Below are 144179 nucleotides of genomic sequence, written 5' to 3'. Positions count from 1 at the left end.
AAGACCTATGGAGGAGCCCAGAAATGCCAGTCACGGTAGGACATCTTCGTAATCCCAGTTCTGGTAAATGCAAACAGGTCATCTGCAGGGTTTGCTAGTTTAGCAAAGCTAACAGAATCAGTGAGCTCTAGGACACTGAGAAACCTGTGTCAGAGAAAAACAGACGGTGTCCTGAAGTATGACTCCCAAAGTCATAAATAAATTGAAAAACTCATACAAGTCATGCAAAACTAGCCTGACTACTATTAATTCTGTAGTTACGAGAAAAAAAAGCAGTACAATTTTTATGACTCCATTTTCTTACATATATAGAATGGGGTAGCTACAGAATCAATGTAATTAGTAATTGTGAGCAGGAAATGTGAAATGTATAAAAAGCGTTCACTTCAGTGGGTAGAAAAGAGCATGCATTTAATAAGAATGAATGACTCACATTTAAAGTGAAAGCATTTCTAAATAGTCACTCTCTTCCTTTGAATCTAGTTCTTCATCAACTGATTTGAAATTTCTGTCCATTCCTGTTGGGTTCTCCCTAGTATCTCTGCTAATGTAAGAGATGGGGCCCCCTTCACTGGGCAGTTATTCCTTTATAAAAGAGCTGGAATCTAATATTTTAGAGAAAGATTATTTCAATATTAGCCGTAAGTCATCACAGACTATGTAGAAAACATGTCCCTTGGAGGAGGCTGTCTTGATCTCTGCCTAGAGTTCTCATTTCAGAACCCAGTGTCAAATATTACTAGGATTTAATCTTTATTTATTAAATACTATGACCCATTTACTGTTCCTGGTACCTACCACCTTTGCTGCAATAAACAAAACAGCTTACTCAAAAGGCTTCTGGCTGGGTTATCCTGGGTCTCCTTGGCTCTTGCCTATCACTATTTAATATAGAATGTAAACACCAAAGGAGCCATTGCACTAAGGGTCAGGTCTGTTAGGCAGGCTGTTGATTCCAGTGAGAACAGATGTCCTTATCTGCCCTCTGTACTTTCATCTGGCTTCCTACATGTTTCAGTGTCCTTTGGAGGCTCTTAGTCACTATAGCAGTCTTGGTAAAGGTAAGCCTTTGTGATTCTATTAAATCAATTAAGCAAACATTCAATTTTCTAAGTACTTACTGAGCTTAGGAAGTTATGGAACTCGATGTCTAATGCTTTGGCATTCTTCTCCTCATGCAATCTATCTTTAGAAAACAAAGACAAAAGCTCAGAATGACTCAAGACTGCTTTTGTTCTCTTTCTGTAAGCACCCTTTGGCCAGGATTGTCCCTCTTTGTGTCTCCTGGGAACAGCCAATGTCTTATTAAGACTCTTAGATCTTACAAAGGCAAGAATCCATTTTCATCTACTTATTTGTGTGCGGATTCTTGAAAAATTTTATGTATTAAAAAATTTCAAGCCTATTAGAACATTTACATATATTTTAATACCTTTTATAGTCCACACATTAAAATAGATTATTTACATAATAATTTCATTCCCAAATAAAAGTAAAAAGTATCTATATTGTATAGAAGAAAATTAAATGTAGCAAAGTTAGGCCACTTACCTAAATGAACAGATAAATTGAGTTTAAAACTCAGTCTGACTCCAAAGCCATATTCATTTTTCATAATACTACGGATCTCTAAGGCTAGCACTGTTAGGTTTAGAGCAAGATCACTCTTATTGTTTTCATATATTGCATAATTTACAATGTTTTACATCATGTCTATGTCCATACTAATGATGTCCACAGCAGTTCATTCATTTGTAATAACCAATATTTCCCCTCATATTGCCAAATATCTCAAAACTTAAAACTATTACCATATGTTAGACTAAAAGAAAACATTCAAATTACCAAACTTTTCTAAATTACAAAGAAATGACCTATTTATCAAATGATATAAGGTACCATATTAGGAACTATGGAGAGCCAGAGGAGTATTTACCATTCCAAATTTGAGGACCCTCCTAAGATGAATTGAAGTGGCCGGGCTACAACTCAGTGGTAGAGCACTGGTCTAGGATGCAGAAGGTGTGAAGGCTGAGCCTCCGCATCACGTGAACACAGACACTGAAATCAGGAAAAGGCTTAAGATTGGGCCAGGTCAACAGTGTGGCTCACAGAGTAAAGATGCTTCTTGCCATGACCAGTGACCTCAGTCCATCCCTCGAAAATGCATATTGGAGAGAATAAATTCCTGCAAATTGTCCTCTGTCTCTCTCTCTATTCCATGATCTGTACATATAGGCACATATAATAAATAAATTAAGTAAATACTTTAAAGGTAATAAGATTTTTTGTAGATATAGCAATCTATTTCATCTACTGAGAAGAAGAAACTCTTTTTAATTGGGTACTTTATATATTTACGTTTCAAATGTTATCCCCTTACCCGGTTTCCCCTCTGGAAACCCCTTATCCCATCCCCCTCCTTCCTACTTCTATTAAGGTGCTTCCCCACCCACACACCCCACCTGGCATTCCCCTCTACTTGGGCATCCAGCCTTCACAGGATCAAGGGCCTCTCCTTTCAATGATACCCAACAAGACCATCCTCTGTTACATATGCAGCTGGAGCCATCGGTCACTCCATGTGTACTCTTTGGTTGGTAGTTTAGTCTCTGGGAGTTCTGAGGGAATCTGGTTTGTTGATATTGTTATTTTTGTGGGGAGTTGCAAACCATTCAGCTCTTTCAGTCCTTTCTCTAACTCCTTCATAGGGGACCCCGTGCTCAGTCCAGTGGTTAGCTGTGAGCATCTCCATCTGAATTTGTCAGGCTCTGGCACAGCCTCTCAGGAGACAGCTATATCAGACTCCTGTCAACATGCACTTCTTGGCATCAGCAATAGTGTCTGGGTTTGGTGACTGTATTTGGAATGGATGCCCAGGTAGCGCGGTCTCTGGATGGTCTTTCCTTCAGTCTCTGCTCCATACTTTGTCTCTGTATTTCCCCCCTTGAGTATTTTGCTCCTTCTTCTAAGGACTGAAGAATCCACACTTTGGTCTTCCTTCTTCTTGAGCTTCATGTGGTCTGTGAATTGTATCTTCTGTATTCTAAGCTTTTGGGCTAATGTCCACTTATCAGTGAGTGCATACCATGTGTGTTCTTTGTGACTGTGTTACCTCAACTGAGGAATAACGAATGGCTGAGGAAGAAACTTTTGAAGAGAACTATCATCGATTCAATAATCCTATCAACCTTATCAACACTTTAGCAAATTGCTTCTTGGCCATCGGGCTATGATCAAGTGTAATAAACTAAAATGATGAGACAACATGTGAGTAGTAATTATCACAATCATAACTATTATGTTAAAAGATTGACAGGTTTTGCTGATATTAAAAATAAATGCGTAAATGCTGAAAAGAAAAATGTCAGTTGTGTCAAACCACACATCTGTGTAAAAGAAAGGTGAGAAGAAGCATCCATTTCCTTCTTCTTCTAACCTGAGTCAGAGGATCTATAACACTGGACAGTCACAGATGCTACTAGAGACCCAAGTGCAAGCAGTTGGTGAAAGCCTTGGAAGTAAAGTGAAAACAGCAATTTAGGCACCAGTTTCAGTGCTGTGCAAAATGAGAATATTAATCATGCATATTTGGAGAAGGCATCCCAGATGTCTAGAGACATTAGCCTGCTTATGCAGCATAAATGAAGACATCACTTTGTTTAATGATCATTTAGGAATCAAATTAGAGTATGTGTGCCTCAGAGATGGAGGGCTGATTCTAGCTAGTGAAATATTAAACTTGGGCAACTGAGGAACACTGAGGCAATATACAGAAACAGCTACCACATAATCTGGATACCTTATAGGAAAAGAAATACTACTGGCAAAATAGTATTTTTACACTCCCTAGTGAAATGTCTGAACTCTGAATGTGGGGGCCCTGATTTTCTTTCATGTGATCAAGTGGCTGCATATCAATCAAGAATTTGCCAGTCTGTTCCTTTGGAAGCCCATCTGGCACGATGAAGATGCATTGCTATGAGAGGAAATGGTCAAGCTTAAACGGTTACTGCTATATCTACAAATGTTAATTGGTTGCATCTTTTTTTACGTTTTTCTGCCTATCCTGAAATAGAGTGTTTTGTCTTCTTTGTGACCCCCCTCAATTTCACTATTCCCTCTTTTTTTATTTTTTTATTCTTTTACATTGAAAATTGCAACCTCTCTGGAGTTTTCAGATAAATATATTGCTTTGCTTTGAGGAGAGGTGTTTAATGCAAAATAAAAGACATATTAGTTAGACTTAGCAATTAGATGATAATTTCATGGTTCTCTGAATGTATTTTCCAATAACTGTCTTGGAGTTGCTTGTGGAAGACAGAATTTGTTCTTTCTAATAAGTGGTAAATGTATAGTTGTTGGCTTCAATTAACCCAAGTTATAAAGACTAGTTAGATTAGCTCTGAGTTTCCACCGGCTTGTCTTCTCTTCTGTCAGGGACTGAATTTCTTTAGACTGATTATATCTTAACTCCACAACACAATGTATGATATGTATTTCCTAAATCTCCAGTAATAGAAAGACTGAGGACTTATAAGTTTGTTCAATGTCCACATGTTCAACTTTATCTAAGTTTATGTGATTTCAGTAATCACATCCAATATATGACAAACCTAATTTTTCATAGCTCAGAATCACCATTGAAACTCAAAGCCATCAGAAACAACATACATAACAAAATGTTTGCTCATCCAGCAGTGGTAATAACAGCACTATTGAAAAGTTTCTAAGTGTAAATTGTAACTAGTTTTTGAAATCCATATATTTTAGATGCCTAGAGAATCTGAATATGATCTTAGTCTAACCTGATAATTTTTTTTAAATTTTTTTTTATTAACTTGAGTATTTCTTATATACATTTCGAGTGTTATTCCCTTTCCCGGTTACCGGGCAAACATCCCCCTCCCTCCTCCCCTTCCTTATGGGTGTTCCCCTCCCAACCCTCCCCCCATTGCCGCCCTCCCCCCCATAGTCTAGTTCACTGGGGGTTCAGTCTTAGCAGGACCCAGGGCTTCCCCTTCCACTGGTGCTCTTACTAGGATATTCATTGCTACCTATGGGGTCAGAGTCCAGGGTCAGTCCATGTATAGTCTTTAGGTAGTGGCTTAGTCCCTGGAAGCTCTGGTTGCTTGACATTGTTGTACATATGGGGTCTCGAGCCCCTTCAAGCTCTTCCAGTTCTTTCTCTGATTCCTTAAACGGGGGACCTATTCTCAGTTCAGTGGTTTGCTGCTGGCATTCGCCTCTGTATTTGCTGTATTCTGGCTGTGTCTCTCAGGAGCGATCTACATCCGGCTCCTGTCGGTCTGCACTTCTTTGCTTCATCCATCTTGTCTAATTGGGTGGCTGTATATGTATGGGCCACATGTGGGGCAGGCTCTGAACGGGTGTTCCTTCAGTCTCTGTTTTAATCTTTGCCTCTCCCTTCCCTGCCAAGGGTATGCTATTTCCTCATTTAAAAAAGGAGTGAAGCATTCACCTTTTGATCATCCGTCTTGAGTTTCGTTTGTTCTAGGGATCTAGGGTAATTCAAGCATTTGGGCTAATAGCCACTTATCAATGAGTGCATACCATGTATGTCTTTCTGTGATTCGGTTAGCTCACTCAGGATGATATTTTCCAGTTCCAACCATTTGCCTACGAATTTCATAAAGTCGTTGTTTTTGATAGCTGAGTAAAATTCCATTGTGTAGATGTACCACATTTTCTGTATCCATTCCTCTGTTGAAGGGCATCTGGGTTCTTTCCAGTTTCTGGCTATTATAAATAAGGCTGCAATGAACATAGTGGAGCACGTGTCTCTTTTATATGTTGAGGCATCTTTTGGGTATATGCCCAAGAGAGGTATAGCTGGATCCTCAGGCAGTTCAATGTCCAATTTTCTGAGGAACCTCCAGACTGATTTCCAGAATGGTTGTACCAGTCTGCAATCCCACCAACAATGGAGGAGTGTTCCTCTTTCTCCACATCCTCCCCAGCATCTGCTGTCACCTGAGTTTTTTATCTTAGCCATTCTCACTGGTGTGAGGTGAAATCTCAGGGTTGTTTTGATTTGCATTTCCCTTATGACTAAAGATGTTGAACATTTCTTTAGGTGTTTCTCAGCCATTCGGCATTCCTCAGCAGTGAATTCTTTGTTTAGCTCTGAACCCCATTTTTTAATAGGGTTATTTGTTTCCCTGCGGTCTAACTTCTTGAGTTCTTTGTATATTTTGGATATAAGGCCTCTATCTGTTGTAGGATTGGTAAAGATCTTTTCCCAATATGTTGGTTGCCGTTTTGTCTTAACCACAGTGTCCTTTGCCTTACAGAAGCTTTGCAGTTTTATGAGATCCCATTTGTCGAATCTTGATCTTAGAGCAAAAGCCATTGGTGTTTTGTTCAGGAAATTTTTTCCAGTGCCCATGTGTTCCAGATGCTTCCCTAGTTTTTCTTCTATTAGTTTGAGTGTGTCTGGTTTGATGTGGAGGTCCTTGATCCACTTGGACTTAAGCTTTATACAGGGTGATAAGCATGGATCGATCTGCATTCTTCTAGATGGTGACCTCCAGTTGAACCAGCACCATTTGCTGAAAATGCTATCTTTTTTCCATTGGATGGTTTTGGCTCCTTTGTCAAAAATCAAGTGACCGTAGGTGTGTGGGTTCATTTCTGGGTCTTCAATTCTATTCCATTGGTCTATCTGTCTGTCTCTGTACCAATACCATGCAGTTTTTAATCACTATTGCTCTGTAATACTGCTTGAGTTCAGGGATAGTGATTCCCCCTGAAGTCCTTTTATTGTTGAGGATAGCTTTAGCTATCCTGGGTTTTTTGTTATTCCAGATGAATTTGCAAATTGTTCTGTATAACTCTCTGAAGAATTGGATTGGTATTTTGATGGGGATTGCATTGAATCTGTAGATTGCTTTTGGTAAAATGGCCATTTTAACTATATTAATCCTGCCAATCCATGAGCATGGGAGATCTTTCCATCTTCTGAGGTCTTCTTCAATTTCTTTCCTCAGTGTCTTGAAGTTCTTATTGTACAGATCTTTTACTTGCTTGGTTAAAGTCACACCGAGTTACTTTATATTATTTGGGTCTATTATGAAGGGTGTCGTTTCCCTAATTTCTTTCTCGGCTTGTTTCTCTTTTGTATAGAGGAAGGCTACTGATTGATTTGAGTTAATTTTATACCCAGCCACTTTGCTGAAGTTGTTTATCAGCTTTAGTGGTTCTCTGGTGGAACTTTTGGGATCACTTAAATATACTATCATATCATCTGCAAATAGTGATATTTTGACCTCTTCTTTTCCGATCTGTATCCACCTGACCTCCTTTTGTTGTCTGATTTCTCAGGCTAGAACTTCAAGAACTATATTGAATAAGTAGGGAGAGAGTGGGCAGCCTTGTCTAGTCCCTGATTTTAGTGGGATTGCTTCAAGTTTCTCTCCATTTATTTTAATGTTAGCGACTGGTTTGCTGTATATGGCTTTTACTATGTTTAGGTATGGGCCTTGAATTCCTATTCTTTCCAGGACTTTTATTATGAAGGGGTGCTGAATTTTGTCCAATGCTTTCTCAGCATCTAATGAAATGATCATGTGGTTTTGTTCTTTCAGTTTGTTTATATAATGGATCACATTGATGGTTTTCCATATATTAAACCATCCCTGCATGCCGGGGATGAAGCCTACTTGATCATGGTGGATGATTGTTTTGATGTGCTCTTGAATTCGGTTTGCCAGAATTTTGTTGAGTATTTTTGCGTCGATATTCATAAGGGAAATTGGTCTGAAGTTCTCTTTCTTTGTTGTGTCTTTGTGTGGTTTAGGTATAAGAGTAATTGTGGCTTCGTAGAAGGTATTCGGTAGTGATCCATCTGTTTCAATTTTGTGGAATAGTTTGGATAATATTGGTATGAGGTCTTCTATGAAGGTTTGATAGAATTCTGCACTAAACCCGTCTGGACCTGGGCTCTTTTTGGTTGGAAGACCTTTAATGACTGCTTCTATTTCCTTAGGAGTTATGGGGTTGTTTAACTGGTTTATCTGTTCCTGATTTAACTTCGATACCTGGTATTTGTCTAGGAAATTGTCCATTTCCTGAAGATTTTCAAGTTTTGTTGAATATACGTTTTTATAGTAAGATCTGATGATTTTTTGAATTTCCTCTGAATCTGTAGTTATGTCTCCCTTTTCATTTCTGATTTTGTTAATTTGGACGCACTCTCTGTGTCCTCTCGTTAGTCTGGCAAAGGGTTTATCTATCTTGTTGATTTTCTCAAAGACCAACTTTTGGTTCTGTTGATTCTTTCTATGGTCCTTTTTGTTTCTACTTGGTTGATTTCAGCTCTGAGTTTGATTATTTCCTGCCTTCTACTCCTCCTGGGTGTATTTGCTTCTTTTTGTTCTAGAGCTTTTAGGTGTGCTGTCAAGCTGCTGACATATGCTCTTTCCTGTTTCTTTCTGCAGGCACTCAGCGCTATGAGTTTTCCTCTTAGCACAGCTTTCATTGTGTCCCACAAGTTTGGATATGTTGTACCTTCATTTTCATTAAATTCTAAAAAGTTTTTAATTTCTTTCTTTATTTCTTCCTTGACCAGGTTATCATTGAGTAGAGCATTGTTCAATTTCCACGTATATGTGGGCATTCTTCCCTTATTGTTATTGAAGACCAGTTTTAGGCCGTGGTGGTCCGATAGCACGCATGGGATTATTTCTATCTTTCTGTAACTGTTGAGGCCCATTTTTTGACCAATTATATGGTCAATTTTGGAGAAAGTACCATGAGGAGCTGAGAAGAAGGTATATCCTTTTGCTTTAGGATAGAATGTTCTTTAAATATCCGTTAAGTCCATTTGGCTCATGACTTCTCTTAGTCTGTCGACATCACTGTTTAATTTCTGTTTCCATGATCTGTCCATTGATGAGAGTGGGGTGTTGAAATCTCCCACTATTATTGTGTGAGGTGCAATGTGTGTTTTGAGCTTTAGTAAGGTTTCTTTTACGTATGTAGGTGCCCTTGTATTTGGGGCATAGATATTTAGGATTGAGAGTTCATCTTGGTGGATTTTTCCTTTGATGAATATGAAGTGTACTTCCTTATCTTTTTTGATGACTTTTAGTTGAAAATTGATTTTATTTGATATTAGAATGGCTACTCCAGCTTGCTTCTTCTGACCATTTGCTTGGAAAGTTGTTTTCCAGCCTTTCACTCTGAGGTAGTGTCTGTCTTTATCTCTGAGGTGTGTTTCCTGTAGGCAGCAGAATGCAGGGTCCTCGTTGCGTATCCAGTTCATTAATCTATTTCTTTTTATTGGGGAGTTGAGGCCATTGATGTTGAGAGATATTAAGGAATAGTGATTATTGCTTCCTGTTATATTCATATTTGGATGTGAGGTTATGTTTGTGTGCTTTCATTCTCTTTGTTTTGTTGCCAAGATGATTAGTTTCTTGCTTCTTCTAGGGTATAGCTTGCCTCCTTATGTTGGGCTTTACCATTTATTATCCTTTGTAGTGCTGGATTTGTAGAAAGATATTGTGTAAATTTGGTTTTGTCATGGAATATCTTGGTTTCTCCATCTATGTTAATTGAGAGTTTTGCAGGATACAGTAACCTGGGCTGGCATTTGTGTTCTCTTAGGGTGTGTATGACATCTATCCAGGATCTTCTGGCTTTCATAGTTTCTGGCGAAAATTCTGGTGTAATTCTGATAGGTCTGCCTTTATATGTTACTTGACCTTTTTCCCTTACTGCTTTTAATATTCTTTCTTTATTTTGTGCGTTTGGTGTTTTGACAATTATGTGACGGGAGGTGTTTCTTTTCTGGTCCAATCTATTTGGAGTTCTGTAGGCTTCTTGCATGTCTATGGGTATCTCTTTTTTTAGGTTAGGGAAGTTTTCTTCTATGATTTTGTTGAAGATATTTACTGGTTCTTTGAGCTGGGAGTCTTTACTCTCTTCTATACCTATTATCCTTAGGTTTGATCTTCTCATTGAGTCCTGGATTTCCTGTATGTTTTGGACCAGTAGCTTTTTCCGCTTTACATTATCTTTGACAGTTGAGTCAATGATTTCTATGGAATCTTCTGCTCCTTAGATTCTCTCTTCCATTTCTTGTATTCTGTTGGTGAAGCTCCTTGTCTCTTCTTTTGGTTTCTATATCCAGGGTTGTTTCCATGTGTTCTTTCTTGATTGCTTCTATTTCCATTTTTAATTCCTTCAACTGTTTGATTGTGTTTTCCGGAATTCTTTCAGGGATTTTTGCGATTCTTTCAGGGATTTTTGCAATTCCTCTTTGTAGGCTTCTACTTGTTTATTAATGTTTTCCTGTGTTTCCCTAAGGGAGTTCTTCACGTCTTTCTTGAAGTCCTCCAGCATCATGATCAAATATGATTTTGAAACTAGATCTTGCTTTTCTGGTGTGTTTGGATATTCCATGTTTGTTTTGGTGGGAGAATTGGGCTCCGATGATGCCATGTAGTCTTGGTTTCTGTTGCTTGTGTACCTGCGCTTGCCTCTCGCCATCAGATTATCTCTAGTGTTACTTTGTTCTGCTATTTCTGACAGTGGTTAGACTGTCCTATAAGCCTGTGTGTCAGGAGTGCTATAGACCTGTTTTCCTCTCTTTCAGTCAGTTATGGGGATAGAGTGTTCTGCTTTCGGGCGTGTAGTTTTTCCTCTCTACAGGTCTTCAGCTGTTCCTGTGGGCCTGTGTCTTGAGTTCACCAGGCAGCTTTCTTGCAGCAGAAAAGTTGGTCTTACCTGTGGTCCCGAGGCTCAAGTTCGCTCGTGGGGTGCTGCCCACGGGCTCTCTGCGGCGGCAGCAACCAGGAAGACCTGTGCCGCCCCTTCCGGGAGCTTCAGTGCACCAGGGTTCCAGATGGCCTTTGGTGTTTTCCTCTGGCGTCCGAGATGTATGTACAGAGAGCAGTCTTTTCTGGTTTCCCAGGCTTGTCTGCCTCTCTGAAGGTTTAGCTCTCCCTCCCACGGGATTTGGGTGCAGAGAACTGTTTATCAGGTCTGTTTCCTTCAGGTTCCGGCGGTGTCTCAGGCAGGGGTCCTGCCGCTCCTGGGCCCTCCCCCACGGGAGCCCAGAGGCCTTATACAGTTTCCTCTTGGGCCAGGGATGTGGGCAGGGGTGAGCAGTGTTGGTGGTCTCTTCTGCTCTGCAGCCTCAGGAGTGCCTACCTGACCAGGCGGTGAGGTCTCTTTTCCACGGGGTCTGGGAGCAGAGAGCTGCTGCGGGCCGGGATCCGCGGGTGTGACCTGATAATTTTTTATGCATGAAACTGAACGTTTTGGTAAGAAACAAAATAGAGTCTGCTTGGTAGAAATTTTCAGATGAATTATTTATTAGTGGCTTATAAATGTCTCCATTTGTACCTCTGATAGGGTGTTCTGCTTAGCTTTAGCTGTCAGCTTGGCACAGTGTAGAACTATATGAGATGGGAATCTCAAATGTAGAACTGCCCAGATCAGTCTGATCTATTGAGTAGTCTGTGAGGCATTATCTTAATTGCAAAGTATTGAAGGAATGCCCAGCCCCCTTTGGGTGGTATCATTCTGAGCAAGTGTTCCTGAGGTATGTACAATGCAGGCAAGGCAGCAAACAGCATTCTTATATAGTTCATGCTTCAAGTTTCTTCTTGCATTCCTGCCCTGATTTCCCTCAGTGATTGACATAACGGGGAATAAAAGAAAAGGAGGAGGACCATTGGGTTACATCACTATTTTCTCTCATTTATTTGAATTTTACTTAATGAAAAAAATGCTTAAAAGTGATATAGATCTGCTAATTTTCACATGATATCAATAATTTACTTACTGACAAGTTACTTAATAACAAGTACTCTTAGAATAGTTTATACTCTTTTTAATATTTTTTAATTGGATATTTCATTTATTTACATTTAAAATGTTATCCCCTCTCCCAGTTTCCCTTCTGGAAACACCCTATCCCACCCTCCCTTCCCCTGCTTCTATGAGGGTGCTTACTCACCCACCCACTCCTGCCTCCCAGCCCTTGCATTCCCCTACACTGGGGCATCACGCCTTCCCAGGACCAAGGGCTTCTCCTCCCATTGATGCCCAACAAGGCCATCCTCTGCTACATATTCAGCTGGAGTCATGGGTCCCTTCATGTGTACTCTTTGGTTGGTTCAGTCCCTGGGAGCTTGGTTGGTTGATATTGTTCTTCCTATGGGGTGCAAAACCCTTCAGATCCTTCGATTCTTTCTCTAACTCCTCCATAGGGGTCCTCAAGCTCAATCCAATGTTCGGCTGTGAACATCTCCCTCTGTATTTGTCAGGCTCTGACAGAGCCTTTCAGGATACAGTTATATCAGGCTCCTGTAAGCAAGCAATTCTTGGCATCTACAATAGTGTCTGGATTTGGTGTCTGTATATGGGCTGGATCCCCAGGTGGGCCAGTCTCTGGATGGCCTTTCCTCCAGTCTCTGCTCCACACTTTGTCTCCATATCTCCTCCCTTGAGTATTTTGTTCCTCTTTCTAAGAAAGACCCAAGTGTCCACACTTTGGTCTTCCTTCTTCTTGAGTTTCATGTGGTCTGTGAATTGTATCTTGTGTATTCTGAGCTTTGGGGCTAATATTCACTTACCAGTGAATGCTTACCATATGTGTTCTTTTGTGACTTGGTTACCTTACTCAGGATTATATTTTCTAATTCCATCCATTTGCCTAAGAATTTCATGAAGTCATTGTTTTTAATAGCTATGTTGTAGTCCATTGCGTAAATGTACCAACGTTTCCTGCATCAGTTCCTTTGTTGAAGAACATCTGGGTTCTTTCCAGCTTCTGGCTATTATAAATAAGGCTGCTATGAAAATAGTAGAGCATGTGTTCTTGTTATATCTTGTAGTATCTTTTGGATATATGCCCGGGAATTGTATAGTTGGATCCTCAGGTAATACTCTGTCTAATTTTCTGAGGAGCCTCCAGACTGATTTCCAGAGTGGTTGTACCAGCCTGCAATCCCACCCACAATGGAGGAGTGTTCCTCTTTCTTGACATCCTTGTCAGCATCTGCTGTCACCTGAGTTTTTTATTTTGTATTAGTTTCACTTTATTTCAAAACACTATTGGGAGTTTTGGAGAGAGAAAAAGAGAAAGAGTACTTGTAATTTAAACTTTTTCAACCTATTTGCTTATTTTCTTAAAATGCAAGGAAACTTTACCATTCCATGTTGCTATGGGTAGGCAATTCATAATGTTACCTAATGATAGGAGTGGAACCTAGTCATTTTCCATGTCCTCTTTGGAATATAACACAGGAATGTTACATGGCATACTCGAGAAGAGGGAAATACACATAGGCATGAACACTGTGTGTGTGTGTGTGTGTGTGTGTGTGTGTGTGTGTGATCAATCCGTGTATGCTAGAGTATAGCTAGGAGTTCCTGTGGGACCCCTAAAAGTGGAAGTTAGGGTGGCATTTCTGACTCTTTTTTTTCTTGTTTCTTTTTTCGGAGCTGGGGACTGAACCCAGGGCCTTGGGATTGCTAGACAAGTGCCCTACCACTGAGCTAAATCCCCAACCCCCATTTCTGACTCTTTTAACTGCCCTTGAGAGCTTTTCCCTTGTACTGGGTTGCCTCTTCCAGCCTTGACACAAAAGTATGTGACTAGTCTTTTATAACTTGTGATGCCATGTGCAGTGATACCTTTTGGAGGCCTGACCTTTTCTGAAGGGAAACAGAGGAGGAATGGATCTGGGGAAAGAGGGAAGTTTTAGAGAAAACTGGGAGAATTGGAAGAAGGAGAATTGTGGTTAGGATACAATATATGATAGAATAATAGAACAGACAAACGAAAAAGCCTCTATCCAATTAAAGCCTCCATATTAATTACGAAGTTGGAGGTGTATACAAGTGAAGGGGAAACACAAGAACTATCACCATAGGCTTGCTTGCAAGCAGCAAAAGCTGAGGTATTAAAAAAATCCCACACAACTGATTAATTTTGTTTACTAAGTTGTGAGGAAAAACAGAAAATAATGAATGGTGGAAGAAGATTAGAAAGGTATAACGATGAAGAAATGTCCTGAAAATTGATTTGACAACTAAAAGCAGCGAGGCACACCACTAATCAGCTAAGTCTTTTCTTGGTACGGTAGCCATATTTGGTTATAATTATGTCATTATCTTTGCCTGATGCATAAGTGTAAGTGATGCTCCACAGTGCAAGCTTTCCATCAATATAACAATGTGTGAGTTGTGGGACCAAAAGTCATACAGTGAAAATTAATGCATGTGGATACTTGAATTAGGCTGTGCTTCAGTGTTCATTATCTTTATATATGCTGAATTATTTCCACAGCAATATGTAAGACTCAAAGTATACCAGTAGAATGCTTTAGCCAAATATACAGTCTCACAGTATAAAAGTAATCTATCTTGATGTACTTCATGTACATCCAAAAATAAAAATAAACGAAAGAAAAAGAAAGAAAAGGAAAAGGAAAAACGAAAGAAAAAAATGAAAAGAAAAAAGAAAGAAAGAAAAAGAAAATTCATAGTACTTAAAGCAAACATAAGAATTAATCAGGCGAAGCTTAATACCATACCAGAGACAAAATTCTGTGGTTAGAAGCGAATTGAATGACTCAGAATTGCCTCATCACTTAGAAAAACACAGTATTTGAAGTTAAAATTAGCCTTAGGTTACTAGTTTTGTTGAAGCTGGTTTTGAAATGTTGATATCTCTGGGGAGGTCTATATCCTTATACCCATTTCAAAATACTCTTTGAGGAAAATGAGCTGTGGAATTTTCCTTTCACTGGTAATACAAAGAAAGCTGGGAAAAGAAATAAGCCATCTCCTGTCAGAAAGTAGACTTCACTAAGATCTTCCTTTCACCTAGGATACAGAATCTTTCAAACACAGTCCGAGGGATTTTACATTTTTTTTGTACATGCACCCCCCATGTCCCATGAGAAATGGATATAAACTATTAGGGTAAAAGACCATACTGGGACAAATCATTGTAACATATGGTATCAGTGATGCAGCTATAAAACGTCATTAATGGGAATTTTAAGTATTATGAGGGATTCTTGTGTGATGAATTTCTCAGAACTCTGTGAAAGAATGTATAATACAGGGTTGGTTCTCAGAAAAATGGACTATGTCAGTGAGTAGGCAAAAGCTTATATTCTAGTGGGAAGTAATTACATTCACAGCTTTGCTGAAATCTTTAGGAAAAGACCTAGCTTCGAGCTATAATTTTTTCATGCATCCATGTTTCTTGCTTTTTCTTCTTACCATCTTGTTCTGACCTTTGTTCAGTCAGAACTCTGTCAAATCCAACATTTAAAAAGCTCCACTATGTTCATCGCAGCCTTATTTATAATAGCCAGAAGCTGGAAAGAACCCAGATGCCCTTCAACAGAGGAATGGATACAGAAAATGTGGTACATCTACACAATGGAATATTACTCAGCTATCAAAAACAATGACTTTATGAAATTCGTAGGCAAATGGTTGGAACTGGAAAATATCATCCTGAGTGAGGTAACCCAATCACAGAAAGACACACATGGTATGCACTCATTGATAAGTGGCTATTAGCCCAAATGCTTGAATTACCCTAGAGGCCTAGAACAAATGAAACTCAAGACCGATGATCAAAATATGAATGCTTCACTCCTTCTTTAAAAGGGGAACAAGAATACCCTTGGCAGGGAATAGAGAGGCAAAGATTAAAACAGACACAGAAGGAACACCCATTCAGAGCCTGCCCCACATGTGGCCCATACATATACAGCCATCCAATTAGACAAGATGGATGAAGCAAAGAAGTGCAGGCCGACAGGAGCCGCATGTAGATCTCTCCTGAGAGACACAGCCAGAATACAGCAAACACAGGGGCGAATGCCAGCAGCAAACCACTGAACTGAGAATAGGACCCCCGTTGAAGGAATCAGAGAAAGAACTGGAAGAACTTGAAGGGGCTCGAGACCCCATATGTATAACAATGCCAAGCAACCAGAGCTTCCAGGGACTAAGCCAGTACCTAAAGACTATACATGGACTGACCCTGGACTCTGACCTCATAGGTAGCAATGAATATCCTAGTAAGAGCACCAGTGGAAGGGGAAGCCCTGGGTCCTGCTAAGACTGAACCCCCAGTGAACTAGATTGTTGGGAGGAGGGCAGCAATGGGGAAAGGATGGGGAGGGGAACACCCATAAGGAAGGGGAGGGGGGAGGGAGATGTTTGCCCGGAAACCGGGAAAGGGAATAACACTCGAAATGTATATAAGAAATACTCAAATTAATAAAAAAAAAAGCAAAAAAAAAAAGCTTTGTGGATATTCCTCTCAGTATCAGATACGAAAGGTGAATTTGGGGCTTATCTTCCAGGTCCATTTACTATGCTCTGTGCAGTCTCGCTTTGTAATTATTGACTCTTGTGACAAAATTGTGTCTTGTAAGTTAAAGAAAACTAAGGTTTTACTTAAAATTCTTGAATCAGTTCAGTACAAGATAAACCACATTTCCTGGTATCTAATATTTGAAATATTCTTCTTGTTCTCAGAAATAAGTTTTAATATATTTTCTTTAGTATACACTGCACTGGGATTCTGGACTCAAAAGGGTGTTGGGGAGGACAAACTACTGAATGGGGTGGAGAGAGAAATAGAGTAATTCTAAAACTACTTTCTAGGGTTCTTGCACCTCCAAAAGCAGGTATAGATAATAGAATATCTCAGTAGTTCTTGCTGTTCTCTTGGGAAGGGATAATATATCTAGTAATAGAGAAGAAAGGAGTAGATAGTCCTTAATTTTGACTTTTCCACTCAAAAACTGTTGCATAGGTATCCTTGAGTAAGTCAGTTAAACCAATTAATATATCTTATTAATCTACAAACGAACATATTCCTAATAAGCCCTTAGAAGGTCGCTGTGCAAACTGAATGTATGATGCACCTAACATGGACATTGGAGTGGAATGTGAGCTTAGATTGTGGAGCAGAGAGGCACTTTTCAGTTTATGCTCATCATGACAGTAAAACGGTCTTGTGATTTGATCAAATGTCCTGTTTGAAATTTATATTTGAGATTCACTTTTCTGTATTGTTACAGGTTTCCTGGTGGAAAGCTGGAAAGTGACATATGGGGCAGGGTTATTATAAATTTAGAAGCTGCTGCCCTGTTGAAGGAAGAAACAATCACGAAGTGACCCAAGCTCTGCAAAGACATGGATTTGTTTCATAGTCATCAAAATAGCAAGGGTTCTTCCCTGACATGTTTGATTATGAATTTAAATGTATGCTTTGTTACAGAGGGCTAGGCATGTAGCAGGTTACTTGATTGCTGACATTCTAAGAGGCACAGAAGAGGCACTGAGAGCAGTCTGCTAATTTAGTTCCTACTGGGTGAGCTGCCATTTCAGAATGCTGCCAGAGGGAGGGGGGGGGTTTGCGGACTGATGGACAGGAAACCAGGACAGGGAATAACATTTGAAATGTAAATAAGAAATGCCCAATTTAATAAAAATGGAAAAAATAAGTTCCCATATCAATATACAATCACCTATGTCAAAGGCTCAGATCAAAATATGCTGTATGAAAACATTTTTCAAGTAGTAAAAGTTCAACATTGTTTTATTATGCAAAAAAGACCCCATTTGACCCTTGCCAAAAATTCTAATAAATACAAACTGATTTCAGAAGATGTATCCTGGGTATCACATCATCATCTCACTTTTTGAGATGATGTTTCTTTTTATAGAGTTTTGTGAAAAATTTGGAATTCTCATTTCTCTAATCATGAAAGTCAGGATATTTAGGAACCTATTTATCTGTCTCAATCCATATCTTAAACAGCACAGTAAGAATTAGACACCAGAGGGCAACACACTGTGTTTTGTCGAGAGGAATGGTATTAAATAGTGAAGTGCAAAGGCCTTGCCCCAAAATACATTTGGATTTCTGTTCTGCAGAAAAAGCAATAAAAGTGAAATCGACTAAATAATTTGATCAATTTAAGTCCTTGTTTCCTTATCCAAAAGTAAATATAAACCAACCAAGCAGCAAAACAAACAAATGAACAAACATACCAAAACCATAATTCTAGGCAAATCCAGGTGGCAAAAGCCTGTAACGACAATACTTAAGCGACTGAGGCAAGGAATCACAAAGATGAGAATAATCTGGGCTTCATAAAACTTTTCTAGACCAATATGGGCTATCTAGTGAACATATATCCCAAAAACGAACAAGCAACCAAAATAAATAAGCTAAGTGCATGAAAAAGAATCGCTTAATTCCACGTGATATTTCTCTTGCCACTGTCTTCTTCAGGTACAAATAACTAATTGGGAAATATCCATACCAAATGCAAAAAATCACACATCAAAGAGTACATTTTTAAAAGTTCACCTACTTCCCTGGGGGTTATTTCCCACTGATCCTCTGTTATTCCACTTAAGAGAAAGCTACTGTTCTGATTTATTTCTATTTCAGTTAGGTTTCACTTTAGCGAATCAAATTGTAGATGAAAGAATGGATTTGAATGCTTAGACTATTTCTAGGTGTCTGCTAAATATTCACTTGACTATTTCCATTAACACTAATACTAATACTAATACTAATACTATTAATACATTCACACAAAGAGAAAGCTATGGCAGTTCATGAATCATTAGCACTAGAGAAAACAATGTGAGAAAGTCCAGACTAACAAGGAAGGGTAATATAAGGGTAGCTGGAAAATAGCTAGAAGCAGAAGGTTGGATTACACCCATTCCATGACTACTGGATGCTAACATTGTGATAATAGTTACTTTTATTTAATACTAATAGTCTAAAGTAGATGTTGCTTCTCTTCTACTGACACACATGTATGTGCACTTACATAGACATTAAGTAGCCTCTTATTATAACATATTGCTAAATAACAGGGCTTAATATAAGCCTCTTCCAGCTTGAAGGGGCTCGAGACCCCAAAAGTACAACAATGTCAAGCAACCAGAGCTTCCAGGGACTAAGCCACTACCTAAAGACTATACATGGACTGACCCTGGACTCTGACCCCATAGGTAGCAATGAATATCCTAGTAAGAGCACCAGTGGAAGGGGAAGCCCTGGGTCCTGCTAAGACTGAACCCCCAGTGAACTAGACTATGGGGGGAGGGCGGCAATGGGGGGAGGGTTGGGAGGGGAACACCCATAAGGAAGGGGAGGGGGGAGGGGGATGTTTGCCCGGAAACCGGGAAAGGGAATAACACTTGAAATATATATAAGAAATACTCAAGTTAATAAAAAAAATTAAAAAATAAAAAAAATAAAAAAATAAAACATAAAGAGCAAAAAAAAAATATAAGCCTCTTCCCAGCTCTAAAATTCTATCAATTCCAGCAAAAACTAGGACTCAGAAAACTGGGACTCCTGTGTTGAAAGCAACACTGGAAAGGACAATGACAATAGTTGAGGCTGAAAATAGTAAAACATTCAGGTTGGTGCTTTCTTTCCAAACTGTATTTCATCAAATCATCAAAGATAGGATTTTTTTCATTTTAGTCTTGTGGAATTAACAGTTCAAAAGAGGTGAGCATTGGTATAATTTTTGTTGAGCTTCATCTATCAATGTTTTGCTTTTCAAGAACAGAAACTAAACATATATATGCATAAATAGCTAATTTTAAAATATTTATAAGGCTACTTAGGGATAAAATTTCCTCAAAATGCCAATATAAATTTAATATATAAACTTCAGGTTAAAACACATGTTCAAACACAAACATTAGACAATGTGGTATGATATTAGATCAAGCTAAATGGACCTGTTCTCATTAAAAGCACACTTAAAGTTATGTGTAGCTTCTGACGTTACTAAAATCATAATTGCACAACAAGTTCCCTGACCATGAGACTTTTACATTCTCTCTGCTCTTTCTTCTACAGAATTCCCTAAACCTTAGGCATGGGAGTTTTTATAAATGTACTAGTTATACACCACCACGTTATCAGCCCTAAAAACACACATACAAGCAACATTATACGGACTGAGGAAGTTGTAGATATATATTTAGGAATGTATGTATGTACATATATACATATATGTATGAAATAACAATTAATAAAACAGAGGCTATGAGTTTGGAAAAACAATGAGGGTTATATGAGAGAGTTTGGAGGGAAGAGAGGAAAGGGAAATGATGTAATTATAATATCAAAAAGTAAAAGATTAAAAGAAAATTATGTGTGGGTTTTATTAAATATCTCATTAATTTAGTTGCATTTATTTTAAATAATGCAGCAACTACATTGGTCTTTTAAATCATTTTTATAAACTTCATTATATTTTTTCCTATGTGGAAGTACTGACTGATCGAGAAATAGAACAATAAATAGCTCTAAAACTTATGCAACCTTGAAGAAATCCAATGAATCACAGGGCATATGTATGTAAAATCAATTAATGAAAATACAGGCTATTAATTTTAAAAAGGATCATGAGGGTTTGGAGGGTGAATTGGCTGGGGAACATAATGCTTATATTAATATTAAAATATTAAATTATATTTTAATCTAAAAAAAACTTTAAAAACATAGTACATGTCTAGACTAGGATGAAAGGCAGAAGTTGAAAATGAAATTTAACTTTTCTAGGCCCTGAGAAAATCGATTATATTTATACCATAAGGTTTTTCTTCACTCTGTTAATATGAGATTGAAAACTAAGTCAGTGATATTTTTTATATTGAAAGTATTTCATTAAAGCCTTGTCAAATAAAAATACCCCAAATGATGTGTGTGTGTGTGTGTGTGTGTGTGTGTGTGTGTGTGTGTGTGTGTGTGTGTGTGAAACAAATGAACCTGATTAACCAGGAAAATAAATGACTTTATAAAATGTAGAATTAGTTATGGCTTGAGTAATTTGTTTGTTTAAAGGTATTCATAGAGGGCAGAGAACAGAGCACAGCCCAGGGGTCTATGGCTACCAGAACTTGAGAAGAAATAGTCACAAGGAAAATACTGTTTGTGGGAGCAGTAACCTTGTGGCAAGAAAATTATCCAATTCTTGGTAACCATACAGGGAGAAGGCCAACCTATTTCTCTTTTCGTGCTACTATTATTTCTTTGTTCTTCTACTAGCCAAACCAAAGTCAGAGGGAAAGAAACTCATATAACCTTTCCTAATGTTGATCTCTGAGATCACAGCCGTAGGCATTAAATAGACATCTTTCTGATGTCTGCATAATACAGCATTTTGTGGACCAGACATAAACGTCTTACTACAGTTCCAATTCCTAGCACCTGGTAAATGTCCAAAAATATATTTACTATTTATGCTTGAAAAACTCTGAATGCACTAAAAAATGGACTGTATAATGTTATAAGAACAACGGGAAAGATGGAAAAATGTCTAACAAGTTTGCAGCACAATTTGCAATAAGACAAAAAAAATGGAGAAGTGCAGAACATGATGTGGGAAAAATCTGGACATTGTTTGATTCTCTTTCCTCTAACAGGCATGACGTTCCTTTCTGAGCACAACACTACTTTACCCAAATACTAGATTCTGAGTCCTGTTATATGAGGTCAATTACAAGGATGAGAAACCTGGATGAAGACCTACCCTACACCCAGAGCAAAATCCTTCTAAGAAATCAAGCAAGGATCACTATTTATGATTATTTAATTTGTTACAAATAAATTAGTCATAAAAAATGAGCTCTGTGTTTGTGGGTGGTAGCTAATTCCAATCTTTACCACAGGTATGACAAATTCATATAAGAAGTCACCTGATTGGGAACACCCAATTTAAACTGACTAGTCAACATATAAAAGGCACTGCCCAAATGTTTTTATGCCTCAGAGAAAGTATAAAAATTAATAAAATTTTGTGGGTGGTTGATGTATGTTCTTCTAGCTGGACTGCCTTGTGGGGCCTCAGTGGAAGACGATGTGCCTAGACACATCCCTAGACTTGACAAGAAGGGTGGGAGGGCTCCTCCGGGATAGAGAAGAGGGAATAGAGGAAAGAGTGTGGGAGGGGATGATTATGAAGGGCCAGTGAGAATAATGTAAAGTGACTAAGTAAAAAAGTAATAATAATAAGAAGAAAAGATTAATAAAAATTTCAAAATGTCCTGGAACTCATGATAATTAATTTTAAATGGCACATGGGATCATTGAAAAGGGGGGAGGGGTGGAGTTCTTAATGTAGCCAGACCTCAAAAAGATGAGAACTTTGGAACTTTAATGTGGGTCAGTGAAAAAAATACCAGTTTTGGCTGAGGTTTAAAACCTGGTGACCCTGAAAGGGACAATAGGCGTTTCCCTAAGCACCCAGGAAACCTGGCCTGTCCCTGACCCACAGCCTTGCATAGATTTGTGACCATCAGTCACATAAGGGCAGTGCCCAAAGCCCCTTTGCAGGTAGAGGACTTGGCCACAGGTCACATAGGCTCAAGACAGATCCATTATGAGGTACTTAAAGGCCTGGAGACTTAGCCAATGAATTTCCATTTCCAGACACTCCTGCGTGCAAACGGTATTTAATCTCAGGCCCACTCTGAGAAGTAGGGTATGGTTTTACTTATCCACTTTCCATCATGACAATAAATTCCTTGAAACCATGGACTGCCTCTTTTCATGGTATCCGTTGTGGGGAGCCCTTCACCTACAGAGCTGCTGCCTGATCTCCAGCAGAAGGCCTCCCTGTCCTACCAGCGGTGCCAGCCACAGAGCCCAAGCTGGCCATGACAACTAGCTAAAGACTCTCCTCAGCCAGAGTGGCTGCCACTTCCTTCTCAGCTCTTGTGCGGCATCATAGCGGCGCCTGGTTGCCCAAGAGCCTGAGAACCTATGATCCCTGCCTCCTTACAGGCCTTCCAGAGTGGCCCAAGCCCTGTGGTAGAGCAGACACAGACACGGGACCCCAATTAATCCTACACTTAAAAAATTTTAAAAGACACAGAGCATTTCTTTTTGCTTCTCTGGGTCCCATTGTCATCATGGCTTATCAGACCAATTCGCCTTCTCTGTTCCAAACAAGAGCAGTCAATTGTTTTTCTCTATGTAGTCTCAACTTTAGACACCTGTGGGGAAAATAAATTGATTAACTTGCTGATACAGCATACACTTTGATGAGTCTCCATTTGTACCTATAGATAGAGATTTCTCAGTGAGCTACTTCACAGACATTGATGACTTTCTCAGTAATAAATCCCGAGATGTACTCTCAGGCCTCATCCTGGGCCCGTCAGTAGCTGTGACATTATTTTCTCTCAACTCTTGAAACTCTCATTTGTATTCTAGGAGGTTGCCGTTTGCCCTACGGACCAGCCATTACTTTCTGTCTTTTACTCTGTCTTCTCACCTCTCACGTTAAAAGGTGAGTATCTGAGGAACTCAGATAAAATTGTTTGTTTTCATAGGCATTTGCATGTTTTTCCTATTATCATCATAACTATAACTACTGTGAATAAGCTCCCAAGGTTTGAACTAACTCTGGCACTTCTTCTTTATTCTAATGTCATGTCTTACATATCCAACTATTTATATCAAACTTAAGAAGTCTAAATTTAATTTCTAATCTCTCCACCATCAGGACAAGTTCTCCCATTTGTCCCAGAATTTTTATAGTCAAGATAAAATTTTTGAATATTTTCAATGTCTCTCATTTCTCACACATAATCTATCAGAAAATCTCATTGACTTTTAAAACTTTGAAAGCCATACTTTTCCCAGATTGCCATTCAACTCTTGACAGACCACCCCCCAACACACCCCAACTCTTCTAGGCCTACACTAGGTCATTGTTCTTCACAGTTATCTGAGAGTTCTTTTTGGCCAATTTGGACAGAAATCATGAAAACCCTAATTCTTGCCTCCCTGTTAGCTGCTCCTAGCTCTTTGTTTTTACAGCTCTAGATTAGTGTTTGTCATCTCAGCCCATGGTTCTTCTGTTCATTTCAAGAAAGAATTTATGAAAAAGAATAGTCCAAACTATGTAAGTGAGACATTATTGGTTCAAATGACGAAATACAAGGAGTGCAGTGCATGGGGTAGATATTCTGGACTGCCTCCCGGAGGAGAGGAGAAATATATCTTATATAGGTAAACGGTCTGAGTTAGTATGCTCACAATGTGCTGTCAGACACAGAATTTCTGCACAATCATGCAGGCTCCTCGTTCTAGGTACTACAGGTAGTTTTTACTTGAAAGGGAATCTGTTTTATTGCTGGAGTCCTCTACATTCAGATGTCATGTGGTCAGATGTTCATTTCGACTCCTGAAGACTACAGAATATTCCCTGGCACATTTGTAGAAAATCACGCAGCTGAAGTAATGGTTGTTGCTGTTTCTACAGAGGCTAAGCAGCCAAAGCAATGTTCACACTGCAGCCATAGAAGCAATGCTCTTGATAGGGCACCCTTGGAAGGGAGAGCAGTTGCAGTAGCAGTGAAGAAGTCATAGCAGCCTCTACTCTCCATTCACCACCCCAATTCTGTTCAGATACATTAACCCCCAAACAGCATCTCAGCGTACCCTACACTAATCCAAGTCTTTGATGAAGGAATTTAGCATCACAGGAAGTGTGACCGCTGCCTTGCCTTCATCCCATCTTGCAGGATAGCATGGTCTTAGTCATTTACAAAAATAATCTGTACACAGAAAAATGGCCACCTCAGGAGGGAGGGGTTAGGCCTTATTATTCTATCACATAATAGTTTTCGTATTTCAGTTTAGTCAAAGTTGAGGCAAGAAGTCCTAGATTATTTCTCACTCCTCACAAAGTACATCTTCACTCAAGGATTTCTACTTTGAACATGAAAGTCTTAATACTAATACACTATATATTTATTGACATAAATTGTATCAGCATACCATACTAGCTTTTTGGGAGTGAGGACTTCTATTTTATTTATAACTTTGACTCAGCAATATCAACAAAACTAAGTTGTTAAAGAAATGAACTTCTTGAAGAAAAAAATTTATTGCAGCAAAACATTGAAGTAAATGAGAAATAAAAGAAAAATGAAGCAAAAAAGAATAAAAGCAAGTATTAAACAAAGAAAGGCAGAAGGACAGAGGGAGAAAGGAAGGACTCCTGTCAAACTTGTCAAACTAAACTTCCATATGCACAACATTTCCCTTAATTTGGGGTGGCAGTGAATAAATAATTTCATGTTGTTCTTGTTTTAAAATGAAAGATAGTTCATATAGTATAGAGAAAACAGTTTAGAAACATAAAAATAAGATATTAACAGTGTAAAATTCAGATTATGATTACAGAGAAAAATTTGGAGGGAAACAGAATTTTATTTTTTATTCTATAATTTTGTATCTGAAAAACAATCAAAAAAGATCTCAGATTTTCTTCTGTGAACTCTATGTGTGTGTGTGTATGTGTGTGTGTACATGTGCACATGGATGCTGGAAGACAACCTTGGGTGTTACTCCTCAAAAGTTTTTTTTTCTTTTATTCTCAGATAGAGTCTCCCATGGCCCTGTAACTCACTAGGTAATTAAAGACAGAGACGGTGAGCCTCAGGATCTTCCTGTCTCACATTGAGATTACAGGTGCTCTTTGCCAAACCTATTTGATATTGTTGATGTTTGCTTACCGGATTCATTTCTTTTTTTTTTCTTTCTTTTTTTTTTTATTAACTTGAGTATTTCTTATATACATTTCGAGTGTTATTCCCTTTCCCGATTTCCGGGCAAACATCCCCCTCCCCCCTCCCCCTTCCTTATGGGTGTTCCACTCCCAACCCTCCCCCCATTGCCGCCCTCCCCCCCCCAGTCTAGTTCACTGGGGGTTCAGTCTTAGCAGGACCCAGGGCTTCCCCTTCCACCGGTGCTCTTACTAGGATATTCATTGCTACCTATGAGGTCAGAGTCCAGGGTCAGTCCATGTATAGTCTTTAGGTAGTGGCTTAGTCCCTGGAAGCTCTGGTTGCTTGGCATTGTTGTACATATGGGGTCTCGAGCCCCTTCAAGCTCTTCCAGTTCTTTCTCTGATTCCTTAAACGGGGGACCTATTCTCAGTTCAGTGGTTTGCTGCTGGCATTCGCCTCTGTATTTGCTGTATTCTGGCTGTGTCTCTCAGGAGCGATCTACATCCGGCTCCTGTCGGCCTGCACTTCTTTGCTTCATCCATCTTGTCTAATTGGGTGGCTGTATATGTATGGGCCAAATGTGGGCCAGGCTCTGAATGGGTGTTCCTTCAGTCTCTGTTTTAATCTTTGCCTCTCCCTTCCCTGCCAAGGGTATTCTTTTTCCTCATTTAAAGAAGGAGTGAAGCATTCACCTTTTGATCATCCGTCTTGAGTTTCGTTTGTTCTAGGCATCTAGGGTAACTCAAGCATTTGGGCTAATAGCAACTTATCAATGAGTGCATACCATGTATGTCTTTCTGTGATTGGGTTAGCTCACTCAGGATGATATTTTCCAGTTCCAACCTTTTGCCTACGAATTTCATAAAGTCATTGTTTTTGATAGCTGAGTAATATTCCATTGTGTAGATGTACCACATTTTCTGTATCCATTCCTCTGTTGAAGGGCATCTGGGTACTTTCCAGTTTCTGGCTATTATAAATAAGGCTGTGATGAACATAGTGGAGCACGTGTCTCTTTTATATGTTGAGGCATCTTTTGGGTATATGCCCAAGAGAGGTATAGCTGGATCCTCAGGCAGTTCAATGTCCAATTTTCTGAGGAACCTCCAGACTGATTTCCAGAATGGTTTTACCAGTCTGCAATCCCACCAACAATGGAGGAGTGTTCCTCTTTCTCCACATCCTCGCCAGCATCTGCTGTCACCTGAGTTTTTGATCTTAGCCATTCTCACTGGTGTGAGGTGAAAACTCAGGGTTGTTTTGATTTGCATTTCCCTTATGACTAAAGATGTTGAACATTTCTTTAGGTGTTTCTCAGCCATTCGGCATTCCTCAGCTGTGAATTCTTTGTTTAGCTCTGAACCCCATTTTTTAATAGGGTTATTTGTTTCCCTGCGGTCTAACTTCTTGAGTTCTTTGTATATTTTGGATATAAGGCCTCTATCTGTTGTAGGATTGGTAAAGATCTTTTCGCAATCTGTTGGTTGCCTTTTTGTCCTAACCACAGTGTCCTTTGCCTTACAGAAGCTTTGCAGTTTTATGAGATCCCATTTGTCGATTCATGATCTTAGAGCATAGCCATTGGTGTTTTGTTTAGGAAATTTTTTCCAGTGCCCATGTGTTCCAGATGCTTCCCTAGTTTTTCTTCTATTAGTTTGAGTGTGTCTGGTTTGATGTGGAGGTCCTTGATCCACTTGGACTTAAGCTTTATACGGGGTGATAAGCACGGATCGATCTGCATTCTTCTACATGTTGACCTCCAGTTGAACGAGCACCATTTGCTGAAAATGCTATCTTTTTTCCATTGTATGGTTTTGGCTCCTTTGTCAAAAATCAAGTGACCATAGGTGTGTGGGTTCATTTCTGGGTCTTTAATTCTATTCCATTGGTCTATCTGTCTGTCTCTGTACCAATACCATGCAGTTTTTATCACTATTGCTCTTAATACTGCTTGAGTTCAGGGATAGTGATTCCGCCTGAAGTCCTTTTATTGTTGAGGATAGCTTTAGCTATCCTGGGTTTTTTGTTATTCCAGATGAATTTGCAAATTGTTCTGTCTAACTCTTTGAAGAATTGGATTGGTATTTTGATGGGGATTGCATTGAATCTGTAGATTGCTTTTGGTAAAATGGCCATTTTCACTATATTAATCCTGCCAATCCAAGAGCATGGGAGATCTTTCCATCTTCTGAGGTCTTCTTCAATTTCTTTCCTCAGTGTCTTGAAGTTCTTATTGTACAGATCTTTTACTTGCTTGGTTAAAGTCACACCGAGGTACTTTATATTATTTGGGTCTATTATGAAGGGTGTCGTTTCCCTAATTTCTTTCTCGGCTTGTTTCTCTTTTGTATAGAGGAAGGCAACTGATTTATTTGAGTTAATTTTATACCCAGCCACTTTGCTGAAGTTGTTTATCAGCTTTAGTAGTTCTCTGGTGGAACTTTTGGGATCACTTAAATATACTATCATATCATCTACAAATAGTGATATTTTGACCTCTTCTTTTCCGATCTGTATCCCCCTGACCTCCTTTTGTTGTCTGATTGCTCTGGCTAGAACTTCAAGAACTATATTGAATAAGTAGGGAGAGAGTGGGCAGCCTTGTCTAGTCCCTGATTTTAGTGGGATTGCTTCAAGTTTATCTCCATTTAGTTTAATGTTAGCAACTGGTTTGCTGTATATGGCTTTTACTATGTTTAGGTATGGGCCTTGAATTCCTATTCTTTCTAGGACTTTTATCATAAGGGGTGTTGAATTTTGTCAAATGCTTTCTCAGCATCTAATGAAATGATCATGTGGTTCTGTTCTTTCAGTTTGTTTATATAATGAATCACGTTGATGGTTTTCCGTATATTAAACCATCCCTGCATGCCTGGGATGAAGCCTACTTGATCATGGTGGATGATTGTTTTGATGTGCTCTTGAATTCCTGTTGCTCTTGAGTTCCTGATTTAACTTCGATACCTGGTATCTGTCTAGGAAATTGTCCATTTCCTGAAGATTTTCAAGTTTTGTTGAATATAGGTTCTTATAGTAAGATCTGATGATTTTTTGAATTTCCTCTGAATCTGTAGTTATGTCTCCCTTTTCATTTCTGATTTTGTTAATTTGGACACACTCTCTGTGTCCTCTCGTTAGTCTGGCTAAGGGTTTATCTATCTTGTTGATTTCTCAAAGAACCAACTTTTGGTTCTGTTGATTCTTTCTATGGTCTTTTTTGTTTCTACTTGGTTGATTTCAGCTCTGAGTTTGATTATTTCCTGCCTTCTACTCCTCCTGGGTGTATTTGCTTCTTTTTGTTCTAGAGCTTTTAGGTGTGCTGTCAAGCTGCTGACATATGCTCTTTCCCGTTTCTTTCTGCAGGCACTCAGCGCTATGAGTTTTCCTCTTAGTACAGCTTTCATTGTGTCCCATAAGTTTGGGTATGTTGTGCCTTCATTTTCATTAAATTCTAAAAAGTTTTTAATTTCTTTATTTCTTCCTTGACCAGGTTATCATTGAGTAGAGCATTGTTCAATTTCCACGTATATGTGGGCATTCTTCGCTTATTGTTATTGAAGACCAGTTTTAGGCCGTGGTGGTCCGATAGCACGCATGGGATTATTTCTATCTTTCTGTAACTGTTGAGGCCTGTTTTTTGACCAATTATATGGTCTATTTTGGAGAAAGTACCATGAGGAGCTGAGAAGAAGGTATATCCTTTTGCTTTAGGATAGAATGTTCTATAAATATCCGTTAAGTCCATTTGGCTCATGACTTCTCTTAGTTTGTCTACATCTCTGTTTAATTTCTGTTTCCATGATCTGTCCATTGATGAGAGTGGGGTGTTGAAATCTCCCACTATTATTGTGTGAGGTGCAATGTGTGTTTTGAGCTTTAGTAAGGTTTCTTTTACGTATGTAGGTGCCCTTGTATTTGGGGCATAGATATTTAGGATTGAGAGTTCATCTTGGTGGATTTTTCCTTTGATGAATATGAAGTGTCCTTCCTTATCTTTTTTGATGACTTTTAGTTGCAAATTGATTTTATTTGATATTGAATGGATACTCCAGCTTGCTTCTTCTGACCATTTGCTTGGAAAGTTGTTTTCCAGCCTTTCACTCTGAGGTAGTGTCTGTCTTTGTCTCTGAGGTGTGTTTCCTTTAGACAGCAGAATGCAGGGTCCTCGTTGCGTATCCAGTTTGTTAATCTATGTCTTTTTATTGGGGAGTTGAGGCCATTGATGTTGAGAGATATTAAGGAATAGTGATTATTGCTTCCCGTTATATTCATATTTGGATGTGAGGTTATGTTTGTGTGCTTTCATTCTCTTTGTTTTGTTGCCAAGACGATTAGTTTCTTGCTTCTTCTAGGGTATAGCTTGCCTCCTTATGTTGGGCTTTACCATTTATTATCCTTTGTAGTGCTGGATTTGTAGAAAGATATTGTGTAAATTTGGTTTTGTCATGGAATATCTTGGTTTCTCCATCTATGTTAATTGAGAGTTTTGCAGGATACAGTAACCTGGGCTGGCATTTGTGTTCTCTTAGGGTCTGTATGACATCAGTCCAGGATCTTCTGGCCTTCATAGTTTCTGGTGAGAAGTCTGGTGTGATTCTGATAGGTCTGCCTTTATATGTTACTTGACCTTTTTCCCTTACTGCTTTTAATATTCTTTCTTTATTTTGTGCGTTTGGTGTTTTGACAATTATGTGACGGGATGAATTCAGGTCCCAATGCTTGCCTTGTGAGTTCATTACTGAGTGGGACACTATTGAATATTTTTAAACGTAAAGAAAACTATTAAGAGTATTAAGATGTAACAAGGTGCGTATGTGCTCCTATTTTCCCATCTACTTCCTAAGCAGAAAGTTAAACCACTGTACTAAATTGGTACAGACACAGTTTTAGCATTAGGAAGAGACTTTCTGTTCCTCTCCCATTTCCTCTGACTTTTCAGGCTATCATTCCAAGTCCATGAAATGCTTGAATTCTTTGTGTGCAAATAGAATGTTACAAGTCCAATTTCAGATGCACCCTGGGTAAAAGTAATTAAACTCCAGGCCCTATCTGGCTTAGCTAAGTACAGAGAGCTGTGCCCCACAAAGGGTGTAAACTATTAGGAAGCAAACATAACGTTTGCATTTGGGGAACAGAGCAATGTCTGTATGTGATTCCTGTTCTGTAGTCTTTAGAAACTCAGTGAGGAAAAAAATAAGACCATAATGGAACCTTTCTGAGGCAATCCTGGGATGCTGCCACAACCTGGACTTGCTCACAGTCTAATGTGATTCAGCTATACCAAGGAGTTTATGGCTACACAAGGGTCATATCCATTTCCTACTGCCCAGAGAATGCAAACCCTTTTAATTCCCTTTATATCTATAGGTATGGATGCCCAACTATGCCATTTAAAAACCTAAAGAAATTCCAACATATGTAGACTTTAAAAATTTTTTTTCTTGGATATTTTATGTATTTACATTTCAAATGTTATCCCCTTTCCCACCTCCCAAACTCCCTCTCCCCTCCACCTGCTTCTATGTGGATGTTCCCACTCCTACCCACCTACTCCAACCTCAACACCCTGGCATTACTCAACACTGGGGAAACGAGCCTTCACAGAACCAAGGGCTTTTCCTCCTATTGATGCTGGACAATGCCATCCTCTGCTACATATGTCACTACATGGGTCCCTCCATGTGTACTCATTTGTTGGTGTTTTAGTCCCTGGGAGTTCTGGTGGTGTCTGGTTGGTTGATGTTGTTCTTCTTATGCGGTTACAAACCCCTTCAGCTCCTTCAGTCTTTCTCTAACTCCTCCATTGTCGTCCCCTTGTTCACTCCAATGGTTAGCTACAACCATCCTCATCTGTATCAATAGAGCTCTGGCACAGTCTTTCAGGAGACACCAATATCTGGCTCCTGTCAGCAAGTACTTCTTGGCATCAGCAATAGTTACTGGGTTTGGTGGCTGTATATGGATTGGATCCTCAGGTTTTTTATAATAAGAAAAGGACAGACTGGGGCCTCAGATTGTCTCTGTACAACTTATCTTAATCTAAGGTCCCAGAGGTTCTGTGGTCATATCAGCATAAGGCATGGTTGTCAGCACGTAGTAGAGTCAGACATACAAAACCAACTCAACGCAGTATCAGTTCATAGCTCCCCTGGTACTCACGACTTTCTTATGCGAGATTAATCCTTTCAGAAAATCATTAACTTTCTGTTTTATTTGACTTGTTAATAGAAATTTTCAAGCACCTTAGTAGTTTCCATATGACCTAATTATAAATCAGGAATAACCACTTATAAATCACTTATAAACATGTATGGTTGTTGTAGAACAACATATACACAAATGTGTGTGTGTGTGTGTGTGTGTGTGTGTGTGTGTATCTGCTATTCTGAAAATGTAGTCACACAAATGCACATAAGGATATAACTTTTAGCTAGTGATTATCTAGCATCTTACCAGGACTTTGATACACAACAGGGAAAATAGCCCAATCAAAATCATTTCAACACCAAAGTTGGAATAGAATGCTATGAGGGAGAACCACAAGGTAGTGTATCAAAAAGACTTACCCCAAGGGTGAAAAGCTGGATTAGTATTACTCTTATATATTTGACTGTGCATACATTACTTAACCTCTTTGCCTCTATCCCTTTTAAATTTATATGTATAGGGCAAACTGGCTATTCTACTTCCAAAACCAATGTAAACACAATCCCTGACTTCCAACCTGGTACCACAGACAGGAGGTATGATGAGTGGAGCGCTAGGAATGCAGCTTTTAAGAACTCCTCTGTTTCACAGCTGGTTACCTGGCCTCCTGTGTGCCACCCTACCTTCTGATAATGGAGTTATAGCTTTTAACAAGGTGACAAAATGGCTCCACACTGTGGTTTTAAAACAACCTAGATTTTAAGATGCTGTGTTTTAAACTATGGCATCTACTTGCACTAATGCCCAGCAGATACATCTCTGAAGCTCACCAAGACAGTCAAACCCAAAGCCAGGCTATCTGTATACCTTGAAGGTAACTTGCTCACTGCTTTAGAATCCTGATTTGTCAGGTAAGGCTAAAGGAAACCCGTGTACTCTGTTTACCTCTGATATGTCTACCATGTTCTGGAGAACAGACCAAACCCCTGAAAATCCAAAAGGGCCTCTCCATTTTTCCATCTTCTCACTAGTGATGCTAATGAAAAGATTTTGTTATTGTTTCACTTTTTATGGGCTTGAGAAATGAATAAAAATTTAATTCCTTTTATTCAGAAAGTTAGCAGTAGCAACATTTATTGTTATTTATTTCTACTTGAAAACATAGCAGAGTCAATAAAATGAATGAGTTTCCTTAGTATCCACTCTGGTTTTAATAATTATTTAAAAGCTATAGAGAAAGCTGTATTTTGTTTTTCTCAAAACATAATCTAAATATAAGGAGGAACTTCTCAGTGAAATTTTCTCAAATGTAATCTGATTATTGTACAAAATTCAATAATATAATGAAAAAGAGATTAAAATCAAGCTTGAGTTGTTATTAAATAGTCAATGGCATTCATGTCCTGGAGCACAAGTAAATCCCTTTCATTGTAATATTTCTTTATATTTCAATTTTCACAGAATTTATTTCCACTTTTTGAGTCACAGATTTTCTTTAACAAACAAACAAAAAAAAAGAGGGAGTAAAATGAAAGCAAACTTCATACAGACCAAAGTGGGAATTCTTCATACTGAATTTCACTGTTATAAGTTATAGTCTCCTAAAGGGAGTGAATCAAAGTAAGCATAGATGTGTCAGCAGTGGGTTGGATAGGGAGACAGGGAGGATCTGGGAGCAGTTGAGGCAGGGAAATAACGTGATTAAAATATAGTATCTGAAAAAAAAAAAGAAAGTACAACAAAAAGGGAGTGTGAACTCTTCTTAGAGAAGAATGAAGTTCATTTCCCCAGAGACACAAAAGTGCCTATGATTCCAGATCTAGGCCATCTGATACCTTTGGTACCTGCACATACATGCCTAGATTTACACTCAAAAATACATCATTAAAAATAAGAAAAATAAACCTTAAAGCATTGCAAACATGTGTGAGTACACATGTACACACACACACACACACACGCACACGCACACACACACACACACACAAACACACACACACACACAGACACGTGCACACAAACCACACAAACCCACAGAACTTCATCCAAGAAAGTCTAAGGAAAGAGAGTATACTCAGAGGCGTCAGACAAGCCTTTTTCTATCTATCATCATTAGTGTTTGTTGCACTCTTAGAAGAGAGATTGGGGTCAATGTATAGTTGTTGTAGAACATGTTCTTGGCACAGAAGTTCACAGAAATTCCCTTTATCTTGTGGGACATTTAAATTTAAATTCATATCAGAATACTACTAGCTAACATCTTTGGAAAGCAAGAAACCAGGGACTCATCTAAATATTTCACATTGATTATTTCATCTAATTCACTTAGAAAATCAATTATCAAGATCTTAAAGTTTTATCAGCAAGTGTTTAATCATGAGTCACTGCTGAAGTCTCCCCCTAGGAGAAATTAAACCTCAAACAGGCAGCAAATCCAAAGGAAAGAGGGAGGGAAAGAAAAGAAGGAAACTGTAGGGTTATGGGGGCCTTTGTCTGCTTGCTCCACCACAGGGCTCGGCCGCTCAGTTTGTGCTTACCCCACACTATAACCGGACAGGTGTCAGGCTGTGGAGAAACCTGCTGGACACTACTCCAGGGGTGGAGCAACACAGTCTGAAGTGAAGAACAGCTGGACCCGGTTCTAAGCTGGCTGAGGGTTCCCCAAGCCTGCGATACAGTGCCATCTGGTTCTCAGGCTCTTGGACACCCAGACATAGCAGGATGCCATGGAAGATTTGAAAACAGAATGTAGGCCCTTGGGCTGGATCTAGCTGGAGGCCAAGGGAGAAATGGGAGTCTGTCTTCCAGCTCATCCTTCAGAGAGAGGGAGAGAGAGAGAAAGAGAGAGAGAGAGAGAGAGAGAGAGAGAGAGAGAGAGAGAGAGAGAGAGAGAGAGAGAGAGTCATTGGCTTGTTGGCTTGAGCTTGGCTTGGGCTTGGTGGTGGCCATGACTGGGAGAGCACAGAGGGACCTTCTACAGGCTCCCCAAGAATCCCAATGAAAAGAGGCAGTTGGTTTAAAGGCATTTATTGTCAGGAAAGTACATGAGTAAAACCACACCCCACTTCCTAGGGTAGGCCTGAAGTTAAATAGCTTTTGCAGGGAGCAGTGCCTGGGAAGGAAAGCTTATTGGCTAAGCCCTTCAGGCCTTTAGGTTCCTCATTAAAATGGAGATCTATCTTGAGCCTACTTGACCACAGGTCACCTCCTCTACATGTGGAGGGTCTTGGGACATTACCCATATGTGACTGATGGCCACAAATTTATGGGGAATCTGTGGTTAGTGACAGGGGCCTGGAACAGGCAAAGCACCTACTGTCCCCTCAGGGTTTCAAGGATGTCAAGCCATAGCTCAACTGGAAACTGAGCTACCTTTCACAGTGTGACAGGAAATTACCTAAAAATCTTGTTTTCTTTTATCTTTTATTTTGGGGATTACAATTACAACATTTCTCCTTTTCATTTCCTCCTTCAAAACCTCCCCTATACCACCTATACTTTCCTTCAAATTCATGATCTCATTTTTTGTTGTTACTACATGCATATATGTATTTGTCTACACTTAAAAATTCCTTATTATATAACCTGTTGAGTCTGTATAGTTTTCTTTATATGTATGTTTCAAGCACTGAGCACCTGGGACTGGATAACTGATTGGATAGGTATGACTTCCACACTTATGTGTTTGAATGCCTGGTTCATAGGGAGTAGCACTATTAAAAGGTGTGTCCTTGTTGGAGGAAGTGTGTCACACTGGGTGCAGGCTTTGAGGTCTTCTATGCTCAAGCTATATTCAGTGGTACAGTCCCCTTCTGCTGTCTGGGATTAAGATCTAGAACTCTAGGCTCCTCCAGCACCATGTCTTCTTGCACATTGCCTTATTAAATCCAAACTAAGTCAGAAGTTGGTGTGAGGAATGGAATGTTGCTGTGATAGGGCTGACCATGCTTTTGTTTGGAGGAATGTGGATTTGGGGACTTTGAATTAGGGAGGCAATGGAATGGGCCATTCTAGCAGGAACATTGAAGCCAGAGGTGCTGAGAGTGATTTGAACTGCGAGGACCTGGCTCAATATGTTTCATGGAGAAAGAATTTTAGTATGTTGCCTAGAGATCATTCTTGATATTTTGGTGAAGAATGTGTCTATGTTTTGCCCCTGTCAAAAATGTGTCTGAGACACAGCCAGAATATGGCAAATACATAAGCAAAGGCCAGCAGCAAACCACTGAACTGAGAACGGGACCCCTGTTTAAGGAATCAGAGAAAGGACTGAAAGAGCTTGAAGGGGCTTGAGACCCCATATGAACAACAATGCCAACCAACTAGAGCTTCCAGGGACTAAGCCACTACCCAAAGACTATACATGAACTGACCCTGGGCTCCAACTGCATAGGTAGCAATGAATAGCCTAGTAAGAGCACCAGTGGAAGGGAAGCCCTTGGTCCTGCCAAGAGTGAACTCCCAGTGAACAGGATTGTTGGGGGGAGGGCGGTAAGGGGAGGAGGATCGGGAGGGGGAACACCCATATAGAAGGGGAGGGAGAGGGGTTACGGGGATGTTTGCTTGGAAACTGGGAAAGGGAATGACAATTGAAATGTAAGAAATAACCAATTTAATAAAGATGGAGAAAAGGAAAAAAATGTGTCTGAGGCAAAACTGAAGAGTTTTAGATTTATTGAATTTACAAAGGAGATTTCAAAACAGCCTAGTATTAACTGTGTCCTGGGGTTATTAGTGGCCATGCTTACAAAGATCTATAATGAAGAGGAGGAAGTCAAGAAAGGAAAATCACAAAATGTAAAATTTGAGGAGAAAGGGAAAACAGGAAGAGTAGAGTTAAATCCCATGTACAATGAAATAAACAGATTATCTGGATGTTAAATGGAATAACTGGAGTAGTGAACTCCAGGGAAGACCCCATCCAACTAAGCTTCTAACTTGTGAAAATGAAGTAAAGAAAAACTTAGGACCATGTTTGGTGGTGCACATGTTTAATCCCAGCACTAGGGAAACAGAGGCATGCAGATCTCTGAGTTTAAGGCCAGCCTGATCTACAGAGCAGGTTCTAAAATAGCCCAGCTTAGGCAGTGAAAGAGACCTTCTGAAACAGAAAGCTGGTGAAGATGTAACTGAACAAAGGGCCATGTTTCAGCCCCAGCAAGCAATAGAAATTGGTGCCTCCGACCATGTGTTTCTGGGTTTAGAGTCAAGAATAGAAGAAATGAGATTTGGAATCTTCCTCCGTGACTAAGGAAAACCAGAGAGGCAAGGTGTGTGGGAGGGATGTCCCTGCATCACACTTAAAAAGGATTGTGTGAAGCTTGGGCTGCCTTGGAGCCCCCAAGGTGTTAGAGATACCAGAGCCACAAGATACCTGCTAAGGAACACTGCTAATATGAACTGAAATCAGCCCAAAAGAAAGACGTGTTTCATTCAACAAAGCAGAAAGGAGTTGGAGATCTGAAGAATGCTTTGACATCAAATGTGCAGATGCCGAGTTTAGAGTTTGACTCTCTGGGTTTTCAGTCTCGCTTTGATCCAACATTTCCTTGCTATGTTCCCTTCCCTCCATTTTGGAAGTGTAATGTATACTCTAGGACATTATATGTTGGAATTATGTGATCTGTATTTTGATGATTTATAGAGTATTACAGTTAAGAGATCACATAAATCTTAGAAGAGACACTGAACTTTGGACTTTTAAACATTGTTAAGGCTGTGATAGACTATGGGTACTTTAGAAAGTGGAAGGAATGAATTTAGAATCTGATTATGGCCACAAGTCTATGGGAACCAGAGACTGGACTGTGATGGTTTGAATAGGTAGGGCCCATAGAGTCATGTAGTTGAATGCTTTGCCCATAGGAAACAGCATGATGAAGAAGTGTGACCTTGTTGGAGCAGGTGTCATCTTGTTGGCAGAAGTGTGTCGCTGTACAGGTGGACTTTGGGGTCTCTGATGCTCAAGTCATGCCTACTGACATAGTTGTCTACTACTGCTTTGGGATCGTGATGGCGGCTCCTGTAGACTTCTAGTCTTCTTCCATGAATGCCTGCACACTGCCATGACTCTCACTATGATGATAATACACTAAGCCTCTGAAACTGTAATCCGTCGCAATAATTTTCTTTAGAAAAGTTGTCATGCTCATGCTGTCTCTTCAGAGGGAAAAAACCCAAACGGAGACACAAGGAACCTGATTTTCATTTATATCTTTGATACTGCCTCACTGTATTATCAGAGTAGAGTAATGCCCAACTCAGTGTCCGCTTGCCTCAGCCTTTCTGAGTGCCTGGATAACATTACAGGTATATGATATCAGGGCTGTAAAACCTCTATAAATTAAGATTAAAGACAAAACAAAACAAAGTACGGCTGGGGAAATGTTTTATGCTTAGATTTATCCTGTCACTACAATTCACTTTTCTACACGGCTAAGGTGAAAGCAGTCTCAATAGTATTTTGTAAAAATGCACCTTATTGTCATAGATTTAAAGCAAACTAAGAAGATTCTATTATGACTTTGGAAGTGTTATAATTTACAGTGCCTTGGTAGAATAAATATAGTGCTATAAACTGCAATACTTGACTCATCGATTTCATTAATATTATTGGCAAGCAGATTTACTGAAGCCTACAGGTCACATCTTCCTACCAGATAAAATACTTCCTAGGAAAGCCAATTTGTATTCATCATTTTTTTTATTTAGTGCCATGACACTTCTCCCCAAGGACTAGAGAACACAGTGACCTTTTTCAAGGCATTGAGGAGAAGAGAGGAGTCTAAATTTGTATTTAATAGGGTCTCCTATAAATAAAATGACATCATGTCTTTGGTGTCTTCAGAGATCTCTTGTACTTTCATATATTTGCCTATCCTCCCTAGCTCACACACATAGGGAGGTTTTCTACAAAGAGCATGCAACGGTTCTGAGTCCAGGCAGAATAGAGAATCCTAGCTTGCTTTGCTCTCTGGTTATTTTCTAATACCTTAGACAGAAGAAGAGATCAGTATACATTTTCTGCAAAATAATTTTCAGGTGGCTTTAAAGTTTTGCATAAATTGTGCCATAGCAGTTCCTTTTCTAGAAATTTATTCTGAAGAATTAATCATGACTATATAAAAAGTGTATCTTTGAGATATTTTAAATTCAAATTATTGGTGAAAACAAGTCCTTCATTAGTGGTGTGATTGCATAAACTACATTGAATTATAAGTTTTGTAATTTCTATCCACCCTCAAAATTTGTGATTGAAAAAATGTTCATGGACTAGAAAGATGTTCATCATAAAGACAGAGAGGAGGGAAAACCATACTGTCAGACTAAATACCAATTCTTTTTAGATAGAGAACAAAATGCTGGTTAATTTGGAAAGTGAAGTTACTCATAATTTGTTTCCTTCATTTTACTTTTCATAACATACACAGAGGCTTATTATGAAAACCTAGTCCCTCTTTCATAGTACTAAAAGTGTTTTTCATTTCTGTGACCACATGCCTCTTATTAGTATCTTCAGCAGCTGATTATCAGGTAACCAACAAAGAAACATTAATATACATAATTATCCTATTAAAATGAAATGCTATACATTCATGGTTGTGGTCGTATATATCATTTGCATATTTAATCTGAATTGAAATAATCATTATTATGGTCGTGGAGAAAGTGGGAAACTAATAAAAATAAACATCAAAACTTCTTACATGCCTGAAATACTTCTTCATATGCAAGCACTCATAACCATGGCTTCAATAGAGCATATGCTGCAAGACTTCACATTTTTCCTGCTGATGCTGCTAAAGACTCTTCACAATAGTTGAGGACTCTGGAATGATCATCGACACTTCAATATTGAAAACCGAAGAGCTAAAGTGTTAGAGTTTATATAGAAAATTCATGCTAGGCTTTACCAACATTAACGCTTCAATGTGTAGGATTTTGGATTTCTTCAAATATATGACTCATGTTAAAGCAACCATTATCTGGTATCCAGACAATTATTAAAAACCTGTAAATCCCATCACTAAAATGCCAGGTTTTTCTGGTTCCCTTTGTGAATTACAAATTGAATACGTTTTTTAACCATGATGACTTCTTTAGGATATTTATACACACATAAATTTTCTATCCAGCCTTACTAATTACTAATTAGGAGAATTTAATACTTACTGAATATCAATATATGCAGTAAGTATCATTCTTTTTTATTATACATACAATAATTGAAATTGGGACTTTTTTGGCATGCTGAAAATTTAACATTAACAAATCACTTAAAATCTAGTTTGGCAAAGACAAGACTACATGTCATTTTTCTATGGGACATTCCCAGCTTCTCATAAAACTAGTAATCTTCTTTATTCTGTTCAGCTCAGTGTGAGCAAGAGTTCAATATGACCCTTCTAAGATCAGCTTTAATCTTCTGCATTTCTCTTTTACATTTCTGCCTGCATATCAAGAAGCAAAGGGCCCCAAAATGACAGAGAAACTGCAGGGAAAAATAACCCCATCTTACTAGCTCCAAGTAATGATTTCAGTGACGAGGAAAGGGTTATGTTGAGCCAGCAACACAGGAAACCCCTAGTGGTTGAGCTGTTGTGGCTTTACCATAACTAACAAATGGTGTTGCTTACCAGTTTATTGGAGTTCTCTTCCAAAGTCAATCTGTCATCCTTCCTTTATTGTTTTAGCCTTATTTTTAAGTGTTTGTGTAATTTCCCTGCAAATCAATGGGGCTCTTTATGGCATTTTCATGTGCACTTAGTTCAGCTTTAGCCCCTCTTCTGTGCCTTCACTTTCATACCGCATGCACTCTATTACCCTCCCCTTCCTCTTCTGGAGGCTGTATTCTCATTTCAGATAACGTTCTTGTTTACTAGACAGTACTGGCATGTATTGCTATGTAAATGCCCATAGCTAACACTAGAAGCTAAAGTCCACATTATCTGGAAACTTTCTGATAGTTCCCTAAGACCTTTTTCGCCAATGGGTCATTCTTTTGATTATGTTCTGATGGGTCATTTTTTATCACTTTATTCTTTAATTTTGTAAAGCCAACTTTGATTCATTAGCATAAAGCAGTTATCCTTTCATCAATTACATTTTTGGATGTTTCTATACTACTAGAATGTTTGATGATAAAACTCCAATAAAAACAGTGAAAAGTTTCCATGTAACTGGGAATTGTAGCATTATGAATGAACATTGTGGTCAGGAATGTGTGCTGTGTGGACCTTGAATACAATTAACAGGAGTCAATTCAATGCGCTCTCAGTGGCCAGGCGCATTTGGTTGACAGACAGTAGAAAATCAACTTAATTTTACTGAGCAAAACCCAAAGAAATAAAAGGGAGAATTTGTTGCTTCTTGTAACAATATATTAAAGGTTGAATCACGATTCCTGCATAGTTGAACCAGGGGACCTAGATCGACTCTTCCACCCTCTTCACTGTCCTGCCTCTCTGCTTGACTCTCACTCCATTATGTACAGGTCAGGAGTTCCCCGAACTGCGGCTGAAGTGAGGAAATGAGTAACACCCTGTACTTGTTTTATTAAAGTTCTAGGGATGGGGAAGCTCAGAGGACTGCATAGTATAGCCTCTGTCACAAATACATCTCTCTATCTCCCATTAGCTAAGGAAAGTATTAAAAAATAACCAGAACAGCAGACATACTGGTAAATTTCTGCAGAATAATGTTAATCAGGACATCTGCTTTCTCTATAAGGTAATTTATATTTAAACATTGAAATACTCCAGTAAGTAGAATAGCACAGATAATTAAAAGACACTGTATTTGGTAGTGATATATTGTAGGGCCTAGAAATAATCGATACTATTACCATTTAGTGTAATGATAAAAGATACTGTAAAATTGAAGACTTTCATGTAGTCAAATGAGAAACAGTCATCTCCATCCTTAATCCCATCTTTTGCCTCTCCCATTACCACTCTCTTTTCCTTTAAGAAAATTCCATACTTAAAGTGCAGGAAACCATGACATTTTATTCTTCCTGTTTCCATGACAACAGCTATCATGAGGAAAAAAAGAAGCTAACATATATTAAGCACTATGTACTTTGTTACAAACCTTGACAGGTGGCCTATTTAATACAAATACAGAGACATGCTCAGAGCAGGGACTTCATAGCTATTTGATTATAATCTTCTCTGAATACAAATTGATTGATGTTACACATCCAACATAAGGTAAGTTCTTAAAACTCCACTTCAAGGCAACTGGAAACACAAGAATGTGTTACAAGTAACAGCACATACTTTGATATTTCATATATATATATACATATATATATATATATATGTCATACTTCCACAATATTTGTGTTCTAATAAAAAGCGTAACCCTGGCCTTTTGGAATATTAAATTCCTGCATTCTTATGTTGAAAGCCAGCTAGATAGTGCCTTAGGCATACACTGTGTTTGTAGATTAAGGCTGAAATAATTAATTCAATTGCAGAAAATAAGTGGGTTGTGGAAATGGAGCGTTTCCGTCTTAGCGGTGCTCTGAAAGTGGGTGCAGTCATGCTTTCCAGACATACTGTCCTCCTATGTTTGAGACTCTTGTTTCAGCTCACCTGGACTTTCCAGTCTTTTGGTTGGAGTTTCTCATGTTCCTTTTCTTCCAGCACTGGAAGATGTACTATTACTTGGGGGAATTCAGAGAGGTAAAGATACCAGGGCCAGGGGCATCTCAGAAACAGCAGAATGTAAAGCTATGCACAATAGAAGTTCCCAGCATATGGAAGCAAGTGGTGTTCAGCAGGGCAGGCTGAAGACACAGATAACAGTGGTATAACACTCTTCAGGAGATACCTTTCTGTGGAATCACATCAAGACAAATGCCCTGAGTTGAACTACATAAACTCCTCAGGGAAAACAATTCCATATTTATTTTTCTCTGAGTTCAATTTGTTTCTTAAGGACTTGGTGATTTATTTGCACACCTTTCACTGGATTTTAATATATTTACAAAGTTGTGTGACCATCTTCTATTTTTCTAATTTTTCCCCCAAAGAAAACCAGTCCTTTCAGCCATCATTGGAACTGATCACCAAATAGTATCAGTGAGTTACTTCTAAGAATATATATATACATATATATATATATGTATATATATATGGAGAGAGAGAGAGAGAGAGAGAGAGAGAGAGAGAGAGAGAGAGAGAGATCATGTATATCATCTCATCCAATGGCTATGTTTGGACTCCAATAGTTTAGTAATAACTGACTCAACAGGATAATAACACACTGATAATTTTTGTTGATTACTTGCCATATGTCAAGCACTGTGCTAACGGTTTTTACAGTTAGTGTATAGCAGCATCTCTCGTGGTTCTGAAGAAAAGTGATGGCAATTAAAATCCCCACATCCTGCAGGTATCTAAGAAGAAAGTTTACCAAAACATTTAACAACATGGTTCTGGGCATCAGGACTTTTGGGTGTGAGTCCTAGTTCTGCCCGCTGGTAGCTGTATGGGCTTTGGCAGGTCGATCACTGTCTTCAGAGATGGGTGAACCCATATTACTACACCATGGTTTGGATCATTGAGGGCCAGTATGATTCTCAGACAAATCTATACCCCCAGATGAGAATAATCCGAAGAATAGAAAAGGTAGACAAATTTTTGTAGGATGTCTAAATTTTAGTGTTCAAGTAAGAGAATATTAGAAACATACCTCTTTCCCCCCCTGACCTCGATTATAGTTATAGCTAATGTCACAACAACTAAAACCAAATTATGTTTTCATAAGAAATATCTTAACTTTATTAGATATTTACCTTCTTCTGTAGCACAAAGTTCACTGCTCATGTGTTTGCCTCTTTGAGCATAACATTTTCAGGTCTGGGATCACAAGTCATTTATCTCTCCACAAACAGTTCCCAGGGCCAGTGGTGGCAATACAGTGATTGTATAAAATAGATGTGTGGAGAGGGCCAATGAATTACCATGCTTGGCAGGTAAAAGTGCCTCATGCCAAGCCCAATGACCTGAATTTGGTCCCTAGGACCCATAACATGATGGAAGGAAAGAATCGACTTCTGGTTTTTTTCTTGTTCTTGTTGTCTCCACATGTGCTTTCAAGAATGAGCACATGTAATATATACACACATACAAAAATAAAGAAGTAATTGTAACTTCTTTCTTTAAAAGCGTATACCGACCTACATATCAATGAATATATATGTGCGAGAATGGTGGCTGAGTAGTTAAGAGCTCTAGCTGGCCTTCCAGAAAAATCGTGTTCAAGTCTCTGGATGCATATTTCAGCTCACAACCATCTATAAGTCGAGTTCCAGTGGATTGAATACCTGGTTCTGGCTTCTAGTAGTATCACTTAAAAATGATACACAGATATACAAGCAGAAAAATACACATAAATTAATAAAATGAAAAAAAAACTATGTAGTAAGAGCTGGATGGGCTGGCCCACACTTGTAACTCCAGCTATTCCGGAGGCTAAGGCAGGGATAACATAAGTTGAGGCCACCCTGGGCAGTAGAATAAGCAAGCAGTGCATTATAAATTTCATAGTTACTAACTGGTGCTCTGATGTTTTAAGAGCCACAAACCCGTAGAGCTCAAGCAAATACAATTATTTAAGAATCCTGGGACTCACTGGTGCTGAGACAAAGGAGGTAGGGAGGAAATGAAACCTAAAAGGTTTCCTCGATTTCCCATTGCGTGTAGTTTCACCTTTGGAGGAGGAAGCCTGAGGCTTATTCAAGTCAAAGTGAGAAAGCCTGATTCCTTACCTAATTGACACTGGTCTTGCATGAGACTTGTCCAGCAGGCCTTTACTCTGTGCTGCTGTGACCCCAGGCATCTACAGATTGTTTATAGGAAATGGTGCAGGGAAACACTAGTTGGGGGTCTCATGCAGAAAGCATTTGGAATGTTTTGCTCTTGTCTCCAGACTCTATATTTACTCATTCTGTACTCTACTGAATGCACATATTCAGTACACTCTGCTCTTTCATGGATTTTTCAAGCAAGTCACTGGTCTGAACAGTTTTTCCACTCCTGACCCCTTCTCCCAAGGAAATTTTGTCAAGAGCCTGAGCATATAGAATAGAATATGTATAGACTCCAAACATTTACAGATAATGACAAATAAATGTATTTTAAAAAGTTCTTTGTTGTATATATAATTTTATAACTTGTTAAAGATGAAAGTCTATTTGAATTCTGAGGAGGAAGTGATTATTTTTCCATAAAGAATTAAATTTTGCAGATTACAGATGATCTTTAATAATATTTCAAATTGTTTAATGTTTTGATTTTGTAAACATTAATTTTGAGAACCCCAATTCCTTTAACTAGATAGTAGGAAATGATAGAATTATATTTAGGGTCATTTCAGCAATTGTTTAAAGTTCTATCTAACCCTTGAGTCAAAATTCCTTTAATGTTTTTTAAAACTCAATCCAGTGGTTTAAATAGAAACTTTCAAAAACCAACCATTCTGACTCGATTCAATTCAAATTGTTCAAATATTTATTTTACATGAATAGGCTGAGGCATGGCAGAAGAATATTAAAAGTGTTCATTTTGCAGGATTATGCCACTGTGCTTCTGTGAGAGGAAAAACTCTTTATGTACAGTAAAAGCTCTGCGGTTGACAGCGCACATTAATCTCCAATGTAAGCCAAAGTGCCTCAGGTACCATGTGGAGACGTAACGTACCCAGTGGAAGGTGCCTGCGTTTTATGTGCACAATTAAGGCCACAAGGAGAGCTGAGTGAGAAACAGCACAGATTAGTGCGATCAGAGACACACTGGATTCGTGAGGTATTTGTTTTTAAATTAATATTTGGTTAATTGTGCGTTCAGAAACCTTTTAGTGTTGCCAAATTTTCAAAGTTCTTACATTTGATTATTTGGGCTTCTTGAGGAGTCACAAGCCACAATTTCTGAAGCTAGAGTCTTAATAATAAGGTTCCAGGGGAGGGAAAAGGAACGACTACTCAAAATGGAGCTGCTGGAACAATCTTTTAACTTTCGTGTGGTTAGTTGTCGAGATCATAACTGATGTCCCTGACAGTAGTCCACTGCTCGCATTCCCTTGACTCAGTTGCTTCTAGATCAACAGTCTAAGACTATCCTCATGAATGTGAATCCTCGCTTACCCTGACAAAGATGACACTACAATTATTCCAGCAAGCTGTCACTATGCACGGAAGTAGCAAAAGAATCCTGCTGTGATCCATTCCTTTTTAGCAATCCTATCTCCCCTTGACCATTATGAGTTACCCTGTATTGAGTACCTACAGGCTGGTCTATGAGCATAAAGATTCAGAACCAGCTAAACAGCATGGGAACCTTCCTGTGTCCACTGAGTAAGTATCAAGACTCCCTCTTATCTCGAAATGTCTGGAAGCAAGAAGAAGCGCATGTTTAGAATTTCTTATTGAGGAAAGAAGATCCACTCCAGATCTTATCTTTCATTCTGAGGGGTCCACAATATGCTAGAATCATTGATGTATTTCTTGTACATACGTTAGATTCCTGCTAAAATACCGCCACATATTCATTTACTTAAATGTGATATACTGAAAAAGTGAGTACCCAGATTTTCTTTGTTTCTGTCTCTTCTTCCCTGCCCCTTGTCTCTCTTCTGGAAGATTCCTTATTACTTTAGTGAAGGATGTTTGTTCTACACTCAGGAAATGAAACAACTGATCAATTATTCAGCTATTCAAAATAAGTACTTTATTCACTGTCCCTATTTTTCTTTGCCAATGTGAAACAATTCTGGTCATTTTCATATCGTTTTGTTTGAGGCTGATGTAATTGTCCATTTGAAGTAGATATCTAGAAGCATATTAATGTCTACTACAGATGGATTTTTCCAGAATGTCAAAAATTGAGGCTTGAAGGAGTGCCTTCGTGAGCATATGCTTAACTATCTAGTCTTAAACATGCACTCTCAATCTATTTACTCTATCCTCTCAACACAGCAAGGTTGAGATGATTCCTAGAATCCTTCGGTCATTCATTAGATACAGCTTGTACTCCACATTCCCTACAAGTGCAGATTGATCTTACTCTATAATTTTTCTTCTTCAGAATTTCTTTATCTGTTCTAAAAACTTTCTTTAAAGTAATGGATGTTAATTATATATATGTCATGCATTAAAATATTTCAATACATACATGTACATAATATGACTTAATTAGTTAAATTAACATTTTATATTATTTTTTTGCTTGAGTTTCATTTATTTTGTATTTTTTATTAACTTGAGTATTTCTTATTTACATTTCGAGTGTTATTCCCTTTCCCGGTTTCCGGGCAAACATCCCCCTAACCCCTCCCCCTCCCCTTCTTTATGGGTGTTCCCCTCCCCATCCTCCCCCCATTGCCGCCCTCCCCCCAACAATCTAGTTCACTGGGGGTTCAGTCTTAGCAGGACCCAGGGCTTCCCCTTACACTGGTGATCTTACTAGGATATTCAATGCTACCTATGAGGTCAGAGTCCAGGGTCAGTCCATGTATAGTCTTTAGGTAGTGGCTTAGTCCCTGGAAGCTCTGGTTGCTTAGCATTGTTGTTCATATGGGGTCTTGAGCCCCTTCAAGCTCTTCCAGTTCTTTCTCTGATTCCTTTAACGGGGGTCCTGTTCTCAGTTCAGTGGTTTGCTGCTGGCATTCGCCTCTGTATTTGCTGTATTCTGGCTGTGTCTCTCAGGAGAGATCTATATTCGGCTCCTGTCTGCCTGCACTTCTTTGCTTCATCCATCTTGTCTAATTGGGTGGCTGTGTATGTATGGGCCACATGTGGGCTCTGAATGGGTGTTCCTTCTGTGTCTGTTTTAATCTTTGCCTCTCTATTCCCTGCCAAGGGTATTCTTGTTCCCCTTTTAAAGAAGGAGTGAAGCATTCACATTTTGATCATCCGTCTTGAGTTTCATGTGTTCTAGGCATCTAGGGTAATTCAAGCATTTGGGCTAATAGCCACTTACCAATGAGTGCATACCATGTGTGTTTTTCTGTGATTGGGTTACCTCACTCAGGATGATATTTTCCAGTTCCAACCATTTGCCAACGAATTTCATAAAGACATTGTTTTTGATAGCTGAGTAATATTCCATTGTGTAGATGTACCACATTTTGTGTATCCATTCCTCTGTTGAAGGGCATCTGGGTTCTTTCCAGCTTCTGGCTATTATAAATAAGGCTGCTATGAACATAGTGGAGCATGTGTCTTTTTTATATGTTGGGGCATCTTTTGGGTATAGCTGGATCCTCAGGCAGTTCAATGTCCAATTTTCTGAGGAACCTCCAGACTGATTTCCAGAATGGTTGTACCAGTCTGCAATATTATGTTTTATATTTTTGTTATATTTGGGCAATTTGAGCATATCTCAGTTTTTCATGAACACGTGGACTACAAATAACCTTACTATACTGTAGAACACCAAGAGTTATTCTCTGTACCTATTTTATACCCATTAATCACCTCCCTCCATCTTGCTCCTCATATCCTCTAGTATTTACACTTCTATCTTTGCTATTTAAAATAAGCTTTTTAATAGGTCCACATACGTAAGTAAGAATCACATAATATTTGTCTACGTTTGGCTTTTATTTCTCTAATTTGTCTAAATAATTATCTAGTTTGCTGCAAATGACAGGTTCTCTTTGTTTACTATAGATAAATGGCACTCCATAGTGTGTGTGTGTGTGTGTGTGTGTGTGTGTGTGTGTGTGTATACTCTTCACCCATTCATTTGCCAATGGCACTATATATTGGCTATTGTGAATAGTGAGGTAATAAATATGAAAGTGCGGATGCTTGTTTGGTAAGTTATTTCATTCATTTCCTCTTGAGTATAGACCGATAAATGTATGACTGAACCATATGGTAGACACATTTTTAGATTTTCATGAGATCTTTATTTGGTTTATCATTGCTGTTACATGAACTTTCATTCCTAACAATGGTGTGTGAGTTTTATTTTCTTTGTTTTCACAGGCATTTTTTTTAATTTTCCTTTTGTGTGGTTAGCTACTCTGATTAGAGTAGAATTACACCACATTGTGGTTTAGCTTTGCCTTTTTCTGGTGGCTAGTAATGGTCTACATTTATTTTTCATAGACCTGTAGCCATTGATATTTTCATTGGAAGAGTAGCTTTTCGGATCATTTTTATTAGATTATTAATGTTGGCACTGAGACTTTAGAGTCCCTATGTACTTATATATTAATTTGTAAGAATGAGTAGTTTGAACATACCTATTCCATTCTGTAGTTCATCTCCTTATGCTGCTGACTGTAGCCTTCGGTGTGCAAAAGCTTTTGTTTGATAGAATCAGATTTACTGATCATCTGTCCTCTATCCACCTCATGAGACTCTTAGCAACTCGATACTACTGCTAATAGCTTTGCTCGAGAACGCTGAACCCATCCTGACTGTGCCTTATTGTAAATGATTCAACTTAAGCATCTATCCCCTAGGTAAACCTCTGTCTTAATAAACTTTGGTCTTCATAAGACATGTATTTGCAGGACTATGGTTTATTTGGAAGGTTTACTAGAGAACATCATCAGAGGGATAAGAAAATAATTTGGGATGAATCAAATAGAAAATTACCTCTATAGAAACCACATACTTAGTGCCACTAGAAACATTACACAGAACATGTGTTTGATATTATCCCTTGTGAGTGAAAAGAAATTTGGCGAGCATTTATAGTTCATTCTTGTCATGGGTGAGAGCTTGTTCAAAAGGATCAATTCCTCTATGCTTTAGGACTACCTGCTTCATGGGTCAACTGCATCAGGGGTGAGGGTACATGCTAAGGAGGGAAGAAACACACCACCAACACATGGGTGTGGAGCTTACAGAAACAATGGATGTCAAGGGACTATGATAAAACATATATTGTAAAAGTTGAAGTTGTTGTGAGAATACTATGAATATCAAAGGAAAATAGTTCTATTAAAAATGTTACTCACCTGCAACATTTTTCAACAGTGTGGTCAACTGTTTGTTTTTCCATTCGATGCTCTGCCCCCTTCTTGGTCAGATTGGATGAAGGTATGTTCCCGTGATTAATTGAAAATGCGTAATCACTGATTATTTCCCTGACCTGAATACTGAATGAAACAGTGGATGCAGATGCACTGCACTCATCCCAATGCCTTACCTCCTTTCTCAAATCAAATGTAGAAATGGATTGAGAAACACAGTTGTATAGTCAAAAAGATCCACAGTATTAAGAACGGAGGCAATATCAAAAATAGGGAAAGAACACTTTTAATGTTTTATTTTTCACTTGTGAAAAATATATATAATATATCTTACATGTACAGAGCAGTCCCGCAGTTTGAGTCAGAGAAAGCTGAAAGAAAGGCACATACAGGGAGCAGATCTTTCCATACAGTTTCCAGTTAAACCAGCATTCAGGGCACAGCAAGTAACAACAAAAGCCCAGGCTGCCTGTGCACACGACTCTGAAGAGAAACATCACAGGCAACCCTTAGGTCTGCCATGAATGGAAAAAATAGTGTTCCTATTTAATAGACCTATCAGACCACCCAGGAACAAATTGATACCTGAACAAAGACGCACCAGGGCAAGATAAATCCCCACACTTAGCTTGACCTCTGCCTTGCTCTCTTAGTCCCCTTCTCAAGAAGACCAGAAGCTTTTGTTGATTTAAAGGAATGAATACCAAGGCTGTCTGTGTCCCTGAGTGACTTTGCTCAGTGATAAAACAGCATATTGCAACAGACTAATATTTTAAAAGCTTGTAAACACTGTGCTGACGGTGGGGAAAAACACATAAAGAACATTTGCTGTTCCTCTTTGACAGGAAACATAGAGTCATATTATCTTTGGCTTGTCACGTGTGCTTCCCTATCCTGATGCTTACCCAAAATGGATAAGGAAAAACTGAAGCACGATTCATGAGGGCCACGGGTTCTTTCTGTCATATGCCAGCAGAGGTGCCTTCTAGGATTTGGCACAGCCAGAGCAGCTGACAACCTTGGGTGATGTGAGGTGGGGCTTCACAATGTCCGGTTCTATAGACTCTATGAAGTCGCACTCATTTGCAAGTATGTGCTTGACCAGGCATCTTGACGCTTCATCAATGTTTATATTTTCCTAAGGAGGAAAAAACAGTTTTCTTTTAATGTGACATTCTAAAATAACAGTATCTTATGAGACAAAACCCAGTATTTAAAAAGTATTTGTCGTCTCTACAGGTTTCTATCTCCTCTTCGTTCGGTATTTTGGCTAAAGTCCTCCCTGTTAGGTCCTGGGAACTGCTTGAGCCCCTGGTATCTAGAGGCCATATCCAGTGGATAGGAACAGCCACTGGTCGATGAATGGGGCCACCTACCCACCTCAAAATATTAATCCAGAATTCCTCCTGTCAAAAGGAAATGCAGGGACAAAGAGTAGAGCAGAAACTGAAGGAAGGATCATTCAGAGACTGCCCCACCTAGGGATCTGTCCCATCTGCTCACATCAAACCCAGACACTATTACTGATGCCAAGAAGTGCTTACTGACAGGAGCATGGTATAGTTGTCCCCTGAGAGGCTGTGCCAGAGCCTGACCAATTCTGATGTGGATGTACACAGCCAAACATTGGATTGAGCGTAGGGACCACAGTGGGAGAAGTTAGGACAAGGATTGTAGGAATTGAAGGGGTTTGCAACTTCATAGGAAGAACAGCAGTATCAACCAACTAGATCCCCCAATGCTCTCAGACTAAACCACCAATCAAAGAGTACATGGGGTACCCATGGCTCCAGCTGGATATGTAGCAGAGGATTGCCTTATCTGGCATCACTGGGAGGGTACCCCTTGGTCCTCTGGAGGCTTGATGACACAGAATAAGGCAACACTAAGTCACAGAGACAAGAATGAGTAGGTGGGTGGAAATCATCCTCAAAGAGGCAGGGGGAGGGAGAGTGGGATAGGGGGCTTCTGGATGGGAAACTGGGAAGAGGGATAACATTTGAAATGTAAATAAATAAAACAACCAGTAAAAAAGGGATACAATATTTGTGTGTGTGTGTGTGTGTGTGTGTGTGCGTGCGTGTGTTGCTTGTGTCTCCATGTACATGCTGTGCATAGGCATGTGGACATCAGAGGACAATCCAAAGTGATGTGCTATCAGTAGCTTCAACTTTCCTTGAGACACAGTATGTCACTGGCCTGCTAGTTACAAAAAGTCTAGGATGGTTGGCTGGTGGGGCTCAAACACCTCCCCAACTCTGGAATTAAAGGTGCCTTGGGAACAGTTTGTCTAGAATTTCTTGCCTGTATTCCAGGAATCAAACACCAATCACTGTGTTTGCAAACCAATTACTGAGCTATCTCTCCAGCCAAGGCAGTGTTTGTGGCAATTCATGTAAAACTCCTTTCTATATGTCATCCATTTTCCCCCTTACCCTCATGTCTGTCTGTCTATCTATCTATCTATCTATCTATCTATCTATCTATCTATCTATCTATCTATCTATCTATCTATCTATCCATCCATCCATCCACCCACCCACCCACCCACCCATCCATCCACCCACCCACCCACCCATCCATCCATCCATCTATCTACCTACCTATCTATCTATATCATCTATCTATCTGTCTGTTTATCTCTTGGTTCTTCATACATGTTAAAATATAGACTTCATTTTTTCAAATAGGAGCTTTATTTGCTGGGTATGTTTAATGTCAGATTTTTTACTTTTCATCTGTTCATAATCTTATAAGAAGAAATACATTTTCAGTCTAGCTGAGATTTATAATTGCATGGATTCACATTGCTTTTGTAGTCTCAATAGGAAATAGAGGCAACAGGACACCTTTTGCAGAAGTCATTAGCAGTTTAACAAATACGTCTTTCTGCCATCCAGCCAAATGATACAACTACCATGTTTTTGGCCTCCTTGAACTCAGGTATGAACATATGACAGCTTCTGGCCAATTAAATATGAGGAAAATGAGAAGGCATGTATCTTATTTTCATGGCTAGAAGAGAGAAAAGTCAGGATTTAATTGCCCCACATTCCTTTCTTATGAATTCATAAAAACCTTTAAGTGGGAAGTCTTAGACTCTCTTCCAATCAGCTTATGAAGATACATTTAGCATGGATAGGAGTTATGCAGCTACGCCTTTTCAATTTGAAATCACTAAGATTACAAGTCATTTTAGTATGGCACCTCAACATTCAGATGGATATAACTCTTTCAAGGAAAACAGGAAGTCAGGTGGGTCCAAGATGGGGAAGACAGCCTTGTGAGCAGCATTTGCCACATAAGCCTAAAGATCTGAGTTCAGATCCTTGGACTCTATGATAAAGCATGGATGCAGTACCCAGAGGGTGTTTAATACTAGCATATTCCTGCATGAAGATGTGGGGCACTGGCAGGAGACTTGTGACACACTCATGGGTCAGTTAGATTGACACTTGCACTGGAAATACAAGCAAAAGGCCTTGTTTCAAACAAAACCCTAGATGGTTCTCTGACTTATACACCGACACTGTAACATGGATTGCACCAGCCCCACACCACCCCTGTCTCTGATACTTATACATGGGTGCTCACATAAGATAGAAATTTAATGTTAATAATACAACAACCTTTAAGTTTGAAAAATGGAAGAAACATTTTAATATAAAATATACATCACATACTTAATTGCTATAAACTATGGGATTTTTTTTCCCTGCAGAATAGAAACAAAAATAAAAAAAATTTCCCACTAGGTTACCAAAAACCATTTTTTTCTCATGTAAAATTCATTGAAGATCTCTAGTAAACTTTTAAATCTTAATTTATAGAACGTTCCAAAATATACTTGCAGACATTCCATGGCAAAAGTACAAAAATTTTTGTCTTGTCAAGCTATTGACATCACTGCATCCTTTTGTCCAACCGGAACAGACATCACTTATCCCTAATTTTTTGTTTCACAAAATCATTGGTCTATTTAAAACTCTTGCATGAAGTTCTAGTACACAGAAAATGCCAAAGGCGATGATGGCCACCAAATGTATCCATGGTCATTTATTATACTTGAAATCCTTCATACCTAACCCTGCATTTACCTGCTGTCAAATCACAAGTGGTCATACCTTGGTATTGAATTTTTTTCTGGAACAGTACTCAATAATAGTCTCTGAGCCTCTGCTTTGTCAGCTATAAAGAGCTCTTTCTGACGACACAGAACTAATAAAAACTTGTTTCACATGACTGGTCATGGGTACATGTGCTTTATATTCATATGTCAAAACCTTTAGGCCCATATTCTTTTATTCTACTTAGAATTACTGCAGGTTAAAAATTAGGTTTCGTTCTACTATTGAAGTGTAAGGCAGGTAACCTGCCTTCTGCAGCTCAAACATCTTCCCATTCCATGGAAACAGGAGAAGAGGAATACAAGTGCTACTGCTCCCTGATGGGAAGACTGATGTGCCCTGAAGTCACGTCCTTTCTTGACACCCCTGTCACACTTCTGTTCTCACCATCATACCCACAGATCACACCTGAACTTCTTGCTCAAAGGTAATAATCTGAGCTTAGGCAGTATCTATGGCAGTCCAAGATGAATGCTTTGCTCCAAAATCTAGTTGTCTATTTCACTGAGGAAAAGCCTGGTCACGGGTTCTCTACTGTATTACATTCATGATGGTGAGATCAAGTAACCACACTAAGGCTTGTAGGTCTCCGGCATTCCAGATGGCATTTCTCACTAAAGAAACCCTACACACTAGGGTAGATTTAAAGTATGCGCTATATACTTAGATGCTGAATTTTGTGCCCAGACATCTGGTTACAGTACAGAGGATGGCAAGGTTAAGCATCTCTGGTCTCAATGTTATGTAAAACTTGTTGTCCATCACCACTGTTTGGTTAATAAAGCTTTGACTACCCTATGACTGGGCAGAAGCTGGACATCAGATCTCAGTGAGAGGGTCCCAGGTGGAGAGAGAGGAGAAGAAAGGTGTGGAGAGACCATGTGGAGAGAACAAGAGGATTCACCACTAAGTCACAATGAGATGAGAGAACAGCCAGGAGGATACACATGGAGCAGACAGATTCAAGAGGAGACTGAGATCAAGTAGCTGGGCATTTATCTAGATATCATTAGAGGGTTAGAATAGCTCAGAACCAACCCAGCATAGTGTATCTTTTATTTGAGAACTATATGAGCTAAGTGGGTGTAGAACCTTCCTGCATTTACTTTGGAGCAAAGGGGAGCATTGAGAACCCCCCAAAATCTTTCTATACATCCCCATACCAGACATGAATTATCATATATAGGTAGAGAGAAACCTTAAGTTTAGAAAGGTTATAGACTTTCACCATAATTGCACAGCAGATGGATGGGAAAGCCAGACACCTCCAACCCCGCCCTCCACCCTCAGCATTAAAGTATATCTCTTACCAAGTTGTATTTATTATCTGACATTTTTTCTAATGTTAAAATATTTATTCTTTAATAATTTTACATATGCACAGAAAGGACTTTACTGCCTTCTAGACACAATCTGTGCCCCAGAGCTAAGGCTATCCCACAGCCCTCCATACCCAAATCATGCCCAGAGAGAGCTGGTCTCCCAGGAGTGCTGTCACTCCTAAGCCCACAGAAGAGACCACCACTTTTGCTCCAACAACTGTCCAGAGAAGGACCTATGAAGAGCACACAGGGGACAGGAACTGCAGAGCAGATGGGAGACAGAACCTTGTGATTTCCATATGCGCCCCAGTGCTAAGGCTATCCCACAGTCCTCCATACCCAAACCCCACCCAGCTGGTCTCCCAGAAGTGCTGACACACCCTAGATCACAGGCTTATGGGCCCACAGGAAGGAGAAGTGCCAGTCAGAGAAAGCAAGACCAACTAACACCAGCTATAACCATATGACAAGAGGCAAGAACCTAACCAACAGAAACCAAGGCAACATGCCATCATCAGGACCCAATTCTCCCACCACAGAAAGTCTTGTTTATGCCATCACACCAGAAAAGCAAGATTCGGATTTAAAATCACATATCATGATGATGATAGAGCATACATTACACCACACACAATAATAATGAGAGGCTTTAATACCACACTCTTATTAATGGACAGATCGTGGAAACAGAAACTAAATAGAGACACAGTGAAACTAATAGAAGTTATGAACCAAATGGATTTAACAAATATCTATAGAACATTTCACCCTGAAACAAAGAATATACCTTCTTCTCAGCACATCACAGTACCTTCTCCAAAATTGACTACAGAACTGATCACAAAACAGCCCTCAACGGACACAAGAAGATTGAAATAAGCCCATGGATCCTATCAGAGGACTATAGACTAAGGCTTGAATAATAACAGAAACAACAGAAAGTCCACTTACAAAAGGAAATTGAACAACACTCTACTCAAAGATAACTTGGTCAAGGAAGAAATAAAGAAAATAAAGCCTTTTTAGAATTTAATAAAAAAGAGGCACAACGTACCCAAACTTATGGGACACAACGAAATCATTGGTAAGAGGAAAACTTACAGCTCTGAGTGTCCCAAAAAAGAAACTGGAAAGAGCATATACTAGCAGCTTGACAACACACCTGAAAACTCTAGAACAAAAAGAAGCAAATACACCCTAAAGGAAAGAAGACAGGAAATAAACAAACTAAAGGCTGAAATCAACCAAGTAGAAACAAGGAGAACTATATAAAGAAGCAACAAAACCAGGAGTTGGTTCTTTGATAAAATCAACAAGATAGATGAACCTTAGCCAGACTAACCAGAGGGCACAGAGAGAGTATCCAAACTAACAAAATCAGAAATGAAAAGGGAAACAACAGAATCTGAGGAAATTCAAAAAACTCATCAGATCCTACTACAAAAGCCTGTATTTAACAAAATTGGAAAATCTGGATGAAATGGACAATTTCTAGACAGATAACAGGTACCAAAGTTAAATCATGATCAGATAAATCATCTAAGCAGTCTCATAACCATAAAGTAATAGAAGCAGTCATTGAAAGTCTCTAAAAAAAAAAAGTCCAGGACCAGATGAGTTTACTGCAGAATTATATCAGATCTTCAAAGAAGACATAATACCAATACTCTCCAAACTATTCCAAAAAATAGAAACAGACAGAACATTATGCAATTTGTTCTATGAAGCCACAATAATGCTTATACCTAAACCACACAAAGACCCAACAAGGAAAGAGAACTTCAGACCAATTTCCCTTATGAATATTGACACAAACACACTCAATAAAATTCTCATAAACCAAATCCAAGAACACATCAAAATGACCATCCATCATGATCAAGTAGGATTCATCCCAGGGATGAAGATATGGTTCACTATATGAAAATCCATCAATGTAATCAACTATATAAACAAACTCAAAGAAAAAAAATACATGATCATCTCATTAGATGCTGAGACAAAAATACAACACACCTTTGTGATAAAAGTCTTGGAAAGATCAGGAATTCAAGGCTCATAACTAAACATAGTAAAAAGCAATATACTTCAAACCAGCAGCCAACATCAAACTAATTGGAGAGACACTTGAAGCAATCCCACTAAAATCAGGGACAGACAAGGCTGCCCACTCTCCCCTCCTTATTCAATATAGTATTGAATCCCTAGCCAAGAGAATCCAACAACAAAAGAAGGTCAAAGGGATACAAATTGGAAAGGGAAAGTAAAAATATCACTATTTGCAAACGATATGATAGTATAATTAAGTGACCCCCAAAATTCTACCAGAGTATACCTCAACCTTATAAACAACTTCAGCAAAGTGACTGGATATAAAATTAACGCAAACAAATCAGTAACCTTCCTTTACTGAAAGGATAAATAAGCTAAGAAAGAAATTAGATAAATGACACCTTTCACGATAGTCACAGTAATATAACATTCCTTTTTGTGACTCTAACCCAGCAAGTGAAAGATCTGTATGACAAAAACTTCAAGTCTCTGAAGAAAGAAATTGAAGAAAATCTCAGAAGATGGAAAGGCCTCCTGTGCTCATGGATTGGCATGATTAATAAAAATGGCCATCTTGCCAAAAACAATCTACAGATTCAATGCAATTCCTATCAAAATTCCAAGGTAAGTGTTCACAGAGTTAGAAAGAGCAATTTGTGAATTCCCTTGGAATAACAAAAAACCCAGAATAGCAAAAACTCTTCTCAACAATAAAAGAACTTCTGGGGGAATCACAATCCCTGACCTCACTATGTTAAGGGCAATAGTGATAAAAAACTACATTGCTATTGTTACAGTGACAAGCAGGTACATCAGTGGAATAGAACTGAAGACCCAGAAATGAACCCGCACACCTATGGTCACTTGATCTTTGACAAAGGAGCTAAAACCATCCAGTGAAAAAAGCATTTTCATCAAATGGTATTGGTTCAACTGAAGGTCAGCAAGTAGGAGAATTCACATGGATCCATTCTTATCTCCTTGTATAAAGCTCAAATCCAAGTGGATCAAGGATATCCACAAAAAACCAGATATACTGAAACTAATATTAGAGAAAGTGGGGAAGAGTCTCGAAAACGTGGACACGGGAAATTTTACTTAACAGAACACAATGGCTTATGTTCTAAGATCAAAAATTGACAAATGGAACCTCATAAAATTGCAAAGCTTCTGTAAGGCAAAGGACACTGTCAATAGGACAAAATGGCAACTAATGGATTGGGAAAAGATCTTTATCAATCCTACATCCAATAGAAGGCTAATATTTAATATATACAAAGAACTCAAGAAGTTATCTCCAGACAACCAAATAACTCTATTAAAATGGGTTACATAAATAAACAAAGAATTCTCAATTAAGGAATATGAAATGGCTGAGAAGCACCTAAAGAAATGTTCAACATCAATAGTCATCAGGGAAATGCAACTCAAAACAACTTTGAGATTCCACCTCATACCAGTCAGAATGGCTAAGATCAAAAACTCAGGTAATAGGATATGTTGGAGAGCATGTGGAGAAAGGGGAACCTTCATCCATTACTGGTGGGACTGCAAGCGTTTAAAACCACTTTGGAAATCAGTCTGGTGGTTCCTTAGAAAATTGGACATAGTACTACCTGAAGACCCAGTTATACCACTCCTGGGTGTATACCCAAAAAAAAATCCACCAATCTATAACAAAGACACGTGCTCCACTATGTTCATAGCAGCCTTATTTATAATAGCCAGGAGCTGGAAAGAACTCAGATGTTGCTCAACAGACGAATGGATACAGAAAATGTAGTACATTTATACAATGGAGTACTACTCAGCTATCAAAAACAATGACTTCATGAAATTCATAGACAAATGGATGGAACTAGAAAGTATCATCCTGAGTGAGGTAACCCAGGCACAAAGAACACACATGGTATGCACTCACTGATAAGTGCTTTTTTTAGCTTAAAAGCTAGGAATATTCATGATACAATTCACAGACCATATTAAGCTCAAGAAGATGGAAGACCAAAATGTGGATGCTTCAGTCCTTAAAAGGTTGAAGAAAATATTTACATGAGATATAGGGTGGGAGGGGCTTGAGAGGAAGAGCAGGGGGAGGATGAAAAACGGGGGCAGGATCAGGTATGGGAGAAGATGGTATACAAAGGGTCAGGAAATTGAACAGAGGTGTATAGCAATGGTGGGTGGGGAACTGGGGTATCCAACAGCAATGCCTGGAAAGAAAGAGGCTCCCAGTACCCAAAAGGGATGAAATGCCCAAAAAAGGGGAGGGAGACAATCTAGAGACCATACCCAGAGGTTAGGCAAGGCCCCAGTTTGGGGGATGGGACTCTACAAAATCTTAACACATGAAGGTTTCTGTCTAAAGGACCAAGTGTGGAGCAGAAACTGAAGGAAAGGACATCCAGAAACTACCCTACCTGAGGATCCACTCCATATACAAACACCAACCCAGACACTATTGCAGATGCCAAGAAGTGCTTGCTGATAGGAGCCTATATAGCTGTCTCCCGAGAGGCTCTGCCAAAGTGTGACAAATATAGAGTTGGAGGTTCACAGACAAACATTGGACTGAGCACAGGGACCCCAATGGAGAAGTCAGAGAAAGGACTGAAGGCACTGAAGGATGAACAATATCAAACTACCAGACCCCCTAGAGTTCCCAGAGGCTAAACCACCAACCAAAGTGTACAGATGAAGGGACCCTTGGCTTTAGCCACAAATGTAGCAGAGGACTGCATTGTCTGGTATCAATTTGAGGAGAACCCTTGTTCTTCTGAAGGTTGGATTCCCCCAGAGTAGGAGAATGCCAGGGAGGTTAGGTGGGAGTGGTTGGTTGGGCAGGGGAAGGGGGGATTGGAGAGGGGAATTCTGGAGGAGAAACAGAGAAAGGGATTACATTGAAATGTAAATACTTAAAATATCCAATAAAAAATTTAAAAAGAACTTTATTCATGCTACCTTCAGAACTTTCTCTCACATACACACTCTCTAACACTCTCATCCTTTTCTCTGTGTGACCCACAGAGGTTAATTACAGTTTTGTTTGTATGAGCATGTGTGAAAGGTTAGTTACAGGAGCAGAGACTACTGTTTTTTTAACTATACTTCTGAAGAAAATTACAGCCTTTCTCCATCCACTCCCAATAACCCTTCAGGGAGAGGTGGAGACTCATGAGTTCTTCCATGATCCATGAGAAAATGCTGCCGAAAATGGTTTAAAGATCAAGTGATGTCACAAAAGTTCTTTACCCAGTATTAGACACAATAGTTACTAAATGTATTTATTTAGTGGTGTGTGTGTGTATGTGTGTGTGTTCATGTGTGTGTGTGTGTGTGTGTGTGTGTGTGCCTGTGCCTGTGACTCTGTGTGTGTGTGTTCATATGTGTGTGTGTGTGTGCCTGTGCCTGTGACTCTGTGTGTGTGTTCATGTGTGTGTGTGTGTGTGCCTGTGCCTGTGACTCTGTGTGTGTGTGTGTTCATATGTGTGTGTGTGCCTGTGCCTGTGACTCTGTGTGTGTGTGTTCATGTGTGTGTGTGTGTTTGTGTGTGCCTGTGCCTGTGCCTGTGACTGTGTGTGTGTGTGTGTGTGTGCGTGTGTGTGTGTGTGTATGCGTGTGTGTAAAACTATGCCAACCTGAAGAAGTAGATTCTCTCCCTCTACAGGGTCTTGAACTCAGATCATGAGGTTTGGCAGTAGATACTCTTACCTTCTGAGTCTCCTCTTTAGACTAATATAGAACAAACTTCTCTCACTGCCATTTGTCCCAAGGCCAAGGTAGATGATAAAACCCTGCTGGTTGCAGACATCACTTCCTGAGCTACTCTGCATCAATGCAGGCTCACATTGCAGGTGACTGCACCGAGGCAGAACTGCTGGCTCAACTGTAAGGTGCACCTGGGGACTTTTGTTTGCATGTGGGACTCAGAGCAGTAACAGCATCCCAGGGGTATCTTCTGCCTGAGACGGAATGTATACCCTCTGCAATTCCCAAACCACACATGGGCTGGCAGGATCTGGCTGATTCACTCAGACATCTGCAGTGAGGTGTATCGTGCTGGCAGCTTCAGGTCAGAATGCTCGGGTCCGCTGGGGGCTAGGGCCACTGCTATGGATTCTCATCAATTGATAAGCCTGAGAAGCAGGGTGAAAACTGCCAACGAAGCATTTTGCTAAAACAAATGGTGTGCATCCAGTGGTTAGACAAGTGAGTTCCCACGCACTTACCTCTCTCCATGTCTCTCACCTCTGTCTCTCAGTGCCCCCCCCCCCTCTCTGCCTCTGTCTCTTTCTATTTCTCTCTCTCTCCTCTTAAAAAACCAAACCAAACGAAATAAAAAAGAAACAAACAAGAAAACTTGTCAGCCACATTAGGAAGGAAGTCAGGCCCAGGAAAACTCACCTAGAGCAGAGCCTGTCCTACATCAATCTGTCATTCAAAAAACCCACAACTTCCTGTTTTAGTCTCTGAGCATTACTCAATAGATTTCAGGTTTAAAATACAGAGAAAATAACTTCAGTTCTAAATCTTAGAGTTCTCATTCATGGCTATATATGCCTACTATGTGTGTTTACAAAATGTATATTAGCGGGGTCCTCCTCTCAAGGGAACTGATTCATTGGATCTGGCATAGTAAACTACATGGACATGCTTCAGAAGATTCTGGACTGAGAAGATGACTCAGCTGGAAAAAGAAATTGCTATGGAAACCTGAGCACCTGAGTTCAAATCTTTAGCATCCATGCAGGAGCTGGTTATGGCTACATTGAGAGGGACACATAAGGATATCCTGGGAGCTCATTAGGTAGTCAGTTTAGCTGAAAAAAGGCTGAGCTTCCAGTTCAGTAAAAGACACTGTGTTACAGGAATAAGACAGACAGCTGTAAAAACAAAACAAAATAAAACAAAAAACAAAAACAAAAACAAACAAACAAAAATAACCCTCTATATGCCACTACCAATAGCCTGCACATGCTTGGGTATGAATACTCATGGACACACAAACATGCATAAATACATTCATACATCACACACATGTACACACACACACACACACACCACACACACAAAACAGGGAAGCAGCTTAATTGTGCAATTGCAGCACTGAAGGAGCAGTGACAGGAGGGTCCCTGGGGCTTGCTGGCCACCCAGCCTAGCTAAATTGGGGATTTCCAGGTTTTAAAAGAGAATCTGTCCTAACAAAGACGGTAGAGAGAGTTAAGATAGGTACTAATGTTAATGACTATCTTCCGTGCTTACATATACACATGTACAGAGGCAGTGCACTCACCCCCTCCCATGTGTACAAACACACACACACACACACACACACACAAAATGAAGTGTGCATCCAGTTATAAGACACAGATAGTAAAGATATCTTTAAATACAACTGTTCTTTTTATTTCTGTTTTGGAACGTCTGAAAATATAATTTAATACTGTGCCGACCCACTGGAGTGATTCTGATTTTCCCATGGAGCAAACCATCTAACTATTTGGAGTCTGGAGATCTTTTAAGTTTTTTTAATCAACTCTTTAGAACATCTTTCTGTCTAAGATCAAATTACTTAATCTTTCACTCTCAATGCCAGAGAAGAAAAACAAAACAAAATAAAACTCTAATAAAAAAAAAAAACCTTACATTTGCTTCATAGAAGCTGGCAAATTCACTTTCTACAATCTTTTCAAATACAGCAACCTCAATCAAAATACAAGATGTACCAGAGACTTGAGGTTAAGGCACTAAATTCCTCAGGACTGTGCAGTTTTAATTAAAGCAGGAGCATGTTGGGTAATAGCACTACTGTAAGAAGTTACGCACAGACAGGTGCTTAACACTTAAGTGCCAGAGTTCCCAGCTTAACTGTGGTCAATATGAACCCAGGTGCCAGGGTGATGCCCACATTTGTGTCTGCTTCACACTTTTTCCTCCACTTTTGTTTGGGATTTACTGCCTCTTGGAGATCTCATGCTTTGAAGAAGGGGCTCCCTTCTTCTGAGACTTAATACCTCACATGCTGTTCTTACGGTGGAGTTTTTCACTTACTCTCCACCACAGTATTGAGTACACATTTCTGCAGAGAAAATTCAGTTCTTAGAATGATGTACACAAGATCCCATAACAGTAAGTTCAGGACCCAGCTCGGTCCCTCACAGCCCTCCATTTTTCCATTTGCTTGGTAAACACTTGGCTACTTTTTATTTATGTCCATATTAACAGTCACCAGCACTGGAAGCTTTGTACTCTGCCACTTTCTGAATGAGAAGACATGTGTGGGATACAAGGAGAAACTAAAAGTTACCCAACTTCAGTCTAACAATCACTGGGAAGGGCAGACTGACTGAGCTGTATCACCACTGGACTGGACATTGAACAATCATATTGTTGGCATAAAGAAATGGAGTACAGAGAAGTTTGCAGACACACTCTACTAAAAGGATCATGCTCCTCTCGAAATACTTCCCCTATCGCTATCATACTCTTCCTGTCTTACTGTTCTTTACTTTCAGGTTCTTTTTTTCATGTGCTGTGGATTGAACCTAAAGCCTCTGGCATGTGAGGCAAGTGCTCTCCCATTATAATCCAACTTCAGTCTTTTACTGTGCTTCCTTACAGCTTCAGGGCCTCATATCTCACAGCTCTCCTTTCCTACCTGCCAGGGAAAACTTTCTCCATCGCCCCGGCAGCTATGTAGCCTACTTCAGCCTTGAAAACACCCTAGATTTACAGAGTCACCTAACACTAGGAGGAGGGGAGAGAAGTCACCATTTCAGCCTTCTCTGACACCCCAGAAATTTTGGGCAAACTAAAGGAAATATGACTGATGAACATTACATGAGTTACTGAACTGCATGGCTTTTGCTGCTTCCTCTCCTTGTTTCTGAAAATGTTCTCTCCTTTGAGTGGTCTTCTGTCTCTTTTGTGAAATGCATTCTCTATGTTCTCTAGCTCTTTATAGCTACTTCACCTGCCCCTGAGGACTGTGCCTTTCCTTCCTGTTGCTGGTGCCCCAACAATGGCAAGAATGCTTTAAATCATATTACACGACATCACTAATACCTATAGACAAGTTATAAACCATGTACATTTACACACTTGTTTGTGTTGGCTAACTCAATGCTCCCGAAGAACCCCAAGAAAACTGAGACTGCATACTTTTCTCAGAGTTATCCAGCCCACAAATCAAACTAGTCACATGACCTAAAAACATTTCTATCAGAGCAGCACTGCAGGCATCATAGTTTTTGTTCTTAGATTACTCTTCTCCATAAATGCCATGAAACCACCAGGCAGCAACTCTCCTAACTCATTGCTCTACTGCTTTTTTTTCTGAATCTAAAAAATGAGAAATGAGCAGTCTACAATGTATCACACTTGATCCATGGTTATTAGTTAATTTGAAGGCTTTGAGGCTTAATACCTTTAGGCGTGTAGCCTCAGGCCTCATGTTCTCTCTAGCTTGGCACCTCACTCATTCACTTCCATTAAATCCGGAACCTAAAGAAACATGGCATCATATCTATTTCCTTTCTCCCTTCATCCAGTACCTATAACCCTAATATTAGTCAGACAGTTCCCAAAAGGGTTTTTTTTTTTGAGTTTGCCATTACTGAGATGCATTTTCCAAACTCAGTATGTGTAACTCATCATGAATGATCACTCAGTCAGAACACTCATAGACTCTGCTACTATTAACACTTCACTTTTAATTTAGTTGTTTTAATTATCATCTCTGTGAGTCTTTTGCTAACTTGGTGTTAAGACACCCAATAATCAGTTTTAAAAAGAGAATACCCAAGTTTCAATGTTATCATTTAGTCAGACTTAATAACTCCATTCATGAAAAATTGCTTCAGATAATATCCTTTCTCATTTGTCAGCTCTGGAAAGTAAGTGACCCAACAGAAACAAATATTTAATAATTGTTAATTCTACTTGCTTGGAAACTTAATATTCTGCTTTGCTGTGCTGTTTCATACATAAATTTATTTGAGAAGAAATATATTATCAACCCCAGTTTGTCAAAGAGAAGATTGAGACACACACAGATTAAATACTTAGCCAGAGTGTGTGCTGGATGTATTTGATTCAATTTCAAGTTGTTATTGATCGCTCGCTATGAGCAGAAATGATCTATCTTAAAATCTATTTCCGTCTTGATTAAATGCTTTTGTTCTGGCCACTCTGCGTTAAGACTGCAAACTGAAACTTGAGCGTCATTGTCCCAGGAAGCAGCAGGGTGTAATGGAATGAAAGAAAGCTTCAGAGTTACGATCTATAATGTGTCTTATCTCTGGGACCAAGGATAAGTAGAAAGGCTCTGCCTTCACTTCTTAGTCTGCAAAATGAGACCAGTAATAACCGTATTCAACAGGGCCCTTGTTGGTGTTAAATAGTAAACAGAGACGAAGCACTCAAACCTTACCCAATGCAGTCAGTGGCACTTCAACAAGTGTAAGTCCCTACTCTTCTCTCATTCGCTTCTCGCTTCAGTTCATACTTTGGCTATCATATTCTGTCGGTCGTCACCAGATTTGCTTTGGCTGGAACAGATACCCTTCAAATACTGTCACCTATTTCAGATCAACAGCAAAGGGATTGTTTGTATGTGTCCTTCATTGAGATGTCAGGATCACTGCTATATTCTACTGTCCACCACAGTGACTTCAGACAGCAGATAAGTAAATGAACAGCCATTCAACTGACTAAATGAGTGATCAGGTCTGCAGCACAGTGACAAGTTTACATTGCAATCTGAAAATACACTTAGAAATGGGTGATCTGGGTAGAGATTGAAGGAGAAAAATACATTCACAACAAAATTACTTCCCAAGCCAAACTGCCTATTCTAATTTGTTCCCAGCTGCTATCAGACATCACTCTATCCAGGAGAAGTGGAAACATTGACTGAACTCGTTTATTGTCACTGAGCTGAACTCAGTTGGAGAATTACACTTCTGCCAAGCAGACCTAATTTGAATCATTTTTTTTGCTTTAGAGATAATTCTTTATATTTTGTTTTTTCTGTTTAGAATAGCCACTGCTGCTTAATAACTATGGTTATTTAGGAAAAAGATAATTTTCTTGAGCCTTCCTTATGAGATAGAAGTAGTTAATAAAACCCACTTGTCAGAATGTTCGAGTTTCATTTGCATTGATGAGTTAAAATATCCTTACAAAAGTCAACTTAGTGAAGAAAGGGTTTATTTGGCTTATATTCCTGGCTACAAATCATTATAGAGGGATAATCAGGGCAGGAACTTAAGGCAGAGTAGAGGGTTACTTTCTCTGATAGCTTTCTTTCCTCTTACACAACTCAGGGTACTGTGCCTAGCAACTGATGCCATGTGCAATGGGCTGGGTCTTACAAAATCAAATAACAACCAAGATAATCCCATATAGGTACTACCACAGGACCACTTGATTTGCATCATTCCTCATTAAGACTTTCTTCTGAGCTAGAAACGTGGCTCAGCAGTTAAAAGCTGTTGTAAAGGACCTGGATTAGGTACCTAGTACCCACATAGTGGTTCACAACTGTCTTCAATTCCAGTCCCAGAGGATTTGATATGCATTTCTGGCCTCCATGAGTGCCAGGCACAGATGGAGTGCACATGAATGCAAGTGAAGCGCTCTTGCACACAAAATAAAAATAAATAAGTATTTACTGAAGAAGAACTCTCAGTGTGACAGTTAAAACTGATGAGCACAGAGGTATAAGGATTATAACTATTACATTTGGTAATATGTATAAATATTACATAATATATGCCTTTATATTTTAGGAATAGATACTATTCTTGTTTATATGCATATGCATGTGTGTGTGTCTATATGCCTATATTATTTAGTATTATCTTTCCCAACAGTTTCTTTTTAATAAAATTAAATTTGTGGCCAGTTCAAGCTTGATAATATCTTCTTAATATTTCAGCTTAGCTTTTCTTTATATATTGCCCTTTTGTCCATTCCTTAATTAACTCTTTAGTAGAGCATAGTAGTTAGAAAGTGGTGGTAGGAATGGAGTTACATTTGAATGTGAGGCATTAGCAAGTGGCATTACTTGACAGTGATTAGGAAGTGTGCCCTTGTTAGAGATTTCAAATGTCAGTCCCTATTAAATATGTTACTTTATAAGAGTTACTGTTGTCATAGTGTCTCTTTATAAGAATAGAACACTGACTAAGACAGAAGTTGGTACTAGGGACTGGGGTATTGCTGTGATAGCCTTGACTATGTTTCTTGTTAGTGGAATGAAGACTTTTGAACTTTGAATTGGGAACACAGTTGAGTGCTATAAGTGGGGCTTGATCCATACTAGCAGGATCATGGAAGACAGCGTTGCTGAGAGAAGAGTAGACTATGACAGCCTACATCAAGAGCTTTCAAAGGAGAAGAATTTAGTATGTGGCCGGGAGAATGTTCTTGTGATATTCTGGTGAAGAACGTGGCTGACTTCTGCCCTTGTTTGAAAAAGATGCCTGAGGCTCAATTGAAAAGTTTTGGATTAATGGCACTGGCAAATGGCATTTCCCAGCATTCTGGTATAGACTTTGTTGTGTGGTTATTAGTGGTGAGTCTTACGCAGGTCTATCGTGAAAAGGAGCATACTGTGCAAGGAAAAATACAAAAATTACAGTTTTACTAGAAAAAGACCACCAGGAACTGTAATAAAGCTAAGTCCAGTGTTTATAGAGATAAAAATTTAAATGTAATAAAGAAAGTATTGACCTGGGCAAAATACCACTCAGCCAAGCTTTCAATTTATGAAAAAGAATTAAAGGAAATCCTAGGATTGGGTACAGTGGAACACCCCTTTAATCCTAGCATTCATTCAGGAGGCAGATGCAGGCAGATCTCTGAGTTTAAGAACAGCCAAGTAAAAGATTAAAACAGAGACTGAAGGAACACCCATTCAGAGCCTGCCCCACATGTGGCCCATACATATACAGCCACCCAATTAGACAAGATGGATGAAGCAAAGAAGGGCAGGCTGACAGGAACCGGATGTAGGTCTCTCCTGAGAGACACAGCCAGAATACAGCAAATACAGAGGCGAATGCCAGCAGCAAACCACTGAACTGAGAATAGGTCCCCCGTTGAAGGAATCAGAGAAAGAACTGGAAGAGCTCGAAGGGGCTCGAGACCCCTTATGAACAACAATGCCAAGCAACCAGAGCTTCCAGGGACTAAGCCACTACCTAAAGACTATACATGGACTGACCCTGGACTCTGACCCCATAGGTAGCAATGAATATCCTAGTAAGAGCACCAGTGGAAGGGGAAGCCCTGGGTCCTGCTAAGACTGAACCCCCAGTGAACTAGACTGTTGGGGGGAGGGCGGCAATGGGGGGAGGATGGGGAGGGGAACACCCATAAAGTAGGGGAGGGAGAGGGATTAGGGGGATGTTTGCCCAGAAACCGGGAAAGGGAACAACACTCGAAATGTAAATAAGAAATACTCAATTTAATAAAAAAAATTTTAAAAAAAGAACAGCCAAGTTTATGTATTGAAGGAAAACATCAAAAGCAGAAATTTGGTGAAAATAAAAATGTATTTGAATGAAGGGTGGCATATTCCAGCCTCAGGAAGCAGAAGAATTTGACAGCTTCCATTGATTCTGGCTTTAGAATCAAGGATAAAAGAAAGGGGTTGTGGAACCTCTCTTTATGGCTGAGAAAGGCTGCAGAGGCAAATCATATGTGTATGTCGGGGTTTCCCTGCATGGAGGTCCAGAAAGGCCTTTGCTTGAAGCTGTGAAAGTGAAGACTGGATTGTCTTAGATAAGATGTCAGTGAGGCCATAGTTGTGGCATACATGCCAAAGAGAGCTGTTTATGGCTATGGAGCCAACCCAAGAAAGAGAGGCGTGTTTCAGTCAACAAAGCAGAAAGGAGTTGAAAATCTTAACTGTTCTTTGACATCAGACAGAGATGTAGAGCTTGGCATTTCCCCGCTCGTTTTGGTCTTGCTTTGGTCCAGTATTTCCTCACTATGCTCCCTTTTCTCTCTTTTGGAAGGATAATGTGCATCCTATGCCACTGTATGTGGGAAGCATGCGATCTGCCTTTTGATTTTGATTGTACAGGGGTTTACAGTTAGGAGACTGACAAGGGGTTATAGTTAAAAAGATTGCCATGAGTCTCAGAACAGATGTTAAACTTTGGACTTCTAAACAGTGTCCAGACTTTTATATACTATGTGGACTTTTGAAGCTAGACTGAATGCATGTTTGCATTGTGATATAGCCACAAGCTTTTGGGAGCCAGGGTGTGAAATGTGATGGTTTGAATAGGAATGGTCCCCATAGCACATATTTGAGTGCTTGGTTACTAGGGAGTGGTGCTACTTGACAGAGGTTAGGAGGTGTGGCCTTGTTGGAGGAAGTGTATCACTAGTGGTACAGCTTGAGATTTCAAATACTCAAGACAGGTATTCTGTCAGTCTATCTGTCTATCTGTCTGTCTGTCTATCTATCTATCTATCTATCTATCTATCTATCTATCTATCTATCTTCCTATTACCTGCTGATCAGGGTGTAGACCTCTCAGATACCTCTTCAGAACCATTGTCTGCCTGAATGCTGTGGTTTCTTGCTATGTCAATAATGGACTAGACTTCTGAAACTGTACACAAACTCTTATTAAATGCTTTGTTTTACAAGAGTTGCTGTGGTCGTGGTGTTTCTTCACAACAATAGAACACTGACTAAATTATAGAGAGTTTGAATTTCTTGCTTTTTCTGATAGTGTAAATTAAATTGTCTTTACCACAGTTCTGAGAGTAATGCCAACTAGGATAAAAACAAATAAGAACAAGAATGATGTGAATAAATGGACATGTTTCTAAAGCTGTGAAACACATCCCTAATCACCTTTTTATATGTGGAATGTCTGGAATGTTAGTTAACTATCAGAACCCAAGCCTGCACCCTGGAACTAAGACTGCCCATCTGCCTTTCAAATCCTGAGTTCTAACTCCTAGGTTCCATAGTCAGATAATAGGCTGGGCCATGCTTAGCATGGGAACATCCTGAAGTAGCACATGAAGACTGATATATAATTTCTTTCTGATATGGGTCATATGTTTCTTTCTTCACTCTATAACCTTGTAATTAGGAAAGTAGACACTCTAAGACTTGAAATACCAGATCACTGAACAGAATGAATAGAATAGACAGGAGAAAAACATTGAGCTTTTCATCAGGTCAGGTATATCTTGTCTCAGTCTGTGTTTTAACACACTGTGTCAGTCTCTGTAACTGTTGACTTAGGGGGATTGTTCTTCATGTTTAGAAATGATGAAAGACGGGGTGAGCTTTTATCTTATAGGATTCTCTACTGTAGAATCTCTTGGGCTTCATGCCTCTAGTTCCTTTCCATTAAAAGTCACCCTTCCTTTCCCTGCCAGGTTGTCTCATTATTTTAATTAAAGTATAATTTTGTTCATGCCTCATCCTCATTATCAGCTTATAAAAGTGTACTGGCTTAGACTGACTACTTGAATGAGTACACGCTAGTAAATTGTGCCAAGCTTGTTGCTCCTGTCCCATCTCCACTGACTTCCTTGCTTAGCTAAAGTCCAGGTGAGTTAGATCATAGGATGTGCTAGAGGCTAGAGTACTCACTGTAGCCTCTGCCTAATTTAGTCTTATAGCCCTCCCTGGCTGTATATCAACTATACACCTCTGACTTGATTATCTGTCTACATAGATGCTTTGCCCATTCATAGCAACAAGCAGAACACACATGAAGGTATCAATGTTGTTTGCATTAGGGCATGGTGGATTTCATTTAGAAAGGGACCATTAAATAAAAGCAAAATGAAGCCCCATCCCACTTTATTCCTTCGATGCCAACATGGAGAAGTATCAAACAGTGATACTGTATCTGACCAGAGAGCTATTACATAATGCTCCATCAGGTTTAGCGGCTGTGTTTATACAATTAGCAGTACTACTGGAAGCAGCAGTCGTATATGGGAGAATAGACGGTGGAGAAGGTGGGTAACAGGGAACATTTACCAACTGCTCTTAGATAACCTTGTTCTTTTTAACCTTTATCTAAGGTACAATACTTCTCTCACCTTTCTCCATTTCTCTGAGTCTAGTTGAAGATGGTGTGTGTGTGTGTGCGCGCGCGTGTGCATGAAATATATTAACAAAATAGAGTCACATAAGGTAACACTGACGATAAGGGGTCTGATTGCTTGAAAAAACATCCTGTTCTTTAATAGATTGGTATCAGTCAAGCACCTCTTCTTAGTGCTCCCTAGTATTCCTCTGCATACCATTACCTGGTACACAGGTGTATAGTTTTTAAAATGTCATTCATGGGTAAATTATCTTGTGAAAAAGAAAAAAAGATATGTATGAGCTGCCTATGTTGATATCCATTATATTCAGGTTCCTTTAAACTCAAGATTCATTAGAAAAGCAAAATCACCTTCGCCCTGATGTCACTGTCCTATTCATTAAGGACATGTCAAAATCTCTCTCAGGATGTGGTTATTCCTGCTGCAACTTGGTGTCCCAGGGCAGGCAGATTCCCAAAGGGGCTTGCCCTTCTCTAAGGAAAAGGGAAAGGGATAATGGATGGGGTGTTTGTAACCGTGGGACTGACAGGAAAGGAGGGAGGTGGGAGCTGCTATGGGTATGTAAAGTGAATAAATAAATAAGTTATTGAAAAAACCTGTGTGTACCTCTCTCTCTCTCTCTCTCTCTCTCTCTCTCTCTCTCTACACACACACACACACACACACACACACACACACACACACACACACACACACACACACACCTCTGTCTCTCTAGTGTCAATTTCATCAAGTATGAAGGCAGGGAATTTACACTCTGTTGTTTTCTTGACAGAGCTGAAGATGACCCTGGAGACTATCTCTGTCTGTTGTCTAATGCAGTGAAACTGGTGGGAGACCTAAGAAAAATGCTCCTTTAATGGGGAAGATTCCTCACATTGAGGCTTTAAGTAGGAGACATTTGTTTAACGGATCACTTACTAGAGCAAGTACACTCTATCAACTTAATTAGCCATAAGTTTTTCGACTATAAAATTCGGAAACCCGTTGAATTGCCTAGGGCATCTGGAATTTAGTTCTCAGGAGTGACAGAATTGCTGATAGACTCAGTCTGTTCCATGAACATTAGGCAATAAAATTATACTCTCAAATGCTATCAGGTCTGCTTCACTTTCTCCATCTGTAGTGGCTTTTTGTATATGAGGAGACTTGAAGCGTCTAGGCTCATTGGCTTATCACTTTGATGCTTGAGAAAAAGATTTCAAGTCCTCAACTTCAGATGCAAAAATATCCCTCAACAATCACTTCGATGGATTTAGTTTCAGTCACGTGTTCACACTCAAAGCTAGAACAACTCCAAGTCCAGTGGTCCCCAGAGTGGGCCCACTTTGATCACATGGACACTATTAGCAGTTGACAGTGGTTTGTTAGCCCCAGCATGTGGAAATGGTAACATATTTAAACAGCATGTGTGGGAGAAAGAAAGAAGGATGTGGATGGGGCAGAAAAGGAAACCTCACATGGTAGAATAAATTTGAACTTCAAAGTCGTTAGTTGTCCTTGTTATATCACTTCACAGACATTTATAGTATCAGTATAGACAGGATACATGCTTGTGTTTTAGATAGCCTTATCAAAAAAAGAAACAAGAAAAGTATTTTCCACAAAACTGTATTTTCCATCCAGTACAGAGACATTGAATAACCTCACCCTGTGCTGGACACATGTATAATTTGGGCTACCTTACTGGGCATGGTGAGAGAGACACTAAGGAGAGTGGAACAGAAGTGTCTGAAAAGAATTAGCTTGATCAGAAAGTCACAATTCCTCAATACATTCTTTTATAAAACAACAACAACAATAATAAGAGTAATAATAATAGTACTAAAAAGACCTCCTTGAAACTTAAGAATTAGAACCTAATTCCTGTTTTCTGGCTGTTCTACAGAATTTTACCAACTACATAGGCAAAAGGATCAATATCATTGACAAGAATGTGCTGCTGACTCAGGTGCGAACTTTAAAATTATAGCATTGCTGGGAACTGCTTAAGATATATACACACTGTCTACATCATGAAACCTTATTCAGAAGAGTAGCTTTTACCACTAAGCCTATTTGCTTCTCTCCTTGCAGCTGTCACTGCCACTATACACCTACAGAGTGCAACTCTACATTTAGTGATAATGAATCCATCTTGAGAGCTAGAGTAAACAGGGTAGCCTGAAGAGATAGCTCAATGGTTGTGGGGGGGGGGGCTAGATGCTCTAATTGGATTCCCAGCAACCAGATGGTGGTTCATATGTACTTCTAGTTCCAGGATACTTGGTGCCATGTTCTGGCCTTCATGAGCACCAGACATGCATGTGGCAAACAGACATGCAAGCATACAAAATATCCTTCCACACCAAAATAAATAAGTAAAAATTTTAAAAAGGAATAAACATGGCTTAACAAAATTAGGAGGCAGTTATTTTTAATGCACATGTATACACAAAATCCTTGCTCTTAGAGAACAAAGTAAAATATTCTCATTTAATTCAATTAGTCTTTACAGAGAATGGTATCTTGTGCTTTAAATTGTGGTTATGTTTTTAAGTTCTCCGTATGGCACCTATATGATAATATTCCCACTTACAAGTAGAACGAGTAAAATAATGTTAAGTTTTAAGTCAAAAGTTGCCTAAGAAAATTTAAAAGTTTATCTTACTACTGAAACCTGGACAGTTATGAAAGAAAGAACACACTGATAAACATTTCAGGAACTAGAAAAAGATTAAGGATAAAGAGAAAAGTAATATAACAGAAATCAATGTTAACTACAAGATTAGGTTAGGAAGAACATTGACAGAGGTCAGAAGCTCTACAATATGAACTCAGAACAGATTCAGAATTAATCTGAACTTGTACCAATAAGGTCATGAAGATAACCAGATTTTAGGACAAGATTAAAGAAACTGCTAATGGTACAAGTTAAATCAGAACAAAAAGTACTATCACAGAAAGCAAGGACTCACGGAAGGAAAGGTCTACAAGGGAGCAGAGAAGGGGCTCCATTTTTCTGCTTCTTCAGCATTTGCTGAGGAAGCTGCCTTTCCTTTCATGTATATTTTTGTCATGTTTATCAAAGCTTGGGCATCTGTAGTCATCTGGGGTTACATGAACGCTCTATTCTGTTTACTATGTTTCAGTATTTGGTATAGTATCAAGTCATTTAGGGTACTATGGCTCTGTAGGAAAACTTGAAACCAGATATGGTGATAACATCAGAATTGTATTTTATGTTAGGAATTGCTTTGGTTATTCTGGGTCGTTTGTGCCTTAATATGAATTTTTGGAAGTTTTTTTTCTAGCTTCCTAGAGAACACATTTGGAATTCCTATGGGAATTACACTGACTTTGTAGATCACCTTCACTAGTATAGTCTTTTCACAATACTAATTCTGTCGATGTGAATGAGAGGTTTTTCCATCTTCTAGTGTCTGCAATTTCCTTTCACTGTTCAAATTTCTTCATTATATAGGGCTTTCTTTATTGGTTAAATTTGTTCTGAGGGGCGTTTCCTTGTCTTGTTTCGATGTAATTGTGAACAGGACTGTCTTCCTGATTGCTCTTTTATTACTTCCATTACTGTTATATATTATTATTACGATTATGTATTTTTAAAACTTACAGAGTATGTGGCTTAATTTTGCACGCTGCTACTTTTGAAAACTAACCCAGACATTTGAGATCGCTCAGACACTGAGTCATCAATCAAACAGCATACGTGAGCTGGTCCAAGGCCCCAACACACATACAGCAGAGGACTGCCTGGTCTGGACTTAGTGGAAGAAGACACACTTACCATTGAGATTTGAGGCCCCAGGGAGTGGGGAGGCACAGGAGGGGGGAACATCCTCTTGCAGACAGGGGGGAATAAAGAATGAGATGAACTGTGGGAGGGTATATTGGGAGAGAGGCAAAGACTGGACTGTAAAAACTAAAAATAATAATAATTAAAAGAAAAAAATGAAAGAAAAAGAAAAAATGTTTGTCCATTATAAAACTATTCTGGTAGGGTTGTTATGGGTTCTTACATGTAGGGTAATGTTCTCGGCAAAGGAAGCTTTGACATCTTTCTCTTTCTTTCCTATTTGTATATCTTTTATTCTCTTCAGTCACCTTGCTTCTGTGAGACCTTGAGCAGAAATTGGGGAGTGTATGGAGTTTATGGTGGTTCCAGGACGAGGTAATAGGAAGAATCAAGTGTTTGTATGATCAAATATATGGTGTACAATTCTCAAAAAAATGAATTAATTAAAATATTTTTGAGTAGTGAAAGCAGATATCCTTGTTTTGTTCCTGGTATTAGTAAAAATGCTTGCAAGTTTTTCTCATTTAAGATAATATTGGTGAGAGGTCTGTCTTTTACTAAATTCTTTATTTCATTCACCTGTTTATGTGTATTCTCTTTGAGTTCATTCTGGGGCTTGTATCATCTTTTAAAGCATTCTTTTAATTATTTTTCTGACTTTCTCTGAAATTAAATATAATTCGATCTAAGTAGAGTATCTCACCATGACACTGCGCATTTGCAGCAAAGTCTACCTTTCATTTTTTTCCCCCTCTTTCTTGTGCATCTGCAAAACTTAAGGACTTGAACTTATGTAGTTGGTTGGAGGAACATATTCTTTCACTGGAAGTCACTGTAAGTGTGTAGGCTGTAATAGGGTTGAGATGCCACTCTGCTATATTAGATTAGTGCTGTGACTCAGAAGCTAAACCTTCAGTGTACCAGACACGATCTCCAGTAGCATTCTGAAATTAGAATACTAACAGAAACAATCACGGACGATAGATAAGTTAATTGTGACCACTGCCAATTATAAGCAATTCAACTCTATCAACCTAAAAAGAATAAAGATGCAAGAGAGTGTGATATGTACTAAGATATTTATTGCTAAGGGTGAGAATGGAAGAAAAATCGGCTTGGTGAAGGCTAGGGACCAATATTAGAGTAATGGATAAAAATAAAAACAGGTCACCCTATCCCCTTCTAAGGTTATTCTTGTTCCCCCTTTAAAGGAGGAGTGAAGCATCCGCATTTTGGTCATCCTTCTTGAATTTTATGTGTTCTGTATGCCAACCAACCAAAGTTTCCAGGGACTAAGCCATTACCCAAAGACTGACCCTGGATTCCAACTGAATAGGTAGCAATAAATAGCCTAGTAAGGGCACCAGTGGGAGGGAAAGCCCTTGGTCCTGCCAAGGCTGGACCCCCAGTGAACAAGATTCTTGGGGGAAGGGCGATAATGGGGGAGGGTGGGGAGGGGAACATGCATATAGAAGGGGAGGGAGAGGGGTTAGGGAGATGTTGGCCTGGAAACCAAGAAAGGGCATAACATTTGAAATGTAAATAAAAAATACCCGATTTAATAAAAATAGGAAAAAATAGGTCAAAAAAAGTCAGGTCAGGGCAAGTGGTTTAAAAATTATTAGTGCTTTAGAACTTACATTGAAGAATCAAAAACATGAATTGAAAGATAAAAAACAAAGAGAATATGAGATATGAGAAAGATAGAAATTTACATTTATTGTATGTAAATAACACAAAGAACACAACAGAATAAATATAGAATGAATTAGAATAATCACACAAGCTAATTGAGCAATTTTTAAAATCTAGAATGAATCCAGGGATGCTTTTTTGTTTGCTGTGATAAAATACCATGACCACGGCAACTTATATAAGAAGGAGTTCATTTTAGCTTATGGTTCTAAATCAGAGTCCATTATGGAGAAGAAGCAGCTGTAGCAGAAAGCTAAGAGCTCACATCTTCAACCTCAATCATGAAGCAGAGAGGGCAACTGCAAATACGTAAGACACGAGCTCTGAAAGTCCACTCTAATGACGTACTTCCTCTGGCAGAGCTGCACACCCCAAACCTCCCTAAACAACACAACTAACTGGGGACCAAGTACTGCAATCCATAGGAGATGTTTCTCATTTAAACAACTATAGTAAATGAAATTTAAAACAAATAAAAGCCAAAGTGACAAAGTGACATATATAGCTTCAGTCAATACACTTTCCTTGGTATGATGAATGTTAGATCCATCTTCCCCATGAAATAGTTGCTAGAGCAAACTGTCATGATGAGAGACTTGCTATTCATGTATCCAGATGAAACCTGATATACATGATTTGTCAGTACTGTATTTCTTCATAGACATCAGGAAGGATGAGCCATTTGTTCTGGAGTTTCTCAGACATCTGTATGAAGTCTTGTCCCAGAGTATCTCACCCACTGATGTGCAAGATATTTACACTTTCCTGAGTGAAGCTCAGCATCCAAGGCTCTGAAGAGGCCATGCCCTATTTACATTTTCTCTGGACATGCTCATCTGACTAATGTTTGGACTGTTCCTGTCAGCATCATTACTAGCCTTAGCTAAGCTTGCTCTCCTAGGTTTCATTCCCTACCTCAGTGGCTTGCATGGAATATTCATGAGGATCTTTGGGCCTCACAAGGTTAAAAGGAAGAAGGTTTGGAGATTTAGGGACACCATGCTGCATCATTGTCTCTCTAACTGCCTTCCTCCAAGCTGAGCAGCTTAATTGAAGACTTTCTCTTGGGATCTGCTCCTTCCTTACTCCAGCATTCTAAGCAGTAATGAGGCATGGCTCCCAGCAGGTGAACTGTCACACAGCATCCTCTCTACATGTCTTAAGATCTTTTGTTTTCACTTCTACAGATCTTCCATTTCTTACCTTTTTCGGTAAGCCCAGTTCCCCCTCTTCCCTGACACTTTGTTCACTGTTCCAGTTTTATCTGTGAATTCCCTTATAAAACACCCATTCAATATTTTTGTATTTTATCAAGTCTCTTTCAGTCTGAAAATTAATGTGATGCTCTGTCTACCTCACACTTTCCCTCACTATTTGGAGTCACAGGTCAGATGTTTTCTTTTAGCTTTGCTAAAGCATAGGAAAGTGCTGTCTATGCTTACCTGGCCGCCTTCCTTCTCCGTAGACATTCTTATCCTTTCAGAATCTATCTGGGCCCAGCAGGCTGAGCCAGTCTTTGAGCACTATCCCAGCATGTCAGGTCAGTAGGCTGGCAGCTGAGGTGCTCCGCTACTCCTCACTTATGTCTAATGGGATATTGATTTTTTTCCCCAAACCCAGCAGGCTCTCCCAAGAAATCAATATCTCACTCGCAGGGAAGCAGATGGAGATGAAATGGAAGGCCTTGAGATAAGGCTGTCACCAACAAATCAAGAATACTTAAAAGATGGCAAACAAGACACCATCGGAGAAGGCAAAGCATCACAAAACAGGGGACAAACAAAGTCCATACAGAAAACAATAAAGTAACACAAGGAGGGAGAAGGCAAACAGGTCTTAACAATGAAGCCCTCCTGAAGCAGGGAAAGCCCTGTCATGGCTAGAAAGAGTAGAGGCACTGGTTCTGACAGAGGAGGAAAACCTTTGTCTACTCTGATATTTTTTTTAAACTCAGAAATTGACAAAGAGATCATGAAGGTGAATCAATTGTTACAAGTTTTAGTCCCAGTTCTGATGCTCACTAACTGGGTCACTGTGAGTAAAGAACTCACACACTGTCACACTTTACTTCCCACATTATAAAATTAAGACAAAATAGTATGTTTTAAAAAATACAGCAGTTAAGTTATATATAAACGAGGACAGGAATGAGTAAGCGATTGGCAAATCGACCAAGAGCATGCACACAATCCAGTTAAGGATGGCAAAACATGGAAACATGTCCGCTTCTTTTCTTTACCAATATTCTGAATAACTTATCCGAGAGTAATAAAAGATATTAAATAGCATATTAATGGTTAAAACAATAAGAAAATATACATTTATGAGATTTTGACATAGTTTTAGAAATCTAGAGGGAATGGAAAATTGGTAGTTCTAGCATGTAGGTAGTAGCATAGACTAAAATTTGTGTGAAGGAGCATGATAAAGAAAAGAAAAGTCATGCCCAGGCTAGCCTTGAACTTGTGATCCTCCTGCCTCTGGTTCCTTCAGCAAATACTACTGGCGTGTGCCACAACAATCAGCTAACATACCTAGAAAATATCATCCTGAGTGTGGTAACCTAATCACAAAAGAACACACATGGTAAGCACTCACTGATAAGTGGATATTAGCCCCAAAACTCAGAATACCCAAGATACAGTTCACAGAGCACAAGAAGCTCAAGAAGAAGGAAGACCAATGTGTGGATGCTTCAGTCTTTCTTAGAAGGGGGAACAAAATATTTAAGTGAGGTAGAGGGTGGGAGGGGCTTGGTAGAAAGAGCAGGGGGAGGAAGAAAAAGGGGGGCAGGATCAGGTATGGGAGGAGATGGTATCCAAAGAGTCAGGAAATTGAAGAGAGGTGTGTAGCAATGGTGGATGGGGAACTGGGGTAGCCAGGAAAGAAAGAGGCTCCCAGTACCCAACAGGGATGAAATGCCCAACAAAAGGGAGAGAGAAACTCTAGAGATCATACCCAGAGGTTAGGCAAGGCCCTAGTTTGGGGGATGGGACAAACCCCTCATCTCCAAATTCTTTTTTTTTTTTTTGGTTCTTTTTTTTTTTCGGAGCTGGGGACCGAACCTAGGGCCTTGCGCTTCCTAGGCAAGCGCTCTACCACTGAGCTAAATCCCCAACCCCTCATCTCCAAATTCTTAACCCATAAGGGCTTCTGTCTAAAGGACCAAGTGTGGAGCAGAGACTGAAGGAAAGGCCACCCAGAAACTACCCCACCTGGGGATCCATTCCATATACAAACACCAACCCAGACACTATTGAAGTTGCCAAGAAGTGCTTGCTGATATCGCTGTCTCCTGAGAAACTCTGCCAGAGCCTGACAAATACAGAGCCGGAGGTTCACAGCCAACCATTGGACTGAGCACTGGGACCCCAATGGAGGATTTAGAGAAAGGACTGAGGAGCTGAAGGGGTCTGCAACCCCATAAGGAGAAAAGCAAATCAACCAACCAGACTCCCCAGAGCTCCCTGGGACTAAACCACCATCTCAAAGAGTATACAGGGATGGACCTCTGGCTCCAGCTACATATGTAGCAGAGGATGGCCTTGTTGGGCATCAGTGGGAGGAAGGACTCTTGGTCCTGTCAAGACTCAGTGCCCCAGTATATGTGAATGGCAGGGCAGGGAGTGGGAAGTAGTGTGGGGGGGTGTGGGTGGGTGTGGGAGCAGCCTCATGGAAGCAGGGGAAGATGGTGGGTTTCTGGAGGGGAAACTTGGAAAGGGGATAACATTTGAAATGTAAATAAATAATATCAAATAAAAGAAAAAATGTCATAAAAAAGTCATGTCCACAGAACCCAGCCATCCCTAGAATTGCATTTTAAGGGTAGCTGAAGTCAGAGAGACTGAGGAAAGAATGTAACCCTGCATTCCGTCTCCACAACATGCCAGCAGCATCTATAACACAATCTGAATCAAATATACTTATATCCTCCAAATAGCCTGAAAATAAATGAATAGAAAACTTAATCAAAGTGAATATTTACAAAGCTTTGAAATTATGTGGAAAAATGAAAATTTCACAGACTTAAAAGAGGTTACAACAAATCATCAGGGATAGCATAAAGAAAGAACAAAGAAAAGATAGAAAACAAATACGCAGGCGCGCGCGCGCCTGTGTTTCTAAGGTGAAAGAACTCAGAATCCAGAAACACAAATGACAACATCCATACACAACAGTATCATGTGAAATTACGGTGTACTGGGCTTAAATACATGATCCTGAAACATGACAGACAACGGAAAACAGCTTCAACTGAAAGTTGTAAGCATCAGAAGGTCTGAGCTGTCTACAGAGCAGCAACGAGTATTATTAAATAGTGAAGCAAGGCTTCCAGGAGTAAAGGGAAATAGTTTTAAATCTAAAATCAGAGACCAATCCAGACAATTAAAATTGTGTGGGATTTAGAAAATGCATACTTGAAACTATCAGAGTCAGAAATATCCATGCAGCTTTGCCTAAACAATTTCGGAAACTTTTGTTTCAGTTAAATAAGGTGATGATACAGAGCTACAGAATACAGGCAAGCCATAGAGTGGATGAGCAAAGGCAATCACAATGAAAGGAAGAGCAAAGTTCCAGGATTGTAAGCTGTGTGATGGTCTGGAGGACATTCAAAACAAACAGGAAGTGGGAAATAGAGGAGCCTGGGATGGAGTCTGCTAGAACAAAGCTGTTCTCAACTGAATAATCAGTAGAAAGGAGAATTTTTAAGAACATTAAGGAAGAAAGTTTCACTGATGTTAACTACGAGTTTCAAACTACATAAGGGAAAGACACTGTATTGTTAAATCATATCAGACAGTCATTATTTATGATCCAACTAAGAGCATTGACAGGAACACTGTAAACATTTGGGATAGTTGAAGAGGAAACAGTCATGTACAGGAATCCCTCTGATGCTTGTTTGTCATTCTCTCATAGACTAAGAAAGTAATAACAACAATAACAATAACAATAATAAACCTGCTACTTATATCCTTAGAAATAGAGAAAAAAGAGAATAGAAGCTTGAGAAAACAGAGCTGCATTCTAATTCTGACTCTGCCACAGCTCAATACATGATTGCAGGTAAATAAACTTCTCTACCATCTGTTTGGGTCTCATAAAGGTTGGTAAGAAGTTGGTAAAATGAATAATTGAATCACTCATGGAAAAGTCTCTTTGAAAGAAAGCATGCATTTTTAACAAGTTTCATTCATATTAGAATTCGCTGTCATTTTATAGTAACACTTTTCTAAGGACTTATATAGTGAGATAAGTCTAGTAGAAGCATCATATTGTTGTGTAGATACTTAGCATTAAGATGAAAAGCTAGAAGGCCTTCAATAACCCCTGGGTTTCCTAAATGGGATTCCTAAAGCTCTACACCCATAAAAAAAATTCTAAGAATCCCCTTTGAGTCTCCTGATGATATGATGATACTTCTTTATGCATAGTGTTTTTGACAAAACAGAAAGGAAGTTGTTTTACCAAGATATAGGTAGCACTTTTACTTGCAAATTCTCTCACAGCTCTTAGAACGTGCACTTTTTAAACTCAAAGTTCATACTATACTGGTTTACAGGCTTTTTCCTTGGATACTGGGAACTTTTTGATTAAGAGAAACTGCCCTTAATTTTCGGCATCTCAGTATTTAGCAAAGTGCCCATTTGAATACAAAACAGAAATTGTCAGAATGTTTTGAGAATGAATGAATGAACATTAAAGCATTAAAACAGCCAATATTACTAATGAAATAAAAACCACAGTAGTATTTTCCAAAAATATTGTCTTCCTCTACAACTATTTCTAAGTTAGACTGAAGCACCTGTAATTGCAATAAGCCCCTTAGATGACCGCAATGTTCAAGCCCCGTGAAGAATCACTCTCAGAAAACAGGTCATTGGCCTCGATCTAAAGCTGATGCTAGTTATGCCCAATAATCATCATTGAAAAGCTTTCCTGAGGATGTGGGGATGGCAATCCCAAAAACTCCTAAGATGACCGTGCAAAACAAAATCAGTGAGGAGAAAAGGTGGATTAATACACTGGGTGATCAGATCCAAGACCTAATGTCAAGTTTTTATGGGATTCTTATGGGATACTCTAGTTTGCAATTTCAGTTTAGGACTGAGGGCATTGAGGGAGGAGGAGGTCTCCTCCACTTTCATTTCTTTCTTCTTATATCCCATCCACATAGCAAGGTACAGCAGCAATCTCCTTATTGTGCAAAGTATCTAGAGGGCTTTCTAGATGAAAGGAGTTGCATTCTCTAGAGTCCTTCTGGGAAATACACAAGTAATTTAATTTTTCTCTTCTGCAGTATTCTCCAAGGACAGAAATCATCCACAAAAGGCAGGAAGAGAATAATATAGTAGACAGATCTTGTGAAAGTGTCCTTGAAAGGCACGACAGTAAACATAGCTCTTCTATTCAATAGCTTCTGACAAAGTGATCACTTTCTCTGGAGCAGCCATTGAATTGGGTTATAAACAAGGACACTCGTGGATGAGGGTAGGACCAAAGCTCATGAAAAATAATCATTACATAAAGTCTGAAGGGAAGAAAGATATTACCTGAAATCACTAATGTTGGATATTAAGCAGAGGCCTGAAGGAAGAGAACAAGGTGCATAAAAGCAGGAAGTTTATTCTGCTTACAAATACCAAGAAATTTCATGCAACTGAGAATAACTGTGGAGAAAGAAGAAGTAAACAAAGTTCTGGGGAAGAAGGTAAGAAACTCTCTGTGGGAGTTTCTGATGCTCAGCAAAGAGGATACTGATGGATAAGTAAGGGGCTATATTAAGGATGAGTGTAGGTGTTTGTGTATGCCATGTTAGTTGATCGGGAAAAAGGGAAGTTTAAAGAGTGGAGATAAATAATTACACCTGGAGGTAGATATCCAAGCAGAAGCCATAACCCAGAAACAAATTCTGGTTTTATTTAATCATTCCTTGGATCCAGGAATATGTGATGTGGTCTACTTATAAAGTCTGGAGATCAGGATTTATTTAGACCCTGAATTGGGATGCACCCAGGTAATATTGTCATCCCCAACAACCCATAATTTGATGAGCTGTTCTTATTATCTACAGTTTTATGAAAAGGGCTTTTGTGTTTCAGATCAAGCCTGAGCTACGTAGGGCCTTGCAAGCGTTTTTATCCTTTGGAATTCCCAAAAGAAGTACATAGGTCTTTGGTTCTTAAAAAAAAGTTATAGAAATGTTTCTAATGTAGAATTGGAAAATGATTAACAGAAAGAAAATTGAATTTTGAGTGGCTATGGAGATAGATTAGTGAATAAAGCATTTACCTTGCAAGCATGAAGAATGGGGTTCATATTCCCCAAACCCATCTACAAACATGGCAGGTATGATGAGCCTCTTATAATTCCAGTATCTGAGAGACAGAAACAGATCTTCTAGGAAAGCTGGTTCATGAGACTAGTTGGAGTTAGAGAGAGAACCTGACTCAATAAATAAAGTGTTTGCAGAAGATACAGGATACTGACCTTGGGCCTCCGCATGTACATATGCTAGTGCATATGCACTCCCTTATAATTGTGAAGCCACTCACATGTGACCACAGACATATGCATGAATACCACAGACAGGCAGAAAGTGAGAAATAAATCTAGTTCATACAGGTCACTTTAACTCCAGCCTTCCTCTAGATAAGCTTGCTAGTGTGTAGCTCCTGTTTCCTCTCTCACAGTGAACTGATCCACATGAGAACCATTTCTAAACCCATACAGTGACTCTCCAAGGAGAAGGAGGGAGGCAGTGGGACCTTCTACCAAGGTAGTTGGCAAAGTTCTTCAAGTTTTCCTTAGAGCATCTTCCTCCATTCTCTCTGATACACATTCCTCCTCCCAAATAATATTCTAAGCATGGTTTTCCTTCTTAAATTCCTATCTCCAAGCAGTGTTTTAATATGTTGCAAAGAAGACTTATGAAATTCAAAGAAACAAGGGAGTAGATACAGAGGATTCTATGATTTGGTTGGAAGGTATGACTGAGAAGCATTTGGGATTTGGAATTTTTTGGAATTTGGTGCAATAATTGCAATGAGCTGTATTCTTAAATATGATGTATTGTGTTCAAGTCCATCTCCCATTCCTTCCACTTCAATCCGTCCTTTGTTTCCCATGTCTATTCAAGTCCCTCCAAATTAGTATTCTTTTAAATAATAAATAAGGAAACACCGAGTCCACTTAGTGCTGTCTGTATATGCACAGGTGGAAGGCCATCTACTCAGGAGCTGAATCCCTGAAGAAAACTGACTACATTTTTTCAGAAGGAATCAATTGCCAATAACTTCTAGCTAGAAGTAAGACTCCATGCCCCCTTTCAATCTCCAATACTGAGGTTTGGCTTGCTTGATCTTACACAGATCTTGTGCAATGCTATCACAGACCAAGTCCACCCACGCCACTGCTTTGTTGCATCCAAAAAATGTTCTTTGCCATAGTCATCCACTAACTCTATCTCTTAGAATCTTTCTCATCTACAATGATCCCTTAGTCTTAGAAGTGGAGAACTATAAATGTCCCATTTAGGGATGAACACTTCCGAAATCTCTAAGCTTCTACATAATGACTAGTGGTAATTCTCCTTATATTAATTGGTATCTACTGCAAGAAAATCTTGTTTTATTTTGTTTTGTTTTTTATAATGCATTTTTGTTTAAAATAGATTCTTCTTTTATAAAATACATGTGGACCATAGTTTCCACTCCTTCCACTCTTCCCAGTGAACCCACTAACCTCCATCTCCCATAAATTCACTAAGCCTTTGTTTCCTCTTCAGAAAATAGCAGGCCTCCAAGAGACATCAGTGAAACAGGACAAAACAAGATACAACAAGACAAAGGAAAAGCCCTTATATTGGTGCTGGAAAACACAAACCATTAGGAGGAAAAGAGTATCAAGAGCAAGCAAAAGTCAGAGATACACCCCCACCCTAACTGTTAACAGTCTCACAAACACACCAAGCTAAAAGTCATAGCATATATACACAGGACCTGATACAGACCCAAACATGTCCCTTGCTTGGTGTTTCAGTTTCTGTGAGCCCATGCGTGTCATGCTTAGTTGAGTCAGTGGGCCATATTCTACTGGCATCCTTCATCCTCTCTAACTCCTGCAATATTTCTTCCCACTGTTTTCCAAGGTTCCCCGACCTCCTAGGGGAGGAAGTCAAGTGGAGACCTCCAATTTAGACTCTCCTTCCATCATGTCAGCCTTCGTTTATTTGTTTGTTTACTAAGGACTGAAGCCAGAGATATACATTTGTTAGGCAAATATTCTACCACTGATGTAAATCCAAGCCTGATTGATAATTTGATAGCATTATTAGAAATGAGTAGAAGTTCTCAAAGTTGAAGTATATTTAGGTTAAGTAGGTCATGAGAGTGTACCCAAGAAGAGTATATTTTATCTATGTTTCTCTTCTTCTTGATCTTCCTTTCTCTTTCTTTCCTGGCCTTCCTTTTCTTCTCTCTTTGCCTTTCCCCCCTTGCTCCTCCCAAACTCTCTTAATTCCTGCGTTTTTTTAGATCACACGATGTTGATTGGCCTCACCTTAGTCAAAGGTCCGTACTGAAACCTCTGAAACCATGGGCTGAGAAATATAGGTAGACCTTTCTTCCTTCCAAAGTGTTTCTTTTGTCACAGTGAAAGCAAGGCTTACTTTAATCACACGCATCTCTCTTATTAGACTTTAGTCTTCTGGAGAACAGACTCATATTTTGCCATCTGCAAGTGCCAGTTGCTCAGTATAAGCAGTTATTGTAGAAGGTCACAATAGGGGAAAGCTATAAGGTAGCATTGTGGTGGTGGAGTGACTTAAGCTTGGCTGTTAGTATACCTATATTGAAATCTTAGTTTTATTACATGCCAACCACAAGTACGTTGGGTAGTCATTTACACTTTCTACTTTAAACTTCAATGCCCTCATCTGTAAGACAGGAATTAACAGCAACTTCATTACAAACTTGTTTGAAGGAAACCAACAGCACAACATTTCACGCAAAGCTAGGCTTATACTTCCTTGAAAAGAAAAGGTGTTCTTATTATAAAACATCAGAGCAGTTCAAGATTCGCAATCTACAAAGCCTCTTGTGTAACTGCTCTGCAACTGAACCAGAAAAGGAGTCATCAATAATGTGTAAACCATGAGCATAGCTCTGCTCTAATAGAAGCTTAGGTTAATATGGAGGTGGCCTATATTTGACCCACAGGTCACAGTTTACTGACACTTGCCAAGTTGTCTGACTATTAATCATTAATAAATGAAGTCTACTGGAGATTTTTGATCTAGGCAGTGAAGAAATCAAAACAGTCCCTGTTCAGAGTGAGTTTCCAGCATATGGCACTTAAACTAGGGTCTTGTAAACAAAGTCTCAAGATGGCATGCTATGATTTTCTTTCTTTTTTTTTTTTTTCCGGAGCTGGGGACCGAACCCAGGGCCTTGCGTCGCTAGGCAAGCGCTCTACCGCTGAGCTCAATCCCCAACCCCTATGCTATGATTTTCTAAATGTGAGCAAGCAAAGGTTGAAGGTCTAAGATAAAATCATGAGCCATGAAGGACAGAGTGACAGGAACAATACTGTACCTTCTAGTCATCAAGCCATGGTAGTATTCTCTAATATTCTCTTTCCACTTCATAGAAATGGGATGACTGCCTAGCTAGCAAATTATAAGCAGAGAGCTAGAGTATACTCAGAGAACTAATTATGCAGAAATTAATAAGTTATTATTAATTTATGATCTATAAGCATATGGGTAGATTGAGTTTGTGACTCAGGCTTATGCCACTTTAAAACTCCGGAAAAGATTTCCATTTTTCAAGTAAGGCATTAAGACCTTGTCAGAAGTAATTATTCAGATGGTGCTAATGCAGACTGGTTGTCATTATGGACCCAGTCATGACTATTAAATACACCCATAATCTCCTTTAAATTACACTTTCTAACTTCATTCTGATTTTAGATTTCAAATGGGTCTCTTCTTTTTATGACTCTAAGTTCTAACAGCTACAGCTAGAAGAACTAAAAGTACAGGGTTAACTGGCTGGCCAGTTTAAAAGGCACTGCCACACAAGTCAGTCTAACCACATTCTATAACTCCATCTAAAGCCATGGGAGCTGAATGTGCAAACTTACTTAATTTTCTTAGAGCCCTGTTAAAAAAAATAACATTCATGTTTTTATGAACACGCTATGGGCTTAAGGCACACAATTTATAACACAGATCCTAAATGAAAAGTCATCTGGTGCAAACTGTGTTCCTCAAAGAATGCATAAAAGTGACTATTGAGGTTTCCTTTTTCACATTTTGACGTTTGGGAACTAGAAAGAATGAGAGATGGCTTATTACTTGATTTAATAGAAAAGGGTTTTAAAAATAATGTGCTGTGCTCAACTCATTAAAAAAGAAATTAGAATAACTATCTACCCATACCCGAGTGCAATTATCTATGCAATTCCAGTTTGTATAAATGCATGTTTTATAACTGTTTGTTTTCTAGATGCCTGTAAAATAAATGACGTGTGATACTACCCTTTACGCAGCATCTAGAAAACTCGCCAATCTTAACTGCTCTCCATGCCAGCTTCAGAATTAACTTAGAAATAACAAAAGAGCTCACTAAATCTGATGAAACCCAGAAAACTTTCCCTTTACAGCAACAGCAACAACAGCAACAACATAATTCTAGGCCAGCATTCCCACTGCTCTGTCTTTGTAACTGCCACTCAGGATAGCTGCCTCTTAGAAGAAGCAGGAAAAAGCAAAACAAAAATAAACCTGTTGTTCGTTATGGCACAGCATCAGACTATAGGAAGCTTTGAAATGTCACTATAATGAGGTATAAAGAAACGTATTAAAATAAAAAAGATACAATAACTATAAAACATCACCTACGCTTCAGTTTTTTATTTCTTTTGAATGATGATAAGGCCTACCTCAGAAAGTCTTACAAAAGATCGAGTGGGTTCTTACATTAAAAAGTCTTTGCACACAGTTAACAAATAGTAGGGGCCGGAGAGATGGCTCAGTGCTTAGGCGAGCTTCCCGCTCTTCCAGAGGACAGGAGTTTGATTCCCAGCACTCATATGAGGCTGCTCAAAACTGCTTTGCAACTCCAGCTCCCAGGGATCCAACCCTTCTTTTGGCCTCCTCAGATACCTGCACACATGTGGCACGTTGACACACAAAATAAAAGTTGGTAAATCTGTTTTAAGAAAACCAAGTTGGTAGATAACAAAATGTAGAGATTGTCAGTGTGGATGCAGAGCACACAGGATAACAGAATCTAAAAATGCTGGTGGAAAACTGCGGTGAACTTGTTTTCCTCACCCTTTATTTATGGTAAACCACGTCCTCATTTGAATCCCCTAATGCTAGGTGGATATAGTGAGCAGAATCATGTATGCATCCAGAAAAACAATCCAAATAGATCTTCCACAGTGTGTTCAATCCCCACAGAGAAACAGCTTAAGGAAGAAACTTTTGCTAGCAGCGCTGGACCTGTTGTTTTCTGAAGCAGTGAAGAATTTAACTTTCAACATATTCTTGGATCTGGCAGTGGTTGATTGTGAAAAAGCTTACAAACTACAGGTTTCCCAAACACAGAGCCTTTTCTGCCAGCCTGTTCCAGAAAAAAAAAAATTGGATTCTGCGTTTTACCCTAGTCATCTAGTTGGTCACTTCCTAGTCAATTTAATTAGTGCAATCGAGGTCCTGGGATTGTGTCTTAACTCCAGAAGAAGCAAAAGAAAAAATATGTGAGATGGTTCAGTGGGTAATGGCACTTCCTACTGAAGAAGTCTGACAATCTTCTATTTCTGGAACCCATATAGGGGAAAGAAAGAAATGATTTTTCTTTGGCTTCCACACATGTCAAGATACACACACACACACACACACACACACACACACACACACCAAAATAAATAAAATCTGTGAAACTATTATAAATAGCATATTACATGCTTATCTAGAATACACAGTGCTATAAGTTTAGTCCAATTCCTAGCACCTCTTAAAACCATGTGTAGTAACACATGCCTGTAGTGCTGTGCTCAGGAGCTGACAGCGGAAAAATCAATAAAACAAGGTCATACTAGGTCAACCTTGTCTACACATAGGGAAATAATACTACATGGCTATTCTTGACTACATAGTGAGTGTGAGGCCAGCCTAGGATATGGAAGACTTGCCTCCAAACAAAACAAAACAAAATGAAACAAACAAACAAACAAACAAAAAAAACAACCAAACAAACAAAAACAACAACAACAAAAAACAAACAAAAGAATTATAGGTTTTCCCTGTATGGGTGAACTAAAACAAGTCTCTAAAGTTAGTAAATGTATTTAGCACTTACTTACACATGGGGGGGGGGCGCTGATATTTTAAGTGTTCACTCTTTCTACAGTAAGTAGCACCATGTCAGAAAGTGCACAGTCAAGCACATTTATTCTCGCATCCACGGGCATACTGACTTTTAACTCAAATTAAAACAGCTGCTTGCCAGTGCACCTATTGACCTAGAGCCCTCTTGGAAGTGTGCACCTGCAGACTCACTTACATAGAATAGAAATAGTTAGGGAATCTGCCAGGGGTAAGGCTTGGGGTAAAGGGAAACAACAGAAAACACTGCAGGTTTTCCTCTGTGGATTTGACTCATCCTCACTATTACACAGATACAACACGCTCCATTGTTTCCAGCTATATTGCCATTACCCAATGCCCTGTTTCTGCACATAGCTGCATCTGCAGAAACACACTTTAAAAACAAAATGGAGTGGTGGTGGGAGATCAGATACAAAAGGACTTTTCACAAGAGTCCAGCTGTGTGTGCCTCAGAGCCAAACCCAGAGTCGCAGATGGGCTTGGGCTGTAGCAACAATCAGTAGGAGTGTGGTTGTGGTGTGTGTGTGTGTGTGTGTGTGTGTGTGTGTGTGTGTGTGTGTGTGAGAGAGAGAGAGAGAGAGAGAGAGAGAGAGAGAGAGAGAGAGAGAGAGAGATGCATCTGGGCAATCTATATACATTTTCACAGTGATTACAACAACTTCAGAAGATGGTGAGAAAGCAAATCCCAAAGCTGAAAGTGGGTTGGTTGCACTAGGTGTTAACTGTTAACAGGGAGCAGGGTTCAGTCATCCCTTGTGATGAGCTTAGATGGCAGAACTCCAAACTTTTACTATGAAAGCAAATTATGAAGATCAAGTATCGTCACAGGAAGTCACAAAACATCCATTGTTAGAGTAAGTGGACAGACAAAGATGGACTGAGATCCCACTTATACATGTAAGTGGAGGAGTAAAACAAGGAGTAGAAAAAGTTAATAATTGTGTTTAAATGGCAGACATATAAACCAGGAATGTTTGGGGGAAGTTGACATGTTTGAGGGAACAATCATATGTTACCTAGAAAATCCACAGTGAGCATTCATTCACACAGACTGCAAAGAAAATCTGATTTGGTAAATAATTTTTCCTTCCTTTGAATTTAGTATAAGAAGTTAGGATTTTACCATCATATTGTGCCAGCAATAATAAGAGGCACAAAAGCTCTCAATGCAAGTTACTGAAGAAAATGTGAGGCTAAGACATGAAATCCTCCTCAGAAGTAGGTCAGCAGCATGGCGGAAGGTAGCTTTGATTTCAAGCTCCACTTTCAATTAAGAAAGGGCAAGGTTGCTACTGATGTCCACAGGATTTTTACAGGCTGGATCTATGAGAGCAAAGACAAAGTGTGTGGCTTTGCTTCATGAGTCATTTTTGAAAGATAAAAATGGAAATCAGACATTCACCACTTGTTGATTATGATATCATGCAAGAGATCTCTTGTCATTTAAAGACTTCCTTTATCAAAATTCTTTATATCAGACCCATCCTCTGATCCCACAAGCAATCAAAGAAGGAACTGTTTGCTGTCCCCAAATACTGCTGTCTCAGGGTCAAACAGGAAGTTTAATCTGGGTCTCAGTTTTATGGTTTGCAATGCTATATCCAAAACTTAGCAGACCTTTATCTAAAATCTGTGAAAAGACTTGTTCAGCAACTTGGGACTCCTCTTTGCCAATGATGCATATTTCTGCAGAGGTTTCAAATACTGCTGGTGAATGTGAACTCAGTGTCAGCAAGCCATTTGTGTTAGGATGCTCAGCACAACAGTTTCAAATGCATTAGCTTTTAGAGAGAACACGAAAATGAATGTGGACTCTGTTTCACCATGCGGTCTTTTTTACAAGTGTGCACACATTGCTTGTGAAATTCCATGGTCCCCTTTCCCACGCATGTACATAGCCTCGCTTCAAACTTGAACACTGGTAGCAATTTGGATAACTAGAAATGCAGTAGTTAATTTGGAAGGTCAACCAGGACTGATGTTAATGACCATAAGGTTCTTGGGTATATAGAATTTGATGCTGCAGTAGAGGAACAAAAAGAACTGAGAAAAACAAAGCTAAGAAAGTTCTTAGACCTTCCCCCCTCAAAGTATTCCAACTTGCCCCATAGTTCATAGCATCCTTACCCCTTATTCCACACACAATAGATTTTACACATGATGTACTATGGTTAGGCATGAAGACTAATTGTCTCTGATTTATAAATATCTGCAGTTGCAGGGCACAGAACACTTGATTGGTAAATAAGAGATACTTGACGGTGTTCGTTCAGTGGAAGAATAATAAAAGTTCACTTATACATAGAAAGAGCTTGAAGGAGCTTGAGACCCCATATGTACAACAATGCCAACCAACCAGAGCTTCCAGGGACTAAGCCACTACCTAAAGACTATACATGGACTGACCCTGGACTTTGACCTCATAGGTAGCAATGAATAGCCTAGTAAGAGCACCAGTGGAAGGGGAAGCCCTGGGTCCTGCCAAGACTGAACCCCCAGTGAATGGGTTTGTTCGGGGGAGGGCAGTAATGGGGGGAGAATGGGGAGGGGAACACCCATAGAGAAGGGGAGGGGGAGGGGTTGGGGGATGTTGGCCTGGAAACCAGGAAAGGGAATAACAATCGAAATGTAAATAAGAAATACCCAAGTTAAAAAAGATAAAACAAAAACAAAAACAAAAAAACAAAAGAAATCATTCCTTCCAGTTCTCCAGTAGTTAACAGAAGTTAACTACTCTGGGTTCAGAACGCCTTGTCTCCTTGTAAGGAGATAAAGAGTTGAAATAAAGAAAAGGAAGCAAGCAAGAAAGAAAGGATGTAAACAAGAAAGCAAGAAAAAATTCAAAGAAAGGATGTGAAGGAAAGTGCAGACAGTGTGAAAGTAGGGTGTGCAGCTCAGGAAAACGGAGACAATGTTAGTTAACTTGTATTTGGAATGAGAAAGAAAAGAGCAGGCTAACATTCAGGGAAAGACTACAGATGTTAAAAATGCCTGTGGTCATCAAGAACTAAGCAGAGAGGAATAGGGAATGGCTAATTAAGGACTAAAAGTGCTAAAGAAGTACATTAGAACATGAAACCATTAAAAAACAATGTCAACACTCTAAAAACTGAGGAACATCAGTCTCTCCACAGGAGAAAAACTTAGTGAGCTGTGACAGACCAGAGAGGGGCCGGGTGCTGAGTGTATCCAGAAATTGCTCTAACAAAGACTGCTTCGATTGGGACCCCAGCAGTGGAACCCCATAAGGGGGACCACCAGCTCTTTTCCCTTTCTATCATCTTGTGAGTCAAGCAATAACTTAATCCTGCCAGGTTGACACTTTAGGGATATTCTCAAATAAACTTTTTCTTTTCAATCCTTAGAGCTACTAATCTTGAGCAAGGTCGTTTTCCCATAGGAATCCAGTAATGTTTAAATAAAAGGAAACATATTTAATGAAACATTTTCTTTCTTCTAGCTATTTTAAAATATATGTTTAAGCTATACAGTAGGTTATCATATCTATGGTCAGATACTATGTAACAGAATACCTACAACCCACTTTGAATGATTGCCATTCAAAGAATTTCCGCCACAATTCTCTGGAGCCACCTACAAATGTCTACAATGAAGTCTACAGACAACCTTCATAAGAGAAAATACCTGTCTTATATACATAAGACTCCCAGACAAGTAGTGAATGCTTGGGCTTCACAGATATCGAAATAATTTGTTTTATAGTAATTAAAAAGTAGAACAGGGATGACAACAAAATTACACAGATTGCAATCTAACTAATCTGAATGATACATTTATATGCACACAGAAAATCTCAGAAAACACAGGAAAAAAAAGTGATGGATATGCTAACTACCCTATTCATCCAATGAGTAAATAAGTCAAGGTACAATGCATGACATAAATTTGTCTAGTATTATGTGTCTATTAAAAGTAAATTAAATTAAACAAATTTATTATTAAAGTTATTTCCTGCTAAGATTGAGATTTAACATATAAGCTAAAAATGGAACGGAGAGTGACAGTAGAAAAGAAAACTTGTACTAACAAATCAGAATAATGTAAGGCACAAATCTAAATGCAATGCTCTTTGTATACGAAGGTTCCTGATTCCTGCTTCTTGCAATAGGCTCCTACTTCCTGGTACTTCCCAGTCTCCTAAGAGAACCAGAAATACCAAACTATGTTATACTCTCCATTTTGTATTATTCTATCTCTTGGTCTACTATCCCAGTATTCCCAGTATGGTGATTCTATATACTGTCATCTCTTCATTCATATTACAAAGTGTAACCCTTGACATGCAGATCCATGTACTTAACAGTCATAGTGTGAAGAACAAGACAATAACACAGAATGTGAAATCTATTTCTTTCATATATTTTCAAATATTCATGAATAAATATATGTATATATTTAATACATATAATTTCTTATGGAATTATATAATGTTGTAAGGACTAAGTGCAAGAGAGTTTGTTAAACATGCGTGGCATAAATTTGAGCTCAAAAAAGTTGTGTGCAATTATAAATTATGATCAGTGTGGCCTTGTACAAGTGGTTTGGCTTATTTAGTCATAGTCATCTAAAGAAGTAAATAATAATTTCTGCCACTTATTTCCTTACTATGAGAGAGAGAGCACAAAGCAATTTGCTAACTCTAAATTATTGGACAGGAACATTATTATCACTATTATAATGATAATGGTTATCTGTTGGGTTCTTTGTCAATCTTACTGTATTAAGCTTATTTAATATAGCATTACCTTGGCTGATGTTTCAAACCATCCTACGAAACCATGCTCCTTGCAGAACTGGTCCATCTTGAGTCCATTGTTCACAAGCACATCCTTCCCTTGGTCACATTTGTTGGCCAACAAAACCACTGATACTGGCTTACCATTAGGGAGAGTTAACTTTGAGTCCAAATCATTTTTCCATTTTGCCACTGCTTCAAATGTGGCTGGTCTGGTGACATCAAAAACAATAAATGCTCCCATAGCTTCTCGGTAATAGACTCTTGTCATGTTACCAAATCTTTCTTGACCTGGCAGCAAAGAGACAGAATTCATTGTTACTAAAATTGGAATCATAATTGAACACTACACTGGAGCAGCGCCCCCAATGAGCAGGTGATAAAATAGAGTTTTAATGCTAATATTTAAAGGGTAGATAAATATACATTTAATATTTACGACCAGATAGGAAACTTTCATTTTTAAAAAATAAGTTTTTGAAGATTGGGCCTGAAAGATGGCTCAGCAGTTTTAGGCTCTTGACGTTTATCCTAATGACATGACTTCAAACCGTAGAAACACCATGGTCAAAGGAGAAAACTGACCACTTCAACTTGTCTTGTAAACTCCACAAATGTGCTTTAGTGTGTGTGCTTGTATGTTTGTGTGCATGTGAATGGACACAAAATAAATAAATGTAAAAGGAGTATGAAATGTTTATTGAAAAATGTTGTAAATCATACAATATTTTATAACTCAGCTTGTATAGTACCCCAGTAAGTGCATGTGGATATTCACATTAAATTAATTAAAGATGAAAAAAATTAAAATTCAATCCCCAAGTCATAGCAGTTAGCTATATTTCAAATGTTAAATAACTGCATATGGTCTTCTTTGGAATTAAGATGACATTTTAAGAGCTGTGTCTCTGAGAATAGCTAAAAAATATTGATAATACAAAATAAACCTATTCTTATAAAAGAGCTAGGCAAAACAGAAATAATCCTTGGTATGGTTTTGCCGACAAAGCAACAGCCAAGCCAGCACTGTAGCCTAGGCACACTGCTGGCACCCTGGAAAATTCAGTTGTAGCTCCCTGGGAAGCAGATTCTCAGACAACCAACAATTTAAGACCAAGTTTCAGAAACCCAAACCAGAGGTGCAAGAGTACAGTCAGCTTCAGAGGTTGAAGTGTGGCACACATGTTTGAAGTTGAGAGGGATTCCAAACGCACATACTCGCTCCTGCCTATTACTTGGGTGAGCTACAATACTCACTAGAAGTTTGAAGCAGAATTTACCATGATGCAATAATGGGTACAACAAGGCTTCAAACAGAACAGACTGAAGACAACATTAGAAGTGTAGAACCTGGAACTGGAAACTTCTCCGCAATGCTCAGCCTATACCCCTGCCACTGCCTAGGCAAGCTACAAACATGGTATGGTATTCAGATAGACTCCATAAAAAGTAAACATGGGCAGGCAGGTCTTCCAAACTCTTTCTCTGTCTCAGTCCCAGAAAGTTTTGACAAAAAGAATGCGTCTCAAAACACCAGAGAATAAGTTGCAAGTGTCAGACTGAGAATTCTAAAGGAAAGTAGATTTTAGCCTTACAAAATTTTTCACACTTGCAAGGACAAACTGACATAACTTGTTTTAATTACTGACCCTATTATGAATTATTATTGACACTATAAATGTCCTTTATCTACCTATGAAGACAAGACAAGGCAAAGAAGAAACCACATCTTCCCAACGACAGTCACAATGCCTTCTCCTGTCGCTCTTTACAGCTATAATAACTATCATAATTATTTACATTAATTTTTATGCTATTGTGTTTTAATATCTCAGTAAAAAACTTTATACTGTCATATATATGTATATATATATATATTCAAAAGTATTTTCTCTAGCAATTCTCAGAACTTTTTTGCATAACTTCTTTCTTAATATTATTCTAACTTTCCCTCTTCCAGATTCTCTCCTCACGTGACTCTTAAATAGTGATACCCTTACCTCTAAGGGCACTAAAAAAAATATAGTCCTTTAACCAATTCCCTAGAGGCACTGTTTATGAACACTATCAGGACATAAGCAAGAGAACAACTTATCTTCTATTAAAAGTTAAAATTGAGATCTGACACTGTGATTAGTTTCCAACATAATTAGCATTAGAGTACATTAAAACCTAATTAAAGGGGAGGGGAGCATCCTCATAGAGCCAGGGGGAGGGAAGATGGAATAGGGGGTCTCTGGAGGGGAAACTAGGAAAGGGGATAACATTTAAATTGTAAATAAATACAATATTCAACATCTTATTTGAGTCAAAAAAAAAAGATATATCACCAGAGCCCTAACATGAAAAGAGAATAAAAATAAAAACAATGAAAATAGGAAAAAAAAGAAAAACTGAGAAATAGCTCTATTTTAACAGACGAAATTACAAATGTAGCAAACAATTCACTATGATGCTTCCACAAGCTTCCAACTCCTCCATACTGGAAATCAAAGAAAATGAGATGCTTGAAATGCTAGAAGAGCTCAGAGTCCCCCTTTTCAAAAGGATCAGTGACTACAAAGAGAGCTCGAATAAACAGACAAATGAAGTAAGGAAATCGCGACCAAGACAAGGAAGGTACTCAAAAGTAGCCAAACAGTAACTTGGAGAAGAAATTTAAATATCAAGTGTCCAGAGGACAAATTTAGAAAGGATTCTGAAACTACAAAAAGGGAACCAAACAGAAATTTTGGAAGTGAAAGAATAAATCGATCAAATAAAGACAGTGGGAAGCATATTCAACAGAGAAGCCTAAGCAGAAGTTCTAATGTCAGGAATAAGGGTGAAAACTGGGAAAATACTTAGATTTCAGTAAAGATGAAATTAATGAACGTGAAAAAAAACTCACAAGAACTATGAGATGTGTTCAAGACACAGAATCTAAGAAACTGTGAGGTAGAAAATAGATATGGTACACCCTCGGATCCCGGCCCGCAGCAGCTCTCTGCTCCCAGACCCTGTGAGAGAGAGACCCAACCGCCTGGTCAGGTGGGCACTCCTGAGGCTGCAGAGCAGAAGAGACCACCAACACTGCTCACCCCTGCCCACATCCCTGGCCCAAGAGGAAACCATATAAGGCCTCTGGGCTCCCGTGGGGGAGGGCCCAGGAGCAGCAGGACCCCTGCCAGAGACACCTCCAGACCCTGAAGGAAACAGACCTGATAAACAGTTCTCTGCACGCAAATCCCGTGGGAGGGAGAGCTAAACCTTCAGAGAGGCAGACAAGCCTGGGAAACCAGAAGAGACTGATCTCTGTACATACATCTCGGACGCCAGAGGAAAACACCGAAGGCCGTCTGGAACCCTGGTGCACTGAAACCCTGGAAACAGCGGCACAGGTATTCCTGGTTGCTGCCACCGCAGAGAGCCCGTGGGCAGCACCCCACGAGCGAACTTGAGCCTCGGGACCACAGGTAAGACCAACTTTTCTGCTCCAAGAAAGCTGCCTGGTGAACTCAAGACACAGGCCCACAGGAACAGCTGAAGACCTGTAGAGAGGAAAAACTACACGCCCAAAAGCAGAACACTCTGTTCCCATAACTGGCTGAAAGAAAACAGGAAAACAGGTCTACAGCACTCCTGACACACAGACTTATAGGACAGTCTAGCCACTGTCAGAAATAGCAGAACAAAGTAACACTAGAGATAATCTGATGGCGAGAGGCAAGCGCAGGAACCCAAGCAACAGAAACCAAGACTACTTGGCATCATCGGAGCCCAATTCTCCCACCAAAACAAACATGGAATATCCAAACACACCAGAAAAGCAAGATCTAGTTTCAAAATCATATTTGATCATGATACTGGAGGACTTCAAGAAAGATGTGAAGAACTCCCTTAGGGAAACACAGGAAAACATTAATAAACAAGTGGAAGCCTACAGAGAGGAATCGCAAAAATCCCTGAAAGAATTCCAGGAAAACACAATCAAACAGTTGAAGGAATTAAAAATGGAAATAGAAGCAATCAAGAAAGAACACATGGAAACAACCCTGGATATAGAAAACCAAAAGAAGAGACAAGGAGCTGTAGATACAAGCTTGACCAACAGAATACAAGAGATGGAAGAGAGAATCTCAGGAGCAGAAGATTCCATAGAAATTATTGACCCAACTGTCAAAGATAATGTAAAGCGGAAAAAGCTACTGGTCCAAAACATACAGGAAATCCAGGACTCAATGAGAAGATCAAACCTAAGGATAATAGGTATAGAAGAGAGTGAAGACTCCCAGATCAAAGGACCAGTAAATATCTTCAACAAAATCATAGAAGAAAACTTCCCTAATCTAAAAAAAGAGATACCCATAGGCATACAAGAAGCCTACAGAACTCCAAATAGATTGGACCAGAAAAGAAACACCTCCCGTCACATAATAGTCAAAACACCAAACGCACAAAATAAAGAAAGAATATTAAAAGCAGTAAGGGAAAAAGGTCAAGTAACATATAAAGGCAGACCTATCAGAATCACACCAGACTTCTCGCCAGAAACTATGAAGGCCAGAAGATCCTGGACTGACGTCATACAGACCCTAAGAGAACACAAATGCCAGCCCAGGTTACTGTATCCTGCAAAACTCTCAACTAAAATAGATGGAGAAACCAAGATATTCCATGACAAAACCAAATTTACACAATATCTTTCTACAAATCCAGCACTACAAAGGATAATAAATGGTAAATCCCAACATAAGGAGGCAAGCTATAACCTAGAAGAAGCAAGAAACTAATCGTCTTGGCAACAAAACAAAGAGAATGAAAGCACACAAACATAACCTCACATCCAAATATGAATATAACGGGAAGCAATAATCACTATTCCTTAATATCTCTCAACATCAATGGCCTCAACTCCCCAATAAAAAGACATAGATTAACAAACTGGATACGCAACGAGGACCCTGCATTCTGCTGCCTACAGGAAACACACCTCAGAGACAAAGACAGACATTACCTCAGAGTGAAAGGCTGGAAAACAATTTTCCAAGCAAATGGTCAGAAGAAACAAGCTGGAGTAGCCATTCTAATATCAAATAAAATCAATTTTCAATTAAAAGTCATCAAAAAAGATAAGGAAGGACACTTCATATTCATCAAAGGAAAAATCCAGCAAGATGAACTCTCAATCCTAAATATCTATGCCCCAAATACAAGGGCACCTACATACATAAAAGAAACCTTACTAAAGCTCAAAACACACATTGCACCTCACACAATAATAGTGGGAGATTTCAACACCCCACTCTCATCAATGGACAGATCATGGAAACAGAAATTGAACAGAGATGTAGACAGACTAAGAGAAGTCATGAGCCAAATGGACTTAACGGATATTTATAGAACATTCTATCCTAAAGCAAAAGGATATACCTTCTTCTCAGCTCCTCATGGTACTTTCTCCAAAATTGACCATAAAATTGGCCAAAAAACGGGCCTCAACAGGTACAGAAAGATAGAAATAATCCCATGCGTGCTATCGGACCACCACGGCCTAAAACTGGTCTTCAATAACAATCAAGGAAGAATGCCCACATACACTTGGAAATTGAACAATGCTCTACTCAATGATAACCTGGTCAAGGAAGAAATAAAGAAAGAAATTAAAAACTTTTTAGAATTTAATGAAAATGAAGGTACAACATACCCAAACTTATGGGACACAATGAAAGCTGTGCTAAGAGGAAAACTCATAGCACTGAGTGCCTGCAGAAAGAAACAGGAAAGAGCATATGTCAGCAGCTTGACAGCACACCTAAAAGCTCTAGAACAAAAAGAAGCACATACACCCAGGAGGAGTAGAAGGCAGGAAATAATCAAACTCAGAGCTGAAATCAACCAAGTAGAAACAAAAAGGACCATAGAAAGAATCAACAGAACGAAAAGTTGGTTCTTTGAGAAAATCAACAAGATAGATAAACCCTTAGCCAGACTAACGAGAGGACACAGAGAGTGCGTCCAAATTAACAAAATCAGAAATGAAAAGGGAGACATAACAACAGATTCAGAGGAAATTCAAAAAATCATCAGATCTTACTATAAAAACCTATATTCAACAAAACTTGAAAATCTTCAAGAAATGGATAATTTCCTAGACAGATACCAGGTACCGAAGTTAAATCAGGAACAGATAAACCAGTTAAACAACCCCATAACTCCTAAGGAAATAGAAGCAGTCACTAAAGGTCTCCCAACCAAAAAGAGCCCAGGTCCAGACGGGTTCAGTGCAGAATTCTACCAAACCTTCATAGAAGACCTCATACCAATACTATCCAAACTATTCCACAAAATTGAAACAGATGGATCACTACCGAATACCTTCTACGAAGCCACAATTACTCTTATACCTAAACCACACAAAGACACAACAAAGAAAGAGAACTTCAGACCAATTTCCCTTATGAATATCGATGCAAAAATACTCAACAAAATTCTGGCAAACCGAATCCAAGAGCACATTAAAACAATCATCCACCATGACCAAGTAGACTTCATCCCAGGCATGCAGGGATGGTTTAATATACGGAAAACCATCAACGTGATCCATTATATAAACAAACTGAAAGAACAAAACCACATGATCATTTCATTAGATTCTGAGAAAGCATTTGACAAAATTCAACACCCCTTCATGATAAAAGTCCTGGAGAGAATAGGAATTCAAGGCCCATACCTGAACATAGTAAAAGCCATATACAACAAACCAGTTGCTAACATTAAACTAAATGGAGAGAAACTCGAAGCAATCCCACTAAAACCAGGGACTAGACAAGGCTGCCTACTCTCTCCCTACTTATTCAATATAGTTCTTGAAGTTCTAGCCAGAGCAATCAGACAACAAAAGGAGGTCAAGGGGATACAGATCGGAAAAGAAGAAGTCAAAATATCACTGTTTGCAGATGATATGATAGTGTATTTAAGTGATCCCAAAAGTTCCACCAGAGAACTACTAAAGCTGATAAACAACTTCAGCAAAGTGGCTGGGTATAAAATTAACTCAAATAAATCAGTAGCCTTCCTCTACACAAAAGAGAAACAAGCCGAGAAAGAAATTAGGGAAACGACACCCTTCATAATAGACTCAAATAATATAAAGTACCTCGGTGTGACTTTAACCAAGCAAGTAAAAGATCTGTACAATAAGAACTACAAGACACTGAAGAAGGAAATTGAAGAAGACCTCAGAAGATGGAAAGATCTCCCATGCTCATGGATTGGCAGGATTAATATAGTAAAAATGGCCATTTTACCAAAAGCAATCTACAGATTCAATGCAATCCCCATCAAAATACCAATCCAATTCTTCAAAGAGTTAGACAGAACAATTTGCAAATTCATCTGGAATAACAAGAAACCCAGGATAGCTAAAGCTATCCTCAACAATAAAAGGACTTCAGGGGGAATCACTATCCCTGAACTCAAGCAGTATTACAGAGCAATAGTGATAAAAACTGCATGGTATTGGTACAGAGACAGACAGATAGACCAATGGAATAGAATTGAAGACCCAGAAATGAACCCACACACCTATGGTCACTTGATTTTTGACAAAGGAGCCAAAACCATCCAATGGAAAAAAAGATAGCATTTTCAGCAAATGGTGCTGGTTCAACTGGAGGTCAACAAGTAGAAGAATGCAGATCGATCCATGCTTATCACCCTGTACAAAGCTTAAGTCGAAGTGGATCAAGGACCTCCACATCAAACCAGACACACTCAAACTAACAGAAGAAAAACTAGGGAAGCATCTGGAACACATGGGCACTGGAAAATATTTCCTGAACAAAACACCAATGGCTTACGCTCTAAGATCAAGAATCGACAAATGGGATCTCATAAAACTACAAAGCTTCTGTAAGGCAAAGGACACTGTGGTTAGGACAAAACGGCAACCAACAGATTGGGAAAAGATCTTTACCAATCCTACAACAGATAGAGGCCTTATATCCAAAATATACAAAGAACTCAAGAAGTTAGACCGCAAGGAAACAAATAACCCTATTAAAAAATGGGGTTCAGAGCTAAACAAAGAATTCACAGCTGAGGAATGCCGAATGGCTGAGAAACACCTAAAGAAATGTTCAACATCTTTAGTCATAAGGGAAATGCAAATCAAAACAACCCTGAGATTTCACCTCACACCAGTGAGAATGGCTAAGATCAAAAACTCAGGTAACAGCAGATGCTGGCGAGGATGTGGAGGAAGAGGAACACTCCTCCATTGTTGGTGGGATTGCAAACTGGTACAACCATTCTGGAAATCAGTCTGGAGAATCCTCAGAAAATTGGACATTGAACTGCCTGAGGATCCAGCTATACCTCTCTTGGGCATATACCCAAAAGATGCCCCAACATATAAAAAAGACACATGCTCCACTATGTTCATTGCAGCCTTATTTATAATAGCCAGAAGCTGGAAAGAACCCAGATGCCCTTCAACAGAGGAATGGATACAGAAAATGTGGTACATCTACACAATGGAATATTACTCAGCTATCAAAAACAACGACTTTATGAAATTCGTAGGCAAATGGTTGGAACTGGAAAACATCATCCTGAGTGAGCTAACCCAATCACAGAAAGACATACATGGTATGCACTCATTGATAAGTGGCTATTAGCCCAAATGCTTGAATTACCCTAGATCCCTAGAACAAACGAAACTCAAGACGGATGATCAAAATGTGAATGCTTCACTCCTTCTTTAAAAGGGGAACAAGAATACCCTTGGCAGGGAAGAGAGAGGCAAAGATTAAAACAGAGACTGAAGGAACACCCATTCAGAGTCTGCCCCACATGTGGCCCATACATATATAGCCACCCAATTAGACAAGATGGATGAAGCAAAGAAGTGCAGACCGACAGGAGCCGGATGTAGATCGCTCCTAAGAGACACAGCCAGAATACAGCAAATACAGAGGCGAATGCCAGCAGCAAACCACTGAACTGAGAATAGGACCCCCGTTGAAGGAATCAGAGAAAGAACTGGAAGAGCTTGAAGGGGCTCGAGACTCCATATGTACAACAATGCCAAGCAACCAGAGCTTCCAGGGACTAAGCCCCTACCCAAAGACTATACATGGACTGACCCTGGACTCTGACCTCATAGGTAGCAATGCATATCCTAGTAAGAGCACCAGTGGAAGGGGAAGCCCTGGGTCCTGCTAAGACTGAACCCCCAGTGAACTAGACTGGTGGGGGGAGGGCGGCAATGGGGGGAGGGTTGGGAGGGGAACACCCATAAGGAAGGGGAGGGGGGAGGGGGATGTTTGGCCGGATACCGGGAAAGGGAATAACACTTGAAATGTATATAAGAAATACTCAAGTTAATAAAAAAAATATAAAAAATAAAAAATAAAAAAAAGAAAATAGATATGGTAAAGCCTAAAAGAATAGAAAATGTGTTCAATAAAATTAAGACTTTTTTTTTCTGTAACTGGAGAGACATTCAAATGCAAGAGGCATTTAAAATTCCCATATTACTCATAGCTAAAGAAAAATCTACCACACCATCTCTGTTAAAATGTCAAAGGCACAAACAAAAAAACATTAAAAGCTGTAAGTTAGCACACAGGGACCCAGGAGAAGTAGGGAAAGGCCCTTCTGGTTGCTGCCTCACAAAGCCAGCCCTGAGGAGCTACTTCAGGCCTGAGACCAGAGATAAGACCAACTTTTTTGCTCCAAGTGGCCTGCCTGGTGGAATCAAGACACACAAAGGAAAATTCATCTGGGACAGAACACATCCGGTTTCTAGCTGGCACCCAAACCTCGCTGATACCAACCCACAGCTCCCTGCTCCCAAAGCCCATGGGAGAGAGAGCTGATCACCCAGAAGTGTGGGCAATACTAAGACTGCAGGACAGGAGAGACTGCCACTTCTGCCCACCTTTCCCCACATCCCCGGCCCAAGAGGAAACTGTATAGTGCCTCTGGGCACTAAAGATAGCAGCAGTCAATCAGCAGGAGCCCTGTAGTCTAGGCTGCACCCGGATCTGAAGGGATCCAAACAGCTCCCTGCACCCAAATTCTGTGGGAGGGAGAGCTAGACTTTCAGAGGGGCAGAAACGCCTGGGACATCAGAGGAGACTACTCTCTGCCCACATTTCTGAATTTAGAAGAAAATACCTAGCGCCATCTGGGGCCCCTACAAACAGGGACCCAGGAGAAGTAGGGGCAGGCCCTTCTGGTTCCCACCTACAGGGACAGCTGAAAGCCAGTGGATAGGAATGACTACACGACTGAGAGCAGAACACTCTATTCCCATAACTGGCTGAAAGAAAACAGGAAAACAGGTCTACAGCACTCCTGACACACAGGCCTAGAGGAAGGTCAAGCCACTGTCAGAAGTAGCAAAAGAAGGTAACACCAGAGACAACCTGATGGCAAAAGGCAAGCAAACAGAAAGCAAGACTACATGAGATAATCAGAGCCCAATTTTCCCACCAAAGCAAACACTGAATATCTAAACACACCAGAAAACCAGCTCTAGATTCAAGATCACATTTAATGATGATGATGGAGGACTTTAAGAAGGTCATAAATAACTCCCTTAAGGAAATATAGGACAGCACAAGTAAACAACTAGAAGCCCTTAAGAAGGAAACACAAAAAACCCTTAAAGAACTACTAGAAAACAAAACAGAAGAAAATGAATGAAACCATCAAGGAGTTAAAAATGGAAATAGAAAGAATAAAGAAAGCAAAAAGCGAGACAACCCTGGAGATAGAAAACCTAGGGAAGAGATCAGGAGTCACAGATGTGAGTATCACCAACAGAATAAAGCAGATAGAAGAGAGAAACTAAGGAGCAAAAGATTCCATAGAAATAATTGACACAACTGTCAAAGATAATGTAAACCAGAAAAATCTACTAGCCCAAAACATACAGGAAATCCAGGACACAATGAGAAGATCAAGATCAAACCTAAGGATGATAGGTATAGAAGAGAGTGAAGACTCCCAGCTCAAAGGACCAGTAAATATCTTCAACAAAATCATAGAAGAAAACTTCCCTAACCTAAAGGAAGAGATCCCCATAAACATACAAGAAGCCTACAGAATTCCAAATAGATTGGACGAGAAAAGAAACTCCTCCTGTCACATAATAGTCAAAACACCAAATGCACAAATCAAAGAAAGAATATTAAAAGCAGTAAGGGAAAAAGGTCAAGTAACATATAAAGGCAAACCTTTCAGAATTACACCTGACTTCTCACTAGAGACTATGAAAGCCAGAGATCCTGAACAGATGTCATACAGACTCTAAGAGAAAACAAATGCCAGCCCAGGTTATTGTATACAGAAAAACTCTCAATTAACATAGATGGAGAAACCAATATATTCCACAACAAAAGAAAATTTACACAGTATCTTTCTACAAATCCAGTCCTATGAAGGATAATAAATGGTAAAGCCCAGCAAAAGAAAGCAAAATACACCCTAGAAAAAGCAAGAAACTAATCTTTTTGCAAAAAGAGAGAGAGAGAGAGAGAGAGAAGATAAGAACACAAACATAATCTCACCTCCAAATATGAAGATAAAAAGAAGCAACAATCACTATTCCTTAATATCTCTCAATATCAATGGACTCAATTCCCCAGTAAAAAGACACAGATTAACAAACTGGATATGTAATGAAGACCCAGCATTTTGCTGCCTACAGGAAACACACCTCAGAGACAAAGACAGACACTACCTCAGAGTAAAAGGCTGGAAAACAATTTTCCAAGCAAATGGTTTGAAGAAGCAAGCTGGTGTAGCCATTCTAATATCGAATAAAATCGATTTTTAACCAAAAGTTATCAAAAAAGATAAGGAAGGACACTTCATATCCATCAAAGGAAAAACCTACCAAGACGAACTCTCAATCCTAAATACCTATGCTCCAAATACAAGGGCACCTACATACATAAAAGAAACCTTACTAAAGCTCAAAGCATACATTACACCTCACATAATAATAGTAGGAGATTTCAACACCCTACTCTCATCAATGGACAGGTCATGGAAACAGAAATTAAACAGAGACATAGACATACTAATATAAGTTATGAACCAAATGGACTTAACAGATATTTACAGAACATTCTATCCTAAAACAAAAGGATATACCTTCTTCTTAGTACCTCATGTTACTTTCTCCGAACTTGACCATATAATTGGACACAAAACAGGCCTCAACAGATACTGAAAGATAGAAATAATCCCATGTGTCCTATCAGATCACAACGGGCTAAAGGTTTTCTTAAATAACAACAAGGAAAGAATGCCCACATATACATAGAAGTTGAATAATGCTCTACTCAATGATAACCTGGTTGAGGAAGAAATAACGAAAGAAATTAAAGACATCTTAGAATTTAATGAAAATGAAGGCATAACATACCCAAACTTATGGGACACAATGAAAGCTGTGCTAAGAGGAAAACTCATAGCTCTGAGTGCCTGCAGAAAGAAACAGGAGAGAGCATATATCAGCAGCTTGACAACATGCCTAAAAGCCCTAGAACAAAAAGAAGCAAATACACCCAGGAAGAGTAGAAGGCAGGAAATAATCAAACGCAGAGCTGTAATCAACCAAGTAGTAACTAAAGGGACTATACAAAGCATCAACAGAACCAAAAGCTGGATAAACAAGATAGATAAACCCTTTGCCAGACTAACCAGAGGACACAGAGAGTGTGTCCAAATTAACAAAATCAGAAATGAAAAGGGAGACATAAAAACAGAATCAGAGGAAATTCAAAAAATCATCAGATCCTACTACCAAAGCCTATATTCCACAAAACTTGAAAATCTGGAGGAAATAGATAATTTCCTAGACAAATACCAGGTACCAAAGTTAGATCAGGAACAGATAAACCATTTAAACAGCTAAACAACTCCTAAAGAAAGAGAAGCAGTCATTAAAAGTCTCCCAACCAAAAAGAACCCAGGTCCAGATGGGTTCAGTGCAGAATTCTATCAGACCTTCATAGAAGACCTCATACCAATACTATCCAAACTATTCTACAAAATTGAAACAGATGGAGCACTACTAAATTCCTTCTATGAAGCCACAATTACTCTTATACTGAAAGCACACAAAGACCCACCAAAGAAAGAGAACTTCAGACCAATTACCCTTATGAATATTGACACAAAAATACTCAATAAAATTTTTACAAACTGAATCCAAGAACACATCAAAACAATCATCCATCATGATCAAGTAGGCTTTATCCCAGGGATGCAGGGATGGTTTAATATACGGAAAACATCAACATAATCCACTATATAAACAAACTAAAAGATTAAAAACCACATGATCATTTCATTAGATGCTGAGAAAACATTTGACAGAATTCAACACGCCTTCATGATAAAAGTCCTGGAAAGAACAGGCATTCAAGGCCCATACCTAAACATAGTAAAAGCCATATACTGCACACCAGTAGCTAATATTAAACTAAATGGAGAGAAACTTGAAGCAATTCCACTAAAATCAGGGACTAGATAAGGCTGCCCACTCTATCCCTACTTAATCAATACAGTTCCCGAAGTCCTAGTCAGAGAAATCAGACAACAAAAGGAGATCAAAGGGATAGAGATTGGAAAGGAAGAAGTCAAAATATCACTATTTGCAGATGATATGATAGTATAGTTAAGTGACCCCAATAGTTCCACCAGAGAACTACTAAACCTGATAAACAACCTCAGCAAAATGGCTGGGTATAAAATTAACTCAAATAAATCATTAGCCTTCCTCTACACTAAAGAGAAACAAGTGGAGAAAGAAATTAGGGAAATGACATCCTTCATAATAGTCCCAAATAATGTAAAATACCTCAGCAAGTGAAAGATCTGTATGATAAGAACTTCAAGTCTCTTAAGAAAGAAATTGAAGAAGATCTCAGAATATGGAAAGATCTCCCATGCTCATGGATTGGCAGTATTAATATAGTAAAAATGGCCATTTTACCAAAAGTGATCTACAAATTCAATGAAATCCCCATCAAAATTCCAATCCAATTCTTCAGAGAGCTAGACAGAACAATTTGCAAATTCATCTGGAATAACAAGAAACCCAGGACAGCTAAAACTATCCTCAACAATAAAAGGACTTCTGGGGGACTCACTATCCCTGAACTCAAGCAACATTACAGAGCAATAGTGATAAAAACTGCATGGTATTGGTACAGAGACAGGCAGATAGACCAGTGGAATAGAATTGAAGACCCAGAAATGAACCCACACACCTATGATCACTTGATTTTTGACAAAGGAGCCAAAACCATCCAATGGAAAAAAAGATAGCATTTTCAGCAAATGGTGCTGGTTCAACTGGAGGTCAACATGTAGAAGAATGCAGATCAATCCATTCTTATCACCCTGTACAAAGCTTAAGTCCAAGTGGATCTAGGACCTCCACATCAAATCAGATACACTCAAATTAGTAGAAGAAAAAGTGGGGAAGAATCTCGAACACGTGGACACTGGAGAAAATTTCCTGAACAAAACACCAATGGCTCATGCTTTAAGATCAAGAATTGACAAATGGGATCTCATAAATCTGCAATGCTTCTGTAAGGCAAAAGACACAGTTTTTAGGGCAAGGCAGCAACCAACAGATTGGGAAAAGATCTTTATCAATACTACAATTGATAAAGGACTTATATCCAAAACATACAAAGAACTCACGAAGTTAGACTGCAGGAGAAAAATACCCCTATTAAAAATGGGGTTCAGAGCTAAACAAAGAATTCACAGCTGAGGAATATCGAATGGCTGAGAAGCACCTAAAGAAATGTTCAACATATTTAGTCATAAGGAAAATGCAAATCAAAATAACCTTGAGATTCCACCTCACACCAGTCAGAATGACTAAGTTCAAAAACTCTGGCGACAGCAGATGGTGGCGAGGATGCGGAGAAAGAGGAACACTCCTCCATTGTTGGTGGGGTTGCAGACTGGTACAAAAATTCTGGAAATCAGTCTGGAAGTTCCTCAGAAAATTGGACATTGAACTGCCTGAGGATCCAGCTATACCTCTCTTGGGCATATACCCAAATGATGCCCCAACATATACAAAAGACACGTGCTTCACTATGTTCATAGCAGCCTTATTTATAATAGCCAGAAGCTGGAAAGAGCCCAGATGCCCTTCAACAGAGGAATGGATACACAAATTGTGGTACATCTACACAATGGAATATTACTCAGCTATCAAAAACAATGACTTTATGAAATTACTAGGCAAATGGAAGGAACTGGACAATATCATCCTGAGTGAGGTAACCCAATCACAGAAAAACACACATGGTATGCACTCATTGGTAAGTGGATATTAGCCCAATGTTTGAATTACCCAAGATGCACAGCACACATGAAACTCAAGAAGAATGTCGAAAATGCGGATGTTTCACTCCTTATTTAAAAGGGGAACAAGAATACCCTTAGGAGGGGATAGGGAGGCAAAGTTTAGAACGAGGCAGAAGAAACATCCATTCAGAGCCTGCCCCACATGTGACCCATACATATGCAGCCACCAAGCTAGATCTGGTGGATGAAGCAAAGAAGTACAGGCTGACAGGAGCCGGATGTAGATCTCTCCTGAGAGACACAGCCAGAATACAGCAAATACATAGGCGAATGCCAGCAGCAAACCACTGAACTGAGATAGGGACCTCCGTTGAAGAATCAGAGAAAGGATTATAAGAGCGTGAAGGGGCTTGAGACCCCATATGAACAACAATGCCAAGCTACCAGAGCTTCCAGGGACTAAGCCACTACCCAAAGACTATACATGGACTGACCCTGGGCTCCAAATTCATAGGTAGCAATAAATAGCAACAGTGGAAGGGGAAGTCCTGGTCTTCCCTAGGCTGGACTCCCCCAGGAGGGCAGTAATGGGGGGAGGATGCGGAAATGAACACCCAGATAGTAGGGGAAGGGGAGGGGCTAGGTGATGTTGGCCTAGAAACAGGGTAAGGGAATAACATTTGAAATGTAAATAAGAAATACCGAATTTAGTAAAGATGGGAGGAAAAAGCTATAAGTTATTACATAGATGAGAATTTTCAGAATACATCAGCTCTCACATCAACAATCTTAAAATGTAGTGTGAAGCTCCAAGACATTTTAATTACACAGAAACTCATTGAGATATACAGATTTTAGGTCTTACTAATCTAAGAGCATATTATTTTTTATTTGTAAGAACTGTACAATAATATTTTAATTACTAAGAAGAAAAGCCATGTAAGCATGAAATGCTATGATTTAAGCCCTCAAAGAAAAATCAAATTATCTCAGATGCCATATACAGAAAGTTGTCTCTCAAGATTGACAGAGAATTTAAAACTGTCATAATAAGCAAAAAATAAGGCAATGATGACAATCAGGCCAATATTGCAAAGGATATTAATATGGGAAACTACACACTGAAAGAAGAAAAAAGACTCATCAGTGGGCACACAAGGAATATTACAACTTATTTCAGGAATTTCTAAAAGACTGGGAATTGGTAAGGGATCAATCATGTTCAACATAGTAAACCAAAACCCCCAAAATTCCCTCTTCAGGAGAGAAGAACTGAAAAAAAGAGAAAAAAAAAACTGGGAATATCAAATCCCTCTTAGTAACACCCAGAAATGCAAACAGATAGACAATTCATCTACTGAAAGAAACAGACTAATAGATTAAAAACAACATTGGACTGAAAAGATGGCTCAGTGGTTAAGAGCACTGACTGCTCTTCCAGAGGTCCTGAGTTCAAGTCCCAGCAACTACATGGTGGCTCACAACCATCTGTAATGGAGTCCAATGCCCTCTTCTGGTGTGTCTGAAAATAGCTACAAAGGACTCATATAAAATAAATAAATAAATAACATTCAACTAATAAGCACTAATAAAATTCATTACTTTAATTATTGTATTTTGAAATTGCTAATTTAAAATGCCCACATATATCTAATGACTGCTACATTCTATAATGCCAATACGGAATATTTTAATCAATACAGGTCATCATATTGTTCTCTTAATACTTGATGCACAACGATATTATCATGTAAATCCCTGCTCTTCAGAGTTTATATTGTAATGGGAAACCAGATTAACAATAAAAGTATGTAGTATGATAAAGACGCATCCAAAATATATTTTCATTTAAAAGCAATAGAAGAAGTTAGCATACTCTGTATGTTTACTCCCCCTCAATAGTATGATTTACATAAATGACCATTGCAGGTCAATTATTATTCCCACTGTTTAGTTTCTTGCCATTATTGGTATTGTGGAGATTAATATCACACCCAGGGTCTAGGAGTGCTAGGTAAGCACTCTACCAGGGGGCTACACTCCCGGCCACTTTACACAGTATAAAATGAGAAAATTGAGACTTGGAATGTCTGTAGCTTTATCAAATTAAACAGATGGCAAGCTTGCAAAGTCAGACTCTAAAGCTCAGCTGTCTGAATCCACAGCCATGTTTATTCACTGACGTCAAGTACTTTCAGCCTCTTCCACACACTCTTGTGCTCTCCTGACTGCCGATTTCTGCTCCAGAAGCAGCCAACTCAATCCAATTTTACAGATACTCAATGGACATGTACAGAATCCATGGTGGTCTGTGGTCTATGTCCTCACAATACAGCAGTGAGCCAGTCTCCTCATAAGTAGTTTACAATCTATTAGACAGAGAAACAGCCCTGATATTGCAGAAAGCCATTTTCTCTTAAAGAATAAAGATTGGCTTGGAAATTGGTTGCAGTCAGCTGGAATCAGTTTGACTCTGAAAGTCTTCCAAATGAGTATTGGCGGATTTCTTAGACTTTCTCAATTAAGCCTTCCTCATCTGGAATACGTTTAGAAGAATACGGAGACCAGTTTTATGCAGATGGGATGCATTAACATGGACTAAGCATCCAGCAGCCAAATTCTCTTTACTATGTTAAGAACATAATAGAAATATGATGTAAGTTCAGAAAACAGAGTTTTCGATCAGAGTTTAAAACAAAAAACACTTTTATAGGCACTTCAGCAGAGACAAAAATGAACAAAATCCTTTTACCTCTCATTATGTCCACTAATGACTGCTGGAGGCAGGAACTAATGAAGGATGGACTTTTATTTCATGAGCCACAAATCTTTATTTACATTGAATCATAAAATTACACAAATCAGCATCTTCTCATAGGAAAAATAATTACCGAAAATGCAATGCATTTAGGAAAATCCAAGCCAACAAAGCCTCTAACTATACTTTAAATAAGCTTAGAGCGCAATGTTCTATGCGGATAAATTTTCATAAAAAGGAATGAATGTTTAGTAGGTCATTTTCTCATTGGTGTTACAGAAAAGACAGTTTCCTAAACATGCCTTGGGAAGGGATGACATTTCATGGCTCTTGCCTTAGTATCTGAGCCTCTCCTCAGGAATGTGTGCTGGAAAGCAGCAATTCGTCAGAACCAGCACATGACAATACAATATTTCTAACATAGGTTACACCATAGAGAAACTTGAAATGTTTCCCATAGTCATCAGGTCAATGAAGGAGAAAACATTTTTCATATGACACGCAACCCACGGATGAACTTTCCTTTTTCCCGAATGACCCCTCCCCCTTTTCATTTTTTTAACGCTTTACACGAATAATGATCTCCTTTGATTCCATTCAGGGCGGGGCATGACATTTCAGGACAAATGGGGAAAAAAAGCCCTCTGTGATCATTCATAACTCTGAGGGCCTCTAGGCTTGTTAAAGATGTCTTATGATCTCTCTAGAGAGCTAGCCAGATGAAGGGAAGTCATGGGTTATTCAAAGATCTGCTTGTCAAGAGGTCTGCAAAGTAGATGGCCCCCAAAAAGGAAGATTTTCCCATTTAGCATATGGCCAAGGATCATCTTCGGACTATGCAAAAAGCAATATATGGCCTTAATCTTATAGCCTGACAAAGATTGAAAAAGTGTGTAAGTGTGTGAGAGAGTGAATGAATCAGAAGCAAGTAGAAAGCAATATGTTTCTAGAAAGAAAAGGTCTTTGTATATGGAGGTCACTGGGCCAGCCCACTGGGAAAGTTCGTATTTTTGACATTCCAGGAAGGGGTTATAGGCAGACCAGAGAATTTCTGGCTCTCACGTCTTATCCTTCCTCCATCAGCTGATAGCCCTATCTGCTAGCAATTGTTAAAAGTGAAAATCATGTGACTCTCAGCGAGTACCCGACTACTGGTTGAGAACCTGTACAATCTCTCCTTAATAAATTTATTTTAAAACAAAACAAAGGCTGTGATTCAAAAACTATTTCTGGTATTGTAATACTCATTCAAACACACATTTACTGGACAACGATTTAACTCTGTGCCACTAATATGGAGGGGTTTGCCCATTAGAAGGCCTGGGAGTCATACTTGGTTTTTCTTCTAAGGTTGACCTAGTTCCTAGGTGTGGGACCACTTGTCTTATAGCCTCTAAACACATTCCAGCATAGTATGGATATGAATCATGACTCCACTTCCACCTTTGAGGGCAGTGAAATTTTCAGCAAATTTATTAGAGGAGTCAGAAAGCATGGGCCTTAATTTTGGTACCAGTGGCCTTGTACACACCAAGGTAGCCTTAAACATCTATTTCTGTCTCTGCATCTCATTTTTCTGTGGTGCTAATGACATTGATAAGGGTGACAGCTAAACCCTCCTAGTTGTTCTCTGCTCTGTGATTTAGTCAAGCTTTGGCTCTGTTTTCAATGGCCTATAGTGGTTTCCTTGGTGTCCCAAGTGTAGATAAAAATATATACAAACGTCACAACCATAATGGGTATTTCATGGAATTTTCACTTAATGATCCATGTTCTTGTTTGACTTCTGTGACTGTGATAAAACACTAGGCAAACCAACCTGGAGATAAAAGTGTTTATTTGGTTTATGGGTTCATCATCAAGGGAAGTCAAGGAAGAAAATAAAGGCAGGAATCTGGAGGCAGTGACTGAAGCAGAGGTAACTGAGAAAGACTGCTTACTGGCTTGCTTTAATGCTCAGTCAGCTACATTTTCTTAAGACAGTCTGGGCCCCCTTGCCACCAGATCGGATAGTACTACCCACAGGAGACTAGGTCCTCCTCCATCCATTAGCTATTGGGGTTCCCTCTTTCCAGGTAACTCTAGGTCAAGTTCACAGCTAAAGTTAACTATTACAATCAGTTCCCCAGCGCTCTCACTAAGAACAGCCAAGTTGTTTTATGCCTGAGTTTCCTAAACAGGTATAAAGCCTATGGCAGAAGCATAGAAGGTTATAACCTACAAGACATCCAGTACAGCATCTTGTGTTCTAAACTTATCTGACATATTTTTGAGGTTATATTGACATGTACTTTCCTAATGACATTGCATTTTCAGTATTTCAGTCTTATGAAATGTGCTGTCTACTTAATTTTCTTCTGATTAACATAATTTTATGATTCACTGTACATAAAAGTTCGGGGCTCATAATACAAAAAAAAAATCCTAATCACTAGTAGATAGAATTAGGATTTGGTTCACTTTTTTATTTTTGTCTCTGTTAAAGTACCTGTAATAGTGTTTCGTCTTAAATTCTGATCCAAAATTCTATTTTTAGAACATACATCATATTTCTATTCTTTTTTCTAGACAGTAAAGAAAATTTGACCGTTGGGTGCTTAGTCTATGTTAGTGCATTTCATCTGCATAAAACTGTTTTCCATATTCTTATAGACACTTTCCAGATGAGGAGGTTAACTGAGTCATTGTGAGAGACTGGTGAACACTAAGCAGATACTTTTAGCCAACTAATCTCAGCCCACCAGTGTGTGAGTACAGATTAGTCCATTCATCATGATGGGCTGCAGTTTCCTCACTGTCCACTCTAAACTATATTCAATGTTGTTCCTGGGAAATCTGGCTGATGTAATGGTCAATATAATTAAGTTCATTGCATCTGGAATTACTTGTCTGGACTTGCCTGTGAGGGAGTATCTGTGAGGGAAGATCAACCTTAACTGAGAGCAGCACAGTAACATGAGCTAGGGTCCTGGTCCAGAAAGGAAAAGAAAAAAGTAAGCTGAGTATTATCCTTTACACTTTTTTGTTTCCTGAGTGTGCTGTAATGTGACCAGCAACCTCCTGCTCCTGCCACCATAAGTGCCACAGGGAACTATGTCTATATATCATGGCGGTGGATACAAATAAATCCACACTGAAGTTGTTTTGTTTCATCACAGCAGGGAAAGAACTGATACAACAGATGCCCAAATTGTTCGCCTCCTACCCTTCCTCAGTCTGCCAATGTGATTCATAGCATCACTGACACATCCACCCAGAGTGAACTATATTCTCAATACAAAGAGTCTCTGCCCTGATGCTCATCCCAATTTCCACTACTTGAGGTGGCTCTTAACTCTGCCACCTCTTATCCACAAAAATTGCCACTGCTTGGTAAAACCGCATCGCCTGAACCCTTAGTGCCTCTCATCACTTCCTTTCTATGTAAGTTTACATGTAAAACTGCATCAATACAGGTCTTCCAATTATTTCAATCTGGCAACATTTTAAAGAAATCTGAAAATGCCAGGTGATACTGGTGCATGCCTTAAATCAAAGCACTTGGGAGGCAGAGATAGGCATATAGGAGTTGGAAGCCAGCCTAGTCTATAGAGTGATTTACAGGATAGGCAAGACTACACAGAGAAACCCTTTTCTGAAATACTAATAAACAAACAAACAAACAAACAAACCTGGCATTTCTATAGAATACCTACTCCTCCCCTACACTCTTTAGGGACATGCTGTTTTGGTTTTGCATAGAGCCCATAAATCTCCATTTAAAAACAGTCTATGGGTAACAGTAATATAAGCCCCTATCTTGTAACTCCAATTTTATTAGGATCTATTTATAATAGGTAAATTTTGCCCTGATATAGCTGTTTCTTGCAAGGCTCTGCCAGAGCATGGCAAATACAGAGGTGAATGCTAGCAGCCAACCATTGAACTAAGAATGGGGTCCCCAATGGAGAAGTTGGAGAAAGAAGGATTGAAGGAGCTGAAGAGGTTTGCAACCCCATAAGAACAACAATACCAACCAACCAGAGCTCCCAGGGACTAAACCACCATCCAAAGAGTACACACTGACAGACCTATGGTTCCAGCTGCATATGTAGCAGAGGATGGCCTTGTTGGGCATCAATGGAGGAGAAGCCCTTGGTCCTGCCAAGGCTCAATGCCCCAGTGTAGGCAAATGTCAAGATGGAGAGGCAGGAAGGGGTGGGTGGGTGGGTGGAGGAACCCCCATAGAAGCAAGGTGAGGCAGGATTTGACAGGGGGTTTACGGATAGGAAACCAGGAAAGCGAATAACATTTGAAATAAAGAAAATCCAATAAATAAATAAATAAATAAGGAATAGTGTAATGAATTTACTACAAGCAGTTCATGTTTGAGAGTTATGGCCCGATCAGCAGATCTAAAAGACCCATAAATATGTTCTCTGTATTTATATGATTAGTATATGAAAATCAGAAAGCCAATATAAAATCAAAAGTAAATATAACTCTTTCACCACGGTCTCAGAGAAAAGTAACCACATCCTACTTCCAGCTGTGGTGAAAGGAACATCGAGCTGTTTATAGAGTAAGCTTTTTCTGAAGGGTTAGGGAAACCCACGTGCTGTGGTAGGTGACTATAAATTTTTTATTTTTAAGAGCCTTGATAATCATCTGCTGGTAGATTTTAATCTCTTCACTGTTTTGCATTTCTCTCTGATATTCCAGTGACAGAAAGATGTTTATTAATCACTATTTTCATCATGTAGACATAGATTGTACTTAATACCAACTGTTTTATCATCACCCCTGAAACACTACCAACTGATCTATAACCATGACCAAATTTCTATTACTCCTATGACAAGTTATAAACAATGAAAGTTCATTGAGGTTTATATGTGCAGGAAAAGAGAAAGTCTGCTATGGTTAGATATGAACTGTATCCCCAAAAGCTCAAGAACTGAAAGCTTGAGCTTTACCCTAGTTAAGAGAAATGGGTCATGAAGATTCAATTTCACACTAAGTAGAAATGGGACCTAGCTACAAGAAATAGGTAGCCTTCTCTTTGGGGAGTAGTCTCTCTCTCTCTCTCTCTCTCTCTCTCTCTCTCTCTCTCTCTCTCTCCTGTCTCTCTCTCTCTCTCTCTCTCTCTCTCTCTCTCTCTCTCTCTCTCTCTCTCTCTCTCCCTCTCTCCCTCTCTCCCTTTATCCATATATAGTGGTGGTTTCAAGGTTTCAATAAGAATGGTCCCCATAGGTTCATATATTTGAAGGCTCAGTGACCAGGCAATGGGACCATTTGAGAAAGATCAGGAAGTGTGGCATTGTTGGAGTAGATGCAGCCTTGTTGAAAGCAGGGTATCACTAGGAGTAGGCTTGGCATTTAAAACATCATGCCCTGACCAGTATCTCGCTTTCTGTAGATCAAGATGTAGAATTCCCAGTTACTTTCACCAGTACCATGTCTGCCACGCTGCTCTCTGCCATGGTAATGGGCCAAGCTGCTGGAACGAAACAAGATGAAAAATCAACGAATACTAAGGTAGATGCATTGAGAAATGATTTGTGAGAACCAGGACAGAACTGGAGTTCCAGTTAGGATGGTATTGCAACAATTGGCAAGTGATTATTATTTAATTTAAGTGGTAGTTGTGAAGATTGTTTGTTTCCTGGAAACAACTGGAGACAGACAGAGCAGAGGAACTGTATAAAAAGGGATGATTCAAGCCTGACTTCAGGAGCCTCAAAGAAAACAGGACTTTACTAGTAGCTAGGACAGAGATGATTTCATTAGGTTTGATGTGTGACACTCAATGACAGAAAATAAACCAAGATTCTGACATGTTACAGTTGATATTAGATTTCTATAAATAGATATGTTACATAGATAGTTGAGTATATGGCCAAATGTTATAGGGGGAGGTCGCAACTGTGCAGTTAACCTATTTTCTTTTCTATGTACTACTACTGAATTCATTTTCCATGGCCCTGTGTCTCAGTATCAATGCTTGTAGAGAGTAATGTACCTAGAGCCTGGAGCAAAGGTGCATAATGAGAAGTTGAATTACTAATATGTGGTGTGATCCATACCAGATTTCAAACAATTTAAATTAGCCCCTTTGATTGTAACAGAAAGGAAGCTATATCATAAAAATTCACATATTGGAATATCTTAAAAATTTTGAACACTTACAAGTACAGAACTCATATTAAAAATAAATCATGACCATCTATTGTTCACTTGTGAACACTTTTGAACTAATCAATACCAAACTTCTAACTTTTAAATGAAAAAGAAAAATGTGCTGACATTACTTCCTTCAAATACTCGTGTGCAAGAAAAACACCAATTTAAAACCTCAGTTTTCATTCATAACCATTTTAATAAGATAAGTATACCTTCTTTTTAATCATGACTATGACTAGACTATGACTATTTGGCTTTGAACCCATTTCTTTGTTTCCCAAGTTTCCACAACAATGACTCACTATATATCATCCTCTTGATTATTTAACTTACACCTGCTTGCAGTATTTTTCATGGTCTGTAACCCTCTGCAGTGTGTCCAGTAACACTGTAGATCCCCCAAGCTACCAATTCAATTACTCAATCACAGTACTCATGTCTGCATAGCACGTGGATTCTAAGAGGCTCTTAGTGTGTACCCCTAATAGACTTACATAACAGAATGAAAGTAGCAATACAGGGACTTCATATAATGAAGTGACTATTTTTATTCATATTTGTGGGAGGGAGGGAACCCCTGCAAGGAAAGAACTGGATTGAAAAAAGAAGAATCACAGATCTTATGCATTTATTTTCCATTTCTTCTGTTCAAAAAGATCTCAACCTGCCTGTATTTTAGAACTATCCAGGCTCTTTCCATCATTTCAGATCCACCATAAATAATGGCTCTTATTTAATACTTATGGTAGTTATAGTTCTTGGATTTATCCATCAAGAATAAACAAGCTATATATGATATGTTTAGCTAAGAAAAAATGTATAAGAAAATAAAATTCCGTTAAAAAAACTTACTGTGTAACCCAAGGTAGCTTTGAATTTATGGTCCTCCTGCTTTACATTGTTAATGTTGGGATTACAGCTTTACATTGCCTTTCCTGGCCTTAATTTTGAAATCTTATGATTCCTTTCATTAATATTATTAAACACCAACAATTTCAATTAAAAACAATGTTGTTCTAAAAATAACAACTAATCATCCTAAATATGTTTACTAAATAATTAGCTCAATACATCCAACAAAAAGCAACCTTTGAATTATTTAGCATTTGAAATAGTAGTCCTAAGTAACCTTTAAAGACACTCTAATACATAACATACAAAAATACCGCTTATTTCCAATCTCGATTCTTGAAGGATTTCTAGATTCCTTTAGTATACTTATTCCCTAAACCATAAATGTTAGAAATGCTATAATATGCCTCCTGGAAATCCTTGTGATATTTTAAAATTTCAGGCAAACACTTGGGGTAGTTTAATTTTGGAAATTTCTGTCATAGAAAACAAGAACTGTGTGACAAATCAATACAGGCAGGAAATGAGGGTAGTGGGACAAGTCTGTCTCAAAGAGCTAAGAGGTCACTCCATAACCCAAGGCACACATACTTGTTAATTGTAGTTTACAAAATCTTTTGCAAATTGTGCTACTTTTTTTTCAAATGAATAACTACTTGCTAGAAGATACATTTTTGTGTGTATAGCAAAACCACATGGAACTTGCTCCATAGCCCAGGACGACCTTTGATGAGCTTTGATCCTTCGGCCTCCACAGTGCTGAGATTATTGACAAAGATCACCATGTCTCGTTTCGTACAGTGCTGAAAACCAACCTAGAATTTTATGGATGCTAGCACTCTACAAACTGAGTTACTCCAAAACATGCTTATTAAGTCACCTAGTTTTATCTTCTTAAAGAACATAAGTTTTAAGTACTTCCTTTGACTTAAGGGCATAATAAGAAATTATTTTGACATTAAGAGTGTGATGTACTAAGAGTGTGAGATTTTCTGCATAAGCCTCTAGAGGCTACTCTATTTTGTTTACATCAAAAAACAAAAAAACAAAACCAAAAATCCAAAATAAACAAACACAAAACAACAACAACAGCAACAAGAACAGTAACAACAACAAAAACCAGATACATACATACAAAGACACATAGAGCGATCCTCCTAGCACCATAAAAGTTATTATTTGAAAAACCACACAGCTATTCTTAGCTTTCTTTCTCAAATGAGGTACTTCTGCCCCTTAGGTACTATAGTTTTCTGGCCTAAAAGTCATATATAAAGATATGTTACATTAAGTTCAGCTAATCATAAGCTTTCATTGATGATGCATGAAAAGAATTTAGCTTTCCTACTAGATGAACTTTAAATAATCTATTAGCTGCAAAACAATTGCTTTATTTTATCAAATACTGGGAAGCATTAGAATAGACAGACTGGTTGTAAAATAGGAGTAGTGGTCAGATAAATCATAACTCAGCAGAACTCCTTATTTGTGTGCCTGTCCAAAAAGTTTTCCATGCTTCACATTTTTATAGCCTAAACAATTATAGTTTTTTTTGTCTCTATGTAGTAAGAGTCCAGAGAAGCTCATTTTGAGCAATAAAGCTAATGGTGCATATTCCTATAATATGCCTGACCCTCAATAAATAGACCTATTAATAGCACATTATATTGCAGAGGAAAACAAGTTTCTCAACAAGGATTTTTGAATCAATTTGTTTTGAACTTCCCCTATGCTTTAGAGAGAAATCTTTTGGAATCCCCATCATACTATAAATACTTGGTCTGCATTAGACTGAAGACGTAAACAAGAAAATCCATCATTCTTCTTGGGAGAGCAATTTTATGCAAGACTGGTAAACTAATTAAAAGTTAAATTTGAATATAAATATGGGGAACAAAGGCTAAACAGTCCATCAGGAAAATGCGGGCTACAAAAATTACAGAGTTAAGGAAAACGATAATCAAACACTTCAAACTCTCCAGCCCTCTTAAATTCATTAACTCTTCCTTCCAAAATTAGGCTTTTTCTTAGATCTTTTCTGAGATCACAGAATCTAGAGGCATGTGGGAGCACACCTATGGGAGACTCTCTTGATTTCTTTAAAACTCCCCCAGCGTGTGGGACCCTGACTGAGGCAGGGGATCCTGAAGTGCATAAGCTGGAGAAAGCAAGCTAAGCACTAACAGGCGTGCACTCAGTGTTCTCTGCTTTCTGTTTGTGAACATGATGCTTTGGGTTCCTGCTGCCTCTACTTCCCTTCTGTGATGAACTGTGAGCTTTAATAAACCTCTTTCTCCCTTACATCGCTTTTGTTAGAACATTTTATTACAAGTGGAAACCTAACTAGGACACCCTCCTAAGTAGCATTCGCACTTTCTCTACTTCTTTGGCCACAACCACCTAATTATAATATATACCAAATAACTCATGGCAGAGGCCTCTGAAACGTGCACAGTATATCTTCAAAGGGATAAACTCACTTTAACACAAGACTTGTCACCAAGTATTACAGGGGAATAAAAAAATGTTGCATGGGACTCAAAGGGTGAAGAAGTTACTACTGACAGAAACAATTAGGGAATTTCCTTAGGGCAGTTGCTTTTTAAATGAATCAACTATTATCACTATGACGTGTGGAACCAAAGAAAAGATCTCATGCATCTGCAGGATGGACAGAAAGGAGTAGAAACAATAAATATGGGACCAAACATGGAAAGCCAAGGAGTTAAAGTGACTGAAATCTGAATATTACCATGCATGGTCATTGGGATGGTTTTCATTTTAAAATTATGGTTAAAGTGCCTGGGGATGTACCTCTGTGGTATATCTCTTGCACTAGCCCTCAAAATGTTCTGAGTTAAATGCCTAGAGCTACAGAAAAATTATACTGTTAGCAAATGAACTGTGGATCCCTCTTGCCTACCATAACTGAATGTCAATACTTAAGATAACACAAGCTTTTAAGAAGGTTTTAATTTTTCAGACCTCATCAATAATAAACAAGGGATTAGTTCTAACATTTATAAGTTTTATGGGCCTGAGATTCCAATACTATCCCTCCAAATCATAAATCCCTTTATTTCTAAAAGGACTGGAAAGGTTTGGATAAGGTACAAGATGATGTAATCATATAAAATTACTTTTCATATGTTATTACCCCATTTAACATACTGAAAATTTCAAAGAACACACTTTTCCCCTTGACCTTTAAACAACTGACATTTTATTCCAAACTCCAGAGAAGTTGATAAATGAAGAATCATAGCTTTTAAAATCATATTTAAGCATATTCCCCAGTTTTATGTTAAAAATACTAAAATACCTTCTTAAGGTGTTTGGTTATACATTTTATACATATGGTAATATGTATAAAATTCTGGTCTTTAAACTACAATCAAATTTGAATTAGTAATTTCTATTTTATCTATAACATTGAACATCAACCTGTCTTGGAATCAAATTAATGATGCAATATTTGATTAGAAATGTTTTATTATATATTCATTGAACGTCAAGTATGTGCTAAGTACTAGTTAGGATACTGGGATACAGTTTTGATGAACATACCACTCTTGTATAGAAGAAGAAACATCATAATCTATGGAAAATAAGACTAATCTGTGATTTTGGAAATAGTGTCTCCTCCTATCTTCATGTGAAGTCAACAGATAGAATGGATGGAATGATTCAGGATATATTGAAGTGACCTAAGTAAAAGACAGGAAGGTACATTGATACAGGGGCAATTGTGTGAGCTACTGCATAGCAGGAAAGGTAAGGCAATGGGACGCTGTGAGATTCCGGCACAGTCCAATGCCATGTGTGGACGATAAGGCTGAAGTGCAACACAGGCCTGATCACTTAAAGCCTTGACATGTATAGTGAAAAGCCAGTCTTGAACTCTGAGAATGGTGTTCTTCTGTCGCAAGAGGTTAAACTGAAGAAGTCAAAATAGATGAGGACACTGTACTGAGTATTGGGCTGCTGGAAACTTCCTTCTGAGGACAGAGGAGGCTGCCACCAAACTTCGGATGGGTGGTGAGCAAGTCATAGTTACTCAAAAAGAAAAAGATCATTACTTTACAAAGTAATGAAATGGCATTTCTTGATCTAGGAATGGAAAATCAAAAGAAGGGGAAAAAGTGCAAATTCAGAAACTTTATCCCAAATAAACAGTGAATTAATAATTTGAAATCTAAAAATCAAGTCTTGTATTTGAACTTTGCCAACTTATACCAACATATAATGACCTAGAGAGATGGATCTTCCATAGATGTCCTATATCTAAATTTTACTCTAAAATAATGGGGTCACCAGGTCTTTCTGGAAAGTTTACCTCTAGATCATAGAAAAAGACATAAAAAGTGTTCAAAAGGAGCTTGAAAGTCTTGATCTATCCCCTTCCTGAAATGAATTATCATAAGGGAAAAAAAAGCTGTAAGCCTATTTCAAGACAACTATTCTCAAAAAAGTCTCAGATCCACTCTAGTTCAAACATAGTGACTGTATACAGACACACCCACACAGAGATACACACAAACTTAGTAAACAGCTAATGTGCAAAAACACTGTGGAGAGCATGACCATCGGGAAAATGGAATTGTAAGGTGAAAAATTGCAACATTAAGCACACAGGCAGCTTTAGAATCAGAGTCTGAGCCTCTTTCAGGGAATTATAGCTCCAATAAAAGAACAGAGATAAGTGTGAGCACAAGAAATGCTGTGCTAATTCAGGCTTCGTCCAACTTCCTCAGGCTTTTTTTGTCTCAAACAGTTAAAGGGTGTGGCGTAGACAGGATCCACTTTGTTCCAGCAGCAAAAATATTTTGCAATCACGGCTATGAGTCCATGTCCCTCACTATGAGAGATGGCATGCTTGCAAGTTTTCATGTCATCATGACACAAAAGAGTTAACCTTCTTGAGGTCCAGAATCGTCATATCTAATTCAATATCCTGATTCCCCTCCATGTTTCCTGTACGATATCGAGCAGTCTCCACTTCTGCTTACTATACACTCTGCTTAGCTGTTAAGTGCACAGCCTGTTATCCACATAGTGATCTGAAAACCTATAATTAGCCAGGATAAAAAAGAGGCAATGAATTCCCCCACGGAGATAGGCCCGTCTTCAAATGCATGTTGTTCTACTTGACATACTTGTTTTCAAAATGTACCTTTTGCTATATATCTAGATCTAGTGCCAAGATACCTAATACTTATAAGATTAATTGGATAATTATTATCAACATAGATACTAAGGACACTGAGGAGATGGCCAAGTCCAAACCTTTTCTTCAGTTGAGACCCCAGAGTGAGAACATTTTCAAAACTTTAAAGCATTCTACCATGGTGACCCAAGTGAATGGGGAAAGACAGAATAGCTGAGTCTTGCATAGAAATGGAATGCTGTTGTCCTAAGTTGGATCTTGTTAGAGGCAGCTGTCATATAGAAGACTGCTTCACGAAAACTTCTCCATGGTGAAGAAGCGCTCTTCCAACTGTCTGCAAATACGATGTTTTACATGGCATTTTTGAATACTGAGTTGGATTGTATGATGATTAGCACATTCAGTCAAATTTCACTTATTCATTTGTATGAATGTATGTATGTACTGTTACATATATAGACAGAGGTAGATATACATACATATATACTATAACATTAAAGCTTGTAGAAGCTGAGAGAACATCTTACAAATGTGATATCATAGGCAAATAAAATAATTGCTATTCTATACCTGAGGTCCAGTAAAATTTCATGACTTGACCAATATCAAATATTATATTTTCACCATACATAATTAGATTTAGAATGTATCTGAAACACTCTACTATTAAACAAGGGGAAGTAGAACAAAGTTGTTAAAAAGGGTGGGGAGGGGCATGTTCATTAGGTAGGTGGCCTGTTCAACAGCCATATTTTAAATTCTAACACTACCATATAGCCAGCTATTTAACTAGGAAATTAAATGTCCTTGGACAGCCATAATATCAGGTGCTTAAGGGATGGTAGCTGTTAGATCTGTAATTGTCACAATTCCTGAAGTTGTGTCCCAAAGTACTTAGGAGCTCCACAGAGAACAACACAATTCTCTGAATGTGCTCATGTGGCAAATTGCTGGTGTCTGGATCTAGATTGGAGAGTAGTTAAGAAAATGAATCTCAAGTATATACTTTTTGTTTCTTTCTTTCTTTTGGGGGGTTTATGTATACAGAAAAGAGGAGTATAAGCTCATACCTCAATCTGTGATCAAATGTTCAAAATTTTTTTCATTCATTTATCCACTTTCTCCATATTGGTGTCTATAAATATCCAAAAATTGTAGGAAGAAGGCAAGGACTGCCTAATAACTCAAGAACAGGAAAGTTGGAGAACAACTTAGAGAAGTAGGAGGATGGGAAAACGTGATCAGATTGTATTAAATGAGAAAATATCTATTTTCAATAAAAGAAAAATGCTGGAAGAAAGCAAAAATTATCTACCAACCAGAGAAAGAAAGAAGGCCTTATCCGCAAGAACTCACTGCTTGTCAGGTACTCACAGGTTAGTGGACTTGCATAACCTAGTATGATTTCAAATCAGACTGAATAGGCACAATCCTACTTGGCTGTTAACAGGTTCATCCTGGACAAAATAACTTAATATACTTGACTCTACCAAGGATATGTGAACAGAGTTGACCCAGGTTCGCCTTTATAGTTGACCTTCTCAGAAATGGGGTAAATTTTGGAGAAATTATCATCTTGTTTCACAAGCCCCTATTGTCTTGGGAGTTTCAGAATAGGGCAGGCCACTCAAGGTGATATGAGATGTATATCATGGGAAACCATATACAAATCAGGCCTTACATCATTGAACCAAATGAAACACAAAGGATCTATCTATGCCAAGAACCACTGTAGTAGGCTAATATCGTATAGAGTCAGGGCAAGTCTTTGCCATCTCATCAAGAGTGTTTGGGTGCTTGCCTAACATGCCCAAGGCCCTTAATTTGATCCCCAGTATTGCATAAGCTAAATATGGTGGCCATTACATGTAACCTCAGCACTGGGGAAGCATAGAAAAGAAGATCAGAAGTTTTAAAATCAACTTTGGCTCCACAGTGAGTTCAAGGGTAACCTGGGCTACATTGTCTCAAAACCAAACCAAAACAAAACAAACGGGAGAAACTAGAGAGGTGGCTCAGCAGTTAGGCACTTTGACTGCAATTGCAGAAGACCAACCTGAGTACAGTTCTCAGCACCCACATGGCATCTCACAATTCTGTTAAGTCCCATTCCAGAGACACTCTCTTCTTGCCTCCATGGGCACTATATACATGTGATGTATAAACATACATGCAGGCAAAATATCCATACACATAAAACCATGTTTTACTTTTTAAGTTAAAAGAAAAGAATGTGAACACTCTCAAAACTCAGTTCACTGTTACCCCTTCTTTATAAACACATACCAGAGGTAAGAAAAGGAGGGCATGCTGTGACTTGAGGGTACTCAAAAGCATACTTAACCTAACTTGAATCTGAGTGGAGAGTGGAGGTTGGATTTCAAACTATCTTAGAACTCAGAGGTCTCTAATACAACCTGAAACAATTGCCTTACAACCGTCCTATCCCCCAATTACCTTGCTTTCACTCAAACAGCTTTCAACCTCCAACTCATCAGTTCAGGGCCTTTGAGCTTGAAGTTATCAAAGAAAGTGAACTGAGCATTACCATGAGGTTGAATGCCACTCTGTCTGTTGTATGGAACCTCAGATCCTTCCGATTTCCTACTTGCACCAACTTCTGTGATTATAGCCTTCAGCAAAACTTTGGTCTGAAACTGTGGCTAGGGAAAGGATTCACAAGTCTGGCAGTTAAATGGCTTCTGAGAGCAAGCTTGGAACTCAAACTGTCTTATGTTGCAAAATGCGTAAGACTAAAACTGATGCTGAAATGACGTTTGAGAACAAGATATATGTGTGGTATAGGAATTACTACTTGTTAGGACTTAGTCACCATATCTATGCCATGTTCCTCTAGCTTAGTAGGTATAAATATGCAAACACTAGTAACTTAATGAGCTCCTAGAGGTCAGCACTATTGTCTTTACCTTGCATTATTGTTTATTCTTCTGTCATTTGGGAGATAAAACACACTCCCTATTTATAGATAACAAAACCTAAACAAAGATATGGGGAATTTATCTATAATCGCATAGTAGTATTCAGAAGAAGGGATTCTGCTCTAAAGGTATCCCATTCTGGAAGCTCAGAATCATTATGTCTTTCTGTTCTTCCTGTTTAGAAGAGGAAACTAAAACTCACCTACATATAACAAGGTTGAAGACATAATGCTACTTAGACTACAACTATGCTAGCTGCATGATGCTAGCTACAACTACATCTTTTAAACAGTACACTATTTTAAACTGGGATCCTGAGAACTTTGGTGTGGCTGTAAGACATTTCAGTCACTAATACATGCAGCAACAGAGGGCAAAGGCTCACAGGGAAAAGCTCAGAAGACTCTAGTGGATGCAATCTTCACGTCTCCAGTAGCTCCTGCTTCTCTAGAACTGTTAAATACTCCAAACCATGAACCTGTCTACACTAGCAAACCTTATCATAAGACCTGCAAGCTCATGGCTGCAGAAGCACATGTATCCAAAGACCATACATGTCCGTTTAGGAGTTTTCCTTCTCGGTGTTCATTTCAAGTCAGGGCAAAATGTTTCCACCCAAATGCACTAGCTGCAATGAACATATCTTCTGAAAAAGAACTCCTTACTTAAATCCAGCACTTATCAAGGGGTTCTTGGTGCTGCAAACCATGAATAGAGATTAAGTAGGGCCATTTAAAATGGATCATGGGGAATTCATTGGAGTTTAAAACTCCAAAGTGAGAAGATTCTTGAGCTATCACTGCCTAGCCATTTGCAACTCAAAATGCTACTGGTCTGGTGAGTTAGCATCTGGAATAAGAAGCTAGGCATACCCAGGTTACAAGCAGCCAAGTAGGACCCAGTCTTGAGAACAAACTGCAGCCTGCCTCAGTTTTCATTGTGCCTAGGAGCTGGTATAAACTGTTGGTCAAATTCTGATCTCATTTTAGTTTTCTCAAAAACTACACCAAGATCAAATCAAGAAATCTTAAAGCAGATGACATTAACATCATCAAAACCCCCTACCCTTGCCTCTGGGGAGGCAGAGGCAAGTGGATCTTTGTGAGTTCAAGGTCAACTTTATCTAGATTAGCAGAGTTGAATGACAGGATCCTGTCTCAGTTTAAAAAAAAAAGTTGTCCTAAAACACAAACACGGTCTCCTTTTTGAGACAGTGTGTGAAGAGGATAGAGGGAGATGGAAGAGAGATAGGGAAGAGGGGAGCGGTGTGGGAAGGGATAGTTCATTCTAGATTTATACAAATTCAGCATCTCAACCTGACTAAAGAAGTCAAGAAGGAGTGAGGTGATAGTAGTGAGATTTGGAAGAAACTAAATTCCTAAAAACCGAGAAAGGGCAAACAGGAAAGAGCAGGAGACAACCCTGCTCCTTCTTAAGTTTCCTAGGGGCTTCCCCTCTAAACTCGAAGGATGAAAGCCACGTGAGACATTCTGGGCCAAGTCAGGGCTCCCTAAGGCCAGAAAAAGACTAGAATGAAAACAGAATGCGTCTACAGTCTCCTTGTGAATCCGGGCCACAGTCTGCTCTGCACCCAAGAATTCCAGGGGAAAGTGAAGTAACCAGCTCAAGCCATTGCAGCTAGAGTTGGGCCCACTCCAACAGAAACAACAACAAAGAAACAAGAAAACACTTTCATTTCTTTGAAATCAGGTTTCCAAGTCAATAAGCCAAAGTTTCCTAGAGTGAAGCGCTCTGAAGATCTGGATGTCCTGTTTGATTGCACTCTAGGGTCCCAGGACTCTGCTTTCAAGTCACTCTCCATTCCCGGAACCTTCACCACCCCCCAACCTCTCACTGTCCCATTCCACCCTCACCCCCTTGCGCGCTGCTCTGAGTGCTCACCTGCGATGTCCCAGAGCTGCAGGCGCACCACCGTCTCTGGGTCCCAGTGGAGCACCTTCAGCGCGAAGTCCACACCAATGGTGGCCCGGTAGTGGGAGGAGAAGTTTTGGTGCACGTAGCGCTTGATGATGCTGGTCTTGCCTACACCTAGGTCGCCGATTACCAGCAGCTTATACAGGTGCTCCTTGTGCGGTGTCTGCATCCTGGAGGCCCGCGGGTCTTGCGGAGCCTGGAGCTTGCCCTGGGAAGCACAGCCGGGGCACGGCACAGGACGGAGACTGGAGCTCTATGTGGGCGCTAAGGCTAGGCGTGCTGGCACAGGCTAGGGAGCTGGGGCGGAACTCCTCCCCCGGGTTTAATCCTTCCTACTCCGCGGTCTCCAAAGTGGGAGGAGACAGGAGCAACTCCTGGGACTGGAAACCAAAGGACCCGGGACCTCCGTGCCTGTTCCAGTTCTTATTTGCACGGTGCTTTACACTTTCGCAAAGATTTTTCTCTCGCCTTCCGTCCATGACACAAACTTGTAAGGTGTGGGTTTTGTTTTCCACGTTCTGCCTGGGAGAGAACTGAGAGTTGAAAAGTATACAGGTCTTCTGAGGCTAAGGGGCCCTGTTGCCACCCACAGTGTTGTGAGGTTGGGGAGGCCAAAGCAGCAGGTGCTATGGCCCCTATTGTTGAATGACATTAGACAAACCCTTTGAGCTCCTTTTGCTTGGGCTATATAAAACAGTACTGCTGATCTCTTAGCACCTTTTCACCTATTCAACTGTTAATGACTTTAAGTAGAGGCCACCAGAGGTGAAAAGCAAAGAGCTTGCTGCCTCCACCCTTATCCTAAACCCTCCAATCTAGACTGAGCGATACACACGTGGTTTTACTATAAGTAACAGCAGATATTTATAAATTTTCCCATAATGCACCACTTTGTCATCCTGGAAGTCTTAAAACTAAGTATCATTATTCTTCCTCTTTTACAATAAGGAGTCCCAAGAACCGGATATACCTTAGAAATGTAAAGAAAGTGCCTGCTTAAAATCCAGGTCCTGCTGGATTCAACACCTGCTTTCTTATTCATTCACTTAATCATTCGTTCATAGGTAGCTGACCTATGCAGATACCTGTGTGCTTGTGGGGATATAAAAATAATCAGAGATCTCCAGCGGAATAAATGCACACATATAAGAAAGGTAGTATGGAAAGTCTGTATGTGGTTGACTGTTTACTTAGGGAAACCAGAGAAAGTCTCCCTTGGCAGGTGGGAATTTCCGGGGGAACTTAAGGCTGTGAGGGAAGGAGGGAGCAGATATTTGGGATCAGTATTCTACTTCAAAATGGGTTATTTTTACCCGGTGTGCTCAGAAAAACACTCATTCCATGCAGTCTTATTTCGTCTTTATATTTCTTTATGAAGCATCAACAAAATCAGACCCTTGCCAGATCCCAAACCACACCCCTGTAGGTAGGAAAAAGAAAAAAATCTTTGTGCCTGAAGATCTGATGGAAGAAACTAGCAGATAAGGAGAAAATTGAGACCCAGAGTGGCTCAGCCCTCACTATTATAGGTGTCCCAACATTTTTGCAGGCCCTAGCCTGTTTCCCAGGCCAGAAACTAGCTGTGTCATCTTGACTTTAATTTGGTCTTTCCTGTTATTGGAACATCAGACATCCAAATATGGTTTACGGTAGGCAAGATAAGACTCAGGGTTTCTAGGGTTAATGTTTATAAAAATGGGGGGGTGGAGACTCTTTAAGCAAAAGAACACCCAAATTAAAACTTAAAATGTATGTCTAGGGCCATGGAAGGAGTCCTAACATGTCTGTTCTGTGGCCTCTCTGAAGCAGTAGATGACCCTCTCAGGGACAGGACCTGCCCAGAGTTAGCAGACACTCTGACTAGGCAGGAATTATGTACAATTTGTTTCCATAGGTATTCATCGTAGTCTTATGATAATTCCTCAAAATGGGAAGAAATTGCTGTGAGCTTCTTTTTTTTTTAGCCCTTTAGACTTAAGTGACCCAGAAAGCAGAGTAGCAGTCCAGTGAGACCTAACTAGGTCTCTGAACTTGTAATGGAACCTTGCCAACATCCATCCATATTTGCATCTGGGAAACCAGTTTTTCCCAGTGTCTCTCCACACATCTCTGGCACTGTTTTCATGCTCTCACTGTGATCCTATTGCCAAATCACAACACACCCTCTCCCCAGCAACAGAAAGGCAGATGACGCAAGTCATAAAGTGTTAGCCTACAAAGTTCTCCCGGTTCAAGGCCTTCACCATATCCCAGAAAGCACAGGCATAGCTATCTCTGTCTCTATTCACTTGCTGTCCAGGGTGGATACAAAAGCTTTCACTTATTAAGTGGAGAAACTAATTAAAATGATTGGAAATTGCTTTGCAAATATAAACTTGAAAGGCCAATTCCTTTTGCTTCTCTCTGGGGTTGCCAAATTAGATGAGCCTCTGAAAAGTTACTTTATTTGCTTTTGCCATTAAAAGAACCACAGGGAGTTAGTCGTTAGCTTATGTGAGCTCTTAATTATTGCATCAAAGAAATACTTAAAGGACTGCAAGACAGAGTCAGTCCCAGAGGCTTTGTTGCAGGAAAGGTAAGCTAATTTTTCTCAGAGTATAATAAGAAAGATATCAACAAGAAGATGGTCCTTTGCCCATAAATAAAAAAGGTCTTCGAAGAAATGATCATAGAATTTATTTTCCGAAACTGGTCCTCTTGAAAATAGAAAGGGACATTACTAATGATTACACCAAATAAAAGGAATGAGCCAAAGGTTTCCTCAAGTCTATTCCTTCCTGAGGCAGAAACAGAGAGTTAGAGATTTCAAGTGACACCTGCATTTAACAGTGGCATCTGAAAACCTCCTAAAGCACAATTTCAACAAATAAAGCTGCCGAGTTAAGGCTGCAGCAGATCTTTGCGCAGTTATCTTCAAAGAGTTCCCCATTTGTCCGCTAGGCTTGTCTGAAACCTGTTCCTCTCGAACCTGCTCCCACTTGTAATGGGCGTTGGTTTCAGCCAGCACTGATTCAGGAATGCAGCAGCCATCTACAGGGACACATTAACATTTAGATTATTTGGAAAGAGGCCCAGGTGGATTTAGTGTGGAGAGTGCTTGAAATGAACACGAGTCGGTTGCTAAGAATTCTGATGTTGCAATATTTTTCCTCCAAAACTTTATTTAAAAAAGAAAGAAAAAAAAAACAATTACCAACAGAAACTAAACTAACTGCAACTGAGGTTTTGAGTTGTCCATTACTCTTCATCAGGAAAACCCGATTCAGCCTGAAACCATTTTGGTCATTGGTTCATTGAAAGAGAATTATTTTGGTGCTGCTCTCATTAGGGTTGCATCAGGCAGATGTGTCAGACTTGGAGCCCCTGTTCCTTGTAACCTGCCCAACATAAATGAGGAGACATGAGCAGTGGAATAGCTGACAGGTAAGGTTACATAAAGCACAGGCACTAAAACATTCCAAATGTAGTCAAATTTAATGTTCCTCATACTATAGGTACTGTTTAAATAGCTGAATTTATTTACATCTCCTAATTATGTAATAGCAAGTACCTCCTTATTTGGGCAAAATAGACATTCAGTAGTTTACATAATCACCCCAGAATCACAAAATAAAAGAAAAGAAGGTGACTTTCATTTCATAGCTCCAACATTTGTTTCTTTTGCTGTGTACTGCATTCCTTGACACCTGACAAAATAGAGTGAAATTTCCACCCCAGATTATTTTTGTGCTATACTATCATATATTCAGGTTATATGGGACTATAAAGGTTAGTTCTATTCCTAGAACACAAAGTCTTATCATATAATGATGAAAAGTATACATTCTACACTCATTCAATAAATAGGAGCACTTTTTATTTGAATAGTGATCCAATCACACTCAAATCTAATTACACACACACACACACACACACACACACACACACACACACACACACACACACACAAATCATGTACTAGGGTATCTTTTTTCCATTGATCCAAGAGAAGGCAATAATATTATGATCCCTCAATCTGCAAAACTTCTGATACAAAAAGTCATGCAGTGTAGCCAGAAAGATGAAATTATGCCAGAAAATTATTGACATGCTATTAAAGTGTCAATCAAAGGTATTTATATGCAAAACATTACAATGGATAGTTTTAAGGTAAAAGCTAAAAGAAGGATCTCACATTTATCTAAAAGAATAGGGGAGATATAAGCCTCTACCATCAAAACGCACCCATTCTGATTAAAGTGTCAATATGATCCTCTACCTACTCTGTGACAAACTTCTGAAGCTCTTTCATTGGCAATGTCTTTTCTTTTCTGTCCATCTAGTGTTTTCACTATTTTCCATCCTTTAGATCTTCTCTCTTTGCTTAAACTCATTCACCAATGAGTCTGCAGATTAAATTTTCATTCTGGTTCTACCACTATCCAGTTGTAAGACCTTAGTCACTTAATTTCTGTAACTGTGTCTCCTCTTACATACAATAAGAACAGCAATACTTCTTACCTAATAAGTTCTTTGAGAAGACTAAATGAAAAAAATGCAATAAAGCATTTTGTATAATTCTTGGCCCAGGATATGCACCGAAAATAAAAAGATAAACTAATAAATGTTGGCTGCTGATTTCCACAGCCCCATCTTAAACCCCAGCATTACTCTTGTAATTCGCTGGTGTTTGTAACACTAGTTACAAACTGCCTGGTGGGCATTTCTGCCAGGTTTTCTGCCAGACCTTTTAACTGCAGCATGGGCAAAACTGAATTCCTTATCTACCCTAACAGACTTGTTCCTTTTCCTGTGCCCATGGCTTTGGTCTGTGGTGGCACCCTACCATCATATACCAAGCCTGGAAAGTCAGCCACATTTGACTCCTCCCTCTTGATCAGCTGACCCTCTGATTCTATCACAGGCCAGTTCCGGAGAGTGTTTCCTCTACACCACAGAAGTGACATGAGGAGATAAAGGTAATGGTCATTTGATACCATTGGATTACACGAAAGAAAGAATGATGCAAGGAAAAACAATCCATGTGCACATACATTTCTCTGTGTGTCTCTGTGTGTACGTGTGGCTACATATGTGTCTGTAGCATGTTTGTGTATTTGTGTGTATGGGACTATGTGTGCTTATATTTATGTTTGTATGCGTGTCTTTGGGAACACGACAAATGACAGATGGAAAATGGTTGGAAATTTACAATTAAGAAAGTAAAAATGAAATATGCTTTACATACATAAATTCCCATCGAATTATTTTTAAAACGGCCCCACAAATAAAAGATATGAACAAACTATTTGGTGCAGAGGAAAAACAAAAATCCAATTATAGGAAAAATATTTTCTAGCAACTTAAAATATGAAAATTAAACAATCTTTAGAAATCAACAACACACTGAAAGATGTTCACAGTACTTTGCTCGTAAAATTTATTTTAAAATTGGAAAACTCAAATTATAAACTATAATCACCAGTTACAAATAAAGCGTGTACGTTCAATGTTTTTTCCTTTTTATTAATTTATTTACTATACATCCTGCTGCACACATCTTTGTCTCCCCCTCTCCTCCCAGCCCTGCCCCCACTTTGTCATCAGAAAAGAGGAGAATTTCCATGAATATCAACCAGCCTAGGCATATTAAGTTGCAATGGGATTAGGAGCATCTTCTCCTATTGTACTTAGACAAGGCAGCCGAGTTAGGGGGAAAGAATGTAACATCAGGCAACAGTCAGAGACAGCCCTTGCTCCTGCTCTGGATCTTTGCATCTGTTTCCATCATTTGCTGGGTGAAGTCTCACAGATGACAGTTATGCTAGGTGCTTATCTTCAAGTATAACAGAGTATCATTAAAGGCGTCAGGGCTGGCTTCTTCTCATGGCCTGGGTCGCAAGCTGGGCCAGTCATTGGTTGGCCATTTCCTCAGTTTCTACTACATCTTTATTCCTGCACACCTTGTAAACAGGATAAATCGTGGCTCTAATGTTTAGTGGTTGGGTTAGAGCCCCAGTCCCTCCATTTGAAGACCTTTCTGGTTACAGAAGATGGCAATTTTGGGCTCCATATCCCCCATTGCTAAGAGTCTTAGCTAGTAGGGTCACTCTCATAGATTACTGGGAGTCCATTGCCCGTGGTTTCTAGCTCATCCCAGAGATGCCCCCCAGTTCTCTCTCCCTCTGTCCTCCCAATGCTTGATCCCTTTTGTGTCCCTCTCCCAGTCAGTTCCTCTTCCATCCCTAATCTCTATTTTATTTACCCTTCTCAGTGAGATTGGAGCATCCTCCCTTGGGCTCTTCTTGTTTACTTAGCTGTTTCAGGTCTGTGTATTATAGCACAGTTATTCTATTCTTTATGGCTAATATCCATTTATAAGTGAGTGCACGCAATGTGTGTATTTCCACATCTGGGTTACCTCACTGAGGTTGTTCTCTTCTAGTTCCTTCCATTTGCCTGCAAATTTCACGATGTCATTTTTCTAAATAGTGGTGTAATATTCCATTGTATAAATTTATCACATTCTCTTGAACCATTTTCAGTTGAGGGCTCTCTAGGTTGTTTCCAAGTTTCTGGGTGGAAAATATTCCAAATTTCCTGAGAAACTGAAAAATTGTTTTCCAAAACTTGCACTCCCACCAGCAATGGGGGTGTTTTTCCCTAGCTCCATATCCTTGCCAGTATGTGTTGTCACTTGAGGTTTTGATTTTAACTATTCTGACAGGTATAAGGTGGAATCCCATAGTCATTTTGATTTACATTTTCCTGATGGCTGTAGATTTTAAAAACTTCTTTAAGTGTCTCTAGGCCATTAGAGATTCCTCTATAGAAAATTATCTACTTAGACCTGTACGGTATTTTTTAATTGCACTATTTGGTTTGCTGATGTCTAAGTTTCGTGAGTTCTTTATATATATTTTTGATATCAGTCTTGATTCGATATAGGGTTGCTAAAGAACTTTTTTTCTGTAAGTTCATGTTTTGTCCTGTTAACAGTGTCCTTTGCGGAAGCTTTGAGTTATACGAAGTAGCATTTAGGTGTTGGTCTTAGTGCCTGAGCTGTTGTTATTCTGTTCAGGAATTTGCCTCCTGTACAAATGAGTTCAAGTGTAATCCCCACTTTCTCTTCTATCAGATTTAGTGTGTCCAGTTTTATGTGAAGGTCTTGGATCCACTTGAACATGAGCTTTGTAAAGGTGATAGATATGGATCTATTTGCATTCTTGTTGATATACCGTTAGACCAGCACCATTTGTTGAAGGTGTTTTCTTTTTACATTGTATAGTTTACTTCTAGGATGTAAGTTCAATTCCATTGATCAACATGTCTGCTTTTATCCCAATAGCATGAGGTTTTTATTACTATTGCTCTGTAGTGGATCTTGAAAGTAGGAAGAGTGATACCTCCAGAAGTTCTTTTATTGTACAGGATTGTTTTACATATTTTGGGTTTTTGCTTTACCACATAAAGTCAAGTGTTGTTCTTTCAAGGTCTATAAAGAAATTTGATGGGATTGCATTTAATCTGTAGATTGCTTTTGGCAAGATGGCCATTTTCACTATGTTAATCCTACCTATCTGAGAGCATGGGAGATCATTCCTTTTTCTAATATCTTCTTCAATTTCTTTATTCAGAGATTTGAAGTTTTTGCTATACAGGTCTTTCTTGCTTGGGTAGAGTTAACACCAAGATATTTTATAATTTTTGTGCCTATAATGAAAGGTGTTACTTAGCTAATTTCTTTCTCAGTCTGTTTATCTTTTGTATAAATGAGAGCTACTAATATTTTTGAGGTAATTTTGTATGCAGACATTTTGCTAAAGGTATTTATTAGAAGTTAGAGTTCTCTGGTAGAAATTTTCGGGTCACTTATGTGTACTATCATATTTGTAAATATGATACTTTGATGTCTTCCTTTTCTACTTATATCTCCTTGGTCTCCTTTAGTTGTCTTGTAACATCAGAACCAAACTATTCTACTACATCAAGACCTTGATATCCTAACATAGCTGTGAATATCTATGCCCCACATGAAGGATACCCAAGTACTATACTGAATAGATAAAAAAGAGTGGGAAGCCTAGTCTTATTCCTGATTTTACTGAAATTGCTTTAAGTTTCTCTGCATTTAATTAGACTACAGTCTCATAGAATGAGTTTGGCAAAGTTTGTTCTGTTTCTGTTTTGTGGACTAGTTTGAAGAGTATTGGTATTAGTTCTTCTTTGCAAGTCTGATAGAATTCTATACTAAAACTATCTGGTCCTGGACCTTTGAGGGGTGGAAGACTTTTAATGGCTTCTATTTCCTTTGGAGATATAGAGCTATCTAAATTGTTTAATCTGATCTTCATTTATCTTTGGTAAGTGGAATCTAGCAAGAAAGAAAATCATCCATTTTCTCTATATTTCCTAATTTTTGTGGCAGAAAAATATTTAAAGTAAGACCTAATAATTCATTGTATTTTCTCAATCTCTATTATTATGTCTACCTTTTCATTTCTTATTTTATTATTTTGGATATTCTCTTTCTTTGGCTAAGGATTTTTCTAAGAAACAGCCCTTGGTTTTACTGATTTTTTTTGTATTGTTCTCTTTGTTTTGAATGTATTGGTTTCACCCCTGAGTTTGATTATTTCCTGTTGTCTACTTGAGTCTGTTTGCTCCCCTCTCTCCCTTTTAAATGTGCTATTGTTAGTATAAAATCTCTTCAATCTTTTCTTTTGGGGAAGGTTTCATTGTACCCTATAATTTTGGATATGTTGCACAATCATTTTTGTTGAGATCTAGAAACCCTTTAATTTCTTTCTTATTTTTTCCTTGACCCACATTGAGTAGATAGTTGTTCAGTTTCCATGAGTTTGTAGGCTTTCTGTTGTTTCTATTGCTGTTGAAGCTAATCCTGCATCTGATAAGATACAGGAGGTTATTTCAATTTTCTTGTATCTGTTGAGAATTGCTTTGTGGTCCGTTTTGGAGAAGGTTCTATGAGGTGCTAAGATGAAGGTATATTCTTTTACATTCTGCAGATATCTGTTAGGTCCATTTCATTCATAATTTCTGTTTGATTTGTGTCTATATGACTTTTCATTGGTGAAAGTGGGGTATTGAAATCTCACCGTATTAATTTGTAGGGTTGAATCTGTTACTTAAGCTTCGGTAAATGTTAGTTTTTGAATGTGGGTATCCTTCATGTGGGGCATAGATATTCACAGCTCTGTTAGGATATCAAGATCTTGCTGTAGTACGATAGCTTGGTTCTGGTGGTATCATAATGTCTTGGCTGTTGTTGATTGTGTTTCTGACCTTTAATCATGAGGAGCTTGTAGTTATTATAGGTTCAGATGCTCATTTCTGAGTTTATCTTTGCTGGGTGGTTGGATTTTTAGTTTTTTATTCCCCCACTCTGGTTTTTGTTTCCTTTCTGACTATTGGTCTGAGTGACTTGAGGTTCTGGTTACTAGTCTTCAGGTCCAGTAGGAGGTCTCCCCTGGGGTTTTTGTGTTCTGGATGCCCTCTTTGATTTTCAGTGATATCGTTGCCTCTCAGGACTCTAGTACCAGTGTTTATCAGTACAGAAAAACAGATGGGCTATGATCTGGAAAATCAAGTCCAGTGGGTGGGAAGCAACTTAAGGGTGAGAGGTGTGTTTTAAAGGAATAAGGTGGGCAAGGACTTGGGGGAAGGGCTTACCTGGTGTTCCTGATGCAGGTAGCTCTCCAGAAAAGTTGACAGAGTTGTGGGGCAGGAAATGGGGTACAGAGTATGTGGTACAGTTTATTGCTTTGGAGCTTTGAGCATAAGATGATGGACAGGGACTTCTACTTTTATATATTATTTTACAAACATTTATGTTATACATAGTAACTTATCAAAAGACTACACAGTTATATACAATTGAAGTATATTCTTGATGAGATGATTACCTTTTGACACTGTGTTTCTTCTCCTTTTGTACATTTTCTTTTTCACCTATACAGGCAGCACTGCTGATATCTAAAAGAGAAAAGAATCTGAGTGCATGATAAGGTCTTGGACAAGGAGTCCTAGCAAGTCTAGATGCGGGTTTCAGGGTTCAGTGTGCAGTGACAATGAGGTCCAATGTCTTGCTGCCAAGTTCTCAGCTGTGTGACAGTATTTTTCCAGCCAATATTTTTCATTCTCATCCCACTGATCTTATCAGTGCTGAGAAATATTCTCTAACCACAGACCAACACACCATTTCATGTGGCACTCAGAACCAGTCAGACTGGGCCTGGCCACTGTCCTAGACTGACTCTGCCATAGCAGCCCATACATAGCTCAGGAGGCATTAATGGGAGCTTTCTCCATGAGCTCACTTTGGTAAAAAATTCCCACCAGGCTAATGGATGTCATCTGGTAATATCTTTGCCACTGTCTTGTTCCTGCCCCACTCTCCCATTGGCAGTCCTTTGCTAATTCTTATCTCCAGTGCTTCTCCCATTTATCTTGTCATGATTCCTGTTATCTCCCTCCTTTCTTACACCTCTATTTATTTAATTTTGGGGAATAGGAATTTGGGTACATGTAAGAATAGATGTCAGAGAACTGCTAACAACAGTCATTTCTCTCCTTCCAACATGCGCGTCCTAAGGGATAAAACACAGTTCATCAGACTTGGCAGTAAGTGCCTTTACCATATGAATCATCTCACTGGCCCAATTTCATTCTCAGTTAACAAATCACTAAGCAGTAGCTTCCTAAGAAATCTGCTTGAATTAGTTTTCCTAGGTTGGAACTCTGTCACCAGTCTTGATTTGATCTGATCCTGATCTGATCACCAAATCAATCGCCTTCAAATATAAAATAGTACGTATTTTCCCTATAACTTTGAGATTTAATTTATGTATGAGAACAATATAATCTATTCTGTCCATTAGTTTAGTAAAGCTCTATTAGATGCAACCAAACTGAATCCTAACTAATAACTATCCTTGAGTCTACAAAAGGGAGTTATGCCCATCAATAGTACACTGTGTAAATGCAGATTCTATGAATGCTGGTATGTCATTTCTCTCCACAAGCTTTGGTTCTGGAGACTTTGTCTCCTCTTTGACGCTACTTGTGGGATTATGAGCATATCCTTTGTCAGCACATTAGCACTGTGCCTGTCACATTATACCTGGAAGGGTGAGACTTTTTTTAATTTGTCCAGGTGCAGCTATATTTGATGTTCTACCCTGCACCCATACTCAAGAATTATTTAATAATAACATAAACCATGATACATGGCCATACAATGGAAAAAGAAGACATATTCAAGAACTGGTGCTGGTTGAACTAGATGTCTGCATGTAACAGAATGCAAATAGATCTATATCTAACACCTTGTATAAAACTCCAGTCCAAAGACCTCAAGGTAAAACCAGATACAGTAAGTCTAACAGGACAAAAATTGGAGAATAGCACTGAACTCGTTGGTACAGGAGACTATTTGTAATAGCCAGAAACTGAAAAAGCCCTAGACGTCCCTCAACTGAAAAACAAATAAAGAAAATATGGTGCATCTACACTATGGAATACTATTCAGCTATTAAAAACAAAGTCATCATGAATTTTGCAGGCAAATGAATGGAACTTGAGAATATAATACTGAGTGAGGGAACCCAGATCCAAAACAATGTGCATAGTATATATTTACTTATCAGTGGATATTAGCCATAAAGGTTCAAAGAAGCTAAATGAGAAGGGAGGCCCATATGTCGATACTTGAAATTCAGTTAGTCATAGGAGGTAGATGGATAGAGGAATAGGAGGGAGAAGGGATAATGAAGGGAATGGGGCCATTCAGGCATTGGGAGAGACAGGAGAGATAGCCAGATGGCAATGAGAATGAATGGAAATCTGCAGCTGACAGGGGTGTAGTGGTGGTAGACATCTTGAGGACATGCCAGAGACCTGGGTTAGGGGAGGGTCCAGTGAGTCAATGGAGGTAACCTTAGCTGAAACTCACAGCAGTGGGCAGATAGAAACTGAAAAGGCAACCCCCTGTGACCAGCCAGGAACCACAGTGGAGCAATAGGGGAACCGACACATCCATTAAACCTTCCACCCAAAATGTATTCTTTTGACAAGCAGTGCAGGCATGGAAAATGGAGCAGAGAGCGAGAAAATACTCAAGCAATAACTGACCAAACTAGCTCATGGACAAGTACCAATCCCTGACTCTATTACTGACACTCTGATATTCTTGCACACAGGAGCCTATTATGGCTGTCCTCTAAGAGACTCCACCCACCACCTGACCCAGAAGCATGCAGAGACCCAGAGTCAAACATTGAAGAGATCTTAGAGAAGAGTTGGGGGAAGGATTAAGGGCCTCAAAGGGGGTAGTAACTCCACAGGAAGACCAACAGAGTCATCTAGCCTGTACCCCTAGGAATTCTGAGACAGTGAACCACAACCAAACAGCATACACAAACTGGATCTAGGCTCCCCTGCATTTATGTAACAGATGTACAGCTAAGTCTTGTGGGTCCTGAACTGGAGCCAGGGCTATCTTTAAATCTGTTGCTTGTCTGTGAAATATGTTCTTCTAGCTGGACTGCCTTGTCTGGCCTTTGTGGGAGAGGATGCCCCTAGCCCTGCAGAGACTTGATGTGCCAGGGTGAGGGGATACTCAATGGAGGAGAGGGGGAAGCACCACTCTTTCAAAGGAGAAGGAAATGGAGGATGAGGGGAGAATTGTGGGAGAAGTGACCAGGACTGAGAGCAGCTATTGGGATGTAAAGTGAATAAAGTATGTATGTGAAAGTTGAAAGACCATGACTTCTCTTACTGTGAGCCTTAAGTATAGTAAGGTACCTATGAAAGCTGGTTGTGTTGTTGCTGTTGTTTTCCTCTAAGACAAGGGCATTCTGATGACATCAGTAGAAAACAATGGAAAAATGGAAGCCCAAAGATTGCTGGAAAAGAAGCTTTAAGGGTTGTCTTTCCTTTCTGAATCTGCCACCAACTCCAGCATCAGCCTAGTTTTGCTGCCTCATGCTGAGCTACAGCTTGTTAAACAGCTTCTCTAAATTATAAAGATCTTTATAGACATGTGCATCATGGGTCTCAAACATAGATATAATTAACTGACAAAGTGTATGAACTGGGTAACCAGTGCTTTGTTAAGAATCTATTCTAAATAAATTGGCCATCTTTCAAAATTTGTGTATAAAATATATAGTATACCACTAATTTTAATAGAAACCATTATATACCTCAATATAAAACTGATAAAAAACAATGCTATATCCATAAAATTTTATAACTTATATTCATTTAACATTTAGTTCATGAATTTTAGTCAATAAAAATTATAATCACCCTATTCTACTATTTGAAAATTCAACATTTAAAGTTACATGTGACATTTTTGTGTATCAATTATATAGTGAATATATGAGATTCTTTGAAGAAGTATTAAGTGACACATTCATCAATGTATATGAATATTATAATCCTACTTCTACAGACATAGGGACATAAATTTTATATATGCATATATTTGCATACATTAAATATATATTTGTTATATATTATTTTATTATTTATTTTTTATTATTACTTTATATTATATATTATTTATAATATATTCTTTTCCCACAGGTATTCCCCCCACCCTGGGGCATCAAGTCTCTACAGGTTTAGACATATCCCTCCCAGTGAGACCAGACAAGGCAGCCTCTGTTACATATGTGCTGCAGGCCTCAGGTCAACCCATGTATGCTCTTTGGTTGGCGGATCAGTCTTTGGGAGCTCCCAGAATCCAGGTTAGTTGACACTGATAGTCTTGCTATGGGGTTGTCATCCCCTTTAGCTCCTTCAATCATTCCCCTAACTCTTCCACAGAGGCCCCAAATACCTGTCCAATGCTTGAATATGAGTATCTGCATCTGTCTCAGTCAGATGCTGTTAGAGCCACTCAGAGCATAACTATGCTAAGCTCTCGTCTGCAAGCACAACATAGCATCAGCAGCAGAGCCAGGACCCAGGGGATGGATCCCAAGATGGACCAGTCACCGATTGGTCATTCCTTCAGTCTCTGCTCCATTTTTGTTCTTA

General features: G+C 39.1%; 1 protein-coding gene across 1 annotated transcript; it reads right to left on the bottom strand.

Annotated features, from left to right (window-relative positions):
- Positions 1 to 50000: 50000 nt before the first annotated feature.
- Rab38 (RAB38, member RAS oncogene family) lies at positions 50001 to 130345 on the bottom strand. Its single transcript, NM_145774.3, is given in 3 exon segments — positions 50001 to 50866; positions 94989 to 95269; positions 130098 to 130345. Coding segments are annotated over 3 exon segments (636 nt in total). The 5' UTR covers positions 130300 to 130345; the 3' UTR covers positions 50001 to 50713.
- Positions 130346 to 144179: the final 13834 nt, after the last annotated feature.

The sequence above is a fragment of the Rattus norvegicus genome, chromosome 1 (assembly GCF_021556685.1).
Source record: "Rattus norvegicus strain SHRSP/BbbUtx chromosome 1, alternate assembly SHRSP_T2T, whole genome shotgun sequence".
Taxonomy (NCBI): domain Eukaryota; kingdom Metazoa; phylum Chordata; class Mammalia; order Rodentia; family Muridae; genus Rattus; species Rattus norvegicus.
The sequence above is the reverse complement of the archived record's forward strand: the minus strand, read 5'-3'. Positions and strand labels throughout refer to the sequence as shown.